The sequence below is a fragment of the Eumetopias jubatus genome, unplaced genomic scaffold (assembly GCF_037043125.1).
Source record: "Eumetopias jubatus isolate StellerSeaLion01/CBP00866 unplaced genomic scaffold, mEumJub1_p1.0 scaffold_8, whole genome shotgun sequence".
Lineage (NCBI taxonomy): Eukaryota > Metazoa > Chordata > Mammalia > Carnivora > Otariidae > Eumetopias > Eumetopias jubatus.
This window is the reverse complement of record NW_028274814.1, coordinates 132,789,169-132,927,801: the sequence shown is the minus strand read 5'-3', so window position 1 is coordinate 132,927,801 and position 138,633 is coordinate 132,789,169. Positions and strand designations below refer to the sequence as shown.

At 54.4% G+C, this 138,633-nt stretch overlaps 5 protein-coding genes across 8 annotated transcripts; 4 read left to right on the top strand and 1 right to left on the bottom strand.

Moving 5' to 3' along the window:
• The first annotated feature begins 2,151 nt into the window (after positions 1–2,151).
• On the top strand, positions 2,152–13,047 carry CBX6 (chromobox 6). Its single transcript, XM_028115475.2, has 5 exons — positions 2,152–2,299; positions 2,481–2,524; positions 2,692–2,757; positions 2,909–2,975; positions 7,369–13,047. The coding sequence occupies exons 1-5, from the start codon at positions 2,231–2,233 to the stop codon at positions 8,368–8,370; spliced, it is 1,248 nt and encodes a 415-aa protein (XP_027971276.1). The 5' UTR covers positions 2,152–2,230; the 3' UTR covers positions 8,371–13,047.
• A 14,551-nt stretch (positions 13,048–27,598) lies between these two features.
• NPTXR (neuronal pentraxin receptor) lies at positions 27,599–45,858 on the top strand. 2 transcript variants are annotated; one of them, XM_028115651.2, is made up of 5 exons: positions 27,599–28,228; positions 40,451–40,676; positions 42,755–43,002; positions 45,114–45,293; positions 45,634–45,858. In XM_028115651.2, exons 1-5 carry the CDS (start codon positions 27,626–27,628, stop codon positions 45,856–45,858), a joined length of 1,482 nt encoding a protein of 493 aa, XP_027971452.2. In that variant the 5' UTR covers positions 27,599–27,625. The 2 variants fall into 2 exon arrangements, with proteins under 2 accessions (XP_027971452.2, XP_087881805.1); XM_088025679.1 differs by having other exon boundaries at positions 27,626–28,228; positions 40,448–40,676.
• Positions 45,859–60,732: 14,874 nt separating this feature from the next.
• Positions 60,733–72,694, top strand: DNAL4 (dynein axonemal light chain 4). 2 transcript variants are annotated; one of them, XM_028115695.2, is made up of 4 exons: positions 60,733–60,826; positions 68,526–68,613; positions 70,225–70,308; positions 71,608–72,694. In XM_028115695.2, exons 2-4 carry the CDS (start codon positions 68,545–68,547, stop codon positions 71,770–71,772), a joined length of 318 nt encoding a protein of 105 aa, XP_027971496.1. In that variant the 5' UTR covers positions 60,733–60,826; positions 68,526–68,544; the 3' UTR covers positions 71,773–72,694. The 2 variants fall into 2 exon arrangements, with proteins under 2 accessions (XP_027971496.1, XP_027971494.1); XM_028115693.2 differs by having other exon boundaries at positions 68,403–68,613.
• A 20,964-nt stretch (positions 72,695–93,658) lies between these two features.
• On the top strand, positions 93,659–112,794 carry SUN2 (Sad1 and UNC84 domain containing 2). Its single transcript, XM_028115366.2, has 18 exons — positions 93,659–93,877; positions 96,581–96,739; positions 97,537–97,727; positions 98,097–98,234; positions 98,840–98,935; positions 99,348–99,441; positions 100,431–100,501; positions 103,116–103,240; positions 105,089–105,343; positions 105,734–105,811; positions 106,224–106,267; positions 106,800–106,944; positions 107,300–107,521; positions 107,828–107,912; positions 108,302–108,417; positions 108,565–108,732; positions 109,065–109,157; positions 111,102–112,794. Exons 2-18 carry the CDS (start codon positions 96,618–96,620, stop codon positions 111,213–111,215), a joined length of 2,157 nt encoding a protein of 718 aa, XP_027971167.2. The 5' UTR covers positions 93,659–93,877; positions 96,581–96,617; the 3' UTR covers positions 111,216–112,794.
• Positions 112,795–113,939: 1,145 nt separating this feature from the next.
• Positions 113,940–138,245, bottom strand: GTPBP1 (GTP binding protein 1). Of its 2 annotated transcripts, XR_003611184.2 has the most exons (13): positions 138,032–138,245; positions 134,889–135,000; positions 128,285–128,465; positions 127,353–127,701; positions 124,172–124,295; positions 123,228–123,342; positions 121,370–121,514; positions 121,058–121,240; positions 120,139–120,274; positions 119,133–119,311; positions 117,638–117,838; positions 114,782–116,748; positions 113,940–114,347 (listed from the first exon to the last, which is right to left on the bottom strand). XR_003611184.2 is itself a non-coding variant. In XM_028115348.2 (12 exons), the coding sequence occupies exons 1-12, from the start codon at positions 138,221–138,223 to the stop codon at positions 116,656–116,658; spliced, it is 2,010 nt and encodes a 669-aa protein (XP_027971149.1). In that variant the 5' UTR covers positions 138,224–138,245; the 3' UTR covers positions 113,940–116,655. The 2 variants fall into 2 exon arrangements, 1 of the variants encoding a protein (XP_027971149.1); XM_028115348.2 differs by having other exon boundaries at positions 113,940–116,748.
• Between the last annotated feature and the right edge of the window lie 388 nt (positions 138,246–138,633).

Genomic DNA, 138,633 nt, shown 5'->3' with positions numbered 1-138,633 from the left:
GGATTCTCTTCTAGAGCCTCCAGAAGGAACCAGCCCTGGGGATATCTTGACTATAGTTCAGTGACGCTGATTTGGGATTTCTGACCCCCAGAACTTTAAGATAATAAGTCTGTGCTACTTAAAGCTATTAAATGTGTGCTAATTTGTTACAGTGGCCATAGGAAATTACCACATGTTTATTCTAGCACTAGTCACACTATATGGCAGGTGCCTCTCTCACCTGAGAGTTCCTAAAACCTGGGGCACCTTTGTTTAGGTGACTTAACACAAAACCTTAAAAAGGGTCACAAAAGCTGCTGAGTGAACTAACACATGGATTTAATGTTTACCCATTTTATCTGACTGCCGCCTCTCAGCCTGAGCGCGTGCGCGCCTGCGCACACGCACACGCGCACACACACACGCGCACACACACCCACACCCACCCACACACACACACACACACAGCTCATCTGCCCCTTCACCCTGATCATCCCCAGAAAGGCAGCTCTATTCTTAGACCAAAGCCCACTCTGGGCTGGCCAGCAAATAGCTATTTTTCAAGAGCATGTTGATTTTAAGGAAGGTGAGGGGGATTTCTCCCAAGATAATAATTGGGCAAATCTGCATAGATGCAGAGATGAGAAGCAGCAGTTTTGATGCAGTCGATTTGAAACCACAAGAATTGGTATTACAGTACAGAAATGTAAAAATCCTCTTTTCTAATAAACAAGTGATGAAAGCAAGAGACGATCCTGATCCTCACCACATCCCCATTCCTCTCCACCTCCATCTCAGCCCCACCACAGCCACGAAAATGGTGGCAAAACTTCCAATTAATGACACCAAGAGAGGTTCGCTTCTTTTCATTAAGGGAGAAAAGCAGAACCCAGACAGTGTGATTCATAAGATCCCATTCTGTTAAAAAGAAGTAAATATATATATATACACTATGTATATACAATGTATACATACATGTGTTTGTATAGAGGGAGAACGGGCTGGAAGAGGATTCATGAAGATATTAACAATGATTTGATGGAGATTATGGGGGAACAGTCGGGTTTTGTTTTGTTTTGTTTTAATTTACAAAGAACAAGACCGTTGGTGTAATAAAGAATAAAGTTTAAATAATTCAAAGGAAAAGAAATGGAGCGTTTTGTGTGGCAGGGCTATTTTGTGTCCATTCCGGGACAGCCAGGTTTCCCAGTCTCTCCTCACACAGGAAGCTGGAGTCTGGTCTCCCTGTGAGCAATGGCGGAACCACTAAAGGAACAGCACGCAGCCGAAGCTTGCCGAGGCCAGGGGGCCTGGGAATCAGAAAACATATAGACAAGGTCATGTGGGTGGTTTCTGCCGAATGACCCAAGGATGACCCACTCGGGCCTAATCTGGGGTGCCAGGAACCCATCTCATCCCACAGCCTCTCTGTCCCTCCCCTCGCCGCCACATAGTCCTGGCTGCGATCTTCAACCCGCCTCCACGGTGAAGGCAGGTGCCGCCCAAGACCCCAGCCCGCCGAAGAACAGATGCACAGGATCCTCCCGGCCTTCCTCCAACCCAATACACCGCCCCCAGCCCTCTTCCTGCGGTGGAGTTTTTGTTTTAATTCATCTGAACTAGTTACAAAACCACACTCCCACGAATACATAAATAATGGATTGGGGAGGGGGAGGGCAATGTTTTTAAAGAAATTCCCGCAGGGCCTGGCAAGGCAACAGCAAATGCATTTCTGCTGTATCATATTTAACTGTTTGCAAACTTCTGCTGGGAGGATGCGCAGCAGCTGCAGAGACTCCATCGTCTTTCCCCTGCTGGGGCCTAGGGAGACTTGCAAGGGGGAGGTGTTAAAAGGAGGGAGAGGTTGTCAGCTATCGGGGGCCGGGAAGATGGAGAAGGCAGTAAGAAAGTGTTAGACTGCACTGCGCCCGACCAGGCTTCCCGCAAGCCAAGCAACCACCCGGTTCCGGGCCCGGACTCCCGCCGCCAGGCGAGGCCCCTTTAAGAGCCAGCGCGCGCCCCCGCCCCGCGAGCGCTCACTTTCCCTAGCAACCGCCCCGGGGGAGGGGGTGGTCCTGGCAACGGCGCGCCTGCCGGGAGGGGTCACGTGACGGCCCGCAGCTGGAACACGAGCGCGCGCCCCGCCGCGCGCCCGCCCGCCGGGGCCTGTGCGCTGCGGCGCGTGCGCGAGCGGTGCAGCACCGGCCGCGGGAGCAGGGAGTATTATGGGCTGTGGGTGCCGCTGAGCAAGATGGAGCTGTCTGCAGTGGGCGAGCGGGTCTTCGCGGCCGAATCCATCATCAAACGGCGGATCCGAAAGGTGAGCCGCCTCCCGAGGCGGGACGTCTTGCCCCGCAGCCGGTGTCCGGGTCCGCGGCCCATCAGGGCGAAGCGGTCCCGCTAACACGGGCTCTCTCGTCCCCCCCCGCGCCGCCGCCTCCTCGCGTCCCCGCATCCTCCCCACCCCCACTCCCCCCTTTTTTCTCTTCTCTGCCTTTCAGGGACGCATCGAGTACCTGGTGAAATGGAAGGGGTGGGCCATCAAGTAAGTGCCGGTGGGGTCCAGGGGCGATGGGGGAGGGGAAGGAGCGGACACCGGGGCCTTTTTTTCCCTTGGTGGTGGTGGGGGGGGGAGTGTGCACGTTTGGTGCCTCGCATGTGCCTCTGCCTATTAGGTTTTCATTTTTATTTTGTGCATGTGTGACTCGGCAGGTACAGCACTTGGGAGCCCGAGGAGAACATCCTGGACTCGCGGCTCATTGCAGCCTTCGAGCAGAAGTGAGTTTGGGGAGCTGGCAGGGGCGGCGGGGCCAAGGCTCGGCTGGGGCGCCGCGCAGGGAAGCGGGGGAAGCGGGAGAGCCGGGGAGGGCAGCGCGGAGTGGGGCCCTGGAAGGGGCTCTTTTTAACCTTTGGCGTTTCTCGGCCGCAGGGAGAGGGAGCGTGAGCTGTATGGGCCCAAGAAGAGGGGACCCAAACCCAAAACTTTCCTCCTGAAGGTAACCTGGCCCAGCCCCAGCAGCCCCCTCTCGGGCCCCTAGCCTTGGCGCAGCACGGGGCCTGCAAGGGAGGGACAGATCCTCGGCTGCCCAGGCAGGCGGACCTTTCCAGTGGGGCCCCAGCTGGGCAGGGGGTGGTTGTGAGCCCCCGACGGAGCCCCTGGCAGCCGGCCCTGGCCAGCTCCAGCTTCAGCAAGAGGGGCCTGGGAGTGGGGAGGGAGGGAGGGAGGAGGATAATCCTCGCTGACAAAACCAGGGTCTGGGCAGGCCACCTGGGCTCCAGCATGGGGGTGGATGAGGCAGGTGGGGGCTGTCCACCTGCGGGGGCGGCAGGGAGGTTACTTCTGCACGTCGGATGAAGCGAAACCCTCATCTCCCCCAGCCTTGAGCTGGTAGGGCTCTGCCTGGAATTAGAATCCATGGGGAAAGTAAATGTGGTTTCCCTCAGGGCTGGGAACAGGAGAAGCATTTGGGGGCCACCTGCCTCCCCACCCCCAGCTTCCTTCTCTCTCTTAGGGTTTGTTCTGCATGCCTCCCCTCCTCACTGGGGAATGCAACTTGAATTTGACCTTAGATCACTTCACTTTGAGTTTATCACCTGGGCCGGGCCACGGGCTTCCCCCCACCCCTGGCTGTTTCTGGAGGTTCTAATGAGAATGGGGTGTGGGGGAGTGGAAGCATAGCACATTAGCCTTGGCAAGAGAGACCTAGCCCCAGAGGAAGCCATCTTAGAGGTTTTGGTGGGTTAATTTTTCTTAGTGAGAAAGAACACAGTCGGAGAGGGAAGGTGAGATGACCCTAGGAGACAGGCAAGACTGCAGGCGGGCCTCCGTGGGACACCACCGTTGGCCCAATAGTGCTAAAGTTGCCTTGGGGCCCCTTCCCACCCTGGCAGCCTGTGACTTGGTGGCAATTGGCACGGGAAGGACAGGGAAGAGACTGTGCAGAATGCACAGCCTCAGCATCTCCAGTTTTTGCAAAAGGCTCAAAGCCCCGTGAGGGTGGGGTGGGCCTCTCCAGCCCCACCCCCACCCCAAAAGGTCTGTGCGTGGGTAAGGGTTTGAACTTAAAGCCGACGTGAAAGAACTGTTGGTTTCTAGAATTACATATTTCCGTGACTCCTGTTCCCAACCGCCATACGTTAGGGGATCCATGGAGGAGCACCCTTAACCCTTGATGCTTCTTAGGAGGAGGGATGGGGCGGGGCAGCTGGAGGGCGGGTGGGCTGTGTGACAGCCCCTCAGCGCAGCTGGAGCACCCTCTAGCGGTCAATTGAGTAATGACCGTGAGCTTGGATTCACGAAATGCCTTTTTTTTTTTTTTTTTTTTTTCCTTGATGGCTCTAGCTTCTGAGCTGGCTCTGGGCCTAACACAGTGCTGAACCCTCACATGGATTATCTCCTTTAATCCTCTCAACAACCCTATGAAGGAGTATTATTTCCTTTACCCAGATGAAAAAAATCAAGGCCCAGAGAGGGGAGATGACTTAGCGTGAGGTCCCACCACCCAGTTTCCTGGCTTCATTCCGGCTCCTTCTCTTCACCCTGTCCCTCAGAGAGTACATACATCCGGTTGAGGGGACAAGGTGGACACACCCAGGAAACGATGAAGGCCGCAGAGGTGGTGGGGCAGGGGGTGGAGAGGCAGCTGAGAGGACCTGAGCCTCACGAGAGTGATGTGGATGTTTGCCAGGGCTGGTGGAGACCAGCTTGGTCTGAGCCCATGGCTCTGAGTCACTGAGAGGCAGTGTATATAGCAAACCAATTATACTCAGCGCTTACTTTCTGCCTGGAACTGTTGGGAAATAGGAGCCCATGAGGTAGGTTGTGATTTAGCCCCATTTTACACCTAGAAAAATGGAGGCCAGGGAAGTTATGGAATGGGCCTGTGGTCACAAAGCTGTAGAATCCAGGTGTTTAATCTTCTGTGCTGTCATCTGTGGTACACGCCAACCCCTCAGAGCTGTGCCTCTCACCCCGTCAGAGTGCAGTAAACACATTGGCTGTGGTTGGCCTTTTTAATTCACAGGCAGACCCGGGTCCCACCTTCACAGAATTCCCAGCCTACAGAGGGGAGAGGAGGAAGGGCACACCAGTCCTTAAAAACGAAAATTAGAAAAAAAAAAATATATATATATATATATATATATATTTTAGAAGATATAAAGTAAGAAATGTTTCTCATAAAAAGTTTGGAAACTGTACATTAGTAAAAGATTATTGCTCACCAGCCCCTGTCCCTCACCCCCATGGAGAGAGAAATCTAGTCTGTCTCGAGTACTTGCTGTGTACCAGACACTGGGCTGAGCAGGTAGCATATGTTATCTGACGGTATATATGGCGCACCGAGCCAAAGTTTTGTCCCAGGTCTGAGATTTACCCACTTTTGTCACTCCTCAGGGTCCATCACCCCTGGACTTGGGCAGAGCCATGACAACAGAGCTCTGGGAGCGCAGGCGACATGCTGATGGCATGAACACTAACCCCCTGGGGGGGGATCAGAAAGAGTGGAGATTCCCCCAAGCTCCCTTGGGGATGAACCTGTCAAAGGCCCTGCTTGCCATGCCGAGGAAGCTTGGCTGTCTCCTGCCTTTGTCTGAGAAGGGATGTGAGGGAACCGGGCCCTGGCTCCACTGGCCCGTGCCCAGGAGGAGTGGGCAGCCCTGGCATGGGGCACGCGGGGTTGCTGCCACCTAGCGCTCAAAGGGATTGTTGGCCAAGCAGCCCCAGGAGACCCCCTCCCAGAGGGGCCGGGGGGCCACTTAGCGTTAAAAGTGTGTTTCCACCACCTTCTAAAGACCTCCCTGATTCAGCAAATAAGTCCACCGACACCGCTTCAGGGGATTGTGGTCAGATATAATCTAGTTTTGTCTGAGGGGCACACAGGCCACCTCACAGGGACTGGTTAAGCATCTAGTGCTGGGGGGGGTGGGTGTGGAGAGACCCCAGACCACAGATCCCATTCTCGGGGAGCTCACCAACTGACCGTAGGAGTGTGCCCTCCCCCTTGGCCACCACTGTCTCTCACCCGGATTGAGGCAGACATCACCTAGCGAGTCTCCTCCACCAGGAGCGAGGATGTGTGTAGATGACATATCAGCCATTGCTTTTAGTCCCTTGACCACCGCATGGCTCTCTGCCTCCCCTGTTGGTCTTAGCGGTGTCCGTGCGGCAGGCCACCAGAGCCTCTGTAGCTGCCTCAAACATCGTTGGCTCAGAAAGGACCAAGGCTTCCTCCTACTAAGGCTTCATCCTCCAAGATAGGCCTGTGCCCCTAAGCTGTGCTCCGCTAGGCCCCATCCGTCCTTTATTACATTGAATCACCCAACATCCTCACTGCCCGTCCCTTGTCTTTCCCAGGGCGGGCAGCCCCTGGGAGAGAGGCTGTGTGTGTTTGGAGTCGTAGCTCCAAGCAATTGGCTTGTGACTCTAGTACTTTGTTAGTGAAGGAAGGACTAGCCATGGAGGACGGTTTATGTGGCCTTGTGAGTCCCCTGCCCTGAACGTGGGGGGGGCTTTACCGATGTCCACCTGGGAGTGCAGCTGAGCCCAGGAGCCTGGGACAGGTTCCCTGGCTGCCCACAGGCCTGCTCAACTATGCTACCCTCCCCCCACCCAGGCCATCCCAGCATGGATATGAAGTTGGTCCATCCCCACCAGACCCTTGTCTCACTGGGGTGGATTCCAACCTAGGCTTTAGGTGTTGGCTTTGGAATCTGTTGGCACTGATTTGCTCAGCCCCAGGCCTTGAGCCAGATCCTGGGCAGACATGAATCAGACCCAGGAGGGGAAGTGGAGGGGGCCCGGAGCGTACAGGAGGGGCTGAGAGGGCCAAGGGGTTGTCCCAGAGGTGCTGATCAGCCAGGGAGGCGAATCCAAGCTGGAGGTGCAGCCTGTTCAAAAGCAGAGAGCGCAGAGCCTTTGGGACTCTGCAAGTAGGTCAGTGGCGCTGGGGTGTGGGGTGGAGCAGGGAGGGGCCTCCCTCTTCCTTCTGTCACCAAGAATTGGTCCGTGGAGGAGTGCCAAGCTAGGCTGGGATCCTTCACAGAGCAGAGTTGGTCAGGGGCTTCTGAGCAAAGGGTCATTCCTTCCATGCAGTGTCCTCATTGCTGAGGTCACTCATTCTCTGTGTCAGCCAGGGTAGCCGCCATCTGTCCCAGGGGCCCATGGCTATCAAAAATGGTGGGTCTTAGAGTCCCGCTTGGGCGCTTCGCTTCACCTGTCTGAACCCATTTCCTTTTATCTCTAAGACGGGGTTGGGAGCACAGCAGATCTTCCAAGATGCTCTCAGGATGGTTTAATGAGACGGGACTTGTGGGTGGGTGGCGCAGGGACATCCGGAGGAGGTCAGCAGGAAGCTGAGCCTCCGCTCACCGCCTCCCTCCGCCCCTCAGGCGCGGGCCCAGGCTGAGGCCCTCCGCATCAGCGATGTGCACTTCTCTGTCAAGCCAAGCGCCAGCGCCTCTTCGCCCAAGCTGCACTCCAGCGCGGCCGTGCACCGGCTCAAGAAGGACATCCGCCGCTGCCACCGCATGTCCCGCCGCCCCCTGCCCCGCCCCGACCCCCAGGGTGGCAGCCCTGGCCTGCGCCCCCCCATCTCACCTTTCTCCGAGACGGTGCGCATCATCAATCGCAAGGTAAAGCCTCGGGAGCCCAAGCGAAACCGCATCATCCTCAACCTGAAGGTGATCGACAAGGGCACGGGCGGAGGCGGCACTGGGCAGGGGGCCGGAGCCCTCGCTCGCCCCAAAGTCCCCTCGAGGAACCGCGTCATCGGCAAGAGCAAGAAGTTCAGCGAGAGCATCCTGCGCACCCAGATCCGCCACATGAAGTTCGGCACCTTCGCGCTGTACAATAAGCCCCCGCCCGGCCCTCTGCCTCCCCAGCCAGCGGGCAAGGCCGATGCTGCGGCCTCCCCGGGCCCTGGGCTGCTCCTGGCCGCCCCCGCTGCCCCCTACGACGCCCGCAGCTCCAGCTCCTCCGGCTGTCCTTCACCAGCACCACAGTCCTCCTCCGACCCTGACGACGCGCCCCCCAAGCTGCTCCCTGAGACCCTGAGCCCAGCTGCTCCCGACTGGCGTGAGCCCGAAGTGCTTGACCTGTCCATCCCTCCTGAGGCCGCGGCTGCCAGCAAGCGGGGGCCTCCCGATGTCCCTGCTGCCGCGGGCCCGGCGCTGCCCACGGCCCCCGAGCCTGCCAGTGCCGCCTCCGAGCCTGAAGCTGGGGACTGGCGCCCTGAGATGTCACCCTGCTCCAACGTGGTGGTCACCGACGTCACCAGCAACCTTCTGACAGTCACTATCAAGGAATTCTGCAACCCTGAGGATTTCGAGAAGGTGGCTACTGGGGTAGCAGGTGCCGCTGGGGGTGGTGGCAGCAGTGGGGTGAGCAAGTGAGGGGGCTCCACCAAGGAGGGGGGCTTGGGGGGGGCCCTCCTGCCCAAAGTCCTACGTTTGCTCCCGCGCCCACCCCTGCCCTCAGACACCTCTGCCTGTGCTTTGCTTGTTTCAGATGGCTCGGTGTTGCCCCCCCCCGGGATGGGGCTGGGCAGTTGGAGCCCCCCGAAGCCCAGTGGGAGCAGCAGTCCTGGAACGGGTTAGGGCTGGGGTGGGGCGAGGGCACTTGGAAGTCCTCCCTCTTGCCCCTCGGCACCCTCCCTGCCCGTGTATGGTGGGGCCTGCTGGGTGGCTCCCCCGGAGCCCCCGAACCTGGGGTTCAGCTGCCTCCTCCGCATCCCACTCTGTCTCTCCCCAGCTTGCTTCCAGCTCTCGCACACAGCATCTGATTTCTCGGTGCTAACCCGGCAGCTGTGGGGCCCCTTAGGAGACCCCCTCCCAGCGGGCACGCTGTCCCTTTCCTCCCCAAACCGGATGCCTGGGCAGGAGGGCCAGGGATGGCAAAGCCCAGTCAGAGGTGGAGGTGAGGCCGGCCTCGGCCCTTCCCTCCACGTCAGGGAGGGTGGCAGGAGCGGGGCCAGAGGGCCAGAGGCCTGGCTCTTCCCACGAACTTTAGCACCCGACCCAAGCAGGTCCCCTTAGGCTCCACCTCGCCCCGGCTCCCTCCTCAACCCCATCTCAGAGGTGGGAGGGACGGGTAGGGCCCTTCAGTTCTCGACCAAAGGTGCTACAAGAACCTGCTGTGGAAACTTCCAGCTGGCGTGCGCACCTGCCGCCCCACGGCGTGTTTGTGCGCGTACCCGGATGTGCACGGGGCCCGGGCTTTCCAGGCGGCTCTGTTGAGGGTTCCTCAGAATGGGGTTTGTCCGAGGCCCGACCTTTCCTTGCCCGGACCTGGCGCGGGTCCGAGGAGTTTGCTGTGGAGCCCCCAGGCCGATCCCCCCAGCCCAGCTGTGCTGGGGTGCACGCCCCCACGCCGCCCTGTCCCGGGCGGCCCGCTCAACCAGCCAGGCCTTTGCTGCGGACACGGCCTGGCGGGAACTGAGGTGGAGACGGGAGGCCCCGCTCCGGCCTTGCCCTTCCTTCCTCCCCCGCGTCTGGGGGAAGGAGGAAGCCTGGAAACCACTCCCGGTGGGGGGGGGGGGGCCTCCAGCCTCTCCCCGGCCCCCCACCTTCGCTTCTCACCGCTGAGGCTTCTCACCGCGCAGCCTGCTCGAAGCAGCCGGAGGCTCCGGAGCCCAGGGCAGCTTTCCCAGGGAGCTAGGGTGTCCATGCCGGTGGCAGAGACCAGGGCCCCTGCTTCAGGCCAGGCCCTGGGAGGGCGGGCAGGCCAAAGGGGGTGACCAAAGAGGGGGCTTGTGTTCTCCAGGAGAGGGAGGGTATGCGGGACTGGGGCGCTGTGGGGGCCGCCCGGCCGGCCAGCCCCGGGCTTCAGTCTGGCCTGGGTGGCGTGGCCCTGAGCGGGGCTCCAGGGAGCTTCCGGGCGTGTGCAGTGAGAAGTGTCTCAACTCGGAAGCGTGATGGCGGAAGGTAGGGGGAGGCAGAAAGAGAATCCCGTTAGGTAACAGATGCCTTCGTCGGAAGTACGGGAGGACTCGCTCTTCCAGATCTCCCTGCCAGGGTGGCCCCTGCCCCCTCCGCACCCCCGGATGTAGAACAAGGGCCCTCACAGGGTTTGGGGGGCTGGCACTCCTAGACCCCTCCCCACTCTGCCCTTTGTGTTGGCTCTGTGGCCGTCCAAGTGCCAATTGGCTTACCCCCCAAATAAGGGCTGGTATTTCTCCTCTGTCCTTAGAGGGGATTTCCCCCCTGACCCCTCACCCCAGGTGAGTGACCGCCTGGGGGCCAGTTACAGGTGTTTTTCAGAGACCATAGAAATGTGTTTTCCTGAGAGTCCGTGTCATTCGTGACTTTTTTTGTAAAGAAGTTGTGTTTTCAGAGGTGATTTTATGACAGGAAAGTGAAAGAATTAGTTTTGCAAAAAAACAAAAAACAAAAAAAGAGGAAAAAAAAAAGAAATAGAAAAAAATATTGTGGGATTCCTACGGGGTCGGGGTGGGAGTGGGGGGGAGAGAAAGAGATATTTAAAGAAAAACTAGTACCGCAGTGATTGCACAGGTGAGGTGGTGATGTTAGGAACGGGGATGGGCGGCCTCCCTCCTGTCCTGGGCCCAGCCCCCACACCTAGCCTCCTTCAAAGGGAAGGATGACCGCTGGTCCCAAGGGAACTCGCCAGAGCTGCAGGGGCCAGGTGAAGGGAGCTGAGATTTGGGGGGATGGTGGGGGGGGGGTGAGCGGGAGTCCCACTGTTGCATCCTTGGTGACTTTGTCCAGGAAAGCTGGTGAGTAGATACAGTTGGGTTTCTCGCTCTCTTCCACTCATTTGCCAGCTTGTTGGGTCATCTGGTCCCTCCCTCCCCACCACCCCAAAGACCGTGACACCCCTGAGCTTCCCTGTCCAGGTAGGGGATACAGGTTTCAGAAAGACAGGAGCTGTAGATTCTGGGAGAATCTTAGGTAGTGACCCTAAGAGATTGGGAGTGCCCATGCGGAGAAGAGAATGCCTACCCTTTCTCTTCCCACGGGTGGGTTGCTGCCCCGACCCTCAGCCGTGCGGCCCCATCCCATCTCAGCACACGCGGAGGCACACATGCACACTGCTTCGAGGTGGGCACCTCCCCTGGGAGGCCCAGGTGGGCACAGGGTCAAGAGCAGGTGGAGCTCTCCTTACCTCTCTCCCAGGGTGGCTCTGAGCGGGGACCCATAATCCCCCCACACACTCTTGCACGAATCAGCCTCCTCTGGGCCCTCCCTCTCCCCTTGCTGCTTTTCCGTTTGCCTAATTACCAAGCAGAAGTTGCATTCTGGTTTGCTTTATTTTTGTATGTGAAATACCCCCAAAGCCCAATCTCCCATATTCAATATCAGTTGGGGCATCGGTCCTCCCCCCTTAATGCCACCCCTTCCCCACCCACGTGTCATGGGAAGCAGGTGAGGTCTGGTGTCACCAGTTTGAGATGGGAAGTTGGGACACCTCCCTGTCTCATTCCCCTCTCTGACCCTCAGTGTGCCCTTCTGTGAAATGGGTGTATTGGGCTCAAGACCTCTTCATAAAGCACTGCTGGTGTCCAGACAGCTGCTGAGGATTCAGTGCTGGTAGAGGTCGCTGGCACTGGGGCAAAATGAATGCCATCCTTCCCCACTCTGGAAAGAAGTGATGATTGAGGTCCAACCTCAGTGGGAGGTGGGCAGAGTAGGAGGGATCACCCCATTGAAAAGACCAGGAAACTGGGGCTCTGGGAGGCAAAGCTGCTTCGCTGGGGTGAAGAGCCCAGCTGCTCTGGCATTTTGGGAGAAGCCCCTTCAAAGGGGGCGGAGGGGGCGGACGCTGAAGCCACTGCAGAGCCAGCAGGCGCCCCCCCCCCGCCTTTGCCAGGCAGTCCTGGGTGAGGGGTCAGCCCAGAGGAGGAAACATAGGTCGGGGGTGCTGGGCCATGACCAGCCCTTTTAGCCTTCATGGGGCCCAAGTGGACGCACCACCATTCCTACCTTCTGGGGTTTTATTGCTTGGTTGGGTTGGGTTGGGTTTTTTGGTCTTTTTGTTTTTTGTTTTTGTTTTTGTTTTGTTTTTGCACTTGGCCCACGCCGGACAGTGGAGCCCCACACGGTCAGTTCCGCTTTCGGGCTCCCATGCACTAGCCCAAGGCAGCCTCTCGGGGGCTTGTATGGTTTAAGGAATCACTTTTAAAAAGAAAAGGAAAGTGTTTAAAGGTTTTCGTTTTTCTCAGTCTGCATCTCCTCTCAGATTCAGAAAGGAGTTTAGGGGCTAACACTCCAGGAGAGGGTCTCCTTAGCCTGACTCCATCTTGCTGACAGTCACCAACATGCCGAAATAGGGGGACAGGCTGAGTGGGGACTGAGGACCCCACACCCCAGGCCTGTGGGGTCCCCCTGCCTCGCCTTGAAGGAGTCGATAACCCACTCCGACAGTGAGTGAGTGCCTACTGTATGCAGAGCTTCAGCTAGGCAAACAGGGCTGATGGTCTAACCGGACCCCTTGCAAGAGGCCAGGGTAGAAGGAACCAAGAGTTCTGGGGCCTGCCCCCGCTGTTGGGCGGAGTGCAGATGGACACTTTTTGTTTGTTTTAATTTAAAAACACAAAGGCCTAAAGAAATGTATCTTATAATTTTTTTAATTTTTGAAAAGCTCATTTAATGAATTGTGCACGAATGAATTCTATATATATAAAATATACGTATATAGCTCTATATTTGGGGAGGGGCGCTGTCTCTTATTTCTCTTTTCTCATTTTAAAAATGAAGTGTTGTTGCCTTTGTCTGTGGTTCAACCATCCAGCTCCCAGCTGGCTAAACTTTGCCTCCAGTGGGGTGACAGAGGGACTGAGTTGGGTTGGCAGGAGACCAGGAATGGAGCTGCCACCCGAGCGGGGGGGTGAGTCCCCCAGGCTACCTGCCCCCTCCCAGAGGTTGCGGGTGTGGGTTTTGGTTCTGTTGTTCTGGATTCGGTTGTTTCTGGGCCGGGGGAGGGGGGTTTGTGCCGATTACTCTCGTCTTGTATGTTTAGTTCTGCTGCTCTTCAGTGTTGTATCAATGCCAGGAAGGGGGAGTGAAAAGCCTCTTTTGCCCCCCAAATAAATTGTCACATTCCGAAGCTAAGGTCTGGCCCCTAGGGTGGGGATGTGTCAGTCTCATTTCTTCGGGCTGTGCATGTGGTCCCTCCAAGCATCGGGCCAGGCCTCGCCTGCTGCAGTGAGGAGGGGGGTGGCCTGTCCCTCCAGCTGTGGCCTGTTTCCAAGCTCGCCACCTCCCACCCTCTCCCCACCTCGCAGCCTGTAAGTGCGCTGAGTTGGAGGTAAGACTGAGGTGCTGCCAGGCAGGCGGGCGCCTTGGGGGGGGACGCCACTGCCCGCTCCCCACTTGGAATGGCAGCAGCTGCAGAGGAGGGGGCTTGGGGGGGGCTGGGTCCCTAACAAGTTTTTCACCACAGGGCCTGGAAGAATGGGCCGGTGCAGAGAAACGTTTGTTCTCTGGGCACTCAGGTGCCTTCTCTGATTAGATAGGTGAGCAGCCACGAGGAGCCCTCTCCCCACGTAGGGCAACCTCATGGGTTGAAAAGCCGCAGCCCTGGGCAAACCTATGCCTTCCTCAAGGGCCCTGTCGCTCTGCCCTTGAGCCACGCCTTTGTGCATCGGTGGCCACCCATTTGCCAGACCTTGAGCACATGCCCCCCCGAATCCTCCCCTTCCACAGCGCCCCCACCCCTGATCATGAAATCCCCGGTGTCTCCCCAGCCTGTGTGCACCCCCCCCCCGGCCCCGTCCTGACCGGTCTGCCAGGCTCCGTCCTAGCCTGTTCCACCCCTGCCTCTTCCACGGCAGTGCTACAGGGGGCTGGGGCCGCCGCCTCAAGCCCCCTGGGAGCCCACTGCCCTCGGGATCATGTTGCAAGTCCTCCACTGGCAGCCTGCCTGGGGTGCCGGCCCCTCCCACTCTCCTTGAGTTCTCTGCAGGGGCCTCCCATAGCCTGCAGCGCCTCCTGGCCACCTACCTGGGGCCTTGTCCTTCCAGGTCCCTAAGGGTGGGGCGGCAGCGTCCCACGCTACCCACAGCTCACAGCCCAGCGCCTGACACACGCTAGGCCCTCCGTTCATCTTTCCTCCAGTTGTCACCCCCTTACTGATGGGGTCGGTGAGGCGGGGGAGTAACTGAGCAGACCTGGGATACCAGGACAACTCATCCAACTGGTCCTGGGCCAGCAGGACAATTGGGAGCGTGGCCCTGTCTGCCCCTGGTCCCGGCAGGTGGGTGGGAAGGTGGGCGAGGGATGTGAGTCCTGCTGTGCAGCCGGCTGGCCCTCCTCCATGGCACCTACTGCAGCCCTCCCCCTCCCTGGTCATCTCGCCAGTTTCAGTGTTCTGTTCTCCAAAAATCCTTAATCCATACTGACGGACAAAACAGCCATGAGCTCAGTGCACCCACTACAGGCCAAATACCCCTCTCTCCCCCTGCCCAGCTCCACACCTCCACCCCCTCCCTGGGGCGCAGTGAAGCCTCAAGTGAAGAGCTGTGTCGTGGGGGGGACTTGGTTAATCCATTCATTTTCCTGAAGTGGCACAGTTCTCAGTGGTGGAGGGGGCTGCCCTCCAGCTCTTGCCCCCAAGCCCCACGCTCTCGGGGATTGGGAACACCCTTGTGAAGCAGGTGCGTTCAGAGATTAAGAGTCACTGCTGTCCCTTGTTCCAAGTCATGCCATTCCTAGGCAGTGAGCTCTGTATTAGTTGCCCCTGAGTGAGTGTGACCACAACCGCTTCTTAAGGAGGATTGGAGGGTTTGCTTTGAGTGCCGGGCAGGACCACGAAACTCAGCTCAGAGGGCACGATGCCCTGTCTGAAACGCTCCAGGGTCGCTGTTGGTGTCACAGGGTTCATCTGCCAGGTGGTACCTAACCCAGCCCCCGTCCTCACCTTCTCTTCCTGGGCCTCGCCAGGGGTCCGGGTCAGCCCCGGGGTGAAGCCCAGGGCTGGGACAAGGGAAGGGTGGGGGTTGGGATAGGTGAGAAGGATAAGCTTGCAAAATTACGCCATCATTTTTTAAAAGCTGTAAGAGCAGTGGCTTTTCTGTCCTTATCAAATTCTGCCTGAAGTGAAGAGGGGGGCTCAGCATGGTTGCATCCAAATCGGAAGCCCCCCTCAAGCCAGATCACAGGTCTGTGTGCCCATTCTGCACCATCTTTGTTCAGGCTGCTGGCTTCTGACAGTTCACACTTCAAAGAGGGCTCTGGCTCAGAGAGCTCAGGGACGCCTGATCCGTGCAGGGGGTCTGCAAGGGAAGCAGCAGGTGAGGGGCCCCACCCTCCAGACATCCATGCGCTCTGAGCGTCTCTTCATCACAGGAGGGTTGAAGGAGGAAATAACCCTGGTGAGCAATAATGAGACCTGGACACAGCAGAGGCAGTGGGAATGGTAGGAAGTGACCAGAGTTGAGAGATATTTGGAATATTGAAGATTTTGTGACTGGCTTTCAGTGCTTGCAAGAGGGAGCCTCTTAAAACCTCCTGGGTATCTGGTGAGCAAAGGAGGGGGTGTTGGTGCCACTCACAGGCGGCCTGGGGAGCCTGGTGGGGGAGTCAGCTTGGGAGGAGGGTGAATGCAGTTTGAGACACCTTGGGTGTGAATCAGGAGGGATTTTGACCCATAGACGTGAGGCTTGGAGCAGCAATTTCCTGCTCACCCAGGCACTGCTAGGGAAATCTGTCCCTTTGTTGAAGAGCCTTTATCCCCAAGTGCACCTCAGCTCTGAGATGTCACCAGACACCCTGGAAGGATCACTAGGGACTTAAGGGCTTTGCTCCAGAGGCCACTGGGATATCTAGCCCCTGCCTGCCACCACCCAATAATCTCATGCCTTTCATCTGGGTGAGGTTGTGGGGCAGGTGGCTGGGGACAGTGAGTCAGACAAGTGGTGGGGAGGTGGGAGGAGGCTTACCAGGGTCACTCAGAGGCTGAAGGAGTGGAATCCAGGTCTTGGGCATGGTGGATGGAACCTTCTGGAGGGGTGCTACACAATGCCTAGAGATACTAAAGTATAACAGACATTCTGTTAAATACCTAGCAACCCTCCAAGATAGTAAAGAAATCCCCACGGACCATAAACAAAGAGGAAGCCAAAATCAGAGTGATAAGCAGATGCCAATCCTTTGCCCTGCAGGGTGGGTCTGCGGGTGACCCAGGGACAGGTATGGGGAGATATTGGCCTTTGCTGATCTTGGTAACGAAGGAGCTTGGAGTCTACATCTATATACGGATGGGAGACAAGGCCTTGAGCCCTTGCCAAAAGAGATCTGAAACCAAGACACCTGAATATAGCATATCTTCAGTGAAAAGGCAAATGGTTACCAAAAAAAAAAAAAAAAAACCAAAAAACCTGTCATTAGAGACGTTTCATGTTTGGCTCTGGTTGGAAAAACAAAAATTAAGTCTCCCTTGAGAAATTATGACTCTAGACCTTCCCTAACACAAATCTGAGCTTTGAATTTGCATTACCCACATGGTCCCAGAACTGCCAGATCTGGTAATTAACATACAAAGCAAATGTGGGATGCATTACACCCACAGAGCATGTGGCAATAGTAAATGCAAGCCTCTCTGGAAGGACATTCCCAAATAAAAGCCACAGTGGGATATTCACAGATAAAACCCTTGTTAACGTGAGCTTGCAATCCAAAATTACAAGACATACAAAGAAGAAAGCCACAAAGACACACAGCAGAATGACAAACAGCCTGTATGGAATCCTGCACCTGACACGTCATTTTCAAGCTGTGACACACTGAAGATTTCCAGACACTACCATGGACATCATGCGGCAGGATATAAAGCAAATCCCAATACATCTCAAGAAACTTGTCATCACAGTTCATGTATAATTAAATGAAAAATGAATAGCTAGAAGAACTGAAAAACCAAGCCTCATATACTTGGATGGTAATACACATCTCTCGTTCCCTGGTGTCTTGCTCCCTCCTCCCCAAACTTCTGAAATCTCCGTAGAACAGTGAGACTCAAGATAAATGTGAAAATGTGAATATGTGGTAGATAACACAGGAGGTGCACAGCCAATTGGGAGTTGAAGCTGGATGGGAACAGGTCTCCCGTGGTCCCTCTAGATGGAATATGACCTTCATTAGAGCAGAAGACCAAAGTCATCTCTGTCTCTTCCAAAGGCTGAGCTCAGAGTGTGACAAAGACATGAGCCTCCATTTAAATGACAGCGGCTAACGATCAGCCTTTATGAGCCAGAGGGAAACATCAATGCAGAGCCATGACGAGCTGGCGGAAATGGGGCAAAGCAGCTGGCAGGTGTTCTTGGTGCTATGGCATAAAGACAGCACCCCCCACCCCGCCGGCCTTCTGCCCACCTCATCTCATGGTGTGAAATCCCAGCACGAGCAACACACTCTTTTCAGGTGGATTTGGAGGTCCCTAGGGGTTCTCTGTGAAGGCTCCGATAGTCCCGTCTGTGAGCAAGGCAACAGGACACACTTTGGAAAAGGCAATTGTAGACTGTCCCCCGCAGGGACTCATTAAAGTGACCGTCCTCTCTCAGGCTCCCTTGACACAGTGTCCATGTCGAAGTGTCCTGGTGGAGGCTTTCTGTTCTCATCAGCCCCAACGTGCTCCCCCACACTCATCCCTCCCCTGCCTGCCTGCCTATCACACCCCTGTCACCAGAAGGAGACCCCTGTCTGGGTTCAGGTGGTCAGGTCACTTCTCCTCTACAGCCCTCGTGCCCCTCAGCTGTCGTGGAAGCCGGGAGTCCCTACTTCTCAGGGTTCCTTGGGAGGCCTGAGGTGATGGGTGCGAAAGGGTTTTTGTGCAAGCACCGCTTGGGTAGGAGGAGACATCTTCCAGATCTATGTGTCCAGACTTGACCATTCTTCTGACTTCCGGCCCAGGTGCTCCAGGGCTCTGCTCACCAATTCTCAATGCCCTCCTCCCATGTAAGAGCTTCGGTATAGTTGAACAGTGGATTAGTCCCAGCTCTGCCACTTTGTGTGATCTCAGGCCCGTCAAGCACTCTCTGGGCCTCTGCGTCCTCTTCTGTAAAACAGAGGAGAGGGGTTTCCTCTAATTATCCTTCCAACCCAGAATTGCTCTAAGAAAGACAACTAACACAGACAGAGTGGACTTTACAAGGATTAACTAATTAAATCCTCACAAGCCAGAGAGCTCAGTACCTACGATATAGAAATGAGGGCACTGTGGTCCAGAAAGGTGAAATTATGGCTCACGAATTCCTATGCGGCAGAGGTGGGAGTTGAACCCACACGGTCATACTTCCCACTGTGCCCACGTCCTCCTGCATGGCATGGTAGGTGAGGACACAGTAGGTAGAGCTGGGCTGCCTGACTGTGTGAGACTGCCCCAGCATGTTGCTTAGGTCCCTGTGCCTCAGTTTCCCCATCTGTAAAATGGGAGATGAGAATAATACTCCCTTCCTCGTGGGCTTGCAGGGAACCCTGCTGAGGGCCCCACGAGCCAGGCTTTGAGCTGCACACTGGAGTTTCACTCTGGCTTAATGCTCCCATGGTGCAGCCAGGGAAACTGGTGGGAGAGACTGAGTCACTTGCTCCAGGTGGTACCCTTGGTAAGCTGTGTGCGGAGCTGAAATTGAAACCCAAACACCCTAACTTCAAAGTCCATGCTTTCAACCCCTCTGCTCCACCCCCATGTGACACCCTCAAACTCCGTCTTCAAAACCAGCCTCCAGACTGCAAATTGGCCCCCACGGGCTGCCTGACTCACCGCCTTCCACTGGTGGGGCCTGAACCCTGCGCCTCGTCTCTGACTCATCCCCTTCTGGCCTGTCACCAGCATCTGTGACTGAGGGACCCCCGAATGGAAACCCCACTCGAATCCCTCCCTTCCCCCTCAGCCCTGCTGCCCGCTCCAGTCCAGACCCCCAGAGCTGAGGGCGACGGGTACCAAGTACCCCGTTCCAAAGCATAGATTTGCAAAGGGCCAGGGCCAGAAGTGCTCCTGGTCCCTCAGCCCTCCAAGGCTGTATGGCTGAGTGGGGGGGGGGGAGAGGAGAGGAGAGGGGGCTCTCTTTAGAGACAGTTGGCAGTACTCCCCAACCTCAGGCCAAGTGAGGGGGAGGCTTCGGAAAACCCAAGGGTATAGCACGTGCCCCCTGGAATTCTGAGGATAAGTGACAAAGGGGAAAGCCTGGCTAGGCTTCCTTGCTTCTTCGAGGCAAGGACTGAGCTGCTTTGGGAACAGCCTGCACTTCCAGCCTTTGGGGGCCAGGATGCAAATGTGTTTCCCAGGGCTGGAGGCTTTGCCCGGGTAGAAACTGCAGGTGGGAAATCCCTAGTGATTGGAGGGGGGTCTCTGAAGAACCCACAGAAGTACCCCTAATGAGAGAATGACTCCTTCCTCATTATACAGGTCTTTGAGTTTAAGGCAGACTTGAGGGAAAGAAGAAGTCTTGAACAGAGCTTAAAACTTTGCTACTAAACCAGACGATTTTGATATCTAAAAAAATAAGGTAAAACCTCAGAGTGACTGAAAAAGTTATGAGATATGCCTGAAATTTCATCCAAGAGTGGGAAAGATGGGGTCAACAGAACAGGTTGACAAGGCGGCCACTGGGAAAGAGTAAAATGACTTCTGCCTGCAGCCTGCCGAGCACAGCTCACTCTGGGTCTGTTCACTGCTTCAGCCTCCAAACAGGCCGCCTTTCCTCCCCTCTGCTGTTCATGCCCTACCCTTTACCCTCGACCCAGTCCATCGGGCTCAGGCCTGCCAGAACGGCCTTCCCTGCATTGTGCTTCCTCCCAGAAAGTCCATATGGCCTAGTGGTCATGAATTTGAATGTCGGGCTTTGAATCCCAGCTCCTCACCTTGGCAGCTGAGTGACCTAAAACAAGTTATTTAACTTCTCTGTGCTTCACCAGCCATACCATGGGGATGGTGATAGTAGCATGCCGGTTCCATTGGGGGTTTGTGAGGCTTTAGATGATTTCGTATCATGCACTTAGAAACAGAGCAAGGACCACCTCGTCATTATCATCAAATGCTTCCTCCTTGCTGTGTAATCTCAGGAAAGTCCCTTTCCCTCCCTGAATCTCCATTTCTGTATCTGAAAAAACAAATTGTGTGTGGGTACAATTTGCTAGTGGCTGCAGCTCATGCTGGTAGCAGGCAAATTTTAGAGGAGAGAGACCCAAGCCCCGACCCAACCCGAGGTGGGCCAAGAAGAGGGCTGGCAAGCTCAATGGGCAGGAGCCGGGGTCCAGCCAGCAGGACCACCCACTGTACCCTGCTCTCCTGCATGGTCCCTTCTTCCAGCCTCTGGGAGAGTCTCTCCAACCTGCCCCCCACTTCCCCTAGGGATCACCTTGGGTCCCCAAGCTAGATCAGGAAACACATGGTATTTGAGGAGTAGCTGTCAGACACCCTTGGTTCTTCGCTGGATACACATAAGCGGTCATCCAGTCAGGTCCCAGGTACCCCCCTTGCCTCTAACCCCATCACAAGCCTCGGCTCTGACTCTTCAGTATCCGCCCGTCCCTGAGCCTCCTTCAAAAGGAGACCTCTTATCTGTCACAGGCCTTACATCATCTCTGTAGACAGCAAGGTCTGCCCATACCCATTCTATGGATTAAGAAAGGGATGATCCTGGAGCCCTAAAACTTGGCTTCCCTGGCTTCAGGTGCAGTGTCTGCAGAATCCTGGGGGTTATCAGAAAACTGCCTTTCCTAGAGGAGCTGGAGAAATGGCCATCAGTCCTTAGGTTCCATCGTGGGTGAAGTAGACACACCCAGAGCACACACTGGATGCCAGTGACCCAGATACGAAACAGATGCAGTGCCAGACCTCCAGAAGTTCTCGGGCTCTCGGGGGGAAACACAAATCACAGATCAGTGCGACAGAAACAGGTGCTGGGCCCCCTGGAAGAGGGCGGGTGTGGGCCACAGCGGCTCTTGGCTTTAGACGAACTCCTGGGATCAGGGGAGGGCCTGGGAGAAGGAGGTGGACGGAGCCCAGGGTGGCGGGAGGCTCCCAGGATATACTTGGCTGTTTCCTCATTGGTCAGGGTCTGATCTACTCGGAGAGAGAGCGAGAATGTGCAACGTTCTGCAAACTTCCAGGTTCAAATCCCACGCATACCTGCACTGACCATGGGGCCCTGGGCAAACGACAGAACCTCTCTGAGTTCCAATTCTTATCTGTGAAACAGGGAAGATTTTAATGTGGAGCTCTGAGGTTGCTGCGGTGAGTAACAGAATAACAAGTGTGGGGAGGAGGAATGGACTGAGCCCCAGGGGCTGGCGGGATGAGGGTGAGACAGTGAGAGCACCCCAGCCCCCAACAGCCACAAAAAGAGGACGCAGCCTCACTGGCCGGCCACTCATCCTGGTCTTTCTGGGCTGGGTCTGGCTGCAGGCACACACCTTCCCGCCAACTGCCAGGTCCCCTACAAGGAGGACACCCGTTTCCTCCTTGGTTCTCGGCCCCTCCTGAGCTGGGAACAGATGTCCTCACTTCCTGCCTGAGCCTGAGAGGTGGGTTGGCTCCTTTTGCTGCTTCCAGGGAAGCAGAAACCCTGGATGGAAATCTCTGGGCTTCCCCAGAGAGGAAAGCTCTCTCCTCCCTGGCTTCTGCCCCTCCTCTCTGGTTGGGCTCCTAGCCGGGGAATCTACTGCTAATAGGCAAACATTTCTGAGCCCCGCTTCCCCTTGGAAGGTCCCAGGCTGGGGTACGTTGATTGAACACATATATGAGCCTTAGTCTGAATGATTCACCACTCTGTTCGGGAAGGGGGTGGGAGAGGAGCCAAGAAAGGAGAGTGAGCCTACTGAGGAAGGCACTGTAGGCACTTGGGGAATAAAGGTAAAGAAGAAAAAAACGGAGGGCGCCTGGGTGGCTCAGTGGGTTAAGCGTCTGCCTGGGATGGAGCCCCGCATCGCATCACGCTCCTTGCTCAGCAGGGAGTCTGTTTCTCCCTCAGCCTGCCACTGCCCCTGCTTGTGCTTGCTCCCTCTCTCTGCCAAATAAATAAATAAAATCTTAAAAAAAAAAAGAAGTAAAAAAGGAAATTAACCTTCATTGGGCACCTAATAGGTGCTGGGAATAAATAAGGAGGGGATGGCATGTTTGGGGCATGTACTAAGTGCCAGGCACTGTGCTGTGCCCTAGGCATACGAAACAACATGGTGGGAAATTGTCCTTGCCCCTGAGTCCTCAGGAGATTTTACACACATCTCATCTGCTCTTTTCCCGTTCTCACTATGCGGTGAGTACCATGACCCCACTTTATAGACAAGGAGACTGAGGCGGCTCTGGTTCTGGGACAGTCCATCCCCGGCTGGAGACTGGACCCTCAGGATGGAGATGTCCAGGATGGACACTGGCAGCTCTCTTTGTCCCCCAGCCCCTGCTTCCCCACTCCCCAGGGAAAGGAAGCTCTTTAGCTCACAAGCACACCCCAAGAGGAATTGTCCGCCTTCGCTGGGAACTTGAGTAGCCAGGAGTGCAGGCCCCCGGAGACACAGAGATGAGGAGGACTCAGCTGGTCCCTGCCCCGGAGGGGCTCACGGTCTTGCAGGGACAGGTAAAGTGGGAGGTGCTGTAGTGGAGGAAAGCACAGGGGCTGAGGATGGCAGGAAGACGGGGAGTCACGTGCTGTTCGATACCCATTACTTACCCGCACCTGGGGGCGTGTGATTTGGAGATAGTTAGGGTGACCAACTAGCCTGACTGAGAGGTTTCCCAGGACATAGGACTTGCACTGCTAAACTGAAGTGAGTTGGTCACCTGAAGCCGCGAGTTCAAGGTGTGAGTCCACAACGTGCCCGTGGCAGACAGAAACTACGAGGTACCAAACCAGCAGCGTTCTCCCATTCTTTTAGACGTGACTTTGTTGTAGCCTGAAGGTCTTCCCTACCCATTGTCCTTCCTCCCGCCCCTACTTTACAAAAACATGTCTCGGTTCAAGAAACATGTATTGAGCAGATGTATCATACCATGGACTTCACTGGCTTAGGGGAAGGAAAGACTATTCATCCCACCTTTTCTCAGCAGAGGGCAAGGGGAATTTTTGATGGGTAGTGGAGGAGGGAGACCGTGGATACCTCTTGGGGCCCTGAGACCAACCGCAGTGATTGAGGCTGTGGTTCATCCCACCAACCCCCACTTCTAAATGTCTCCTCGGGAAGAGAGACCCGGCGAGGGGGGGAGGGGCTTGGAGGAGATGCTTCCTGACCTGTGTGGAGAAGTGGATCTTCACAGCGCAAGGGGTGGGCTGTGGCAGCCACGGAGGGGGCACTGCTCAGCTCCCCCTTTAAGAATGAATCTGCATGGGGCTGCACCTGGTGCATTTAGCAGACACCCTCCAGCTGCCTTGCTTTCTGGAGCCAACCCAGCTTTTGTTTGTTCATTCATTAGAGCCATTTTAGGTTCACAGAAATATTGAGCAGACGATACAAAGATTTCCCGTACACCCCCTGCCCCACACATGCATAGGCTCCCCCACTATCAATGTCCCCCACCAGAGTGGTGCATTTGTTGCAAGGAATGAACCTACACTGACACACATTATCGCCCCAAGTCCCTCATTTACATTGGGCTTCACTCTTGGTGGTGTACATTCTATGGGTTTGGATACATGTATAATGGTATGTACCCACCATTATGGTATCCTGGAGAATAGTCTCCCTGCCCTAAAAATCCTCTGTGCTCCGCCGATTCATCCCTCCCTTCCCCATAACCCTGGCAACCACGGATCTTTTTACAGTCCTTATAGTTTTTACTTCTCCAGAATGTCATAGAGGTGGAATCATATAGCATGTGGCCTTTCGAGACTGGCTAATTTCACTTAGTCATATGCATTTAAGTTTCCTCCATGTCTTTTCATGGCTTGAGAGCTCCTTTCTTCTTATTGCTGAATAAGATTCCGTTGTCTGGATATACCAGTTTATTTACCCATTCGCCTACCGAAGGACATCTTGGTTGCTTCCAAGTTTTGGCAATTATGTATAAAGTTCCTATAAACATCTATGTGCAGGCTTTTGTGTGCACATCACCCCAGCTTCTGAGCTGAAGCCACCTTCTTCTGGAGCCGCTCCCAACTAATGACCAAGCACGAAAAGGGTATTAGGGATTGGGCATTTCTGCCCAATGCAAGACTTCCCCAATGGTCAGTCTTGACGCTGGAGCTCCCTGTTGGGTTGGCCAAGACTTTGTCAGATCTGCATTGGGGTCTGAGGCTCGCACAGCCCTTAGCCCCCAATCAACCACTTGCATATCCAACCCCATCTAAGTGCCTGCTTCCTGGAGGATCCACATGGCAAACTCTACCTCTACAATGACCCATCCAATTCTCTTGGTCATCCAACCTCCAAGGCTCAGTCTTTCCCCAGATTTCTGCATAGCTGGTTTCTCGGGTCATTCAGGTCTCAGCTCATGTGCAGGACCTTTCTGACAACCTTATAAATAATGCCAATCTCCCAAATCCACCCCCCCAACACACAGAAACACCATCTACAATTTTCTATAATATTACTTTTTAACTTTTCTTTGTGGTTCTCATGACTATTATAAATTAACTTATTTATTTAATTATTCATTTGTTTACTGCTTGCCTCCCCACTAGGTTATAAACTGAGTTTGTCTTATTTCCAGCTCTCTCCAGTGCCTGGCATTATGCTTGGCACAAAGTCGGTCTCAAAACATATATTTTGAATGAATAAAGATACTTGTTCATTTAGGGCAGAATCCCCTTACCCTAAGAATGGAATATAAGTGAAGCAACAAAAAGCCTAGAGGTGCGAGACTTTAGAGGGAAAATGTGGGGACAATTCAAGTCTGAGGGGAGTTCCCCTGAGAATCTGCTTTTCTGGCCATCTCTGGAGGGATTCTGTGTTAGGATCGGTGGTGGGGGCAGTCTCTCCCACAGTCCCGGAGAAATGGGTTTCAGGACCTCCCTGTCCTAGCCACCCCCTCTGCCTCCAGCAGCAGGCAGTGTTGGGGGCACTAGGTCCGCAAACATTCACCAAGAAGCTACCCTGCTGGATGGTGGGGATGGAGATGAGCCAAAGAAGGAGAGGAGTGGCACTCCAGGCAGCTGCAGCATGAACAAAGGCAGAGAGGGGCGTCATTCTGGTGTGTTTGGGGAATTATGCACAGTTTGACATTGCTCCAGACAGTGAGGAATAGGAGATGAGGTTGGAAGGATGAGCAGGGTCCAGATTACCAACAGTCTTACAAGCCAAGAGAAGCTAGCATCATAAGGCCTGGCATTTACTGAGGCTTTCCATGTATTACTGTTATTCCCCCATTTTATAATTTGGAAAACTGAGGTACAGAGAGGGTGTCAGGAATTGGGAAAGGCCTGAGACTTTACCCTCCTTGCAAACTATGTCGTACAACCGGTAACAGGGGCAGGCAGGGTGAGAATGAGGCTTTCTGGCTCTAAGAGAATCCATGCCCTTGGCCACTGGGCAGTACGGCCTCTTAAGGGGTTTGGAATTTATTCCATAAGGGACAGGGAGCTTAGAAGCAGGAGAGTGGCATGCTCCTATCACAGGTCTAAAAAGCCATTCTAGGGGCTAAACAGACCAATTTAACAAGATTTGACTTAAGCCTCTGGACCCATTTATTCAATTGTCCCTAAATCTCATGGGGTAGCTCACATAAAAGTGGCACCATTTGGTGCCCAAGCCACAGTGGCTCCCTTGCCCTTGGCAGCAGCCCCCTCTCTTGGCCTCCCCTGTGCTTCCCTGGATTTTCTGTAACAGTTTCTCCTGGGGATTTTAGATATGTGTTTCTGTCTTCACAGAACACACGTAGACGCACCAGGAGTCCCGATGCCTCATGCACCTGCAGGACTTCATGGTCCCCATTCTGCCTGCGTCTGTCTTCAGAGAGCCTGGCTCACCTCTCCATCAGGGAGATGCCTCCCCCAAGCTGTTCCGCCTGGCAGGGTTTCCAGGTCACTGTTCCAATGTGTAAACTAACTCACATCCACGCGCGTAGGGCTCTGGAGGTTCATCATATAGAGCTTACACTCGCTTGGCTCCCACTTTATAGCTCATGATCCTTGACTCCCAGAGAGATCTGGTGAGCAGGGCAGGCATCATCCTGGGGCTGAGGGAGGGGTGGGGTGTGAGGAGCATGTGCTCAGGGACCACTGGGCAGGATCCCAGTGGTCAAAGAGGGTCCCCCAGGGCGGTGGCCTTCTGAGAAATGTTCTGGTCTCTTCTTGCCACCAGCACTCTGCAGAGACCATACTGTAGCCATGGTGGTTCAGAGCCCCAGTTTGTGACTTGAGCCCCAGTCTCAAGTCAAGAATGCAGGCTAGGAAGGGAGACAGGCCTGGGTGTGGCCTAGGCTCAGGACTGACCTGGGTATGGCCTTGGCCAGTGACTCCCAGGAGCCACAGCCCCTCTCCTCCACCCTTTGCTGCAAACAGCCGAACATCCACAGCCTTCTCGGTGTCCTTCCAGCACTGGGAACTCAGGCTGGTCAGAAAACACCTCGTGGAAAACGAGCTGGACCTGAACTGTGGAGGATGGTAGGAAGTTTTTTTTTTTTTAAGTTTTTAATTGCAAAGTTAATTCGCAACAAAAAATATATATAGGCATTTTTGAAAGGAGAAAGTAAAAGTCTCCTCAACCACCTCCGCACCATAGGTCACTCCCATTCCTTCTGGTTCCTTCCAGTGCCTGGTCCACGGGTCCAGCAGGGTTTTACCTTCCTAATGTAGACTGTGGTGGGGAGAGGGGTCTTCTCTGGGACCCCCGATGTTTCATGCCCTTAAGGATTCTGCTACCCTCTGAGATCACAGGAAGTTTTTGTTTCTTTGTTTTTCTGCTGTGTGTGTGTGTGTGTGTGTGTGTGTGTGTGTGTGTGTGTGTGTTCTTGGGTTTTTGTTTTTTGATGGGGGTGGAGGGGAGTGAACCCTGTTCCTTCAGGAGGTCGGAGGTAGGGAGTGACAGGTTGGTGGTTGCCTCAAATTCTCCAGTCCCCTGCCCCCAATACTAACCTCTTTTCTTCTACCCACGCCCACCCCAGCTCAATCCTACAACCTGAGTCCCCTCAGAAGCGCCTGAACTCAAACGCTGCTCCAACGCATCCTAGCTGCGTGACCTTGGACAGTGACCTGACCTCGGTGGGCCCCAGGCTTCTCATTTCCCCGGTGAGCGTGTCCACCGTGAGGCTTAATTGAGCCCGACGCGGATACAAGCTCCCTGCCAGGTAGCTGTCGGCATTACGGGTTCGGGGAGGGGCCTGGAGCCCAGGAGGGGTGCGGCGGGGGTCCCCCGGGAGTCCCGCCGCGCGGCCACCGGGTCGCCGCCCGCCCCCTCCCCCCGCCCCGGCGCGGTGCGGACGGCGGTATCGCGCTCTCGGCGGCGCCCGGCACAGAACGGGTGCGGGGCTGGGCCAGGGCCGGCCCCGGGGGGAGCCGGCGGGGCGGGGCCGCCGCGCCCGCTCCCCCTCCCCGCCGCCCGCCGCCTTCTCCTCCTCGCGCCGCCCGGGCTCAGAGCGGCGGCAGCAGCGGCCGCGGCAACAGCTCCGGCTTCGGCTCCCGCTCGGCCCCGCTCGGCCCCGCTCGGCCCCGCGCGCCCGGGCCCCGCGCCCCGACCCCGCCGCCGCGCCTGCCGGGGGGCCTCGGGCGCCCCCGCCGCCCGCCTCACGCTGAAGTTCCTGGCCGTGCTGCTGGCCGCGGGCATGCTGGCGTTTCTCGGTGCCGTCATCTGCATCATCGCCAGCGTGCCCCTGGCGGCCAGCCCGGCGCGGGCGCTGCCCGGCGGCGCCGACAACGCCTCGGCCGCCTCGGCCGCCTCGGCCGCCTCGGCCGCCGCCGCCGCGTCCCCGGGCCCGCAGCGCAGTCTGAGCGCGCTGCACGGCGCTGGCGGCTCGGCCGGGCCCCCCGCGCTGCCCGGGGCGCCAGCGGCCAGCGCGCACCCGCTGCCGCCCGTGCCCCTCTTCAGCCGCTTCCTCTGCACGCCGCTGGCGGCCGCCTGCCCGTCGGGGGCCGAGCAGGGCGACGCGGCGGCCGGCGAGCGCGAGGAGCTGCTGCTGCTGCAGAGCACGGCCGAGCAGCTGCGCCAGACGGCGCTGCAGCAGGAGGCGCGCATCCGCGCCGACCAGGACACCATCCGCGAGCTCACCGGCAAGCTGGGCCGCTGCGAGAGCGGCCTTCCGCGCGGCCTTCAGGACGCCGGGCCCCGCCGCGACGCCATGGCCGACGGGCCCTGGGACTCGCCGGCGCTCATCCTGGAGCTGGAGGACGCCGTGCGCGCCCTCCGGGACCGCCTGGACCGCATCGAGGTGAGCGCCGCGCGCCGTCGGGCGCGGGCGGGGGGTGTGGGAGGGGCGGCCGGCGGGAAAGGGGAGGCCGGTGCCTGCCGCCACTGAGACACGGGCCCGGGGGGCGGGGGGTGCGCGGGAAAGGCTCCTTCCCCTCGCCTTTCCCTCCAGGCACCTCTGTGGCAAGCCTCAGTTTCCGCATCTGTGAAACGGGCGTCACAGTGTCCACTCGTAGTGAGGATTTACTAAAATGTAGGTATGTGAAAATGGTTGGCACGTGCTAGGACCTCGTTAAATGTCCGTTTCATTCGTTTCTTCCAGACACCCCCAAAGCAGCACCAGTCCCACTCGCTTCCTAGGGTCGGGAGGGAGAAAGGAGGCGCTGTCCAAGGGACTCGGGAATCTGCTGTCCTGCCGAAGAGCAGGGAACAGAGCGTCCCATAAGCCAAATCCGCGTGCCCCTCAGCGCTGCCCATCTCCATATCCCCCATTCGGCCTCAGACCACGGACCCAAGGGCAGCACCTTAAAGTGCTGGCCCAGCCCCCAGTACCTGGAAACCAGCAGCTCTGGGTGGGGACTGACTGGAGAATAGGGCCTCCCGCGGGTGGACACCTTCTTCCGACGTCCCTGGCTCAGGTCAAACACAGGGGGTCTAAGAGGGGGAGTCTGCTCTTGGCTGTGGTGTGGTCCCTGGCCATTTCTCCTCTGAGGTTGCCAGACCCCTACCTCCCTGGGGGAGCTGGGCAGACTTGGAAGGATGGATGTCTGCAAGACACTGACCACCCCCCAGCCATCCATGATTTCCAGTTGGCAGGGAAGGGGGTTAGCAACAAAATTGAGTCTGTGGAAAGAGGTGGGGGAGAGAGAGAGGCCAAAGCCCCCTTTCATATTTTCATATTTTCCCCCAACCTAGCAGAGCTGGCAAAGGCAGAGGGAGAAGAGCCTGGAAGAAAGGAAATGTAGGGACTCCCCCTCCTCATGGCTCCCTCAGATCAACCTCTGGCCTGACAGCAGAGACAAGGCCTGTGGGGAAGGCATGGCCATGGCCCAGCAGCCTTCCAGAAAGTCTGCTGGTGTCATCACCCACCCCACTGGGGGTCAGAGTGCAGCTAGGCCATCACAGCCAACCCTCTCACCTTACCTGTGAGAAACCGGGGGCTCAGCACCCTCCTAGGTGAGTGGCAGCGGCAGGAGGAACGCCCAGGAGGCTTGTCTGCCAGGCCAGCAGCATCCCCTTTTCCTCCCTCGACTCTGGGGCATTTCTAGAATGAGAGAGCCAAGAGCAGGAAGATAATCAGGGGAATGCTGAAATTCAACAGTGCAGGGGAGCCTCAGTTTCCTCACCTGTGAAATGGGGACAATAATAACACCTACCTCGTTGGGCTGTTGGGAAGATTGAGTGAGTTAGTCTTTTCGAATGGCCCAGAACAGCCATTGTCTGGCAGCGATGTGCTCTGTCAATGTGAGTGGTTGGTATTTTTGTCATTAAGCTATAATATTGATAATTTTTTAAGTAGCCAGAAATAAAAATGGGAACAAACACCCCTCTTTTAGGAAAAAGAGTTTATTAATGTAAAAAAAAAAAAAAAAAGCTGTGGTTTTCAGTAAACTTCCTCTTGCCTGCCCTAGCCCCTGCCTCCACACCCAGATGGCACCTGTGGTTCCTCCCGCGTCTGGGGTTGGCAGAGCTGGGCTTGCCCTGGACCTGTTCCCCAGCACCTGTGCATTCGGCAGGGTGGGCTCCCCTCCAGTTAGCCTGCTGAGGTTGGGGGGCAGGGCGGGGATCCTGGAGGCTGGGATTTGGCACCAGATTGGCCTCCTGGGTTGGGAGAGCCCTGGCTTCCCTGCACATAGCCCTCCTGCTTTCTGAGCTTAGTGGACCAGGAGGGAGAAGGGCGGGGCTCTGCTTGCCCACCAGGTCTGCCTTCTGAGCCTCGCAGCAGCTGGGGTCTGGACCCCGACAGTCCAGTGGGGCAGTCAGATTACTGATCTCAGTGGGACCGCGTGCATCGTGTAGCCACTACATACTTCCTCCCCTCTCTTTTCATCCAATATCCTCAAAAGGAAGCCCCCGGATTCCCGAGGTCTGTTTCCTTGTCCCTCCCCTCTCTCCCTTAATGGCACACTGAACGTGCTCTGGGGATGTCACCGGAGTTGATCAATTGAACAGGAATGATTCAGTCCTTATCTTTCTGAATGCCTCTCCAACAGCTGACCCCATCCCTCCCTCCTTCCTACAGACCTCCAGGCCCTTGGCTTCTAGACACCTCTCACCTGCTCCTTCTCCCTCTCTGCTTCTGTGTCCCCTTTCGGGGTCCTCCTCCTTTAATGGTTGCGCCCGCCTGGCTCTCCTTTCACTTTCCCTGGGTGAACTCAGCCACACCCTGCAGCTTCCAACACATATTCTACTGTGGTGCCCCAACCAACTTCATCCAGCCCAGGTTTCTCTCCCGAGCTCCAGACCGGTAGATCCAACTGCTTCCTGAGCACATCCTTCTGGACATCGCACCAGCCCCCTGCCCTCATGGTGCCCCAATCTGAACTCAGGTCCTCTGCCAACCTGCTTTTCATGTGTGTTCTGAGAAGCTCCTCCCCTCCCCTCCTCCTTCCAGTCGACCTCGTCTCTCTGGATGCTTGCAGCAGCCTCCTCAACCCACCAGACACACCCCTTTACCCATCTTCCTCCAGGCAGCCCCAGGGATCTTCCTTAAGCCCATCATGGGGCTTCCTTGTGGTGCAAACTCCCCAGCCTGCTCCCAGGCTGTCTTTTCAGAGCTGGCGCAACTCCCAGTTCCTTCTTGCCTCTGCCCAGATTACCCCCAGAGTATCCATACTCATCACCTAGGAGTTTGCTCTGAGGACACCACCTCCCAGAGGCCCTCCCTAATCACACACTGTCTTTTCCCTAGCCCCAATCCTTCTCGCATAACCCTGGGCACATCCCTGCCTGTCTCCACCTGGCACATCTCTGCATCACCTCCTCCCTCGCCCATTCAGCCTTCCACCAAAGGGGAGGGAGGTTCACACTGGCCCAGGCCTCCCCCTGAGGCCTCAAGTGAGAGCCACACTTGTGGCCTTACGAGAAATTGTCTTCCTTCCTGTGTTTTTATTTTTGTTATTGTTGTTGCTATTAATTGAAAAAAGTCAAAAGGTGTTTTGGGGGGGAGAAATCGCATTTAATTCCACCATTGTATCCGGTTTTTTTTTTGGCCCCTCTCGGTCCTTTCTCCAGAGGTAGACATTGTTCCAGAGTTGCTGGTTGCTGGTAATTACCATTTTAATGATGGCCATAATACACTGGAATCCATCTCTGACTCCATCATCCATCAATCCTCCGATCGTCTCTCATTACTGGAGATGCAGGTTGTTCCTAATTATTTTTCTTCTAGATGCTCATTGCAGGATCAGTTTCATGCAGATAGTTGTCTGGGTTTTTTTTTTTTTTTTTTTCTTTTTAGAAATTCTCTTGAATTATTTCTTTAGGCTGGAGTCCCAGGAGTGGTATTACTGCATCAGAGGATATTGATCTTTTATGGCTGTGGCCAAGAACCACTTTCCAAAAGGGTTGAACCATTTGTATGGCAACCAGCCATATATGCATGTTCCAGGGTTCCATTTTTGCATTAATTTAATATATGTGTAAAATGAAACTTTAAGATTGATTTAATCAGCAGTTCTTTGACTGAAACCACATCTCTAACCTGGCCTGGCAAGCTGGTTGCCTATCCCCATCTTGGAGTGGGAAGACAGGGGTAGGGAACACTCTGATGATGGTCACAGGGGACCCTGGACTTGATAACAATTATAGCTCACACTCACCGAGCACTGCGAGTTCGCTCATTTAATCCTCATTAAATCTCCATGAGGGAGGTAACAATTTTATTCCCCTTTTACAGATGAAAGAAACCCAACATTCAAAGCGGTTAAGACATTGGCCCAAGGTCACGCAGCAATGGGGCCTGGATTTGACCCTGTCAGTGTGTCTGGCTCCAGAGCCCTTCTTTGTGCTCCATTATTTTCTCTAGATCCACCTGGAAAGGTCAGACCTCACCTACCTTCAGGAGAGTGAGAAAGACAGATGAGGGCAGTGCCTGGTGCTGGATGTGGTCCTGGGCCATTTCTGCCTCTGCGCACCCAGAGCAAGAATGATGAGGGCCAGTCCTCAAAGGCTTGTCCTGCTGGCTGGCAGGATCATCAGAAGGCTCACGTGGGAGCTTTGCTGCTAATAGATAACAATAAGTAGTATTTATTAGCTTATCAGTCTTCAGCCCCGGGAAGTGGGCTGTATGCGTCTGCATCTTCCGGATAAGGACATGGAGGGCCAGAGACTCTAGAGGAATCAGGGCCTGGCACCCCACCCCACCCCCACCCCTGGCTTCGGTTTCCACTCCATAAAATGATATGGTGAGCCAGATGTTCTCTAAACACCTTCCAGCTCTAAATATTCTCTGAAATAGGCTGGCTGGTGGCATAAAGTGGAGTTCTTGTGATTTTAAGCTCTTCCCCTCCCTCAGTTTTTTTGTTTTCTTATCTGTAAAATGGGTGCAAGAAGGGGCTGGATTTGGTCCTGGCCCTTTGGGCTCTAAATTGGGAATTCTTGGGCAGATGCGTCCTGCTTAGGAATTGTGGGGGGGCGGGCGGGGTTACATGTGTGCGTGGCCCCAGCCACCCACTCCCACACCTCCAGTTTCCGAGGGAAATCTGCGGATAAACACAGTGGTATGGAGAAGCTCCTGGTGCCTTTTCTAAAGTCTGTTGGTTGCTTTTGCTTTTCTCCTCCATTGCTGCGCATTCTGGCAGCTTCTGCCTGGTGGGAGCTGGTTCCCCTCACCCTGCTTCTTTGGCTGTGGAGGGGGCTGGCAGGGTGCAGTGAAAGAACTTCTGCCCGTTGAGGATGTGGAAACTCAGTGCCCACCAGCCACCTGCAGACGCTGTGGCTAGCCTCGCCCCATCTCCTGGTGGGGCGCACATACTGGGAAGTCTTAACCCGCACTCCTGCCAGTGTGACACCTTTGCTCTAGCAGGAAACCTGGTGTTTCAAACCCCGGCTCTGCCACCTGCTGGCTGTGACCTCAGAAAATTCCTTCTTCTCTCTAATCCTTAGCTTCCCCATCCGTCAGATGGGGAGGGAGGGGCGGGACCCCGGGAGGGTCCCTCTTGTCCTGTCATGCTGGGCCCTTGCGGCCTCTCATCTCTGGCAGTCCTTCCCCCAAGAGAGGCCCGTCCTGCCCTTCCAAGCCTGCTTGGGAGAAGTCAGGGCCTTACCTGGGGGATTTTCTTTATTTGAGGTATATCTTACATTCCAGATATGTAAGAGCTCATATATCTTGCGTATAAAACACATAAATCTTAAGTGTACAGCTCAGTGAAAATTCGCGTATGGATACATGCATGAGAGCACCACCCAGATCAAGAAGAGGACATTTCCAGTGCCCCCCAAAGGCTCCTTTGTGACCCCTAAAGTCCCTTCTTCCCCAGAGGTACCACTCTCCCAGCTTCGGCCACCATAGATGTGGTCTGTATTTGAACGTTATACGACTGTTCTCAGACAGCTGCGCCCTGTTGGGTCTGCTGTTTGTTGTGTTTGTCTGACATTCGATCGCGGGGCATGTATCGGAGATGCGTTATTTTTCCACACTGTGTAGTGTTTTGACATATGGATGTGCCTAAGTTTACTTACCCTTCCTCTATGGATGGACATTTATGTTGTTTCTGGCTTGGCGTTATTACAAATAAGGCTGCTGCGAACATTCTTGTGACATCTTTTGGTGGCGATAAGCCCTCATTTCTCCTGGCTACATCCCCAGGAGTGGGTGTCTGGGTCCCGGGAGAGACATTTATTTAGCGTTAGGAGGTGATGCCAAACACTTTTCCAAAGTGGCAGTAAGCGTCGACATGCCCACCTGTGTGTGAAGCTTGCCAGCCTTGGTATGGTTATTTTTAAAACCCTCCCCATTCTGGTGGGTGTGTAGTGAACTCACTGTGGTTTTAATTTGTGTATCTCTGATGACTCATGATATGGAGCACCTTTTCTTATGTTCATTGGCCATTTTGTGAAGTCCTTGCCTGTGGGAGGTGGAAAGAGGTCAGGGGTTGGTGCTCCTCACCAAGTGAAAATGTGGTGGGGTTTCCTGAGGACAGTCTTGGGCCCATGGTCCCCATAGAACTCTGGGGATGGGGACTGAGACAACCAACCCAAAGTGGAAGCACTTTTGTGCCCCCCACATACCCCTCATTTGACTCCAGGGGAAGCTGAGGCTCAGAGAGGCTGAGTAACTTGCCCGAGGTCACACAGCACAGCAGAAGCTGAGCTAAGCTCACAGCCAGGATTTTCTATAAAAATGGACTGTGGGGTAGAGGGGATTCTCAGTCTTTGCTGCAGATTTTTGGCTAGGGCCCAGAAGTATGTGGGCAAGCAGGACCTTAGAGGGAATTCTGTGGCCGCCTCAGTGCAGCAGCTGGATGGGGAATACTTGAAGGGAGAGGCAAGGGGGCCCGGGGCTGGGGGTATCCTGTCACTTACTCTGGGGCCTCTGAGCCCAGGAGGGTGGATGGACAGATGCTCAGAGAACCTTCTCCTTGCCTCGCCACACAAGGAGCCCCCTGACCTGGCACCCTGGCTCACAGACACCCATTTAGACAAACTTTTGGTTACAGTTCCAAATTGGCCTTGCGGACCCAGGACCAAGGATCAGGCTGGCCTCTGCTGCCCGCACGGTTACCACTCCCTGTGCCCTCCCGCCCCTCAGTAGATGCAAATGCTACTCCTGACTATACCCATTTATCAGCCACATAGTGTATGCCAGCCCTCACCACGTTCCTTCATTTGGTCATTAATTATATCCCAAAACGTAGAGACCATTATTAAACCCATTTTACAGTTGAGGAAACCAACGGTCCCAGGAGTTGAGCAGCTTGCTGGGGCTCCTGAAACTTCAGCTCACCGCCTCAGTTCCTGCATCTGTACAGTGGGCTTCCTCACTTCCCCAGATTGTCGAGAGGGGTTGTGAAATGTGTGCACAGACCTAGGAAGTCGGGAGCCTGGAAATGACGCTGACCTGTCTGATGTGAGAGTCGTGCCTGAACTCGTGACATCGAGTTGTTCCAGCCTATGTGGACGCGAGGATGAATGAGGGAGGGAGGGACCGAGGGAAGGAAGACTTTGCAGGCCCCCCACAAAGCCCTCTCTCCTCTCCCTTCGGAGCATCTTAGATCAGGGGTCGGGAAAGCTGCTGTCTGGAGGGGGAGCCAGCATTGCCCAGGGGAGGTGCGACTGGAGCAGGAAGTGTGTTCTTAGCAGAAGGAACAGCATGTACGGAGGCCCTGGGAGAAGGGAGCCGGGGGCAGTTGGGGACTTTAGGTGCAAAGGAGGTGTAGCCTGCAGGGGTGGGTAGTGACGGCTGAGATCAGAGGGGCTGCGACTTTACAGGTGGGAGAGGGGAGCTATTGAAGGATTTTAAGCAACACTGTTGGTTTAGCAGTTAGGCAGCTGCCCCTGGCTGCCCGGTGGAGAAGGGCCAGTGTAGGGGCCCAGGTGACCGGGGCCTGGACTAGGGAGGCCCAGAGGACCCAAGTGAGACTACCATTAAGATTCAGGGTTAGATTCTACCCTCAGAGACTCTGCTTTTGGATTTTTCCCTGTTTTTTTAAAGAAAGTCATTGCGGAGTATCTCAGACATACACAAAGGTATAAAGAATGCCATCCAGGTGGGGACCCAGACTCAAGACCCAGAACGTTTGCAATCAGCTCGTGCCCTTCAGAGCCTCCCAGCTCCACCAGCCCTCAAGAGAGAGTCACCACTGCCCCGATTTTGTATTCATCTCTCCCCACGTGTTTCTTCCTGCTTTTTACAAATACATGATCTAGTTTTGAATCTTTGCAACTTTATACAAATGGTATCCAACTGTTCTTCTGTAACCTGCTTTTTCTCTCAACATAATGATTGAACAAAAAGGTTTATGGTTAGAGTTGGAGAAGGATGGGCTCCTTCAAGAGCTATTTAAGTAGTGGCAGTAAGAACTGACACCAAGGAGCTCCTGGGTGGCTCAGTCATCAAGCGTCTGCCTTCGGCTCAGGTCATGATCCCAGGGTCCTGGGATCGAGCCCCGCATCGGGCTCCCTGCTCCGTGGGAAGCCTGCTTCTCCCTCTCCCACTCCCCCTGCTTGTGTTCCCTCTCTCGCTGTGCCTCTCTCTGTCAAATAAATAAATAAATAAAATCTTAAAAAAAAAAAAGAACTGACACCAAGCGCCTCCCGGGCCTGCTCTGCCCTCAGGGCAGTATATAACTCACTTCTCACTACAGTGTGATGAGATATTGCTGCACCCTTTTTGCTGGGGAAACTGAGGCACCGCAGCTGTACACGAGGTCACTAGGCGGGTGGAACCCAGCTGTGAGCCCAGCAGATTCCCCCTGGACTTGGGGGTGGTCAGATGGGGAGGTGAGGAGACCGCACCCACAGTGCCGCCGTGAAGCCTCTCCTCCTCCACCCTGCCCACCACCCCCAGAGCTGGGCCCTGCACTGTCCCGGGGGCGGGGGCTGAGCTAGGCGCTGAAGTCCGGCACCCTCCCTCTGCTCCCCGAGGGAAAGGAGCAGACCCCACCTGGGGACGAGGTGGTTGGGTCCTCCCCACATCCTCCCAGCCTCCGAGCCACCCTCCCTAGGCAGGTCCCTGCTCTCCGGGTCCCTCAGTGAGGTCGCCCCCCCCCCCCCGCCACCGCGGTCTGACAGCCCGCCGCACCCTCCCAGTCTCTTCATGGCCACCGGAACCTCTTCCGCTGCCCCCCCCCAGGCAGGCAGGGCAGCCAGCACTCTGCCCACTTGGCAGACTGAGACCCACACTGTGAGGGAAGGATGGAAGAAGGTGAACAGCTTCTGGAACCTGAAGGGCCTGGGCTGGGGTTCCTGAAACTTCAGCTCACCGCCTCAGTTCCCTCATCTGTAAAGTGGGCCTCCTCACCTCCCCCGATTGTCGAGAGGGGTTGTGAAATGTGCGCACAGACTTCCCCGGTGCAGGACCTGGCACGTGGTACGCGATGATGAGGACAAGGGCCACTGTCGCATTCTCGTTACTGAGTGCTAATGAGCCCAGCGCGTTCGCGCTGAGCCGGGCTAGGACTCCGGGCTCTGGCTCGGGGCCCGTACACTCACGCCGAACCCCACCCAGACTCCCAGCGCAACAGTCTGTGGGTTCGGAGCCCCCCCTCTCGCTGCCTCGTCAGGACCTGAGTGGGGGTGACCCCTCCCCCCATCTTGGGCTAGGGGCCCAGTTGGCATCAGCCAGGAGCCCACGCGGCACAGCCTGCGCCTGCAGCAGATGGGAAAGTGGGGGGAGTCATGTTCTTCTGATTCAGACACTGAGGTGGGGAGGGGGCCGCACACGATCTTCAGAGCCCACCTCCTCCCTGGCCTTCCTGCCGGCAACAGAGCTGGTGGCTCTGACAAAAGAACAGCTTGCACGCCCGCCTCGCTCAGCATGCACGGCTTCTCCTCACCACGGCGTCTGTGTAAATAGCACTAGACGTCCTGTTCCCCCTCTGAGGGAGGAGGACGCTCTGCTCGAGCGCTCTAGAGGTGTCAGCTTTGCCCAGCCCCATTGCTGTCGGAAATTCAAAAAGGCTTCTGCCTCAGTTCCCCCATCTGTGAAATGGGGGCACTAAGAGTACCAAGCAAAATGAGCGGCTGTGGGGATCGGTGAGTAAATACACGTGCAGGGGCAAGGACGGGCCTGGCACCCTGTCTCATTCAGACGTGTGGCCCTCCTGTCAAGCTTGGCCCCGTGGAAAGAGGGAAACTGAGGATAGAGGGTGCCGGAGCCCAGGAGATGCAGCCGTGGCCCTGCTGGCACTGAGATGGGATGCCTCCTATGAGCTAATTGCCTCAGCCCAAGATTTACTGGACGTTCAGCCACTTTAAGTGCGGTGGGTGGCTGGCCCTGACACTCCATGGGCTTTCGTGGCCAAGGGAAGATTCTGGAGGTAGCCAGCTCTTCGTTGGCTGATGTATTCAAGGCTCACAGTTTGCATTCTGTTTTTATTGTCCAGGAGGGCCTGTTACTTCAACCCTTCCATCCTTCCATCCGTCTGGGGATGGACAGAGCTGGACCTGTTGTCCCTGTTTCACAGAAGAGGAAACTGAGGCTTTGTGTTTAGCCAGAGTTAGGATTCGTAGGCACCCAGGGAGGTAGAAGGAGCCCTCCAGATAGGGTATCGGAGGTTAGTGTAACAGGGGTGGGGCCAGCTGTACAGAGCTGCTCATTAGTCCATGCCCCACCCACCACACTTGGCCTGCACCCCAGTCTGGGGCACCAAGCAGGCGGTTGCACGGATGGGTGGCTGCGCCCTCTCAGGTGGGATGTGGTGGGGGATAAAGGTGGCCCGCTGTGGGGGCCTCTGGGTGGCTCAGTTGGTTAAACGTCCAACTCTTGGCTTTAGCTCAGGTCGTGATCTCAGAGTCATGAGATCGAGCCCTGCATCAGGCTCTGCGCTCAGCGGGGAGTCTGCTTGAGATTCTCTCTCCCTCTCCCTCTGCCCCTCCTGCTCATGCCCTCTCTCTCTCTCTCTCTCTCTCTCTCAGAATAAATAAATAAATGTTAAAAAAAAAAGTGGCCCACTATGGTCCAGCTTTGGTCCTGGCTTTTGTCCTGCACACCACCATTTAATCCTGACCACAGGTCTGCAAGCTGGGCATTCCAAGCCCTCATTTTGTAGATGAGGAAAAATGACACCAAAGAAGTTAGCCCCCCTGCCCCCACTCCCGAGGTGGGGTGTCAGTCCCTCCAACTCCCCAGCATGAGGTCATGGCAGCTTCTCTCAGGCGCTGGCCTCCCCGCCCCACCCTCCAGCACTTTGAGGCAGGACACCCATTTATCTGCTCATCACACAGCTAGAAGACACGCACCTCAAGTCGAAGGAATCTGCCCAGTCTCACCCAGCAAATGACCACAGGGCCAGGGCTGGGCCAATGAGGCTCGGGAGGGGTATCCTGTACTTGCTCCAAGCCAAGGGGCCATCCTGCGAGGCACGGGGCACTCAGGAAATGTTAGGTTGTGCTCTTGGTTTTCTGTTTTGCCCTCGGCAGTTACCTTCAGCACTGGGTGCAGGGCCCAACCCATAGTAGGTGCTCCCTCATTATTCCTTGCTCAGTGAAAGTATGGTAAGAATTCAGTGACCTCAGGCCTGGGGCTAAGCCTGCAGGCAAGGCCCAGGGCTGATTGAGCAGGAGCTGCTTGGGCCCTTGGGGAGTGTGGAGGAAGCCAAGGGGACAGGGAAGGTCCTAGAAGCTCACTGAATTATTAATGTCTGCCAGAGACTACCCCCTCCCAGAGTCTGGACTTGAGGCTTCGCCTGCCTTCTTCCACTCCAGAAGGGCTTCTTCCAGCAGGAGACGGGGAAGAGAGCCCCCCTCCCCGGGCCCCTGCTCCCATTCTCCTGCCCGCTGGGGTCATAAGGCAGCAAAAGGGAGGCTCTAAAAAATCCTGGGCAGGATGAGGGTGTCAGAAACCAGCTTGGATCACTCTGCCCTGGGCTGTAATTGCAATAACCAGCCTCTGTTCATTGGCATTTACTACTTAGCCATCCCCCAACCCCCCTTCTAAATAGGTACCGTTGTACCCTGTTGCATGTGAGGAAACGGGGGTTCAGAGAAGTGGAGGCATTTGCCCAGGGTCACACAGCAGATTGACTCTGGAGCTGGATTTGAGCCCTGGGTTTTCTGACTAAGGCACACCATTGCAGCCCTATTCCAGAAGCCCCTGGTTTGTGCCTCTGCATCTGCCCAGTGCCCACACAGAGCCTTGCACCATTTTGAGAAACCTGGCGAGCGAATGAGTGAAGACTAAGACAATCCACCCCTTCAAGAACCTGTCAGCATACAGCTTTTGGTTATGAAGGACTCAGCCGTGGCTCTCAACCCTGACTGCAATGTGAGAACCACCCAGGGGAGCTTCTAGAGCTCTCCACCGCCAGCCCCCCCACCTCCACCCCACCACAGGCTGAGATGTTCTTGAGGGTAGACCCAGCCTGCTTTCAGCTTACCATCAGACACCGGCAGTGGAAAGAACCTGCTCTTTCGCTGAACTGTGTTGCCTGAATTTGATATCGCCATCCCCATTTTGCCTTTGGGGAAGCTGAGGCTCACCTGGGGTCACCCGACAGGGGTGGTGGGCATCTCTGAGCCCTGTGTCTCTTTCCTTCTGCCCTCCAAGTGACCTCACATGCCCTTTCTTCTGCCCTGTAAGCAGCAGGAGCTCCCAGCCCATGTGAACTTCTCAGCGGCCCCAGCCCCTGTGCCCGCGGTGCCCACAGCCCTGCACTCCAAGATGGACGAACTAGAGGGGCAGCTGCTGGCCAAGGTGCTGGCCCTGGAGAAGGAGCGTGTGGCTCTCAGTCACAACAGCCAGCGGCAGCGGCAGGAGGTGGAGAAGGAGCTGGATGCGCTGCAGGACCGCGTGGCTGGACTGGAACATGGTGGGTCCAGGGCCCAGCAGAGGGCATGGCAGGCGGGGCCTTGGTTCCCAGATGGGTCCTCAAGGAGGCAGATTCACTTGAAAACATTTTTGTGCTCTCCAGAGGCTAAAGCTAGATGGGACAGTGGGGAGGAGGCTGCGAAACCCAAGAAGGAGAGAATAATTAGGGAATATCATTATTTTTCTTAACAGTTAGCATTTTCTGGCCCTTACGTTCTGGGAGTGGGCTAAGGACTTGACATGTCAGCTGGTTTAATCTTCACAAACCACACGGGGGTGGTACTGTTCGTCCCATTTCACAGATGAGGACACTGAGGCTCAGAGAGGTCAAGCGACTGAGGCCCAGCGTCACACAGCCAGTGAGTAGTGGATCTGGACCTCAAACCAGGTCTGAGGTTTGGACTTTTCCAAAGTCCATGCATTTAACCACCCCACAAAAATCGCACCTTCTGTGAATCAGAATTTTGCTCCTTGCTTAGCAACTGGGCCTGGCAGTGCCAGGAGTCAGAGAAACGTGCTGTCATGGACAGTGCTCAGGTCTGAGCATCAGGAGCCCTGGCTCCTGGCTCCACAGCTGTCACTGGCTTGCTTTGCAATTTTGCTTCCTTTCCCTAGGCCTCGTTTTTCTCATCTGAAATGTGGGGATCTAGGACTCCTGAGCTCTCAGGGACCTTTCCTCTTTGAAACCTTGTGAGGACCACCCTTAAGAGGCTTACAGACAAGTTAGGGATACCAAGGGGAAATCATGAGCAATTATTGGGGACTGGCTTAGATGTGGGACGTGAGTTCAGGAGAAGGAAATCCAAGAGGCTTCCTGAAGGAGACGAGCCTCGGGTTGGTCTTTGAAGGCAGAGGGAGAGAGTCAGTTTTGGAGTGGAGGGGCCAGAGCAGGGGCAAGGCAGAAGGCGAGGCACGACCCAGTGGGTTTCAGGGCTCGCATCCTGGCTGGAGCACAAAGACAAGAAAGGCAAACTCATCCCTCCTCAGTCCTGCCACTGGCCCCCTGTACTGCATATTCTAAGGGATTGAGGGACACACCCCTCCAGAAGCTGCAGAGCAGAGAGGAGGCAGACAGCTAGGCTGGATGTCTGTGTGCCTGTGAGCAAGTTGTGTCCCTTCTTGGAACTCAACTTCCTCATCTATGAAAGGGGTTTCAAGGGGCACTGAGTCCCTTCCTCTCTTACCATGTTGCATCAGCACATCAGCCTTCACCCCAAGCCTCAAGCAGACCTGGGAACCCAGGTCCACCATTTCCAGCCCCAACCCCCTAACCCCAGCCCTCAACAAGCAGCTAGAGAAGGGGACCTCCTACCCTAGAGGTGGGTGTGGTAGGTGTTACCCCCTGGCCTTGGAAGAGGTGACTCTCTAGTCTACCCCTGCAGAAAGCCCTCTGATACTCAAGACATAGAATCCCTGAAACTCTGCACGGGAAGGCACCCTGGACACCAAGGAGTCCCAAGATGATCTTGTTCGGATGGCACCTCTGCCGCTGACCAGCTGCGTGACCTTGAGAATATGACTTAATCTCTGCACCAAGGCTTCCTCCTCTGTGAAATGGGGATTATAATAGTGGTTACCTCATGGGGTTGTCACAAGAATGATGTGAAAGCATTTAGAACAGTGCCTGCCAGGTAGAAGGTTCTGTGTAGTGCTATTAAATAAATAGGCAAAGAACTCAGAAAAATGATCATTGCCACAGCTCAGGTTTGTTGAGCATTTATTATAGGCCAGGCCCTTTATGTAGTTTGTCCCGCTCGGCCCTCACACAAGCCTGGGAGGGAGGAAATCTTATTTATGTCATTTAACTGAGCAAACCCGGGCTGGAGAGGTGACGTTGAACTTGTGGGATGTCACATGGCTGGAAAGTGTGGAGGCAGGATTTGAACTCAGGACATCTCAGGTCCAGAGCCCTTGTGTTTAACCACACCCGTCAACACAGAGGCAGAGTAGAGAGGTCCATGAAGGCACCTGGCACATGGCAGATGCCCAGGGACTAGGAGCCCTCATCCTAGAGTCTGCCCTGCCCCCCCATCAGTGTCCACTGACCCCCACCATGTCCACCTTGCCCACCCCGCTCAGGGTCCTCAGCCTACAGCCCTCCAGATGCCTTCAAGATCAGCATCCCCATCCGCAACAACTACATGTATGCCCGTGTGCGGAAGGCACTGCCTGAGCTCTACGCCTTCACCGTCTGCATGTGGCTGCGCTCCAGGTCGGGTGGCAGTGGCCAGGGCACGCCCTTCTCCTACTCGGTGCCCGGGCAGGCCAATGAGATTGTGCTCCTGGAGGCGGGCCACGACCCCATGGAACTGCTGATCAATGACAAGGTGAGTGGGGGCTGGGCGGAGTGGGAAGAAAGTGGGGGGCGGAGTTACCCTTCCAGGAGCACCTGCACTGGGCTAGGTCCCAAGCATGTGGGCCCTTTCCATTCCCCTGCTCGGCAGCTTCAGCACACAGGAAATGCCTACTGGGTGGCAGGCTGGGTTCTGGGGATACAAAGACAAGCCAGACCTGGGACTGGCTGAAGAAGGGCTTGTATCCAAGAGAGGCTGTCAGTGATGGCGTTTCCATTTACAGAGGAGGCCCGTGGGGCTTCCCCAGTGACCCAGCTGCGGGAGCAGGGCTGAAAGGGTCTGTCCCAGGGCCCTGCTCATTCTCCTGGACAGGATGAGAAGCAAATGAGGCCCAGGGACCTACCTAGGGAAGGGAGTGCTGGAGGACTCCTCACCCCCCCTCCTCCCCTGAGGCCAGCCCCTCCGCCCCTCCCCTCACCTGGAGAGTAGACTGGTGCCCTTGTTCTGCCCTTGGGCCACCCATCTTCCCCATGCCTGGGCCGCCCAGCCCCCACTCACCTTGTCATTGGTGACATCCGGACAAGGACACGGGGGAGTGGTGTGGGAGTGGCATGTGATTGAGCAGGAGAAGAGGAGTGTCTTATCATCCTCATTCACCCCAGTATCCTCCTCTACCTGCCATATTGCTTTGGGATTTGCAGGCATGGTGGTCTTTTGAGACACCCCGCCCCGGAGATGCAGACACCATGTGTCACACCCACCTATGACCCCCCCACAGCCACTTAGAGCTGCCGGGAAGTGGCTGTCACCCATCAGAAGCCAGCTCAGCAGGAGGTGTCTTTCATGGGTGTCCTGGAGGAGGAGGAGGAGGAGGAGGAGGAAGGAGATGGGGCCAGGGGGCAGTGAGTTTCTCTTGTAGCCCAGTAGGTCCTAAGAAGACTGGGGTAGCTGGAGTACATCTAGATCCTGCTGCCATGTCCCCTTCACACACCCCCTGGCTGCCATCCTTGGCCCTGCCCAAGCTCAGCACTCTGCTCTCAGGGGAAAGGATTCAGCACCCTGGACAGGGCACAGCACGGCCCTATTCCAGGAACTCTAGCGTCTTTTTAAACGTCAGCCTCACAGGTTACTCAGTTCCCCTTTTATTCCAGCCTCTTAGCCTTTGCTCCTGCTGTGCCCCCACCTTGCTTTGACTTGCAGTGGAACAGTCAGATCCATTGTCCTTCCAGAGGTGTTTGAATACCATGTCTGCTGTCCCACACCTGCCTCTTCCTCTGGACCTCCCAAATGGCCCCTGTTATTTTGCCTTATAATATTGTCCCTGAAGTTCTTCCCTCCCCTGCAGACTCAGCTCATTTATAGCTAGGACCAGATCCACATCCCCAGTGTCCAGAACAAGCCTGGCACTAAGTGGGCCTCAGAGAATGTGTATTAAAGCGTGATCTCACAGAACTCTGGACATGAAAGAGCCCTTCGGGAGTCCCAAATCCACAGGCAGCAAGTGCATTTCATCTCACAGGCCAATGCTAATCAATCACCAGCGGCTTCCCAGAGCACTGTTTTAGGAAAGATCCTGGGGCTGAGCCTGGGTTCACGATTGATTAGCCATGTCCGCCTTGGGTAGACGAGGCAGAGGTGGCTACATATTTGCCATCCTTTGCCTGACCATGAGCATCCTTTGCATGAGGAACTGAGGCCCAGGAAGGACAGAGCAGCTTCCCCAAGGTCCCACAGGAAGTTGGTTGGCAGAGCCAGGGCTGGATGCCAGTGCCCAGCCTCTGAGTCCAAGGCTGCTCGTACTCCTTGAGCCCAACCGTGTGCCAGGCGCTGTGTGAGGTGTTCAGAGGCTGTGAAATGTGGCTCCCGCACCACATGACCTTACAGGCCTGTGAGGGGGTGAATAAGGAACCTGGAAACACCCGAAAACCAATACTGAATAGTCCCTTGTGATCTGAGAGAAGCTGCCTGGTTAAGTTGTGCGGAAAGAGGAAAAAGTGGTCAGAAAGACACGGGGTTGAGAGGAAGGGGAGGGTAAGCCTCAGCTCAGTCCCTGGAAAGGACATGGGTCTCCTGGGCCCCACCCCACTGGTCCCGCCTTGGGACTTGTGGCACCTCTGACCTGGGGTTGCGGGACCTATGTCCAGGTGGCCCAGCTGCCTCTGAGCCTGAAGGACAATGGCTGGCACCACATCTGCATCGCCTGGACCACAAGGGATGGCCTGTGGTCTGCCTACCAGGACGGGGAGCTGCAGGGCTCTGGTGAGAACCTAGCCGCCTGGCACCCCATCAAGCCTCATGGGATCCTTATCCTGGGCCAAGAGCAGGTAAGGCTCAGGGTGGTATGGGGGCTTGAGGCCTGAGTAGGTATCATACTCACCCAGGGCCCCTGAGAAGGAGGGGTTAGGTAAAGGGACCCTGGAAGCACAGCAGTAATCAGTCTGACCCAGCCATTCTGCAGATGGGCAAACTGAGACTCAGAATGAGCAGTGACCAGCCCAAGGGGCTGGAACCTTGGGGACAGAGGGGGCAGCTTGGGGCAGGGCTAGAACTTTATGGGCGGGGCTTCAGCAGGACCTGGGGCCTGATTGAGTCTGTCTGCCTGTCTTTCCTGATGGCTCACTCCATGTTTCTCTCTCTCCTTTCTCTTCTGCTCTCTTGGCCCAGGACACCCTGGGTGGTCGGTTTGATGCCACCCAGGCCTTCGTGGGTGACATCGCCCAGTTTAACCTGTGGGACCACGCCCTGACACCTGCCCAAGTCCTGGGCATTGCCAACTGTACCGGGCCGCTGCTGGGCAACGTCCTCCCCTGGGAAGACAAGCTGGTGGAGGCCTTCGGGGGTGCAAAAAAGACCACCTTTGATGTCTGCAAGGGGAGGGCCAAAGCATGAGGGGCCACCTCATCCAGGGTCCCTCCCTTGCCTGCCATTTTGGGGACCTTACGGTGGGGGCACACATTCCCTCCTCAGCCTACCCACACACTGGCCTTCCCTCCTGCCCTGCTCCTGGCCATGCCTCCCGTTTCCCCCGCCTATACCCACACCTCCAGAATGCCCTGCCCTGCAGTGGCTGTCCCCTAACCCCACTTGGATGGGGACAAGCAGCTCAAGCCAACAGGTCAAGCCTGGGGTGAGTCCAGGGCCTGGTGGGGGGTGATAACAGTGCCCACAGCACTGTCCACCCTCTCGGCATCACACTGGAGCTGTCTTACCCCACCCACCCTGGCCCATCCACCACGTCTGATGCCACTGATCTCAACAGCATGTCCCATGGGGTCATGTATGGAGGAAGGGCCCACTATCTCAGTGGCAGGTGTGGCTGTCTGCCCCCCGTCCCCCAAGCAACAGGCCTGGCCCCTTCCCCTTCAGGGCCACAACAAGTTCTAGAGCTGTCCCCCCAGCTGAGAAAGGGATGACAGAGACAGAGGAGACTCAGACTCACCCCTCCTCCATCTTTCCACCCGTTGCCAGTGAAGGGCAAGGGGATCTTGATGGAGCCTCCTGCACCCTCTCTCTTCCTCCTCCTTCCTCGTTTCTTTGTGTGCAGTGGTTTGAATGTTGGTTCCATGCCTGGCCCACCCCCACCTCAATTCCCAGGACATCTCCCTCCCGGCTCCAGCCTGAGGGACCAAGACCCTGGGAGGCCAAAAGGCCATAGTCACCCCTTGTGCCCACCCACATGTGTGCTAACTGGCAGGTCACCCCTCCTCCTCTGTGCCCAGGACAGGGCCTGGGTCACGTCAGCCTGGGCTGGGAGCAGCTTGTGACAGAGGCATGTGCCCAGGGGACCCAGGTTACAGCACAGCCACATTACCTAATCCCTCTGCATGGCCCCCGCAGCCTCTGGGGAAAGAAGGGAGAAACCGAGTGGGCAAAGAGGGAGAAGCACGGAGTGGTGTACAGAGCACTGGATGAGAAGGAGCCCATGGTTCCTAGCCAGCCCAGCTGCTCACCTGCTGTGTAGCCTTCTGTAAGTCCCTGCCTTCTCTGGCTTGGCCTTCCTCATTTGTGAGCTGAGGCCCTTGCTTTGGTCATTTCTCCAGATCAAACGTGAGGTGGTCTGTGATTCCAAGTGGATCAGGTGAGGCAAGCCTGACGCTACCTAGGAACCAGGGCAGATCCTGAGAGTAGGCAGCAGATGGGATCTGGCCGGGCATGGGTCAGGGTCAGGAGCTGCCTCCAGAGAGTCAGGGGCAAGGGCAACGGGTAAGGCAGACCAACCTCATGCACAGATTGTAAAAACCAGCTTTTCTGGATCGCCCCCCCTCCAGCCTGGAACCCTTGCCCATCTGAGAGGGCTAAAGGCTTCCAGCTCCCCACCCTGAGTCCTCACCAGCTCCCCCAAGAGAGTGGAAGAATGTAAAAGCTGTAATGTAAAAGAATGAAAATACCCAGTCTGACTTCTTGCTTGTATAGATGGGGAAGAGCTCCGAGAGGTCAAGTGACTTACACAGGACCACACAGCACAATGTGGCAGAACCAAGGCTAGAACCCAGGGCTTCTGACACCCTCTTCAGTCTTCTTCCCCCCTACACCATACTGCCTGCCCGTGAGTGTCTTTGAGTCCAGCCTTCACCTTAGAGGACAGACATTTTAAAGAGGTCAGAATGCTTTCCAACATGAACATCTTCCTTTATGAAACACACAAACATCTTGGCATCGAGACCCCCCCCCCCACCACAGGAAGTAGGGGGAGGAGAGGGGTGATCCCCAGGCACTCTGGCAGGAATGGAAGGCAGGTGTTCCCTCTGCCAGTCACCTACCAGGTGTCTGGGCAGCTGCAGGCTACCTGACTCGAGCAGGTACCGGTGCCTTTTGCCCCGCTTTCTGTTCCCTGTCTCTGCTCCCTACCACCGCTTAACCTGAGGCAAGATGCAAGAGCTGCAGGCTGTGGGGCCCATTGCCATGGAGGCTTCTCCAAGACTTGTTGCCTCCAGCCCCCAGTTCCCTCCCTTGTTGCCAGTTCAAGAGCACAAATAGACCGTTCAGCACCACGGGCCCAACTCCCCCTAGAAGAAGAAGCGATGGTGTGCTTCAGCCAGAACCTGCTGAGACCAAGGTTGCCCTGGTAACAGCCAATGACATCAGCCTAAGTGCTGGGTCAAGCGTCTCTTAGACATATGCTGTTGCTGGGACAACAGCAGATTCAGAACCCAGATTCCCAGGACAATGGGCTTTATTGGGTTTCTGTTACCGGTTTTAAGGAAGCAGCTTTTGTGGAGGCCTTGGGGAAAGAAAGGGTCTAGGAGAGAACTGACAGAACTTGAGCCTACCCAGAGGCATCATCCCAAGTCCTTTATGCTTTGTCATGGTGACAAAGATGAGACATCTGACCTTGGTCCCATGCTGAGTCACCCTGGTCGGCCCTCCAAAGGGCACAGGAACAAATTAGAGGCGTTGAGGTGCAGACTGAGTCTGGGCCATTGGTGAGTGGCCTGGGTGCCCGTTTCCATTCCAGGAAGGTGAAAGCCCGAAAGTCCCCACCCCTCCTTCATCCACTGATCGTTCTTCACCTTTGCTGAATGGCTGCTGTTTGGACGCCAGCTCTGGTCTTGTCTAGCTGCTCCTGGGCACAGCCAAGAAGACAGGGAAAGAGGAGCTAGAAATGGCGCTTGCTTGTGTCCCTGAGCTGCTCTGGCTAATGGTGATGCTGGAGCCTGTTTGTTCCAACTTTTTTAAATGTCAGGCACTGTGCTGAGCCCCTCACATCTCATTTATCCTCACAACACAGTCGTAAGCTGGGACTGTTCTTAGCCCCATGATACAAGGGAAGGAACTGGGGCACAGAGAGGTTAAGTAATCTGCTCAGTGTCAATCAGTTGGCAGGTGCTGGAGTCCAGACTTCAAACCAAGGCAGATTACAGCCAGGACCAAAGGGACCAGCACCCCTACTCTCTGTGGAGTGGGACTTGAGCATCATTGCTCCCAATGGGTTTTTCCCTAAAGAGATGTGCTTGAGCCCATTCACTACCCTCATAGGGTTGGTGATGGAGGAAGAGGCCCGGGATGGGCTGGCCCCAGGGCCGGGGTCCCCTTGGGGGAGGCCGTGGGAGGGGTCTCTGCAGTGTGCCCACCACCTCAGCCCTTCAACTGGCTCTTGTTTCCAGAACTCAAAGGTAAGAGGAAGCTGGACGGTCTCCCAAGAGGCCCAGGCCGGGAATGGGGGAGATGATCTTTCTCAAACTTCTGTTTTGGGTCAAGCCCTGCGCCAGGTGCTTCACAGCTCTTATCTGCCAGATTTTGCCCCCCTTTGTGGCATGCTGTACCCCCAGTCAACATCCCGAGGGGACGGATCACCTTGCCACAATCGTGCATGACCTAGGACCACAGCTTTGGGCAGGAAGGTTTCTTCAGGAGGCCCTCCTGAAGCCTCATTTTATAGATGAGGATGCCGGGGCCCCGGGAGGGTGAGTGGCCCTTGGGGCCACCCAGCGAGGACACCCGGAGACCTGATCTCAGCTTTCTGACTCTCCACAACGCAGTGGTCCCTACCCGCCACCAAGAACTGGGTCCCTGGTTCCTCTCCATTTCCCAGCACCTTGCCCGGAGCAGACTGGAGAAAGGGTCCCCTCCCAAAGATGGGATCATTCTCTTCCCCTCTGTCCCAGCTGCCTGCCACCCCAAACCCCACCTCACCCCTGCTGGGTGGGGAAGGGGCTCTCGTGGACCCAGGCTGAGCAGTGAGTGAGCACGTCCAGCTGTCTGACACTGTGAAATTAGTGCACCCGCCCCCCCCGCCCAATTTTGTACATAAAGTGACATGAGATGCAACGCGTGTGTGTGTGTATGTGTATGAGATGTGTCCTGGGTTTTGTTACTTTTTTGTTTTTGTAAATTTGAATGTTCAAAATAAACAATGTTTACTCTGAGGCTCTTCTTGCAAGGGTGGAGTTAGCCTGGGGGTGTGGGGCAGGAAGGGGACAGCTACCTAGGGCAGGGCAGCAGAAAAAGACAGGAGGCGCCGTCTTGGTGCCCCGTAGCCTCACCACTTTGGCCTCTCAGACTGATCGTTCTGCCAGCTCCCAGGCACAGACATACCCCACTTCCCAGGATTTATGCAGGAAGGATGTAAAGAACACAAGTCCCACATGGAAAGTGTCCTAGTTCTGATAACTGGGTTTTGGCCTCATTCCCAACACCCCATCCCCACCTCGTGCCCCAGTTCTGGGAATCAGGTCCCTGACTTGTTCCCTGAGACCCAGTCCGCCTGAGTCACTTGCCTGGACCCCCAGAGTGTCGCCTCCCTTGGGCCCTAGAGGCAATGGGGTAGGAGAGAGGGAGGGACTCTGTTGTATTTCAACCTGTCCCTGCTCCACAGTCTACCTGGACTCCTCTGACTTGTTTGGCCTCTAGGCTGGACTCTTTGACAGTGTAAGGGTCTGCTACCCCCACCCACCCCTGCAGCACTTGCCCTACCCCCGGGGAGGTCTTGATCTGGTCCCCAGCCCTCCCTGTCCACACCATCTTAGGGGCACAGCCTCTGCCATCCCATTAATACTGTTACTGCTCGTAGTTGGACCGTGTCCAACCTTCACAGACAGCCCCTGTGAAAATGCCAGGGGGCCCGCGGGTCAGGGGGTCACACCGGTAGGACAGGCCTTCCAGAATTTTCCAAAGCTTCCAAAACTTCCCACCTAAGTGAACCTCACCCCATGAAGACCAGGGGGTATAGCTAGCTGGAAACAGGGAAACCATATCTGAAGTGTACTGAGTTATTCGAAAACCTCGTGTGCTTTCTTCCTTCTCCAAAATGAACCCAGATTTGTTTTAAAATATTGCCTTTGATTACTTACCACAGAGCAAAATTAAGCTGCAGGCAATACACTTTGTTTATCCTCTCTCGCACTGATTTACTTACAAACACCCTCTCTCCCTCTGTCCCATCAGCTGACAATGTCCAACCCTGGTTTAATCCCTACCATCCACCTGCTTCATGTCAACACCTGCCCAGCTGAACCCGGATGCAGAAGAGCACAGGGCTCTGATGTATGTTGACTCTCATTTCAAATTCATGGCCAGAGATCTCCAAGGGGCATTTCTGCCTGCCCTACAATCTTAGCACTTGCCTTGTATGAGGGCTTGCTCTCCAAGTAGCTAAAAATCAGACCCTCTCCCTCCTCAGACCTCCTGGAGCCTCTTCACCCCCCGTCCCGCACCCTCAAGGGTGACTTTACCCCACAGTCCATTGAGGAAACAAAACGATCATCGCCTCACCAAGTCTGTCTACAAACCTGCACATTCTCCAGCTGCCCTCCGGCCACTCAGTGCGAACCATCCCTGCTCCTACCAGAGGACCTTGTGTACTGGACCCCATCCCCGCACCTCCCCAAGAACATCTCTCCTGAGTCACCAACTTCTCCTTGTCAACTTTATCATTCCAACAGGCTTGTGATGATGCCCTCGTATCTACTCACACCAAATCCCCCCACCCCAAGCCAATACACGCCTCAAGGCCTCACTCTTTCTCTGCTCCTATCACTGCAAGACTTCTTGAAAAAGCAGGTGTGGCAGGGTCCCCAAGACCACCCTCAGGTTTGATGAGTCACTTGGACTCACAGGACTCCAAAAAGTTCTTCTCATGGTCACGGTTTGTTACAGCAAACAGATACAGAGGAAAAAGGCACATAGGGCAGAGTCCAGGAAAGACCAGGAGCGAGCTTCCAGGTGTCCCTTCTGGGGTTGGGGGGAGTCATGGACAATGCTTCATTCTTCCAGCAGGGATGTGTGACACCTGTGCAGAAAATCATCATCCAGGGAAGTGTACCTGAGCCTTGGTGTCCTGGGCTTGTCACAGGGTCAGTCATGTAGGCATGAAGCACCTGTGTGGGCCTTAACTACTCAGGCTCCACCCCGACACCCAGAGGTCAAACTGACACAGGGTGACCCAGGGCCTCAGGCAAAAAAAAAAAAAGCGGGTGTTTTCCATAAGTCACTTTGTTAACATAAATTCTCTGATCTGGCCCAAGGTATACAAAGACACCATTATCAGGCAGGATATTTGAAGGGCTCAGAAGTTATCTACCAACCACCGGTCAAGGCCCAGTCCTTTCTTTGGAATGGGCAGGGTTTGAGCACCCTAAGCCGGCTGAGTTAACCATTTACTGCACCCGGGGTCCATAGTCTTTGCCACACCCTCCCTCTCTCATTCACTCCTTCTCCAGTTCCCACTCTGCCACGGCGCCCACGGCTTGCCGAGATCACTCTCGTCAAGGCCAAGAATGACCTCCACATTCATTATGAAACTTCATGGCCAGGCCCCAGTACTCATCTGAGTTGAGCTTCCAGCTGCACTGACACCTAGTTAACCACTCCTTCCTTCTCTTAAGAGTTCCTTCTCTTGCCTTTCAAAACACACCTTCCCCGGTTTTCCTTCCATTTCAATGGTTTGGCCTGTAGCACAATCAAAGCACTGGTGTCTGGGCCTCACCCTTGGTGTGTCTGAGACAGCAGGACTGGGGTGTGGTCTGACATTCAGCATTTCTAACAAGTGCTAGGTGATGGCTGTGGCCACTGGTCCCTGGAACCATACTTGGAGAACCACTGCTTGACTTCACTGGCTGCTCCTTCTCAGGCTCCTTCCCATTCCTCCTTATCTCCACAACCTCTAAATCTGCAGGACCCCAGGCCACAGCCCTGCGTCTCTTTATTCTTTGTATTTAGACACTCTCCCTAGGAAATCTCATCCAGGCTCATGGCTTTAGCAATCATCTGATGACTTTCAAACCATCACTCCTTGCCTGATAGGAGTCTCAATATTAATATATCCAAAACTCCTGATCCCCCTCGACTTCTGCCCCACACTTCCATTTAGTAAACAGGCTCATGATCCGCCAGTTGTTCAAATCAGAAATGCAAGAATTATCATTGATCTCCCTCTTTCTCTTGCGTTATCTGTCTTCTGACTCCACTACTAACATGGATCTCAAGCCTGCTCACTCCTCTCCACTTCTGCTACCACTCTGTCCAAACCACCATCGTCTCTGAATTGTACTCCTGCAACGGCCTCTCTCAAAATCCATTCTCTATACAATACCCAGAGTGATCGTGTTGCAATCAAAATATGTCTTCCCCTTCACAGAACTCTCCGAAGCGTGCCAATACACTTAGAATGAAATCCATACCCTCACCCTGATTTACAAAGCCCTGTGTGATCTGACCCCCTCCCACCTCTCGGGTGTCATGCATTACCTCTCTCCCCTTCTCCCATTATGCTCCGGGACATGCAGGCCTCCCTCTCTTCCCCCAGCCTGCCAGATCTGGGGAGACTGCATATGTTCCCTCAGCCTGGAAGGCACCGTCCCCTAGTTCTCAGGGGACATGCTCCTTCCTGTCATTCAGGTCTCAGCTTGTCATGAACAATCGCAGATGTTTTGCTGACCCCTCAGCCTTAAGTCGCTGCCTGGTCACTCTCCACCACTTGCTCAGTCCTCTTCTCCATGACCCCAGAATTGGCAACTGAGCCCTACCAACTCATCCTGGACCCAAGCCTGTCGGGGTCACCTGCTCTATCATCCTCTTTAACCCTTCCCACAGCACGTACCTCTTTTTGATAATCATCTTGTTTACTTAATTTTAATTGTGGATCACCCAGAGTGTCAGCCCCGTGAGAGAAGGGACTGTATTTGTCTTTCCCACCACAGCGTGTATCCAGCATCTGGCGGAGCAGGGCTTACTATGTATTCGCTGAATACTAATAACTGATCTATATTAAGTGCTTACTATGCACCAGACATTTGCTGCTCTGATCACTTGACACATACTAGTTTATTTAACCCTGGGAAGGAAGTACTGCTCGAAAATAGGCACAGAAAGATGAAGTGCTTGTCCAAGGTCATCCACCTGGAAAGTGGCAACACTGACATATTAATCCCTCCTGCCTCCAGAATGATCACTCAATGGCTGCACTATATGATCTGTGATTTTGGATTCTCCTTAGCGCCTCAGGGATATCAAACACTGGTTTGAGAAACAAAGGCTGATGTAGATTTCTGTTGCAGATCAATTCTTCCCCTGAGAAAAGCTAGAAAAACCAAACACCACATCTAAAACTTCCAGGCATCAGAGAAGCATCAAGAGAGGTGAGAGATAAGTTAACCAGATCCCATGGAGAACAGAAGCTCAGAGAAGTGAGCCTGACTTTGGGGGCTACAGTTTTCCTCTTGAGGCACCTGCCCACTTACAACAAATGCCTAAGTTGAGCAGAGAGCAATAGTTGGGCAGCTGGTTAGTAGGTTCAAGAAATTGTATGACAAATAAAGGTAAAGATTCCAGCTAAAAATTGGAGTTCAAGATAAGGGGCTCTAGGTAAATGACCCAGACTCTCAGCGAGACTCTAAAAGGTTACACTCTGAGAGTAGGGTAAATTGGAAATATTCCAGCCCTCCAAAGATGGAATCCCAGCTTCCAATCCTCTCATTCACGGATTGAATTAAGGTGTCTGCTCTTTCACCAACATCTTGCCAAAAGCAAAAGTAAATTCTCTCTGGAGGAAGGATAACAACATCATCCAAACTCACATTACATTTTTGATACACAAGGTTTGGCATCATCAGACATATCTGAAAACAAAACTGAATGACTAAAAATCAAGAGGGAAAAAAATTTTAAAGGCCAGTAGACCTACGCATATGATAAAATTGCATGAAACTAAATACACACTCGAGTACAAGTAAAATGGGAACTCTGAATATGATTGCATCAGTGTCAATGTCCTGGTTGTGATATTCTCCTATAGTTTTGCAGGATGCTACCATTGGTGGTAAGTGGATAAAGGATGCATAAGATCTCTCTGTATTACTTCTTACAACAGAATGTGAATCTATAATTATCCCAAAATTAAAAGTCTAATTTTGAAAAGATCTCTTTAGGAGATCCATATGGTGGAGTTGTGAAACATAGACCTGAAAATAATTATGGTTAATATATTTAAGGACTTAGATGACAAATAGAATTTCAACAGAGAACTGTAAGTTATGAAAAATAATGAAATGAAGATCCCAGAGCTGAAAAATACATGAACTGAATTCATGAACTCAATAAATAAGTCTAACAGCAGGTTAGACACACCTGAAGAAGGAACTGTGAACTCTATTAATAGAGATCTCAAACGAAATAAGCCAAAGTAAAAACTGAGGGAAAAGAATAGAACGTACCGCGGGGGAAAGCATAAGATTAATAAGGGACATGGTGAGAAAGTCTTACAAGTAAGGAGCCCCAGAAGGGGAGAGAGTAAGTAAGGCAGAAAGAGTATTTGAATTAACATCTGAAGATTTGCCCAAAACCATTGAAAGACATGAAGCCACAGATTTAAGAATCTCAGGGAACACCAAGCATGAAAAATGCAAAGAAAGCCACAACTAGGACTTTGATGGTGAAACAGTTGTAAAATAAAAGACAAAAAGAAAATCTTCCAAGGTCCCACAGAAAAAAGATGCATTACGTTCCAAGGCCAGAATAACAGCTACCTTCTCAATAGAAGGAACGGAAAAAGGAGGACAATAAAATGATGGTAGCTTCAAAGTGTTGAAATAACCACCATTCTAGAACTCCCTATTCATGGAAAACTCTTCGAAAATAAAGATGGCATAAAGATGTTTTCAGACCAAGAAAAAGCTCATTCATCACCAATGGGTTTTGTTACCAACAGAGCTTGTCTGGAGGACAGACTAAAGGAAATTGTTTAGGAAAAGGGGAAATGGTTCTGAGAGGAAGCATGGAAATTCACAACAGAAAGGGCATGTGGATAAATCCAAGTTAACAACAAGCAAAAAATAATAATAATAACAGTTATCTCCTGTGAGGTTTAAAATTCACGATAACAGAATAAAAGGTGGGAAGAGGTAAATGCAGTTAAAATGTTCTAATTTCCTTGCATTGTCCTGGACGTACTAAAAGTATTCATTTTAGGGGCGGCTGGGTGGCTCAGTTGTTAAGCGTCTGCTTTCAGCTCAGGTCATGATCCCAGGGTCCTGGGATCGAGGCCCCGCATCAGGCTCTCTGCTCAGCGGGAAGCCTGCTTCTCCCTTTCCCACTCCCCCTGCTTGTGTTCCCTCTCTTGCTATGTCTCTCTCTGTCAAATAAATAAATAAAATCTTTAAAAAATAAAATTAAAAAAAAAGTATTCATTTTATATTAGACTTTAATACATCTAGGGTCAACATTTTATTTTCCTGGGGTAACTGCTGAAAGGATTGTAAAAGATTATGTAACTAACAAGTTCAATAGAAGAAAAAATAGAATAATAAAAACAATTCAAAAGAAGGCTTAACAAGGAAAGAAAAAAGGAACATGAAAAGGATAGAATAAATAGAAAATGAATAGTGTGTTCATTGCTTTAAACCTAAATGTAATGTAAGTGGGTTATTACATTAAATATTAAAAGGGAAATATGCCGATGAAAATATTAATCTTGTCAAACTGGTTATATGACAGGTTGAAATTTAAAAGATAGAAAAATATGTATTAACACAGCTTCATAATATATAAAGTAAAGATTGACAGAGCCGAAAGATGAATTTGACAAATCCACAATTGTAGTGGGATATTTTAACACACTTCTCTCAATAATTTATAAAGCTAGCAGACAAAAAGTTCAGTATGAGTATAGAAAATTTGTACAAAATGATTAACAAACTTGACCTAACAGAGCAACTACAGAATAGATATTCTTTTCAATTACATGGGGGAAAATTTACCCAAACTGACCACAGGAGGTAGAATAATGGTCCCCCAAATATGTCTATATCCTGATCCCCAGAACCTGTAAATATGTTATATCACATGGCAAGGAGAAATAAGATTGCAGATGGAATTAGGCTGCTAATCATATGACCAGGAGATAAGGAGATTAACCTGGATTATCTGGATGGACCCAGTGTAATCACAAGATTCCTTAGATGTGAAAGGGAGATTGAAGAGCCAGGGTCAGAGGAATACAGAAAGTCTCTAGAAGTTGGAAAAGGGAAAGAAACAGTCTCACCTATAGCCTCAGGAAGAATGCAGCCCTGGGAACACTTTGCTTTTAGCCTGGTGAGACCCATCATGTCAGATTTCTGACTCCAGAACTATAAGGTAAATTTATGGGGCGTCTGGGTGGCTCAGTCAGTTAAGCGTCCAACTCTTGATCTCTGCTCAGGTCTTGATCTCAGGGTTGCGAGCTCACACCCCGCATTGGGCTCCACACTGGGCGTGGAGCCTACTTTTTAAAAAAAGATAATAAATTTATGTTGTTTAAAGTCATTATTTTTCCAATCTTTGTTACTTGCAGCTGATCCAATTGCTAACTGCTTCCAGGGTGTCCCCATCAGCCATGTTAAATGGCAGGAGCAGGAGCAGAACATGAAAGGGTGCAGCTGGAATATTGGCTGAATCTTGAGGATTGACAGGAGCTAAGTCTGAAGAAGTAAGGTGAGATCCTATCCACTTCATTCATTCATGAAACATTTACTAAGCACCTACTCTCTGCTAGATCCTGTGTGTGACATAGAGCTGTAGAGATGACTAGGACAAGGTTCTTGCTCTCCAGGAGCTCACAGGGGAAGACAGAGAATTAAACCATGGAGAAGAGCAATGACAGGAGTAGGCACCAGAGGAGATGGCAGCACAGAGGTCTCTTTTGGTTGCCAGTGATGGAATCCCAGTGTGTACAACCTTAGACCAAACGTGTATGGGCTCATATAGCCAAAAGGAGGAAGGCCAGAGAGAGAATGCGGCCAAGAGGGTGTGTGAGCAAAGGCAAGGTGAGAAGCAGCTTGGAGGGTGTGGAGAGCCATGAGAGCTGGTGTAGCTGGGGTGCAGAGCACAGGGGAAGGAGCAGCAAGAAGAGATGGAGGTGCCCATGGGCCACACCATGGGAAAGCCTCAAATGGCAGATCATGGCATCTGGATGTCACCTGGCAGGTTATGGGGAACTGTGGAGAAAGGCAAGCAGTTGTTAAAGAGAGGAATGCAGTGGTGAAATTTGGGTTTTAGACACATCACATTGACTGTGACATGGAGAATGGATTGGAGAAGGGCAAGACTGCAGTCAGGGAGTCCTTTTAGAAAGCTGTTGCAATAATACAGATTGGATCATAGTGTTGTACACATGGGGAGTGCCATGAAGATAGCCAGAAGGGATAATGGAGAAGAGCAATGACAGGAGTAGGCACCAGAGGAGATGGGAGCACAGAGGTCTGTAATCAGGACATAAGAATCAGAATCAGGAGGCTTTTGGTTGACTTGAGGTGGGCGATGACGGGGGAATAAGTATGAAGGACACAGTTCTCTGGTTTCTGATGGAAGCAACTTGGTGGTGCCATTTATTGAGATGGGGGATACAGGGAGAGCAAGTTGGAGGGAGATGATCAATTCAGTTTGGGACACATTGACATTGAAGGGCTTGTGGGACATTCTGGTGGAGATGGTCAGGAGCAATTGGATATTTAGGTCTGGAGGTCCAGTGAGAAGCCTAATCTGGAGAGAAAAACACAAGAGCCATCAGAATCTAGGACATTGACAATGGAACCATGGGAGTAGATGAGATCCCCAAAGGACAAGACGTAAGGCAGCAATTCTCAACAAGATATGCATGGGGTGGCATAACTCCTTAGGAGGGTTTGGAATCACCAGAGGGGCTTTCCCAAAGCACCAACCTTCGATTTCAATAAATACCCTAGGAAGTGTGACCAAGGGAAACTCTTGCTGATGAGGATGTGATCTAGGGTAGGAAGAAATTTGAGACCCTTGGTAAGAAGGAAATATAGTCAAGGTGGGCACAGAGAGCAAAGGAAAAAAGGAGACAGAAAGGAAGAGAGGTTTGAGGAGATCCAGGAGAATGAGGTGTCCTGGATGATAGAGCAGTGACTCTCAACTGTGACTGTGCACCAGGGGCACTTGTGACAAATACAGATTCCTGCCCTTCTCTATTCTGATGCCATGGGGCCCTAGAAGCCGCATTGTAAAGAGTTCTGCAGGCACTATTTCTGGAGTAGAGAATTTCACGAAGACAGGTGTGGTTGACAGGCTTACACCAGCAGAAGTGATGGATCCAGCAAGATAAAGATCTGTTGGATTCTGCTCTTCAGGAGGTCACCGGTAACCATGAAAGAGGTAATTTCGGTGGTGGCAGCGTGGGTGTGGAAGCCAGATTGCAGTGGGCTGAAGACTGAATAGGAGGTGAGAAATAGAAGACAGCAAACGTAGACCCCTTTTAGAAGTTTGGATGAGAGGCGGAGGCGAGAGCTTCATCCCCCTCAAAGGCCAACTTCCATCTCCTGGAGAAACTTGGCAAAGAGGATTGGGGAAATCTGGAGGCTGAGTCAGACATTCCATGGACCTTCAGAACGCACCAGGAAGGCAATTTGGGAATCGGCAAGGGCCGAGCACACCTCAAGCTGCCAAATCGCAAAACCAAACCCACTGTGCCCTCCTTCTGTCTACCCACTCCAAGTGCATTCCACCATATTCACCGCCCAAGTGATCTTTCCATGACTCAGATCTGACTATCTTTCTGCCCTACTTGAAACTGTCCAACAGCTGCTTTCCCCACTCTCACCCAAGAGAATACCAGGGAACACTCCCAGGAAATACCCAAGTCCCTGACCTTGGCATTCAAAACCCTTCTGACTCTGGTGATCCCACCTTCCCTCTGCATCTTCACCCCCACCCTCTTCACTGTCGCCTCCCACTGTATCACATTCACCTTCAACCCAGGCTTCATGGAGTCACTGGCAGTTCCCCAGTTAACTGTGCTCTCCCACCCTCATTAGCCTACTAGTCGTCTTAGACACAGCAAACGCAAATACCACCACCTCTGAGAGTTAGTTGCTCCCTCCTTGGAAAGAACCAGCACCTTGCCCACACCTGCACCAGAGTACAGGTAGAAGAAAGTCTTCTTATCTATTTGTTGACACAGCTGTACCCTCACTGGACTGTGTCTTCTCTGGAACCAAGGTCATCTTACTCTTCTCTGAATGACCAGCATCTGGCCAGGGCTGAGTTCCCAGTAAGTGCCAGTGAATGTGAAGTGGGGTTTCACCCGAAGTACCCATCATGATAAAGTAAATGTCGAAATTATGAAGTCAACCCACTGACCCTCTGATCCACCAATCAAGTAATTGAATCTGCAGGTTCTTCTCTCTCCCCCCCTTTCCCTTTTCCCTAGCTGTACTAATACTTTCGGATTAATTTTCCCTCCTAAATGTAAGAAAAGGCGGGCTCTGGTACAACATCTCCTATGGACTCGGAAGTCATATGAGGGTGTGCTACAGTGGAAAGAGCACCTGGTTCCACCTCAGGGAGTTTTACTTTGATTCTTTCCTTTAACACGTTTCTTAACCTCTCTGAACCTTAGTGCAGATGGTTACGAATGGTTACGAATGGTTACGAATACCACTACCTAAAAAAATTGTGAGAATCTAGTGAAATACTCCTTGCAAAGCCTAGTTTTTGTAATGCTAGTTGTTATTAGGCTTCTGAGATCTTAATGAAGTAGTATCTCAGTAGCAGGACACCAACAAATTGCATTTGTAATTTCAAATGGCTAAAAGAAGCGCCCGAGGTAATACTGCCCTTCAAAGTTTATTTCTCTAACACGCGAACTTCCTACCTCCCGGGCTCCTCAGGCCCACTGAAGACGACTATGACTGAAGCTCCGCCTCCCTAACCTCTAGCCACGCCCCTTTCCGTACAAGCCTTACGTTGTAGGGGCCTTTAACATTGATTGACACTTTCATTCACCAATAAAAAGTGAAATCCCCGTTAACGTCCGGTGAGGGGGCAGGACTTCCTTGTTGTTGCTAAGACACTCTTGTTTCGCTCCTTGACAACCCTGGCGGGGGTGCGCTAGCTGCGGCCCCGGCTCCGGCCCCCGCGGGAGCAGGTGAGGCCCCGGGGTGCGGCGGGCAGCCGGGCGGGGAGGGCCGGCCCGAAGCGGGGCCGAGAGGCGTCACAGGGCGGGTGGGGCCTCGCCCAACGCGGAGGCCCCACCTCGTCTCCTGCCTGCTGGTCCCCAGCCCCAGGTCCTCCCAACCCCCACACTTCGGGGACCTGCGAACTCGGCCGTGACAGATTAGCGGTGGCGACTCTGCGGGGTGCTCCTTCCCCCACACACCCGTCCCGCTGCGCGGTCCACCATCCTCCTCGACCCGACTACCCCCAGGACCTTGATTACCACCCCCGCAACGTTTCGCGGAGTAATTCCCCACTCCCGCGGCTGGACGGGTGGTCGCCATCGCCTTGGCCCAGACCGCTTGACTTGGACAGTTGGTGACGTGCTAGGATTCCAGGCTGGTCACTTCCTTCTTCGGGCCTCAGTTTCCCCATCTGTAAATTGAAGTTGGGTTGAATAATCTCTAAGGCCTCTTCGACTCTGCCGTTCTAGGATGTGATTCTTTGACCCAGCTATAGGCTTCCCTGAGGATGTACCTATGGGAGTTACCGGATGTAGTGAAAAGAACTTGGCAAACCTAATTTGGATTCTCAATTACGGGACCTTAGCAAGTTATCTAACCTCCCTGGGCTCCAGTCTGAGTGTATATGAAATCAGGATACAATAGGGCATCTCCTTGGGGGAATTCTGAGGATAATAGGAATTGAAGTATGAAGAGTCTAGTTCAGTGTGGATTTAGTATTTGTTACTTCACTTCCTCTGTCTCTTACTTCCCCACATTCTCCCCCTCTGAGAAGTGTCACCAGTACCTTTAGTGTCAGCCGTCATTTCTTCATGTGACCCTCAAATCCAGATCTCCTGCTCTGATCTTTCTCCTGGGCTTCCATGGTTAGGGATGCTTTGGGGCGGGGGTGAGGGTAGTGTGAGTTATTATTGCTATTGGTGGTTGGACTCAATAGCTTCCCATCTGTGCCCAATGATCCTGATTTGGTGATAACCTACTTCTGACAAGACACCTCCATTTTTTTTTTTTTAAGATTTTTATTTATTTGACAGAGAGAGACACAGTAAGAGAGGGAACACAGCAGGGGGAGTGGGAGAGGGAGAAGCAGGCTTCCCACGGAGCAGGGTGTGGATGCGGGGCTTGATCCCAGGACCCTGGTCTCACCAGCCATTTAAACTCAGTATTTCTAAAATCAAACTGGCCCACGTCTTTACCTGTCCATCCGTTCTACCTGACTTGCCCTGTCTTTCTCAGTGGCGTGGCCATCCTCCCTCGCTCTGCCATGCCCCTCGCACTCAGGCAGTTGTCAAGTTCCTTTGATTCTGCCTCCTCGAGGACCTCACATCCTCTCCATTCCTGAAGCTACTATCTTGGCTCAAGTCTTTAAGTCTTTAATGCCTGTCACCTGAGCCAGTGCTCTAGCTTCCTAACTGGTGTCCCTACCTCCAGTCTTTTCTGTTTACCCAGCCCACCAGCATAATTGTCTGAAAACAATGCAATGTCACCAACCCCCGAGAGACCTCTCAAGGGCTTCTCATTTCCCACTAAAAATATCCACACTTATTAAGCCTAGGTTTTAGAGCCCTCCTGTACTTCCACAGCCCAACCCCAGCATTTTTTCCCAGCCTTCATTTTCCCTTCTGTGCCAGGTTCTGTCCTTTAGCCAAATTGGACCATTGGACTTTCCCAGAAAATTCTTTGAGCTTTCTGCTTGGATATCACTGTGTTTGTTCGTCTCTCTGTCCAGAAAGTCTTCCTCACCTAGTCCACTTGCCAGGATTCCCACTCAAATTTTGCCCCTACCACCCAGCTTTCCTTGCTGTCCTCTCCCCTGCCCTTTCCACAGTTCTCCTCCTCTGTCTCTGCATCTGCCTTGTGGCATGTACTGCTTTCTGCCATGAACCATAGTTAGTTCCTTGTGTATGTGTCTTGGTCTCTCAGATTGTAAGCTCCTTGAAAGCAGAGACTGTCTCTTGCTTATAGTGGAGTCATTGAAAAGGCATAATCTTGGGGCACCTGGGTGGCTCAGTCGGTTAAGCATCTGCCTTCGGCTCAGGTCATGATCCCAGGTCCTGGGATTGAGCCCCACATCGGGCTCCCTGCTTGGCAGGAAGCCTGCTTCTCCCTCTCCCACTCCCCCTGCCTGTGTTCCCTCTCTCGCTGTGTCTCCCTCTGTCAAATAAATAAATAAAATCTTAAAAAAAAAAAGAAAAAGCATAATCTTGAAGTCCTATATGCCTGAGGGAATCCTAGCTCCTCCATTTGTTAGCTGGGTAGAATGTCACTTTCCTTTTCTCAGCCATCATGGTCATCAGAAAAGTAAGGATAATAGCACCTGTCTAACAGAGTTATTGGGGGGGTGGACAGTAAATAAGATCCTGTATGTAGGACACCCATCCTGTTGCCTTGCTCAAGGTCAGTGTTCAATAAATATTGAATGGATTTGATAGGTCTTCTCCCTTCCCAGGGGGGCAAATGAAATATAATTTAACCACAATATAGATATCTGATGGGCTTCTGCCATGTGCCAGACACTGGTCTTTGCGCTCTGGGGCATCTACAGGGAGAATAGTTAAGTTCTTCAGCCTCAGGTGATTGCTAAGTCGTGACTGGTTATGAGATGTCACCAGTAATTAGCAGTTGTGAATGACAAAAAACAGAATCAGTGCTAACTCCAATTTATTTCTGTAATAATGTCATTCTTAGTCCCTTACGTTCAAATCTGTTCTCTTGAGTGGGAAAGGGGGGGTGGGAAACTGCGTAATCCTGTCTGTGGGAAGCATCTGTTCTTGTGTAGAGCTAATAGCTGGGATGGTTATGACTTTTTGCTGTACTTTGTAGCTTGACAAAATGTTTGGTATTTCATCCGAATTTGGGTATGTTGGTGAGGGGGTACCACGTGAGTCAATATTGTTTATTCTATCAGGTTACACATAAAGAAAATGCCTTGATCTCTTCACCTCTCCATCTCTTTCTCTTCCTCCCTTGTCTTCCCTCCCTCTGCTAAGTCTAAGGCACAGCAAAGGTGTTCACTGGACCTCAATAAAATGAGAAAAAAAGAAGGGCAATGTTAAAAACAATACCAACAGCAGCAACTTTGTGTGTGTGTGTGTGCGCGCGCGCCCGCATACACACATGTGCGCACATGCATACGTGCGTGTGTGAAAGGTAACAGTCTTTTCCGAGGACTGTCTTTTATTCTGCAACCATCTCCTTCTAACTATTAAAACCTTCCTTTATAGTAGATAATGTGCTTAATGCTCTTGCTTAGCATAATTTAAAAACGCAGACCTGCGTTTGCTTCCCCCTTTCTAAGCTGATCTGTAAAATCCAGATCTTCCATGATGTTTCCTGACCTCACCACCATCTTGGATGAATGGCCCCAGGCCCTTAGGTTCCTCTCTCCTCCCCTTGCCAGCTTTGCTCTGTGTTTGCCAGAAGGCAGAGGGTAGACGTGGCCGGGAAAGGTGGGGGGATGACCAGGGTACACAAGTGTGTATCCTGGTTATGGCTGGAAGCAGGAGGTGTGCCTGGACAGGTGGCTGGACTGGGAGATGCTGAGAATTGAAGCTATTTGCACTTCTGTCTGTCTCCTACTTGCTTGTGACTGGGGAAAAGGCATACAAGGTAGAACTAGAAGAGTAGGTATGGGTTTGGATCCTGGCTCTGTCATTACTGGCTGTGTACCTTTGGGCGAGCTCCAAAACCTCTCTGAGAACTGGGAGTGGTTGCTGCCTCCACGGGTTGTTATGGGGTGACATGAAACAAGGTGAAAACCCAGTGTACCCACACCATTAGCACTGGCCTCAACTTGTTCTACAGAATTTCCTTGTGACTTTCGCCCAGCCATGCTAATACTGTGGTTTGCAGAGTGACAACTCGGTAAGTATTGGTTTGTTTGGCTGAATGTTTAGATGTTTAGCGAGCTGGCATATGAAGAAAGACATTGCAGGTCCTGCTCCGAGTGCACCAGTAACAAGAGCTGACATTTCCTGTGAAGTAGTCTATGCTTTATCCCAATTTCCAGATGAGAAAACTAAGGCTTAGAGAGAGAAACACTTGTCTGAGACTTGAGATGTGAATTTGGACCTGCCTGTGGAGCCTGCACCCAACCACCACCCCGTCCTGCTCTGAGTGTGTCCTCCCATCTCTCGGATCCTGGGGTGGTTACCAGGGGCGCCCCGAGGTCCACAGGCCAGGAGGGTTCTGGGCATTGAGTGGCTGGGGGCACCCCCAGAGGACTGGCAGACACTTTGGGCCTTATTTCCCAGAATTCCTGCATTTCTCCCCCATCCTCTAGCCCTCTTCAGGATTCTTCCGAAATGCTTCAGAAGCAAAACAATACATTGTGACTGAGGTCAGTGTCACAGAAGAACAAGGCCCAGAGAGCAGGACAGGGGCACTGGCTGTTCCAAGGCGATGACAGGAAGAGCCCTGTCTGTGCCCCCTGTTGCCTGGGAGAAGCCTCGCAACAGACACGGGCGAGGCTGGGTAAAGCTCGCGGAGGCGCCCTTGGACGGAGAGAGGGTGCGGCTGCCACCAGCTTGGTGCGCCAGGACATCCTGGGACTGGTACCCAAGAGATTCAAGGACCCTGGCCGTGGCCACACTTGCATTATTAAAGGGCTCTCTTTTAGGCCTGATGGGACTTCTTTCTGGCCTGGAGCTCTCAGGCACACGCTCATTTGCATGGAAGATTGATAAGGTTATTAAAACCTCTGGGTCCGCTATTTTTGGTAGCGTTCTTCCAGCCGGGTTTTAAGTCACGGCCGATGACTACAGCTGTACTCTGTAAGGACACAGCGTCATAAAAGAGTCTCCTGCCTTTCCATATTTGGAAGCACATCATCTATAACTGTTCCTTTTTATTCTCTAAGTCTCATCCCTTTTGAATCCCCAGAAGTACAGGTAGTGGTTAGGAAGAGCCATTTACAATTGTGGTCCTTAATCAGCGTGCTTGGATAATGTTGAAGCCCTGGCTGGTGGCAGGCGGCAGTTAGAGCAGCGCAGTGAGCACAGTGTGCAGGGTTTGCCATTTCCAAATGCTCACAGGCCTCGAGTTGATGCTCGCGGTGGACCTCTAAGAACGAGAAGATGGGTTTCTCCCATTTCACAGAGGAGGAAACCAAGACTCAGGTGCAATTACTTGCCCAAGGCTGCAAAGCAAGGGAGAAAGTAGAATTCACTTTGGTTATAGAACAGGCATTCAAGCCTAAATACTCTGCCTCATGGGTCTCCACTAGCCCCCTCCAAAAAATACCTGTCCCCATGGCTCTTGCCCCCTTGTTCCTGAAGGATGGACTTTGGCAATACCTCTGGCCTCTTGAGTCCTGTTTCATCAGGATTCCATATTCTCAGGTCCACAGACTCTGAGCAGCCACAGCCCCTGCCCTCCCCCAGGGCAGGCATGTTACACGCTCGCCTCTGGATTCTCTTTCAGGCCACTCCAGGCCAGCACTTGTGAGCCCCGAGGAGGAATTGGATCGAATTGAAATACTTAGGTGGAAGAGGCCCCAGCAGCTGCTGAGGACCCAGTGTTCAGCATTTTCAGCTGAAAATCTCGGGAGGTCAGCAAACCTTAAAGCCCTTAGCCTTTGATCATCACACCTGGATAATGTGGAGGGGGCGGCAAGCAAGTGGCCTTGCTGGGAGGACAGGATGGAATTGGAGATGGGCCTTCACATTAATGAGCAAAGACCAAAGGATTCACTGAATTTTGTGAAATAAGAAACACGAGCAGAAAGTACAATGAGGTGGCGCCTGGTCGTTTGCCAGCTTCCACGTAGAGACAAAAATCGCTAATATCCGAGTGCTCCAGATGCCCAGACTTGATGAGCTAAGAGGAGCCGTGCGGAAATCAGGTGGTGGAGTCGGGGGCAGGCTCCAGCCTTGTGCGAGGGAGCCCACCACATGGGGGGGTGCGGAAGGCTTCTGAGGCATCAGAGAGAGAGAGGGAGAAAATGGAGGGCACGGCCCAGAAAAAATGCAGAAAGCTCAGCACTCGGCCACACAGGGGTCGAGTTCACGTTAGGACGGTGGTCACCGACAGGCCAGACATCAGACGTGTACTTCACTGGCAGCGGCTGGCTGGAGGCCGGTTGCGTGGGCGCCTCCGTGGGTTGGCGCTGTGAGGAGGGCCCACGCCGGACACCAGCCCTGCTGCTCACCAGCTGAGGCCTCGGGCCGACGAAGTAACAGCTTCTGGCCTCCCCGTGGGGTCGCTGCTGCAGCAGGGCCCTAGGGACCGGAAACCTAGCAGATAGCAGCTGTCGTCACTGCCCGTTAGTTACTCTGCTAGGCGTCTTCCGGCTTTGGTGGCTGTGCCATGAAAACAAACCTATTTGCAACTGTGGGACATGCTGGAGGAACATTATCGGGTTGTATTTGTCCAGCATGGATGGTTAAACAGGGTTCATAGCACAGTGGTTTGTATGCATTTAGATCAGCACTTCTTTTTTTTTAATTTATTTTTGAGAGAGACAGAGAGAGCACTTGAGCAGGAGCTGGGGGGAAGGGGCAGAGGGAGAAGCAGACTCCCCGCTGAGGAGGGAGCCTGATGTGGGACTCGATCCCAGGACCCTGGGATCATGACCTGGGCCGAAAGCAGATCCTTAACGGACTGAGCCACCCAGGTGCCCTAGATCGGTACTTCTTATGAGATGAAAAAGTCCTTTGAATTACAGGATAAATTGAATTGTAGAATAACGAGAAACACCAGGATTTCTAGCAATGCTCCCAGACATTTAGGATCCAGGCTCATCTCTTTAGGAAAAGTCCCATCTGTTATTATATAACTAGATTTGAAAAGAAAAAAATCCAAACATACGTATTAGGCTTTATACCTCTGTGTTCATATGCACGCACATTCTCTCATGTATGTGGCCACGTGCCAGGCCCTGTGTTAGCCGCTTTACATACATTGTCCCATCTGATCTCTTACAGCCCCAAGAGATAGATGTGACTTACCCCCGTGTTACTGATGAGGCATCTGAGGCCCAAGGCCACGCTGCTGGTGAACAGTAGAACCAGCACTAATGCCCAGGCCTTACACCTTCTGGACCAGCCAGACGGGACAGGGAGGCCTGAGCTGGGAGCCGGTCATGCCCAGGAGGACACGGAGCATCGCTGCTCCCGTTCCTTCCATAGATCAGGGACCTGTGGAAGGAGGTACTTGCTTGTCCCTAAGCCCAGGATTATCAATCTTGACCTTGACATTTAACTTTCTAGCCACATGTGCGGGGAAGTAAGGACCACGTACATTAGTGTTCCTGCAGGGTTGCTGTGTTTGTTAATTGCCGGCTCAAGCTCCATCCTCGGCCTGGCCCGCAGTCAGTATTTGTCTTGATAATGACAGTGTGGGCTTACAGCAGCATACCAGTGTGTTCTTACCGGTCCTGGCAGCTCACGTTGACTCATCCTCCCGTCTGTAGACTTGCTGGCCATTTGGAAAAGGATGTGGAGGAGTTAAGACGGGGAGGTGTCACACTGTCAGTGAGACATTTCTAATTTGTGATATATGGGTTTAAAGCCAACTCTTTCTCCTGGTTTTTCCTGTTTTCTACAGCACCCCTTGAGGAAAGACATTTTCTGCTACCACCCAGTTGGCAGGGCCTGCTTCCGAAATCTCCCGGGGGTGTCTTCACTGCCAGTGCCCGCGCCTCCTGAAAGCCCCACTCTCTCCCTCCAGTGGTCACAGTGGAAGGATCATGGGAGAAACAGAAGGGAAGAAAGAGGAGGCTGATTATAAGCGACTGCAGACCTTCCCTCTGGTCAGGGTAAGCCACAGGGGAGGGAGGCAGGGCTGTCAGCAGGAGCTCGTTCCCTGCAGGACAGCAGAAGGAGGAAGTGAACGGCTCTGTGGGCTCAGATCTAGAGGTCTGGGAGTCGACAGCACTTCATTCCATCATCCATTCATTCATTCGACACGTCTTCTTAGGCCACCTACTACGTGTTGGGCACTGTTCTAGGCACTGTGGACGTAGCAGGGAACAACAGAGGCCCGGGCCACGTGAAAGAGAGGCTTAAGGAACATAACTCAGGTAATTAGTGCTATAAAGAAAAATAAAGCAGGTGCATGGGGCTAGAGAGGAGAGGTTAGCTTCTGGAAAGAGTTCTCTGATCTCTGACTAGAATGAAGTTGGGGAGGTAGCCTTGTGGATGTCTGGGGAAGAACATTCGAAGCAGGGGAGACGGCGAGCTCAGAAAATCCGAGGTGGGAGTGAGCTCCAAGTTTTGGAGGAACAGAAGATCAGAGTGTGGAGATGGATGGCGGGACATGAGGGCCAGAGTGACAGCCGGCCAGACCTCACAGGCGGGCCAGCCACCCCGACAGACCTGATGACAAACAGGGATGCTGTCCTGAGTTCAAAGGCGAACAATGGATGTTTTAAACAGAGGAGTAATGTGATCCATTTGGTGTTTCTAAAAGCTCACTCCAGCTGTTGTATGGAGAATGGATTTTAGGGGACCAGAGTGGAAGTGGGGAGACCAATGAGGACGCTACCTCAGGGGCCCAGAGAGATGAAGGGGCGGCTGGGTCCAGGTCATGGCATGGAGGTAGACATGGTCACACTCAGGACAGATCTTGAAGGTCAAGACAGTAGAACTCACTGGTGCCTTGGGTGCCAAGTACAAGGGCACACAATGATCAAGATAACTCCCAGGGTTGGTTTTTTCCAGAACTTAGGAGAGGAAATGGAAGGAAGATGGAGGAAGAGCAGGCTTGTGGGGAAAGTCGAGTTATCTCTTGGACGTCTCAGTGAGCTTGTCAAGTAAACGGTTGCATGTAGGAGTCTGGAGCCCCCAAAAGAGGTTATAACTGGGAATGAAAATGTGGGAGCCCTCCCCGTGTAGAAGATAGATCCGCAGGACGGGCTGGGATCTGCTGGAGAGGAGATTGCTGGAGAAGCCAGAGGGCAGAGATGAAGCCCAGGACCGCCCCACAGTCGGGGGCACTGGGGCGGGTGGGGGGGTGCCAGCAAAGTGGACGAGAAAGAGCAGCCAGAGACGGGAAAAGCCAGGAGCCATCGAGAGTGGCCGAGCTGTCTCTCCAGGCTTTTGCGGTGACATCCAGCTGTGTTCTACGGCCGCTTCTAAACTGTTTCTGTAACCGGCATCCTCTCCTGCCCGGGCCAGCCTGCTTCCCCGAGGCTGCTGGCTGCAACGCGATCCCAATGAAGCTTCGTGCCCTTGCAGGGGGGCCCGGGTGTGAGAGCCTGCTTGGTTCCACTGGATTCCACGCCCCGAGTCCGGAGATGAGTCACCTCTCTGGGCTGTGCCAGAGCAGCTCCCCAGTGTCTGTGCCTTAAGCTTGGGACAGAGAGGCCAGCGCAGAAGGCCAGATCATGGGCTAAGCCTCTCTGTTTGTCCCCCTGCCCTGTCTCTAGCACTCGGACATGCCAGAGGAGATGCGAGTGGAGACCATGGAGCTATGTGTCACGGCCTGTGAGAAATTCTCCAACAACAACGAGGTATTGCCATTGGTACAGGCGGCCTCTTGTGCCTTTGGTGACCCCCGTGGGTGAATCAGGTGGCCCCCGTCCCCACATCCAGCTCCAGAGAGTCCTACTGGGATGGCTAACGCCTTCCTTGGAAGCATTCGAAGCCCGAGGAAGGCCAGGAAGGGAAGGGGCTGGTGCTGTCTCCGGGCACTGGTCTGCTGGTCGCGTCCAGCCCTGGAGGGCCCTCCGTGCTGCCGCAGCCTGCCCAATAGGCTACCTTTCCCCTTGGCTCCATCCCAGGGGAGAACAGGGCCCGGCCAGGCATTCATTCATGTATCCATTCATCCGTTCAGAAAAGATGTGAAATGCCACCTCTCGTGCCAGTCGCTGTTCTAGGTGCTGGGGCCGCGGCCAGTAGGCACTGACGCAGGAACATCGTTCATCAGCCTGGTGACGAGGGAGAAAGTCAGTTAACGTGGCAGCCAGTGGGGAGGCAGACCCTGGCCGACGAGAGCCTGGGCTTTGGGCCAATGAGGCCCAAGTTCAAATGCTGTCTCCAGCCCTTCCTAGCTCTTTAACCTTGGACAAGCCATTTCCCATCTCTGATCCCCGGTGTCCCAGTCTGTAGTGGGGAGTCAGATGCTGCGTCCTCGATGGGCGTTCGTGAGGAGGTGTGTGCTGAGGTGGTGCAGGCCAAGCACCTGGCACGCTGGTGGTGCTCAGCACACACCTGAGTGTGGGACTCACCCTCCAAGGCTGGGTCCCTTGGCCCTCCCTAGGCTTCTTCTCAAAAGAAGCTTCTCGAAAGAGCCAGCACAGGAAGGAATGGGGGCTGTTGCCATAACTGAGGGAAGCAGTCCAGCTTCTCTTCCGGGAGCCCCCCAAACCCATTAGGAAAAGCCTTTCTGTCCCCTGAAGATGAAGCTGAGCGCTCGCAGTGAGGATAACCGCATAGAGTCTGTGGACTGCTGTGGGGCACGTCCCTGCGCATCACTGAGGCCCGAGCACCGCCTGGCGCTGCCAACGCCAGAGACACGCGCTAAGTGGCAGAGCCAGAGCTCGGACCCGCGGCCGCCTGCGGACCAGGGTCTGCTTCCCCTCCCTCGTCGGTGTCTTCTTGACGGCTGGGGTCACGTCTGTCCTTCCGTCCCTGTGTACTAGCCCCCTGGCAGCATGGGGGTGGGGGGCAGTGTGGAAACCCTTCCTGAAGGTTCCGGGAGCAGGAGAACAACAGGAGGGCGACAGGCTTTTATCTTGCCGAGATTCCCAGAGCGGGGGTTGACCCGTGCGCCCTCTCCCCGCACCTGACGAGCGTCCTCTTCCTCCCAGAGCGCGGCCAAGATGATCAAGGAGACAATGGATAAGAAGTTCGGCTCCTCCTGGCACGTGGTCATCGGCGAGGGTTTTGGGTTTGAGATCACACATGAGGTGAAGAACCTCCTTTACCTGTACTTCGGGGGGACCCTGGCTGTGTGTGTCTGGAAGTGCTCCTGACGCCGTCCGCACTCCGGCCCCCGGCCCTGCAGGGCCACCTCCTGCCACCCCTCGGGGATGGGGAGCAGCCCCAGGCAGGTCCTGGTGTGTCGGAGGAGAGTCTGGGGTCTTTCCTATGAGTCTCTGAGCCACGCCCAGTGTGTGAGCGAGTGGACCTGTCTTCCCCCAGGCCCCCAGCGTGTGAAAGGGAGAGCAGCCTGTGGTCTCGATGCAGGGGAGGGGTGGGAAATGTGGCAGGGTAGGAGGGCGGGGAGGTGGGAGTCTTCTCCCCAGGACATGCCAGCCCCAAGCCTGCTGTCCCCTTGCCTCCCGGGAGCCCCCTGCCCGACCACCCCCAGCACTGCTGGCAGGGGTCCACTCTCCTGGTCTTCAATGGCCGTAGGCAGATGGCCCCATGAGGAGCCTGTCCTCTCAGGGGACACTGGCAGCGTCTCCCCTTGTCCTCTGGAGAAATGGTGGCCCCCTCCGGAAGCCCCTTCCCCAGTCGGACCCCAGGCTGAACAAACCACTGCATCTCATTGGGCCAATCGCTCCCTAGTCCCCGGCTTTGGCGTGAGGACCCTGCAGCCTTCCCTCCCCCCTGCCCCCCGGTCCTCTGGCCACATGAACCTTTTGTACCGCCTCCACCCCGCGCACTCGGTACCCCGGGCAGAGGGGGCTGGGCGTCACTGAGCCTCCGGCGAGGCTCCCGGGCCAGGAGTGCACATACCATGAGGCCTGTTTCGGCAGGGAATCCTGGCCTGCCGGCCACTGCTCATCAGGGACCGCATGCTAATTTGTACTTCTTATCTCTGCTGGGTTTTCTATATTCTTTTTTGAGCGTGGGGAGAAAGGTTTTAGTAGAAGGGTGAATCCTATTTTACACAGCGGTCTTATTTATATAAATGTCTTGGTTTTTACAATTAAAGTGACCAAAAACGGACCTCGATCTACAACCTCTTGAGGCTTTGGGCGGGGAGGGGGGGAGGGGGGGATGGGCTCAGGATCCTCAGGTTGTGGTGGGTCCTGGGAGCCCAGGGAGTCTTCTGGCTGAATGGCGAGGCTACCGGAACCTGTGCCCAGGCACAGCCCCACTCGCCCGGGCCCTGCCCCCTCACCAGTGCATCCCGGGTAGGGGCTGCAGGCCATTGCTGGGGCCACGCGGACACCGATGGAGACACCCTCGGTGGCCAGACTGAGCTGCCATAGCCATAAAGGTGCTTTCAGCCTCACAAAATGGAGTTTTAGTTCGAAGGTGTTCATTCAACAGCTGTTGAGGGCCAGGCCCCAGGGGCAGGGACACAAAGATGGAAAAGCCACAGACCCTGCCCTTCATGCGCTCACGGTCTGGTGTGGTCTGGTGCAGAGGAACATTTGAACCCAGTTGTTTCAACTGGACAGGAAAAGTGATGTGACCAAAGATAGGCCAGGGCCCTCCAGGAGGAGGAAGGGGTGCCTCCATGCCCAGCCCGGGGAATGAGGGGGGCCTCTGATGGCTGAGGCCTGAAAGCAGCTCTTGAACGGGGAGGGGGCTTCCCTGGGGGAGGGGCTGCCCCAGGCCAAGAGGCGGTGGGAGTAAAGACTCAGGAGGCAGAAGTGAGTTGAGGATGAGGGGGGCACACTGTGGGACTGTGAAGCCCCTTCCACTCAGGGGCTGGCCCCTCGATTCAAGTCTCAGACCCTAAAATGCGGGGCAGAGCTGGGGCAGTCTGCCCTTCCCTGCAGCCTACGTGCCCCCTGCCCACGGGGCCTTCCTGAGATGGCCCACCTAGGACACTCAGGCTGGGAAGTCTCGGCGCCTGGTCCAGCCGCACCCTTCCAAGGCTGAGTCCACTTGTAACCAGATGTGTCAACAGGTGTGCTGGATGGTGTGGCTTCAGGCCACTCGGATGTGCTCAAAGACCAGTGCGCCTGGGCAGGGAGACTGGTGCCGTCGGGTCCCTCGTGGACGTAAGTGCTTGCTGAGTTGGTGCCCTGCAGCGTCCTGACCTGAGTGCAGTGGGGTGCACAAGAACTGGAAGTCGAGGTCTCCCCAAAGGCTGACTCAAGGCTGGAGAGACTGGGGGCGCACAGAGAGGAGAGACAGGAGAGGGGTGGCCAAGGCCTGGAATAGCTATGGTTTATTAACCGCCTGCTTTGCGTCTCTTCTCTCCTTTAATCTGCCGCCCGTGGCTGCCAGTCAGGGAGGCTGGCTCAGCCTGCAACCGAGGTGGTGGGGGTGGCATCTGGGAGCGTGGACTTCTGAGGTCCTCTGATCTGGCTCAGGCCTGGCCCTGCTCTTCCTAACCTCTCTGTGCCTCGGTTGCTTTGTCTGCAGAATGGGGATAAGAAGCACCAGCCTCCTGAGGTTGTCGGGAGTCTCTGGGCCTGCCTCTGGAGCAGGTGACGCCCCCGGGCTGTGCTGTTAAGTGTCTTCCCAGCTGACACCCGGCCCCTCAGGATGGGGTGGAGCCTCAGCGAGATGGGGCTAGTAAGGGCCTGGCCCTCACAGGCCTGTGATACAGTGGTGCTCCTTGGGTCCAGGCAAAGGACCCCCTCCCTGCTTGCCACCCCACTCCTGCTCCCACAGAAGGTCTAGTCACTGTCGGGCCAGGTCAGGTGACCGGGCACCATGGCAGCTGTGTCTCCGCCAGCATGGTCATCCCGAACTTCCTCACAGGGCCCTCCCCACTCCTGGCCAGTGGTTCAACGAGCATCAGCGGACAGGAGCTGAAAAGGAGAGGGAGATAATGAAGGACGCACCATCCTTGGCATTGAATGGCTTGAGGTCTGTTGAGGAGGACAGACCCAGAAGAGAAAAGCAGATGCTTTGAAGTCATCCACGAAGAGGAGAGAGGGGGCAGGGTTCACAGAAATATGGGGTTCAGAAAAGGGAGCAACTCACTGCCCAGGCACGGGGTGGGGAAGCTTCCAGAGGAGGTGGCATTGAGCTAGGCCCTGGCATTTTCCAGGGGTGGGGAGGCCGGGGGAAGGTGCCATCGGCTGAGGGAGCAGCATGTAGCTACACGGGGGCCCGAGGACACCGCTGAGATGCTCTGGGAAGTGGGGCGGTCGGACTGGAGTTGACCAAAGGGCAAGAGGGGAAGGGAGCGGGCTGAAGGTGAGGGCTTTGCTGGGGTTGAGGAGGAAGAAATGCCGTCTGTTGAGTATGTCCCACTTGGCAGTCACCGGGCTCCCTCCCTCATGACCACGATGTCCTGTGTCCTCAGCAGACCTCCCAGGTGGTAGTCACTGTCCCTGTTTACAGATGAGGAATCTGAGGTTGGGAGGATGAGCTGTCTTGCCCAGGGTCCAGTGGGGAAGCCACTAGCCAGAACCTGAGCCTCGGCCTGCGGGCCTCCCCTGGCCCTGCTCGTCTCTGTGCCGGCTCTATTCGCCGGCCTTCTGTGCGCCCCCCACCCGCAGACAGCTGGGGTCGCCCCAGTCTGTCAGTGCCTGGGTCCGTCCAGCCCCTGGCGGCGTACTGCCACTGGCCCCGGGCCACTGCCGGGCCCTCCGCTCACACCGAGCAGCCCCCGGGCATTGACTTAGCGGATTGGGGCCGCAGGCCTGCAGCTCGGCCGGCCTGTCCCTGCGCACTGTGTGCAGGAGCAATGGCTCACCCACTCACACCTCCATCCTTGCGGCCAGACCCCGCCAGAGCCGGGGTGCAAGACACTGGCAGCCCTGCTTAGAGGCCGGTGCACAGGGCTCCGTCCCTCTGCCTGGGAGAGCGGTGAGTGCTGGCCAAAGGAAACTGCCCCCCCCCCCCCGCCGCCGCAGACACTGGGGCGGTTAGTGGGAGAAGGTGAAGAGGGAGGACTTGTCACCGCATGCCACCAAGGGGGCAGGCTGCCTTTGAAGCACTCCGTGTGGCCTCAGGAGAAATCCGATGAATATTTAATGTCGTCTTAGAAGGGAGGCGGAGAAGCTCCAGGATCCCACTTAACCTACTTCCTGCCTCTCTGGAGAACAGGCAGGCAGGGGGGTGTCCCCTTGGGTTGTGGGGTCCCAGCGCAAACCAGTGCCCCCCTCCAAGCAGGAACGACTGAGCTGGGAAGCAGCTTTCAGCTCCTTCAGGAGAGAAGCAGGCAACATCCGAGTGTGCCCCGCGGACCCTCCCCCTGTTTGGGAGGGGGATTGGGAAAGTTTAGCCACAATCGCCACCCTGTTCTATTTTCCTTTTGTTCTTCTCATCTCCTATTTAAAGCAACCACCTCCCACTACCAGCTGCTGTCTTCAATCCTTGGAAAGGCCCGGGGTGGGGGAGTGGCGGGCGGGGGGTGGGGGCGGGAAGAGCACGCTCAGGAGGCAGGAGAGCTGAATTCGTATTAATAATATTCCCAAACTACCAAGCGTGCCACACACTTCCCTGAGCATTTTCAGACTCGAGCTCATTTAATTCGGCCACCACTCTGAGGTGGTACTGTCCACGTCCCTCTCTTCACATGGGGCATCGAAGGGCAGAGAGGTGAAGCTCCAGGTCACAGGGGGAGGCGGAGGCAGAGCCGGGGTTCACCGTAGGCTGGGGACACCAGAGCCCCCACATCTAAAGCTCTCCAGTGGTCTGCCCGCTGTCTTCTCACCTGCAAGGTAGGGTTCGCAGCCCCTGCCCTGCCTCCTTCCCGAGATGACTGTGGGGCCCTCGGCAGATGCTGGCCATGGACACGGAAGTGCTTTCAGGTGGGAAGGGCTAATCCAGGATTTGGGCCAGGGCCCGTCTGGGGTGCCATCCTGCACCCTTGGGCCTCCTGGTCCCGGGATGCATCGGCCTACAGTGCTGGAGCGTGAATGGCAGGGGGACGGCATGTGCACGCGAGTGCATCCACACACACTTCAGTGACCAAGGACCCCGAAGAGCTGGACTAGACACCCCTCCACCCTGAGCCAGGGAAGACAATGTCCATGACAAGTGCCTGTGAGGGCTTCCCGGAACCGCGTCTGTCCCTCCAGCCTTAAAATGGCCCAGTGAAGTGGGGTTCCCACCACCATCGGTGGGAAAATGGCTTCACAGAGAACTTGTGACACGCCTGCCATGGGGACTGGCCCCAGGCTCAGGTTTCCCTACTGCACACCCACAGCCATGGGGACGTGATGAGAGTGACAACTCCCCCAGGACACCTTCCCCACTGCACCCTCCAGACCCCCTTTCTAGACTTTCGCTCTGTGTCCCCAGTGTGCCGCATCTTCTGTCATGGTATCGACACCTGCTGCATTTTATCGACTTGATGGCAGGGACTGTGTCTTCTCTTTCTAGCACAGGGCCTGATATGTATTGAAGATGCATCGTGATGAGTGAGGGAGTGAAAGGATGGATGGACGGATGGACAGATGGACAGGTGATGGGTGGATGGATGATGAATGGATGGGTGGATAGATGAATGGGTGATAAGTGGGTGCTGATGGATGGGTGATGGAGGGTGGGTGGATGGGTGATGGGTGTATGGATGAATGGACGGATGGATGGACAGATGGATGGACAGGTGATGGGTGGATGGATGATGAATGGATGGCTGGATAGGTGAATGGGTGATAAGTGGGTGCTGATGGATGGGTGATGGAGGGTGGGTGGATGGGTGATGAGTGTATGGATGGATGGACGGATGGACAGGTGATGGGTGGATGGATGATGAATGGATGGGTGGATAGGTGAATGGGTGATAAGTGGGTGCTGATGGATGGGTGATGGAGGATGGGTGGATGGGTGATGGGTGTATGGATGGATGGACGGATGGATGGTGGATGATGGATGAGTGGAAAAGTCCTGGGAAACTTAAAGCAGCAGGCACACAAGGCGAGCATATCAGCCATGACCGAGTCAGGGGCTCAACCTTGTCCCTTGAGTTCTGATACCCTCTGCCAAATTTCCAGGCCCCTCACAGAAGACCTCAGGTTTGTTTGGGACTCACAAAGTCACTCCCCTTTGGCCTGGTTCCCAAGAAACATGTAAAATCCAGAAGCAGCACGAGTGGATTCCCACGGGTGAAAGTGCATTGCTAAAGGATGGAAGAGCATTGCAAAGCAGGAAGAGGGTGCTGGGTTTGCAGTGAGACCTGAAAACCAGTGCCGGCTCCACCACTTACAAGCTGCGTGGCCTCGAGTGAGTCCCTTCATCTCCTGAGCCCCATTCTCGGGTAAAAGGAGAAGTGCTTGCCCTCCTACAGAGGTCACTGGGAGGATGGAGGGTATGGAGCCACAATTGAAAGGGGGTCACGAGGGGCGCCTGGGTGGCTCAGTCGTTAAGCGTCTGCCTTCGGCTCAGGTCCTGATCCCAGGGTCCTGGGATCAAGCCCCGCATCGGGCTTCCTGCTCGGCAGGAAGCCTGCTTCCCCCTCTCCCACTCCCCCTGCTTGTGTTCCCTCTCTCGCTGTGTCTCTCTCTGTCAAATAAATAAAATCTTAAGAAAAAAGAAGGGAGTCACAAGGTAGCTAGTATTGTCAAAGCCTCTGCCGGAGGGTTGTCCTTGGCAAGTGCAACACAGGCTTCGCTCCTACACCCAGGCTTGGCCTTCGAGGACCACTTGCAGCCTCACCTGCCGTCCTGGTGGTCTTTCCAATCATCGCCCAGCAAATATCTGATGAGCTCTGGGGAGGTGCTGGGCCCCTGGCAGAGGAAATGGCCTTCCACGGGTGTTCCTGCCTCCAGGGGAACACAGACTCTAAAGGGGCTTCCTGGAGAAGTGTGTGCAGGCAGAGCCGTGGATAAGCCAGTGGATGTTCAGGGGACGTGTGTTCCAGGACCCCTGGGAAGCTTCGCCCAAGCCTTCCTGATTGCCCTGGTCGGGGCAGGGCCTCCCCCTTGAGCACTCGTAGGCCGGGGCACTTGTGGGAGCCAGTGGGCTCAGCATTATGTATCCCCCTACCGGGCTTAGCATGGGGTTGTGTACACAGCTGGTGCTCAGTAAATGCTTATTACGTGAACGCCCTTGCCCATTTATTCATTTGTCAAATCTTTCAGGACATTTGTTGTGCCAGGTTCTGCTGGGGCTGGGGACGCAGGACAGTGTGACATTCTTGCCACCTTTCAGAGCTTGCAGTGAGGCAGACCTGAGAGCCATCGGAGACAGCTCCCTGTGCAAAGTGTCCTGGGGCACGGGAGTGCCCAGGAGGGGCGCAAAGACCAGAGAAGGGACATTTGAGCAGGACCTTGAACTGAACTGGGCTTGGGGTTCAACCCACGGGGAAGGGGCTGAGAGGGAGGGCTGGGAGGGAGCGTGTACACGAGCCTGCAGGCAGAGCGGGGGTGGGGGGGCGGGGGGCAGGAGGTGAGAGATGGTTCTGGAGAGGTGGGCAGGAGCCAGGCCTCTGTGGGCTCACTCGCTGAGATGAGGGAGGGAAGCAGGTGGTCACGGAGGCGGTCGCGGCATCCACGTGGCGGAGTCCATCTGCCCCGGAGAGGTCAGGCTGGGGGGTGGGGGGAAGGCCTGCACCAGGCTGGAGAGAGGGGGCCAAACTGGGAGAGGCCACTCATCAAGTGCTGGGAATGCCGGTGTGGGGAGGCATACCTCAGTCTTTGAGGGGTGGTCTTCGCTCTCCCCGCCACCCCAGCTCAGAGGCCCCGTGGAGCTGGAAGGGGCAGCACTACCCTGGGGACAGACTAGCATCTTAGGAGGTTTGTCCAGGGCTGGGGCAGGGGGGTAAACATTCTGTCACTGAATCATCTGGAGGCCAGCCCTGCCTTCCCCTGGGCCCCTTAACTTGCGGGCCCTTCTCTTATCAGCACTGATAACTGACCCCCCCACCACCTGGCCAGGCCTCCCCCCCCAACCCCGGCCTCCACTGCATCCCCGGGGCCTTGGGCACTCCCTGGACTCCACCTCTGGAGACCCATCTGGGAGATGACCCCCTCCCCCCCGCTCCGGCCCCCAACCGGCTGACTCCCGCAGATGCCACCTCTCTCTAACTATCCTCAGTGCCCTCAGCGCCCCCTTCCAGGCTGTCGGACCCAGCTCCATGGCCCTCCCACTGTTTCCATAGTGGTGATGATCCCACCTCCAGCTGCTGGGTCTCAGTGGCCCTGTGGCTGCACTTGGCTCCTTCCTCTTGGGCCCCTTCAGGTGGCCTTGTCACATTCAGGACAACCCATGCCTGCCCAGCCCCCCCACCCCCTCCCCAGCTCAGGAGCCCCTGGAGGCCCTTGGCAAGGAGCTGTGGAGGCTTCTGGAGCTGCGAGACTTCAACAGGACCCCAAGAGGAGGCTGCCCAACAGATACCAGGGGCCACAGCCTTCCAGGTGGCCAAGGGCAGACACCCCTATATAACACCCACGCCTGTGCTGGGGGGAGGACGAGCTCCTCCGGGTCACCCCAGGAAGAACTTCTCGCTGACAAACAGCAAGAGTGCCGAATGGAAGTGGTCCAGCTCCTGGCGATGCTGTGCGCCGCAGCCAGAGACCAAGCCTCTCCCACCTCCGCGGCTCGGTGAGAAGTAAGGAGGTCTCTGTGAGGCCTGCACAGCTCAGACTCCAGGATGGAGGCTGCTCTCTCTGTCTCGGGCTCCCTTCTTTGCTCTCTTCCTCATCCCTCTTGCTGAGTGTTCCATCTGCTGCTGGGCCCTGGGGCCCCGGTAACGGCCAGTGCCTCCCATTAAGCCCTGTTCCCTACCCATCAGGGTCTTGGCCACAAACCTCGCTAACTGGTGAGTGCTGAGCTCCCACGAGCTGGGGGTGCCAGGGAGAAGGCTCCATACCTAGACTGGCCCAGAGGGCTTCTTGGAGGAAGGGGCATTTGAGCTGAACCTAGAAGGGATTTCCATAGGCCCCAGGGAGGTGAGGAGGAGGCAGGCATTGTAGCCGAAGAAGCTGGGGGTTGGGAGTGGGCGGAGCTGAAGCTAGGGCTGGGTCAGTGGGGTGGGGGTGGGGCGATCCTTGCCGGATCATGACACTGTAGAGCCGGGAGGCAACTAGGGCTTGGGAGAGGCAGCCAGGAGCCAGTAACCTGCTCTGCTAGTCAAGGATGGAGCTGGGCCGTGGCTATGCTGCCAGGCCTCCTAATCCAGCCCCCCACCCCCATCTCGCTCCCCTCAAAGGAACCAGAAGAACCGCGCTGTGCCCTAGCTTACCCCCACCTGACAGTTTCCCCACTGCCCCAGGATAAAGCCCAGCTCCTCGCCCTGGCCTGCCAGGCCCAGCGTGGCCCGACCTCACTGCCTGTCGGCAGGGTCCAGCTGCCTTGACAACCAGGGCCAGCCTTGACCCTCAGGTTGGCAGAGCTGCCAAGCCAGACCCCGGAGGCACCCACCCCGTGGCGATGCCTCCACATGTACCAGGATGAGCTATACCCCAGCATGACCTGCCGGGCTCTCCCTGTTGGAGGAGGTGGCCTTGAGTGTGGTCAAATCCACCTGCATGCCCCCCGCCCCACACTCCCCATCCCCCAGCCCTGCCCTCCCCAACGCTATCTCCTCCTTGCCGTCCAGAAGTCTCGGGGATCCCAGCTGAAGCTAACCGCAATGTGCACCAACAATGGTATACCATCTTCAAACCCATGAGGTGGGACCAGCGAGGGGACCTCTCAGGTCTGCCACGAGCCGGCTGTGTGTCCCTGCGGTCGGCCACCCCCTCTCTGGGCCCATCTCCTCCTCTGTGGCCAAGAGCTGATCTCCCAGATAGTAATTCAGCCCTGCTCCTGTCCACCCCCCCCCCCACTCCACCCCCCACCCCCCCGCGCGGTCCTTTTTCTCCAAGATGCGTTCCCTGCTCTACCGCTAGGAGCCGTCTGGGAGGCTGTTCTCACTGCAGCTGGCGGTGCGCGGCGACCTCCTGTGGCCACACGCGGGCATAACATGGCTCTGCAGCGACTGTCCCCGCCTGGGCCCGCACGAGGGCGCTGGGAGGGCAAGCTGGGCTCTGCCTACACCGTGCTCTTCTCCAAGGCCCAGCCAGGCCCCCTCTTCAGGTTCATCAGGCCCAAGTGGGAAAAGGTGGGGTGGCGGTGAGTCAGATCCAACTGCCTTCTGATCTTCACAGACATTTATTAAGCATCTACTGTATGCCCTGCCTGTGTGGGTGCTGGGGCAGCAAACTAACAGAGCAGGCTGGTCCCCATCCTCACTGAAGTTAGGGTCCAGCCAGGCCCCAGCACCTCCACTTCGATCTCTGAGCCCCATACCTCCTCCTGGAACCTTGCCTGCTCAACAGACCCCACCTGGCAGGGCTGCCGTGAGGATGGAGGTGCAGGAGGGGGACCTGGCCCAGGGCAGACAGCAGAGATGCAGCAGATCCCAACCCATCTCCTCCTCTACCCATCCCCACCCGCACACTCCACCGCCCCTTTGTCCAGAGGGCTATTCCAAGAGCTTCCACCGAGACCCCCAAGCACCTGCCCCCACGCTGGGGTGCCTCTTCTGGGAGATCACGTTGGTGCTCTCACTTTACCCTCCAGGGAAGGGGCCAAATTAATAGCATTTGACTGGGAAGCTTTTTTAAAAATAAGGATCCTTTCATAGAGCGAGGGGGCACTCTAAAATTTGTCTTTGTGGCCCCTTTGGATTTTCTGCTTAGAGGGTTTACTCAAAGCAGGGGGTTGCTGAGCCCCTCCGCCAACCCCTAGCCAACACAGGTCAGAGGACCTGGGTGCAGAGGAAAATGCAGGCAGGGCCTGTCCCTCCCAGCCGCCAGGGAGCCTGCCTAGAGAGCAAGAAGGGAGGCCCTCATACGTCTCCATTCCGTGGCTGGGAGTGTCACCTCCAGAGCAGAGACACCCCCCTGCCCCCCACCCAGAGCCTCAGTCACCCTGGGAAGGGACATTTGCCATGATCCATGTTCTGCCACTCACACATCTGTGATTGCACCTGGAGAGGCAGAGTGAAGACACTGAGGCAGAGAGAGGTTAAGTACCCTGCCCAGGGTCACACAGCTGCTGGGAGCTGAGCGGAGGGGTGGGTCCAGAGCAGACTGTAAGTGCAGTGCTCTTCAGAGACCCCAGGCCCTTTTCACTGGACCATCTCTCTTGACTTTTGAAAGGCCTTCCTGCAGACCATTTTTGGATGGAAGCCAGAGGAGGGAAGGGAGCTGACCTCTAAGGGCAAGGCTCTGGGCCACCTTATCTTTCCATCCGCACGGTGTCGTTAAGATGAGGAAACAGAGGCCCAGGGAAGCAAAGCTACGCCCCACCCCCCAGCCACCCAGCTCTCTCACAGGTGCAGGATTCTGTCTCTGGTGCAGAGGGCCTTTCTGTCTTGTCTCGGGCTGACCCAGGGTCAGGAGGCCCCTGCCCGCCTCTCCTACTTCTCTGACTTTGAGCAACACAGTTCGAAAGGGTGGCTTTTCTCCTGGCTAGGTGAGGTTCCGCGGCCAGATTTCTGGCAGCCCGGGGGTCCCCAGAGCGTAGCCCGGCCGGCAGGTCTCCTCAAGCTCACCTTGCCCCTGGGTTTCTCCGCCTCCACCCGGCTTCCCAGGGGCAGATTCCACCCTGGCGCTTGGCTCCGAGGGGGCCACCCAGCAGGTAGAAAGGGCATCTGCTTTCAGACCCTCTAGCCTCGCCATTCACCAGCCGCTTACCTTGGACAAGCCACTCAATTTCTCCAAGCCCAGCTTCCTATAAAGACGATAATCAGCCTACGTCTCACGTTTCAGAGATTTAACTGAGCTAATAGGGTTAGGAAAAGTGCCTAGGGCCTGACCCATGTGCGTCCTTCTTTCCCTTTCTTCTGGGACAGAATCCTGGAATTCTGGAGGGTTCTCCCAGCCGTGGGCCGAAGGCTGAGTATCCTCAAGGTGATGTGAGGCAGCCCTACTGACAGAAAGCTCTGCAGAATCTTTTTTTTTGAAGATGTTATTTTATTTATTTGAGAGAGTGAGAGAGCGAGCGCAAGAGGGGGTAGGGTCAGAGGCAGAGGCAGACTCCCCGCTGAGCAGGGAGCCCGATGCCGGACTTGATCGCGGGACCCTGGGATCATGACCTGAGCCAAAGGCAGTCGCTTAACCAACTGAGCCACCCAGGCGCCTGTGCAGAATCTTCTTCACACCCCCAGGTGAGTGGGCCCACCTCACCGGGGCCCCTGGCCTTCGGAGGCGGGGAGTTGAGAGTCCTCCTCATCTGAGCCGCCCCCGAGGCCTTCCCCCACCGCACTGTCCTCCACATGGACTGCATCCTCCTCGCCCTCCCGAGGAATCCTGTGTCCAAAGTGGACACAGACCGCGCCTGCTCCGTGAGCCGGGATTCCCCGTGCCAGCCCCAGCCCGAGCCTCGTACACTGGCCCGTCTCTGGTGGGGGGCAGGGGACAGTGCCAGTAATGAAGGCTGCAGAGGGCACAGGGTCCCATGAAGGGACACAAAGCCCACCCTCGCATCCGGTGGGGGGGGGTGCTTCCTGGAGGAGATGCCATTGTCACTAGGATTTGAAGGATGTTTTTTTTTTTTAAGATTTTATTTATTTGACAGAGACACAGCGAGAGAAGGAACACAAGCAGGGGGAGCGGGAGAGGGAGAAGCAGGCTTCCCGCTGAGCAGGGAGCCCGATGTGGGGCTCGATCCCAGGACCCTGGGACCATGACCTGAGCCAAAGGCAGACGCTTAACGACTGAGCCACCCAGGCGCCCCTAGGATTTGAAGGATTTAAGAGTGTGCGTCTGAGTTAGTGGAGTGTTAGCAGGAAAAGTGAGATGGGCCTCTAGGTAGAGGTCACAAGGGTGTGGAGGCTGGAAGCAGCACCAGGGGTGCAGGAACCGTAAGCAAGTTGCTGGGCTGTTATTGGAAACGGAGGAGAGAAAGGAGCAGACTGGGGACAGGGGCTCGGGGAGGAGGCTCTGGGTGGGGCTTGTCGGCCTGAGTTGGTCCAAGGTGCGGGTCCACTAATCTTGCCTCCCAGCTAAATGACAGCGGCCCCGTTTCATGTGTCCTGCCCTGTGTTCACTTGTGTCCTGGACAGTGAGCCCGGAGGGCCGTGGGAGCTGGCTGGCAGGCCATCGTTCCGGGGCTGAAAGGGATCACGTGCTTTGTGGGCCATTCGGGTGTTGCCCTGTCCCTCAGCTTCTTCCAGGACATGCAGGAGGCCCGAGCCGACTCCAGCCCTCCGATGCCTGGGCTCCAGTCCCCCGCAGCACAAAAGGGTTCACGCTGTGCAGCTGGCTGGCCGGGTCCAAACCCTGGCACCCCACTTACCAGCAGGAGCCCAGAACAGCTGCTCATGTTGTGTACTTGCTGGGTCTCCGTGTCCTTATGGCTGAAGTGGAGACAGGAAGACCTGTGTGCTGAGGCCCATAGGAGGTGGTCATCGCTGTGAGTCCCCTTCCCCGTGTTGCAGGACCTCCCTCCGTGCTGAGGCCAAGGGGAGGGACCTAGGCTGGCGGTGCCCTGGCGGGCACAGCTGGGGGACAAAGACGTAGGCACAGAACCAGATGCAGGAGGAGGTGGGGGGTCATGTGAGGCCATGGCATCCACCCACAGGTGACAGTCTGGGCACGCGCCCCCAGGGCTGGGGGTGGGCATCTCACTGGGGGCTATGGGGCTGCCCCAGAAGGCAGGGAGCTCAGTGAGGGCAAGTCAGGACCCCATAGCCCTCAGAATCCAGGCTGGGCTGCTGTCAGGGACCGATAAGTTTGCAGATCCCTGGGGTGGGCGATGAGAAAGAATGATTGATTAGTCACTTTACCATGATGGTCCTTTCCTCCCTTCAGCCACCCCAAGTAAGGTCACTGTGTCCACCTTACAGGCCAGGAAACGGAGGTTCACCGGCCCCTGGCCAGCTACAGAGAGGGGTCAGGTCTACAGAATCTGGGCACAGGTGTAGCTGGGATCTGGGGAAAGTGGCAGAAATCAGGGGTGGTACATGTAGAGTCAGAGCCCAAGGGAGTCACTGCTTTATGGCAGAATGCGGGGGCAGAGGTCCTTCTGCCACACCCCATCCCCAGCACTTGAGTGGGCTGAGGCTGGTAAGGGACAGGAGCCGGGCAGCCTTTCCCAGGACTGGCCCGCATGCCCCTCCGACTCTGGTATGGAGCCCGGGCTGAGCGGTAGCCCCACACATCTGAGGGCGCCATGGGCACCTTTGTGCCCAAACCTGTCTGGCCAAATGTGCGTGGTGCTGCCCCGGAGATGCTTCTGCTGCAAGAGCCAGAAGGCCAAGTGAGCGGGGACAAACCTCTCATCTAGAAGAGCTCCGGTCAAGGCCATGGGCACAGGGTGTCTGCCAGGCCTCCCCCTCATTGTGCATGTGGTTCCTGTGAGCTCCAGGTCAGGCACTGGCCAAAGGAAAAGAGAAATGTACTCTGGATTCAGAAAGCTCTGGTTTTATCAGTAACTGGCTATGTGACCTTGGATAGACCAATCACATCTCTGAGCACAAACACATCAGTTTTTTCATCTGTAAAATGGAGACAGCAATGCCCACCAGGGATGGTTGTTTTTCATTCATTCAACTGGTATTTGCTGAGCACCTACGATGCTAGGCACTGGGGAAGTAGCACAGTGAGTCGCTCTTATTAGGCAATGGTGGGCACCTTCCAGAAGTCCAAGTTTCCAGATGCCAGCCAAGGGCCAATCTTGAAAGCAGGCCTTTGTCGCAAGCCTGCTGTGTTCATTCTTTTCTGAGTAAGGTGGGGAGGGGAGACTATGAGGCTGGGGGGAGGACAGAGACCACATCATAGGGGCCTTCTAGGCCAGGCTGGACTTGACCCAGGGCTTGATGGAGCCATGGACGGGTGGTAAGCTAGAGGCAGCTGACAACGTACAGCCTGTGCTTAAGAAAGATTGTTCTGGAAGCTTTGTGGAGGCCAGAGGGAAAGTGTGGGGTGGGGGGAAGCTGCGAAGCTGCAGAAATCATTCAGAATCCAGTTCTGGATCCGGGGTTCTTAGGGGACGATGACAGCATGACAGGCCTTAAGGGGCAGAGGGACTGTCGGGTGGGGGAGGGGTGGCACCACACTGAGGGGTCCCAAGGGGAGAGGTTGGAGCCTAGGGAGGGGAGCAGAAGGGGGTGCAGGATCCAAGGGGCAGGTCCTGGCAGGGAGGCTGGCAGTTAGGAGTGAGGTGTGGGGTGGGGCAGGGACCCAGTTCTGAAGGGTCTGGGATGAGGGTGACAGCTGGGGAGGGGCTGGAAGAGGAAGACCGAGAAACTGCCTGAATTTCAAATAACCGCAGCCATCTTGTCCCCAAGAGGAAAGCTGTCAAGAGCCCAACACAGGAGAAGGATAGAGTAACAGAGAAGAGAAGTGGGCGCTGGAACAGGAAGGCAGGGGAGAAAACAGGAGAGTTTGGAGCATTCCAGACACAAAGGAGAAAGAGATGTGACCTGCAAGACCCTCAGAGCCTGTGTGGCAAGAGCCGGGGAGCCAGCCTGGGGGAGAGAGAGGAGGGAAGCTAGAGCAGGCTCAGGTCAGCCCCCGCCCCCACCCCGACACCCCGTGTGTGCCGTCCCCGTGTGGCGGGCACCGGACTGGGTGCGCAGACAGGTAACTCACTGCCCGTCCTGGGGGCTGGACAGGTTCAGGCTGGGGTGGCCGGGGTACAGACGGGAGTGGGGGGAGCCACTGCCAGCCAGGACGGCTGAGCTGGGGATGGACTCTGGAACGGACACCTGCCGCGGCCACAGGAGCATGCTGAGGCTTGCCTGAGACCATGTCATCCCCGAGTGACAGCCCGAGATGGCTGCCCATGCTGTACGCACCCAGGCACGTGCACATGCACTCCACGCACACTCGCCCCCAGATGCTAGAGGCGAGTCTCCTGGACCCCATCCCTCTCTGCTTCCCCCCCCACCTTTCTTTAGCATCAAGAAGTCAAACATCCTGACCCCCAGGGAGCCGTGGCTGCAGGCTGGGCTGGACACGGGGTCCAGGCGCATGGACCGGGGCCCTCGGGGGTGTTGGCAGAGAAGCTACCGGCTGGTAGGACCGAGCCGGGCAGAGGACCACGCGTGGCCCCTGCAATCCCCGCCCCACCTGTGTGCCGCCAGAGCCAGCCAGCCGGATCCCCCAACACCTAGGGAAGTACAGACCACCAGGAAGCAGGGGCCGTGGGGGCAGGGGGAAGGGCACAGGGGAGCGGAACGAACTGGGGTCCCCAGATTGAAATGCCCTCAGCCATGGGCAGTGGCTCCCAAGTCCCGCACCCTCTCTGGGAACCACACCGGGTGACTCACGACCACGGAATGTTCCTCCCCAAGCAAGCTGCGTGCTGACAGCCGGGGCTGCATGAGGAGGGCCCTTCTGAGGTCTGTGCGTGGGAAAGCCATGCTGGTCACACCAAGGATAGCACTGCCGTGAGGACGGCTGCCCCGGCGTCCCGTGCAGCTCAGCCCAGCCTCGCCACGGCCACCTGGTGGGCAGGGCCAGACGGCAGTCCCTACCCCTGCCCCGTGGAGCAGGCCTGCGGGGGGCTGCAGCCCTGCAGGAGGGGGCCCGGTGAGGGGCAAGTGGCGGAGGATTTGTTGGCGTTGGGGAGGGGCTGGGGTGCTGCTGAGGCTTCTCACGTTAGCCCAGGGGACACGGGCAAAGAGTCCAGGGACAGGGCTGGGAGGGGGCAGAGGCTGTCCCTACACAATGTGTCTGGTGGGTCCGGCCATGTCCCCTGAACTGAGTGCTCGCCCCGCTGTCCCCTCTGTCCTCTGGCTACTCCTCTCGCCTTGATTCAGGTCACTGTCTCTGGCAGTTTCCCTGACTCCCCAAATCTGGGCGAGGGGAGGCACAGCCAGTCCCTCCCTTACACACAGCAGGCACAGTGCCGGGGCCCGCAACACACTTCGGGCCCGCAGAAGTGCCTTAGTTATTTTTCCAATGAGAAGGAAAAAAAAAATGAATACAATCCAGTCTGGATTATGTTCTCCTTTATACCAACACAGCCACAAAATAGAGTTTTTAATATTTTTATGGAGGTCAAATAAATAATCTTAAAAAACAAAGCAAAACAAAACAAAACAAAAGAGGCTGTCTCTCCAAAAAAAAACGATATTTTTATGGAGGAAGGGGCCCATGAAAGTGATACTGAGGCCTTGATCATGGGGGCCCCTAGAGGCCTGTGTCCCTCCTGGGGCCCCACTGTGTGACCTGCTTACTCACCCCCTTCTCCAGCAGGGCAGGGTCCTACTCCCTGGCAAAGCAGGGATGCTGCAGGCATAGAATACATAGATGCTTGTAAATTAAAAAGTAGTTAACACTGATGGATCATTTACTCTGTGCCAGGCACTGGGCTAGGCTTCTAGGAAGTAGACACATCAATGTCATCCCCATTTTACAGATGAGAACATCGAGGCCGAGAAAGCCTAAATGATTGGCCCGCGCTGTTCACCTGGAGCGTCTGAGTGTCAAGCCTGCTCTGGGAACCACTGGCCCAGCAATGTCCCCACAGCAGGTAGAGCAGCAGGTGGGGGTGTCAAGGGGCTGAGAGTCCCTTCCAGGAGAGACAACCTCATGGGGATATCTGGCCAGTCCCTCTAGATGAGCCCAGGAATCATGACCCATGGAGGCCCCAGCGCCACCCCTGACTTTCCTTTTTTTTTTTTTTTAAGATTTTATTTATTTGAGAGAGAGAGAATGAGCGAGAGAGAAAGCACATGAGGTGGGGGGAGGGTCAGAGGGAGAAGCAGACTCCCTGCCGAGCAGGGAGCCCGATGCGGGACTCGATCCAGGGACTCCAGGATCATGACCTGAGCCGAAGGCAGTCGCTTAACCAACTGAGCCACCCAGGCGCCCCTGACTTTCCTTCTGACCCCAGAGGCCCAGCAAGCCATTCCTCCATGCACTCAGGTGCTGTGCGGGGGCCAATGAGTGACTCATCGAAGCTTACACTGAGGGCTCGTGCTATCCGTAGGGGCTGTGGGTGACTGTTAGTCCCATTCCAGAACACAGCGTGGGACGTGCCTGCATAGAAGGGATGGGGAGTGTGGGAACATGGTGCAGGAGCCATTCTTTCTGCCTTGGGAACTTGGAGACGGGGAAGGAAGCCTCTATGGGAGAAGTGCCACCTGAGCCCATCCTTGAAAGCTTCATGGTATCTCATCAGGCAGAAAAATGGGGAGAGGGCATTCTAGGCTAACACACAGCCTGAGCAAAGGTGTGGGAGTGGGAGGGGCCTTGGATGAGGCCGAGGAGGGCTCAGCTCTGGGGAGCGCAAGTGGGGCTCTCAGGGCTCTGCGGCCACCACACTAGGGAGTGGGGTGTTTGAAGACTGGGGAGCTGCAGTGAGGCAGTTAGTTGATGCGTGTTTATTGAGCAGTTCTTAGGAGCCTGGCTCTGTAATAGGCGTGAGGGGACCGAGATGACTTCAGGCATGCTCACCCATAAGAGCCTGGCTGGCCCACTTACTAACCTGGATCCAGCACCTTTCCTTCCTCAGACTGGCCTTCTCCTTCCATAAAACAGGCTTTACTGTGCTTGTCACCAGATGACAGAGCTCTTTGAGGTCTTGGGATGAAAGATCCTGTAAATATGGAGCCCTGTCGCCAGCCGGGGCAGGGTGGAGTTGGGAGCCCACATCAGATCCCCGAGAGGTTAGAGAAACAGCCCCTGGGGGGTGGGAGGGCACCAGGATCCTCTGAGGTTACCCCCCTCCACAGCTGCCAAACATGTTCCTGCTGCCAGGAAGCCTGACATTAAAGTCCTCCCCATCCCGCCCCCCAGCAAGGACACTGCTTGGGGTGATTAAATGACAGACGCCGACACCCTGTCTGCTGACCCATGCTGACAGCCGGGAGGGAGGAGTAGAGGTGGCCTTGGCAGCAGCGAGGTGGCTAGAGGCTCTGCTGTCACTTTCGTGTTCCTCCGACAAGGGCACACTGAGTCCCTGACTCGAGTAGTCTGGAGCTGGGGCAGGCAGGCAGGTACACAGGTCATCCCACCTCCATGTGGGACGGTCACGTCTCCCCGACGTGACCATGCGTCCGGGACAGACCAACAGCCCAACCTCCTCGTCTTCCCAAAGATCTCCAGCAGGAAAAGCCCTTTGTGTCGGAGCAGTTTCTCTCCTCACTTGACCTCACACATGAGGAAACAGAGGCCAGAGGGCCTTGCTGACTTGTCCAAGGTCACGCACAGGACAGTTGTAATTATTCACGTGGGGAAAATGGTTCCGAGAGCTCAAGTGGCCACCCCAGGATCACAGAGCAAGCAAGTGGGACACCTGGCCTGGAGCCAGGGCTGCGGGTCCCGCTTTGCTTTTTATCATCCCTACACGGATGTGAGACTTCCTATGGCTGCTCTGGGTGAGAGCAGGGAAGTGCTAAGTGGCCCGGGGGTGGGGGGTGGGGGGCCCCCCCGCAGGCCAGGGCTGGGGCAGGAGCCCATTTTGGCTCCCCTGGCTGAGCTGTCCGTTCCTCAGCATCTCCAGCAGAGCAGGCAGGGCGCCCAGGGCCCACGATATGGAAATGGTTTCATTTTCATCCTTTTAACATCAGAAGAAAAACTCCGTATAATCATAATAGTAAATATTTACGAATGAATCAAGCCTAGATTGCAGTCATCTTTCTGCCAGCGTGGTCCTAACATATATGTTTAAATATATATATGTATTTTTTTTTTATAAAGGAAGGGGGCTGCCAAGGCAAAAGTGCCTGGTGACAAAGAAAGCCATCACGTGGCCCCCACTGCAGGGGCTGCATGGTCAGCCACTGAGATCTTGTTCCAGGGGACGAAGCGGTCCGCCTCCTGCCCCGCCGCTGGGTATGAAATGATGAGGAGAAAAGGAGGAGCAAGAATGGGGTGGAGGCCCAGAGAAGACTGGCCACATGAACGGCAGCCACGCAGGGAAGAGCCCCGAGGGGGTGAGAGGTCCTGAGGGAGCCGGGGGAGATAGGTGAGGGGCCGAGAGAGGGGGAGACGGGTCTGCGTGTGATGGGCGGCACGGCACAAACACGGGACACCCGAACAGCGAAGCCAAGAATTTCTCCCGGCTCTCACTACTTTCCTGTGGCTGTGGTAACAAGTTGGCACAAATTTAGGGACATAAGCAACAGAAACGTATTCTCTCACAGTTCAGAAGACCAGAAGTCTGAAATCAAAATCACTGGACCCGAAATCCAGGTGTCAGCAAAGCCGTGCTCCCTCCCGAGGCTTTAGAGGAGAACGGGGTCCTTGCCTCTTCCAGCTTCTGGGAGCAGCCAGCATCGCGCGTCCCATGACACCATCGCACCAATCTCTGCCTGCGGGGCCCTGCTGCCCTCTCCTCTTCTCCTCTCCCTCTCTCTTAAAGAACACTTGTAATTACATGTAGGGCCACCTTAATAATGCAAGATAATCTCCCTTTCTCAAAGTCCTTCATTTAATGGCGTCTGCAAAGTTTTTGCCGCTTTCACTCACATGCACAGTTTCCAGGGATTAGGACCTAATATCCTTGGGGACATTATCCACCTTCTCGGGGCCCCCAGAGGCAACACGGTTTAGGAGGGACCTGCCTCCAGCCCGCAGAAGGCATGCCCCAGGAAAGGGTCCTTCTGCTGAGATCCTCGGAGAGTGAAACAGGCCTGCAGGGGAGATGGTGAGATACGGACACTCGGCTGGAACTGACAAGGACAGGACCGGGGAATTAAGTGCCCAGGGGAGAAGGTGTCAAGAGAGGCCCCTGGGAAGCTGGCCCTACATCTGACTTGCGTTCTCATTTCACTCATTCCACCGTCAGCAGATAGTGAGCCAGGCCCTACGCGAGGTCCTGGAGAGCCAGCCCTGTCCTCAGGGTCTAACCCTTGTCTTCAGGATGCTGCAAGCGCAGGTGAGGCCCCCCTCTTTTCCAGGGGGAGCAGTAGAGGTCCAGGAAGGCCGGGTGGTTTTTGTCTGGAGTGCTAAGTTGTTAGCCCAAGGGCTTCACTAACCCCCCCACCGCCCCGCACCTTCCTGTCCTGTCTCAGTAATTTTGTAATTTCTTGTCTCTTCCTCTTGGTGCTTTCTTTAATAGTGAAATAACCACAGTTACCCTTAGAAGAACTTGCACAGGAAATGACTCCTCCCGAGCTGTGCACTTGCTGCATCTGTAAATTTGGCGGGAGGCGGGCTGCTGGAGTCTGGCAGCATTTGACCCGCTCAGTATCTATCTATCACACGAATCTGAGTGAGGGAGAGGAAGAGGTAACCAGCCTTGCCTTCTCGGTATCAAATGTAGCAAACTCCCTCCTTAAACTGGAGAAAAACTAAAAAAAAAAAAAAAAAAAATGGAGAAAAACTTCTGCAGTGAAACTTGGGGGCCCTGGGAGCAGACTGGGAAGTGCCCGAGCCTCCTGCCATGTCTGGAATCCCAAAATCAACCCTAAAGCGGAAAAATCAGACTTGGACGTGAAGAGAATCTCCTAATCTCAATTCTGCCTCTTTCTAGCTGTGACTTTAAGCAAATCCCTTAAAACCTCTATGAACCTATTTCCTAATCTCTAAAATGGTTGTAGAAATGCCTGGCTAAAAGGACAATTACGCATGCGCCAGGCGTTTAGCAAGCCTTCAACAATCCACTAACAATCCACTAAGGGCTAACTATCGCTACCCCTCCAGGTGGGCCTGAGGTCAGGGGTCTTCTACTCTCCTTGCTCCCCACTTCCTTGGGCCATCCTCAGAGAGGCTGTGTCTCCCCAGTCACCCGATGCCTTTAAGGCCCCAGCACCCCGGCCTGCGGAGTCGGCTTGCGGGACGCTGGGACGCCCTGGCCGGAAGGCCACGGGTGGGGTGAGGCGCACGAGGCCGCGCTCGGAGCCGGATCAGGTTGTTTTGAGCCGCCAGACCGGGAGTCAAGTGCGCAGTCAGGCCCGACCGGGCCCCCACCTGCCGGCTCCAGCAGCGTCCTCCAGCGGCCCGCCGCCGCCCCCGCGCCTCCCACGCGCGGACTCGGGGCAAGGCGCGCCGGGCCACCCCCCCCCCCACGGCCCACGCGGTGGGCGGAGCAACCGGGGCCTTTGTGTTCAAACCGCCCAATGGGCGGTGGCAGTGGGCGGTGACGCGGGCGGGGCCTGGCCAATGGGCCGCGGCCTGTCAGCGCTGATTGGCAGGCGCACACATACACACTCGGCCACGCGCGCGCCGGCCGGCCCCACTCGCGCAGCGCGATTGTGCGCGGGTCGCATTGTCTGCCGCGCCGTCCCGCCCGCTGGCCTCGTCCCGCGCCGCCGCTGCCCGCGCGCCCCGGGCCCCTCACCGAGCACCGCTCGCGGGATTCCGACGCGGGAAGGGGGCGCGCCCGGGCGGCGCAGCGGGCCTCGGACGCCCCCGGCCCCGCACGGAGCAGCCGCGGCAGCAGCAGGTAACCGCCGGCCGTGGGCCTCGGGCGGGTGGACGTGCCGGGCAAGGGTATGTGGGCCGGCCTCGCCCGCCTCCCCGCGGGCCGCCGACTCCGGGGTCATCGCCGGCCCGCTCCGGCCAGGGCCGAGCTGCCCAGGCCTGGTTCTTCCACTCCGGGCCAAGCTGGGCCGGGCTCCCGCCCCGCCCGGCGCACGCCCCTGGGCCGGTCGGAAAGGGCCAGCGCCGTGCAGGGGGGCCAGCCGCCCTGACTCATCTCCGCAGCCCGCCCACTGGCCAGCTCGGAGGGCGGATGTCTCCAGGCGGGACTTCCCCGGGCACGACCTCCCCGAGAGGAGGGGAGCGAGAGCCGGGCCACCTCAGACCGGCCCAGGGCAGTGCCTGTTTTCGTGCCAGGCAGGCAGTTTCCAGGGACAGGCAGTTCCCTGCCTCTGCCTGTCAGACTCTGGGAATAGGAGGAAGGCCCATTTTGTTCCGTTCTTTAAAAAAAGAAACCAAACACATAGGAGGCCGGAGTGTGACTTAGAACAGAGTGGCAGGGAAGGCGCGTGGTTGGTTAAAAAAAAAAAAAAAAAATCAAATGTCTGCAGGTTCAGCCCGGAGAGAAAATGAGAGGAGAAGGGAGTTAGCACCTGGAGCGTTTTACAGGTCCCACGAGGGAAAGTAGTGTGAAAACGCCCCGTGGAAGACGGCCGAGATCTAGGTTAAGTCTGAAGACTGGCTGGTTACGGCCATATAAGTTTGTGGAGGGGGGTGTGGGGGAAGGTGGAGTTGAGAAAAGGATGTGGTTCGGCCCAGAAGTGGGGAGGGATGTTGTGTTTGAGGGTTTCTTAACTAGTGTGTGTGTGTTGGTGAGGGTGGGGTCTATTCTGATATGCAAAAGATTTGAGCTCCTAGAGGCTCTTGTTTTGTTTTGGAGGATTCAGGCCTTGACCTTTCTCATCTTCTGAACCCAGACTCAGTTGCAAACCGTTTCGTGATACCAGGACTACAGGAAAGACTGGGAGGGCGGAGGAGGGGGCTGCTGACAGTTTTCACCACCCCCTCCCACCCCCCACCCCCCACCCCCCACCCCCCACCCCCCACACCTCCGTCTGAATATTTATATTCTTGCCAAGAGCGGCTTGAGTTGGCAGAAACATTGTTTTGTTTCTGCCCCAGGGTGAAGGCTTCCTTCCCTTCAGCAGGCAGGGGTTAAGAGGAGGAGCCTGTATGGGCATCTGGAGCTTTCAGGTGGGGAGGGCAGTTGAGGGGGTGGAATTACCTTATAAGGAGTGGAATATAGAAAAGGACCCAGGCCAACTTCCTGCTTTGGCTACTACCCATTGGTCCCTTTACCAACACCGGCCTAAAACCACGGAGGGATGCTAGGTGGGCATCCTACCTGGGAAGACGCCAATAAGACCAAGACATGAGGCTGCTTGTTTTTCAGAAGAGGACTTTCTAGATTTTTCCAGCTGGACTAACCAGAACTTCTGGTTTCCACAGCCTTGAGTTGGGAAATATTGGAGTCTCTGCTCTTTGTACAGCATAGGGACCTAACAGTGTAAGGATCACCCAGGAATATTAGAAGTGATAATAGGTCAAAAGTACTGGGGACTCTTGAGTGGGTCTAAGTGTAACAAAGACTTTGTAACATGGGCAGGCAAAGGCACCACGTTGAGACTCCTCACATTGGTCATCTGAGATTTTGAATTTGGGTTTTTATATTTGGAAGGCTTATTAATCCTCCTCTGGTTATCAAACGCTGTCTTTTGCCCGGTCTCCTCACCTTGGCCTCCTTTGAGTCCTCGATATCAATTTCCCAGAGCCTTGATTCCCCACCGCATGTGCTGACTTGTTCCCTCCAGCAGAGATTCACCGAAATCCTACACCTGTCAGATCTACGCTCAAATCCTGAGTCTGTCATTCATAGGCTAGGTGACTGTGGGCAAGGTCACCCATCACCTCCGTGTGCCAGGGTCCTCCCTTGTACAGTGGCAGGAATGGTACTTCCCATGTTCACAAGGATCAGAGATGGCTGTGTAAGGAGCCAGTTACCTAGGAGGCATTTAACACAGCATTCTGTCCTCACCATCACCATCCTACCAGGACGCACTGCTGCTGCTGCACGCTAATCACTGAGGGGACACAGCATGCAGACCCCTTCAGGATGGAGGTGGGGCTTACCAGGAAAAAGGTTTTCTCCAGTCCAAGTTGGATTGGCGCCTTGAGTCAATGAGTATAACCACAAGGAAGAGAAAGCGTGTCCCCTCGAAGAGAAACAGTTGGAACGAGCGCACACACAGCTCTAGGGGGAGGGCAGCATGGTGGGACGGCTGGACTGGAGCGTCTGGGCGAGGCAGCAGCGATCAGAGGCATCCAGTTAGCATCTGTCGGGTGCCTGTCACGTTCGACGTGCTCTGCTACGTGCCGAAGGTTGCAGAAGGTCCAGGTCTGCCTCTCAGGCAGCTCAGTGTCAGGTTAACTGAAAACTAGAAAAGCCTGTGGAAAGCACCCAGAGAGGCCACCTGCGTACTAAGTGAGCCCGAGGCTGGGCAGGGACCGCAGCAGGGTGGATGCCGGCAGATGCCTAATAAATGCCCCACGTCCCCACCTCTCAGGCTGGGTTGAATGCACAGGGGGTGGACTGTTCCCTGGGAGCCAGGTCCCCAGGGAGGAGCTGAGAACAACCGCAGGCCTCACATGTCCTCCTTTCTCTCCCAAGAGTCTCTCCAGGGGGAGGGTCCCCATCCTACCTCGTCATGTCCCGCCGAAGCCAGCGCCTCACGCGCTACTCGCAGGGTGATGATGATGGCGGCAGCAGCAGTGGAGGGAGTTCGGTGATGGGGAGCCAGAGCACCCTGTTCAAAGACAGTCCTCTCAGGTAGGGGATTCCCGTGGATTGCGGAGAGCTCGGGCAGGTCTTCCTGTTGCCACCTCAGCGGGCAGAGATCAGATGCCCATCCGGTCGAGGGGGAACCTTCACACCTTTGAGGATGCCAGGACCCAGCACTGCCGCTTCTTCGCCCCCTGTTGCAGGCCAGGCTGTTGTCCTCATGTTCAGAGGACAGGCCGTGGGGAGAGGCAGCTTCAAGAACAAGCCAGGCCAGAACCCCCAAAAGTGCAAGTGGGGTTCACAGGAGCCCCTTCTGCTATGGATAGGTGTGCCCTCCTGACCCTCCGCCCCCCACCCATGTGTGCTGTCTGTAGGGCTTCAGCCCGGCCAGCGAAGCCGCCCAGGGGAGGACCAAGTCTGAGGGGCAGAGCAAATGAGCTGAAGCAGGTGCCCGCCTCATCCTGCCCGGCTGGCAGATACGAGGCCCAGAGAGTAGCTCGCGAGGCTTTGGCTAGTCCTAGGAGGCCAGGTCGGGTTGGTCCGGGCTTTCAGTGGGTCGTAGAAATGGCTACTGCTTTAGGAAGCACGAGAAGAAACTTTGGCTTTAAAGTTAGGGACCTGGATTTGAATCCTGACTCCATCACTTAACTGCTGGTGAGATTTAGAGCTAATGGGAGTCAAGAAAGCACCTGTGGTTAGCACCGGGCGGAGCCAGGAAGCTGTTGGTTGCCTAGCAACAGGGCTGACCCACTCACTAGAGGCGGGCAGAGCGGCTTGCTTCCCTATTCCTGGCTGGGCTCACCTGCCTGTTCCCGGCCTCTCCCTGCCTGGCTGACCTCCCACAGGACCTTGAAGAGGAAATCCAGCAACATGAAGCGCCTCTCCCCAGCGCCCCAGCTGGGCCCCTCCTCCGATGCACACACCTCCTACTACAGCGAGTCAGTGGTCAGGGAGTCCTACTTTGGCAGCCCCCGGGCCTCCTCCCTGGCTAGGAGCTCCATCCTCGACGACCACCTGCATAGTGACTCCTACTGGAGTGAGTATCTGAGACCTTTGGCCTGGGGCTTTGCTTTCTTTGCTTCCAGTGGAAACTTAAGGTCCACAATCTCCCCCTGAGTGGTTTCCTGAGCACTGCTGGGCCAGAGGAGGGGCTCCCCATCTTCAGAAACCCTTAGAAGGGGAGCCGAGTGTCTGAACTCGCAGGCCACATCAGACAACGAAGTGGTCTTGGAGCTGCTCCAGGCCCAGAGACCCTCCTGTGGACCCAGGGAGCTCGGGAGGAGCGAAGGGCAGTCCCATCTGTCCATCAGAGATGCTCCTCAAGGTGTCCCCATGAGGCCGTGTGGCATAGCCTCCTGGGAGTAGCTCTCGGCTCCCAGAGGACCCCGCGTTCTTTCTTCTGCAGGTGAGGACTTGCGGGGGAGGAGGAGGAGGGGCACGGGTGGCACGGAGAGCAGCAAACTCAACGGGCTTGCTGAGAAGAAGAGCTCCGAGGACTTCCTGGGCTCTTCCTCGGGCTACTCTTCTGAGGATGACTTCGCAGGTAGGTGACGCCTCGGGGATACACTCCGGCAGCTCCTGGGACTGCTGGGGCGGGTGACGGGGGAGGCCCAGGGAATGTGCCCCCTGACCGCCTGAGAGATCACAGTATCCGACAGGCCTCTCCACAGACCAGCCGTGCATCCCCACCCCCCCCCACCCCCCGTGCCACCACGGCACCCTGAACCCGGGCCGGGGGGGCCATTAACACACCGTGACTGCCCTGTCCCCATCAGTCTGAGCAGCCTGTGGTCAACTCCATTGTGTTTGACTTGTTTCCAGCCAATACTTGACATGGGGCTTCACACAGAGGAGGGGCTTGACCCCTTTAGTCTCGTTCTGAACGATGGTTTGAAGGACTGCTGGCGAGGAGAGGGATGCAGATGAGAAGCTCAAAGGAAATAAAATGTCAGAAACCTACCGCTTCATTCCTTTCACCGATGTTTACTGACCTGCTGGGGGCCAGCCTGTGCGATGCTCTGGGGGTGCAAAGGAGAATGATAGGTGGTCTCAGCTCACAGTCTAAAGGAGACAACTAATAGGCAGTCTCCGTATCCCTGGGCCCGTAAAAGTGAGGACAGACTGAATGTGGCCTCTCTGTCCCTGCAGGATACTCGGAGACTGACCACCGTGATTCAGGTTCACAGTTAAGGAACGCCGTCTCCTGGGCAGCCTCTTGTTTCTGGACGCTTGTCACTTCTCCAGGTGGGTCCTGGCTATTCTGTGCATGATTATTTCCATTCTCTACAGCAGTCCCTTCTCCCCGCTTCTCCCTGTGGTTGGGCAGCCCACTGAGAGACCATAGCACCATCAGGGAAAGCTCGTTCTAGAATAATCACTGGAGACCAGGAGCCATAGTAACACTCTAGCATCCTCGGGTGGAGGGGCAGGAGGGGCAGGAGCAGCTGCGGAGCCGGGTGGAGGGCGTTGGCAGACTAGGCAGGTGGGATCGGAGGAACGGGGTGGCCTCAGACGGGACAGAGGTGCTCTGGCAGCTCAGGGGTGGGGGTGGGGTGGGGGCAGAGAGGGCGGCAGGTGGACAGAGCGGTGCTCTGAACCATGACCTGCAGGCCTCTGGCTCAGGGTGACACTTAGGCCTTGCTGGTCCCTCTCGTAGGCCGGCTCTTTGGCCTCCTCTACTGGTGGGTTGGCACCACCTGGTATCGCCTGACGACAGCTGCCTCTCTTCTCGATGTCTTCGTCTTAACCAGGTGAGTGAGACCCCCACTTTGACAATGAATCCGGAAGCCCTGGGACGGAAGGGACCCATAAAGCTCCTAAACCCCTGGATGTCATCTCTCTGAAGGTGGTTGTCCCAGTTTACGGGTGGCTTTTATCAGTGAGCAGGGAGCGGACTCCCCAGAGCCCTTCTTTGCCTGACAGATGATGGGACTGAGTCAGGTGTTTTCCAAACCAATAGCTCGCTTCAGGGAGTATTCTGGAATTACGGGTTCCTGTTTCTTAGATTCTTCCTGCTAAATGCCAGCCCCGTCTGGCCACTTCTGTATCTGCCGAGCCTGGCCTTCCTCCTGCTGGTCAGGTTTTAGGCTCCGGCCAACAAGTGGTGTTGCCAAGAAAGTTCAGTTTCCCTCTTGGCCCCGTGGCAGTCTAGAACCCAGTGTTCTCCGAGGTGTGTTCAGAAGCCAGGAATAGGTGCTGTGTGAGGATGCTGTGGGTTTATTTCCCAAGTCCCTGAGCCAGCAGAGCCAGGAAAGAAGACTGAGCCAGGAAGTCCGGGTCCTCCTACAGCTGTAGTCCTGGCTGGCTGGTCGGCCGGCTGTGCTGAGAGGGGCAAGGATGGATCTGTGTCACCAGAAGAAGGTTCCTCATTTTTCTAAAAGAAAACATTGTTTAAGGAGTTCTGTATTTTTTTTTTCCTAGAATTGCTTGCTTAGAGGATCTCTGTATATGAAAATTTCAGGTTTTTCAAGACCCCATGTTTTTTTAAATAACATCAATAAAATTCAGAGAGTCCGAATTCTCCCCATTATTCCAAGACCTGCAGGTAAAGCTCTAAAGTGTCCAATCCGGCCCTGGGGAGATGAGACACTTCCGGGCAACCCCCTCCAACTCTAGTGTAGCACTCAGGAAAAGCCTCTGCAGACTCCCCGTGGGGATAAAGAGGCCCAAACGCCCTCTTGACGCCGACGTCGCCCCCCCCCCCCCCCCCCCCCCCCCCCCGTCCCCTCCTGTGGTCCAGGCGCTTCTCGTCTGTGAAGACATTCCTGTGGTTCCTCTCGCTGCTGCTGCTCGTGACCGGCCTGACCTACGGTGAGCTTGCCTGGGGCTGCAGGGGAGGGGTGGGATGAGCATGCCTGGCTGAAATGGCGCTGGCGTGCCAGAGGGGCGGGGCAGGGTGTGGGTGGGGGCTGGCGCTGAGCAGAAATGTGAAAACCAGAGGGACTGTGATGATCTACAGGAAAGGGAAGGAGGCAGGATGAGTGGGATCAGACTGAGCCTGGGCAGCTCCCAAGTCCCAGGCCAGTCCTGTCTGGCTCTCCTGGGTCCTCACTGACCCATGCGGCATTCTCAGGGCGCCCAGTGGGTGAAAGGGGATATGCCCCAGTCCACTGACCTGGTCCTGTTTGGGGAGCTGCTCTGGACTGCCTGGCATGTCTAGGGCATTCTTGGAGCCACCTGGCTCAGGACATGCCCTAGTACAGGAGCACTGGGGTAAAAGCCAGGATCTTGACACTGTTATTAGTAGTCCTTTTCCCTCCATTTGAAAGCAGGACATCGTCTGGGTGAGTGAATTCTTCTTACGACGTCAAGTTCAATCTTTAACTATCTTTGAGATCGAAACAATAAAGTAGTAAAGAGAAGCATGCTCTTTTATACTAATATAGCTCATTTATAAGGTGCTTGATTGACATTGTTCCAGTCTCTATCCTAGGACTATTCTGTGTGTTTTACATAGTTGTAATAATGTGTGTATATATTTTGTGTTCAGCTTGTAATCTGACAGTATCATAGGAGTCTCACAATTCCATAGGAGTTGCCTCTATGGCCCCCAGCCTGTTTTAATGATTGTACCAATCTACAATTAATTGATAGAGACCATGCTTTATTTTTTTTTTTAGAGTTGATTTTTTAAAGTTTTTATTTATTTATTTGAGAGAGAGACACACACACAGATCGAGTGGGGAGGAGAGGGCCACGCAGACTCCCTGATGAGCAGGGAGCCCAGTGTGGGGCTCGATCCCAGGACCCTGAGATCATAACCTAAGCCGAAGGCAGATGCTTAACGGGCTGAGCCACCCAGGCGCCCCTAGAGTTGGTTTTATAGGTTTAGCATCTACTCAACTTGTATTTATCGAATAGCAAGATAGAAAATTTTTCCAAGTGTTGATTTCCTTTTTGTTTCCTGTACAGGAACAGCTTGTTCATGTCCAGTGGAAACTGGGCATCACCCTTAAAATAATAATGATCCTTTACAATTGTATAGTGCTTTGTTCATGAGTTACCTCCGATAATTTGAGTTTCACCACAGCCTTGTGGGGTTGATGGAGCTGATGTCCCAGCGGCATCTCTCACGAAGAGATGCGTGTGGAGAGTCTGAAAGGCGGGGGGAGTGGCCCGCTCCGGGACGGGAGTGCAGGAAGTGAGGCGCGTCCAGAGGGACTGACTGAAAGCCGGGTGGGCGTGTGATTCCCGCTGCGCTTGCTCCCAGCCAATGACTGAGTGGCATGTGTGGTCCTACCCGGATGGGGACGCATGCAGCTTTTCAGGTGTCCTCACCACCCCCACACACACATGCATGTGCACAGCTCAGGAGTAAACACATGGCAAGCAGATGACCCCTAAAGCAAGATGCAAGTGTCACCGTAGCTGTAGTGCCCTCTCTTAGCAGGTGTCTTGTTTTAGTGATTCTCAATCACAGTAGTCCATGAGAGTTACCTGGGGAGCTTGTTTTTTTCTTTTACATAAGTAGGCTCCTTGCCCAGCATGGAGCCCAATGCTGGGCTTGAACTCATGACCCTGAGATCAAGAGTCAGACACTCAACCAACTGAGCCACCCAGGTGCCCCTCCTGAGGAGCTTTTAAGACTCGCCCACAAGGGGGCGCCTGGGTGGCTCAGTCGTTAAGCGTCTGCCTTCGGCTCAGGTCATGATCCCAGGGTGCTGGGATCGAGCCCCTCATTGGGCTCCCTCCTTGGCGGGGGCGGGGGGGGAGCCTGCTTCTCCCTCTCCCACTCCCCCTGCTTGTGTTCCCTCTCTCGCTGTCTCTGTCAAATACATAAATAAAATCTTAAAAAAAAAAAAAAAAAGGCTCACCTCCAGGGACAGTGCGGTGGCTCAGTTGGGCATCCAACTCTTGGTTTCAGCTCAGGTCATGATCTTGGGCTCGTGGGATCAAGCCCTGCATCAGGCTCCGCGCCTCTGCATGGAGTCTGCTTCTCCCTCTCCCTCTGCTCGTCCCCCAACTCTCTCTTTCTCTAAAGTAAGGAAAATCTTTCACCTTACCTACAGAAGGATCCCCCAGACCAGTGAATTCATGCTCTAGAGAGTGGGGCCAGATACTGGGTATTTTTTAAAAGCTTCCTGGGTGATTCTGATGGACATTCGGGAGTGGCCTCTGGTTCTACCCCTGGATCATCCCTCGCTTATCATAGCCATGTTCTGAGTTTTGCCATCCAGAGAAAGATGAGGGTTCCTGAGGAATGTGAGAACGCATATACTCTGGGACTGTCGGGTGGAAGTTACCGCCTCAGAGAATGATGGGAACCTCCATTCCACCATCCCTCCATCTCTTCCAGAAGAAACGCAGCTCACAGGAATGAGACAGGCTGCTAATAACCCGTGTTGATTAGGCCGCCCGCTTCAGCCGCTTGTGCCTTCCTGCTTGTGGCCACTGGCCTGGATAACCCCCTCTCCTCTGTGTACAGGCGCTTGGTATTTCTACCCGTATGGGCTGCAGACATTCCACCCTGCGGTGGTTTCCTGGTGGGCAGCGAGGAGCAGCGGCAGACAGCAGGACGTGTGTGAGTCCAGAGACTCCTCCCACTTCCAGGTGAGGGTCTGAGGGTCGCAGGTCCTCCCTCTGCCTGTGTTTGTAGTTGATTTCCCTGCCCTTACACCTTACATACAGGGCTGAGAAGAGGTGCCGTCCTTGCTGATAAACTGCCTTGTCTCCCAGGACACCCCTTCCTCTACTGTTTGGGCTGCAGGTACTGGGGGAGCAGTTTGCTTGTGCTTAAATAGGATTTCAAACTGTGCCAAAGTTAGTTGCTGTCTTAAGCATAGAAAACTGAAGGAAAAAGAATGAGACCAATCGTTTTGTCTACTTTTGTTCCTTTGTAATATAATTTCATAAATATTTACTAAGCATCTTCTACGAATAAGGTGATATGTTGGTCAGTTACCAATTGCCACAAGTAAATCACCCCTAAAATCAGTGCCTTAAAACTACAGGCATTTGATTAGCTCACGAGTCTGGGGCTCCTCTGGGTGGCTTCTCTGGTCTAAGCAAGGACCGGCTGGTCTAGGCTGGGCTCCCTTGTGTGTCTGCAGCTGGCTGTGCACCACACCTGCTTCTCTCGCCCAGCAGGCTAGCCTGAGCTTGTTCTCATAGGAGCTGACCATGGTTCCATGAGAGCAAAATCAGGCCTAGATTCTGAACTGTCGCTTCCACCACATTCTAGGCCAAAGGCAGTCTCAAAGCCAGTCTACATTCCAAGAGGGGGACACAGACTCCACCTCCTGATGGGAGCACCTGCAAGGCCACACTGCGCAGGGTGCGGATACAGGGAGGAGGGTAGAATGGGGGCCAGTTTTGCAGCCCAGGCTGTGTCCTCAAGGAGCCTGCAGTCCAGTGGGGGTGACAAGTGCCCAGATAACCAGAATATGTGCGTGTGACAATGAAAATTTAAAATTCTTTACTCCCTAAATATATTTGAATTTTGCTTGCATCTTGCTGAACCTAATTGGATAACACATTTTTAACCATTTATTTTGGTGGATATTACTTTCCTGATCATCATGTTATCATTTCATAAAATAATAACCTATTTTGGCATTATAACTTTCCTTTTTGTAATCGTTTGTAAAGATGTTAAATACAATTTCAGGACCACCTTTTCTGTGCAAAGGGGGAGTATATCTTTGTACTTGCTTACATTTGAATAAAGACATGAATGAAAATTGTTGCTTGGTTTGGGAGCAGGTGGTGGTTGAGAGCACCAGGTGGATAGGGACACAGGTTAGAATAACTTCTGTTTGCTTTTTGAGTCCTGTAAATGTACGGCCTATTTAAAATAATTTTAAAAAATCAGAAGCAACTTCCGCGCTTAGGAGGTTCCTGTCTTTAACCGACAGCTGACAGATTATATCTTCCTTTGGCAAAGATTTTTGTTTTTAAGCCAGCAGGTTTCTAAAAATTCATAGCATGCTATCAGGTGCAACCCTCAAGTCCAAATGACTTCTATTTCCTCTGTGGGCCCTCCAGTTAAAGAGAAGAAAGAAAGCCTTTTCAAATTATTTTGTCTTTTAGCCCTAGTTCTCTTGGACAGACTTAGTGGGAGCTGCTGAAGTCAGCAGGTGAACCCCTCGGCCCCTCGCTCTCTGGCATGCGCACCCATGTAGCAGAGGGAAGGGGGCTGGGGTCAGCCCGGCAGGCCACCCAGCCCCCTGCGGCTCCCTCCTCGCTATGTCCCTGCTCACCTGGCCCACACACACTCCTCCTTGGGGATCAGACCCTTCCAGGCCTCGTGTGTCCGGCGTCCTGTGCTGCACGGTCACTACACGTCAGCAGCCTTATGGCACCCCGGCTCCCTGCTGGCGTCCTCCCCTACCTGCAGGGCACAGAGCGGCCTCTGTCACTCACCTCCGTGGCTTTTCCCTCCCCACCCCACCCCACCAGGCTGAGCAGCGCATCTTGTCCCGGGTCCACTCTCTGGAGCGGCGTCTGGAAGCTCTCGCTGCTGAATTTTCCTCCAGCTGGCAGAAGGAGGCTATGCGGCTGGAGCGGCTGGAGTTGCGGCAGGGAGCCGCTGGCGGGGGAGGCCACGTGGGCCTGAGCCAGGAGGACACCCTGGCACTTCTGGAGGGACTGGTGAGCCGCCGTGAGGCTGCCCTGAAGGAGGACTTCCGCAGGGACACCGCCACTCGGATCCAGGTCTCTGAGCGGGAGCGGAGTGGCATTTGGGTGGCGTGGTTGGGCGTACGGGGTGGAGGGGCAAGGCCCTGCACACCCTGACATGACAGAGACAGCAGTGTGTCACTTGGTAGTTACCTTCTCTAAGCCTTAGTTCCCTGTAAAATGGAGGCTCTTATGTTTACCCTTGCACCCCCACCCAGTCGTGCGAGACCGTAGAGTGCCTGGCACAAGAGGTGTGCAGTAAGATCCAGGGAGTCTTGCATGTTCCCAAGGAGCACTGGAGAAGAAAGGCCAGGAGCTGAAGTTCACAGTCAGGCCTGGTTCAAGTTCCCATCTGACCCCGTACTGGCTAAGTTCCCTCTGCCTGTAAATCCGGAAAGTCCTCAGCCTCTCTCCTCTGTCTGATAGGAAGAACTGGTCACCCTGAGAGCAGAGCATCAACAAGACTCTGAAGACCTCTTTAAGAAAATTGTCCAGGCTTCCCAGGTCGGTGGGGCCCTTATCCAGTTCAGCATCTGCTCTTGGGCTGAGACAGCATGGCTCTCCCGAAGGGCCTACTTAGACACCAGATGGGGTGGGGGTATAGTCCCCTGACTTCTGCGGAGCCCAAACCCACAGGCTCTGGAATGCTTTGCAGGGATGCGCTGGGGCATGCTTGAGGCAGGGGGTTTTCAGGAGGTCTGTTGTGCTGAGTATAACATGCCGAGTGAATGAATGAATGAATGCCGAAGTGTGCCAGCAGGGAGACTCTCGTAAGGACCCTGACCAGGAGGTGTTTAAGGTTTGCTGGGGTGGGGCTGTGGTGAAACAAAGACTCCAAAGGGAACAGATCCTGCTCCCGGAGACCGGTTGCTGCGAGCTTGGCATTTGTTCTATCCGTGCTTTCTTCCCACGACAGGAGTCTGAGGCTCGACTCCAGCAGCTGCAGTCTGAGTGGCAAAGGTAATGGGCACTGCCATCTGGCCTAGGCCTGCTCCTCCCCCGCCCCTTCCCCCCACACCCGGGCAGGCCTGGGGAGCAGAGCCCCAGAGCAGAGAGGGGACGGCTGAAACCTAGCTCAGGAACACCTGCTTAGAGCCTGTCAAGAGAGGCTGGGTATGGGAGGCACTGCAGGAGAATTGGGATTTGTGGGTTTGGGTGTAGACGTGCCATTTTTTCTGTACACACTCATGTAGGCTGCCTTCCCCTGCCCCAGACATCCGTATGTGTGGAGGGGGGGAGAGGCTGAGGCAGAGTGAATTATGGACCTGGGGTTAGAAAGGGAACAGGGTAAGAATGGATTCCTTGGGATAAGCAAACCAGTTCGTAGGCGCCGGGGCCATGGTCCCCAGGTGTAGGCCTTGCGTGCACCTGCGGGTGATGAGCACACATTTCTATTGGGAGCCAGCGAGGGGATCCTCTTGTGTTCCTCAGCACGGCCTCACCCCTCACCAGAGAGCCAAGGCTTACTCTTTTCTGCTCTCTCCCGGAGTAGGATGACCCAAGAGGCCTTCCGAGAGCACTCCATGAAGGAGCTGGGGCGGCTGGAGGGCCAGCTGGCAGCCCTGAGCCTGAAGCAGAGCTCGGTGGCAGACCAAGTGGGCCTCCTGCCCCAGCAGCTGCAGGCCGTGAGGGATGACGTAAGTTGGAACCACCCAAGTCCCCTGCTGAACACCCTGTCCTCTGAGGGCATCTGTCCTAGGAGCCCATATGGCAAAGAGCCTGTTTGTCCCACCGGCCCCTGCTTGGGACCTGGCACAGATGTTGGCTTTCTTTGACCGGAGTTCTTCTGGTTTTGTTTTCAGTAACGTGGAGGGTTGAGCATAACTCTTTCCTCCATGTGGGTTAGCAGGATTTGCTGGCCCGGCCCTCCCCTCCCAGGCTTGTGCTCCTTCCCTACCCCTTCTACTCAAGCCAGGCCCCACCCTGCCCTGGCCTGGGCCACCAGAGCAACACTCCCTGTGAGCCTCTCAGAGACCTTTTTTCGGTCCCCAGGTGGAGTCTCAGTTCCCCGCCTGGGTCAGTCAGTTCCTTCTCCGAGGTGGAGGAACCCGCACGGGGCTCCTTCAGCGAGAAGAGATGCAAGCTCAGCTGCAGGAGCTGGAGAGCAAGATCCTTGCCCACGTGGCTGAGATGCAGGGCAAGTCAGCGAGGGAGGCCGCGGCCAGCCTGGGGCTGACGCTGCAGAAGGAAGGTGTGATTGGGGTGACAGAGGAGGTAAGGACTGTGTGGCCCCTGGAACAGCCCCACCCCCAACACAGTGTTCTCTTCCCGGGGAGCCACAGACCTGCACAGTCCCAACACTGCCGGCTTCCGGCTATGTTCCAAGGCCTAAGGGACATGTGAGAGGCTCTGATGTTGGCTTTGGGGCTGGTGGGAGTGGGGGCGGGGGGACACCTAGGGAAGTGGCATGTGTGGCTGGATGCCAGTGTGTGGTGCAGGATAGGAGGGGCCCCTAGTAGTAGGGGCTCAAGGGTGGACAAGTCTGCTTCTCCTGGCAGCCGCCCTGGGTGCTTCTTTTAGCAGGTGCAGCGCATTGTAAACCAGGCCCTGAAGCGCTACAGTGAGGACCGCATAGGGATGGTGGACTACGCTCTGGAATCAGGAGGTGTGTGTGCACTCTCCCCCCTTTGCAGAGCCTTTTGTCCGGCTGCTGGCCGGCCCTCTGGCATCGGCCGGGGCAGCCATGTTGCTAGGCGAGTGGAGCTTGAGATCAGCACACATCACTCACCACGAAGGCAAGTGAAGAAGCTTAGGGGAAGTCTGGATGAACTGAACACCACTGTTGGCCAGGGAGAGGCTGACGTTTACAGTTATTCTGTAGTTGGATATAGTTGGAAGTACACAGACTAGGCCCGGGGCATCTGCCCTCCATCCTCAGAGAGGACATGGCAATAGCCGTCAACCTGGGTTCCCTGGGCTGGTGAGATGCACACCCTCCCTCCCCTGCTGGGGTCCAGCTCCAGGTGCCCACACTGCCTTGCTTTCCCGTCTTAGGAGCTAGTGTTATCAGCACCCGGTGTTCCGAGACCTACGAGACCAAGACGGCCCTCCTCAGCCTCTTCGGCATCCCCCTGTGGTACCACTCGCAGTCACCCCGAGTCATTCTCCAGGTAGGCACCCAAAGAGGGCAGCGGCAGGGGTCCTGAGCAGTCACCTGTGCAGCTGGGGGCTCCCATCCTGGGGTCAGCAAAAGCTGTGCTCAGGGTGGGCTATCTTTGTCACCAGCCCTACGCTGACCCAGCTTCCTTCCCCTCCAGCCAGATGTGCACCCAGGCAACTGCTGGGCCTTCCAGGGGCCCCAGGGCTTTGCCGTGGTTCGCCTCTCTGCCCGCATCCGCCCCACTGCTGTCACCTTAGAGCATGTCCCCAAGTCCTTGTCGCCCAACAGCACCATCTCCAGTGCCCCCAAGGACTTCTCCATCTTTGTGAGTACCTGTGGAGGGCCAGGGAGGGCTACAGGACCCTGTGAGGCTCTACCGAGGACAAAGCTGGCATCTGTTCTTTGGGAAGAAAGGAGCAGATTTGGAAGAGAGCAGCAGGGTGGGAAATGGTACCTCGGTCCCAGGTATCTTAGGCTGCACTGGAAGAAACCGGGTCCAGGGCTCAGGCCCCCTACAGTCTCAGTAAGGCTGCTGCCTGATCTGCTAGTGTGGGAAGGGACCAGTATGGGAACAGGAAGGGAGAACATTCCTCCCTGGGGGGGCGGGGGCACTTGTCTAGTGCAAGATCTTCTCTCCATCCCTTGTTCTCTTTTCAGGGGTTTGATGAAGACCTACAGCAAGAGGGGACACTTCTCGGCCAGTTCACCTACGACCAGGATGGGGAGCCCATTCAGACCTTCTATTTTCAGGTACAGGACTCTGCTATGCTAGCAGACGTGGCACGCTCACTTTCCCATCCACTCAGCAGACAGTTTGAGCACTTACCCTGGGCCGGGCACTGGGGGCTCAGGGCAAGAAAAAGTGCAACCCCTGCCTTCCAAGAGCTCAAGGTAGGGAACAGGGACAGCTGTCCAAGTGGGACAGGAGAGGCACCACCTAGATGTCAGCACAGGGGAGGGTCCCATCCCAGACAGGGAGCATGGAAAAGGCTGCCCAGAAAGGGCAGTTGTCTGAGGGTGATCCAGTTGGACCTCAGGGGGTGCAGCATGACTAGGGCACGCAGGGAGGGCGCTTGCCTCAACCCGAGTGGGCATCAGTCTCCCAGGCCCTTGTTAGATATGCAGATTCCCAGTCTCCACCCCAGGAGATAGGCTCCCAGGTTCCAACAGCCCTAAGGAATCAATGTTCTTTTTTTTTTTCCCAAAGATTTTGTTTGAGGGTGCCTGGGTGGCTCAGTTGTTAAGTGTCTGCCTTCGGCTCAGGTCATGATCCCAGGGTCCTGGGATCGAGCCCCTGCATCGGGTTCCCTGCTTCATGGGGAGCCTGCTTCTCCCTCTCCCACTCTCCCTGCTTGTATTCTCTCTCTAGCTGTGTCTCTCTTTGTCAAATAAATAAATAAAACCTTAAATAAATTTTTTTATTTGAGAGAGAGTGCACATGAGTGGGGCGGGTAGGGCAAGAAGAGGGAGAAACAGACTCCCCTACTGAGCAGGGAACCCAATGCAGGGCTCGATCCCAGGACCCCGGGATCATGACCTGTATCCGAAGGCAGCTACTTAACCGACTGAGCCACCCAGGCGCCCCAGGAATCAATGTTCTAACAAGCAGCCCAGATGACTGCTGTGCAGGGGGCTTGAGAGCTATACCAGGGGTGAAGAATTGGATGAGGTGGCAAAGGGACAGTGGCGGGAAGGGAGGCCGGAGAGAGGCAGGCCTGGCTACCAGGCCAAAGACTTTTGGCCCTGATGGGCACTGCCATGTTTTCGGCAGAGAAGTGACAATACCTTGTAGTAAGATCACTGTGACCATGTGGAAATGATGAATCTAGGGGACAAGACCAGTCAGGAAGTGGCTGCAGAGAGAGGGTGTGAGGAGGGAGAGGTGGATACACAGTTGGGAGGCCAAGGGTCAGGCTGGACAGAAGTGGGGAAGGGGTAAGAAAGGAATGGCTTCCAGAGGTGCCAAGAGGCAGGCTAATGGGGGGGGAGGGTTGGCCACCAAGTCTGAGGCACCTGTGGGATGGCCCAGTGGAGGGATCAGGGGAACTAGACACAAAGACTGAGCGGTCAGCTCCAGGGTGGTAACCGAGCCAGTGGGGTGCTCAGGGATGGGTGCAGACTGAGCCTTTAGGAGAAGGTAGAGGACAAGAGACTGTGTGGAAGGCCAGAAGGAGACAGGAAGAATAGGAAAGCACTGTGCCTACTGGCATCAAACCAGGGGAAATTTGCTCTGAAAGCTCACTCAAAAATTGTGGCTTTTTGAGCAAAGAGAACCAGAGGCCTGATGAGAACTTGAGAGAGAATAATTCTGCCTAATTCAGAGGAAAAGGATTCTTTTCCAGCGTCAACATCTATCAAACCCTCCACAAAGGTAATTCTGTCCACTGACAGTAATAGCTCCTATGAATCTGTCAGTTTGGGATGAATTTCGCTGGTCCTCAGCTACACGGCCGTTTGGATGTGGCTGTGGGTCACTGGCCCCTGGAGGACCTCTGAAGCCCCTGGAGTTCCTTGGCTCATAGGCTGGAAACTGCTTCATGGTCTGAGGACGGGACCTTGGAAGCCCACTTCTCTGTAGAGGTCGATGGGGGGGGGGTGTGCATCTGACCCTGGGGGTGGCTGTCTCCCTTCCTGCCCTCCTGTCAGTGAAGTTTGAGAACTTGGCCACTCCTAACCTCTTCTTTCTCTACCCAGGACACTAAAATGGCCACATACCAGGTGGTAGAGCTACGGATCTTGACTAACTGGGGCCATCCCGAGTACACCTGCATCTACCGCTTCCGGGTGCATGGGGAACCCACCCACTAGGCCTTTTCTGCACTGCAGCCAGCCAGCTGGGAGTCCAGCCCCTCAGCACGTGCACCCTTCTCTGGGAATGGGAGAGCAGCACCCTGCCACTTCCCCACATGTTGACCAGCGCACGGACTTCCAGGAGCAAGAACCCCTGGCCCGATGGAGCTGAGAATATATAGGGCTTTCCTAGCAGCAGGACAGCTCAAGGTGGACGGCAAGCTCCAGTGTCCCTTTTCTTTGTCCTCCTTGTGCCAGGCATGGGGTGTCTACTTCCCCCTCTTGGGATGGTGTATATATGTAGCATATCATGGGGGATTGAAAGACAGGGAGAGAGGCAATGAGTGGACATGTTCCAGCAAAGGTGGGTGTAACCTGTCTGCCCCTTAAACAGGATGGGGGCTGGCACCCAGGGAGCTGCTGTTGGTAGGTGTGTGAATGAAGCAGGTGCCAAAGCCGTGGGTGGGCTATAAGTGAGGACCTGGGGCAAGTGAGCTGCCCTCATCCACAGGCAGGGAAGTGAGGTCCTCTGGGAGGAAAGTGCTTGTGGTGCAGGTTGGGATTGAGCCCCAGTCAGGAAGCTCCTTGTACAGGGCAGCTGGGCTCTTCCAGAAGTCTAGTGCCATCAACCTAAGGGAGCTTGACCCATGAGGCCCCCCAAAGGCCTCACTACACTGTATTTGGTCTGGGTCACAGTGGGCCCTTGAGCTTCCCATGCCCTCGAGGGTCTGGCTCCTATGAGCCTCTGAGGGCCCGGGGGGCCAACCTGTAGGATTCCCACTCTGCTGGGGCTAGTTGCTTTCTCTCTCTCTCCTGATGCTGGGACTGGGGCCTACTCTGCTCCCCGTTCCTGCTAGGGCCTACCTGTGCCCCAGAGCAAGCTTGTCACATTCCCCCAGGGTGAAGGGAGCCTAGACCAGTTTTTTGAGGCCATAAGCAACTGGGGTAAGCTTAAAAGGGTGAGGAGCAGGGTATTCCCTAGGCTCTCGGGATGGTCCAATGAGTATGATGGTAACATTCAAGGTGTCGTGGTGGGAAGAGGTCTGTCTACTGTGGGCCCCCATCCTAGTCAGGCCCCTGACTATAAGGGCCCTGATCCTCAGCTACCCCCTTGGGACTCTTTCAAGTTCTTGCTCAGATTGTTTCCTTTCTGGCTCATTTTCTATGGGGGGTGGCATTCAGGGGTGGTGGGCAGCGGGGAGATAGGGCTTTTAGACCCAAGCAGGCCTGCTGTATTATGTATATATTTTTCAAGGTCTGATTTTTAACTGAAAAGCTTTGGGCTTGATTCCTAGCCCCGTTCTGTGGGGCACTGGCTGATTTCAGTTCCTTGTAACCCAGCTGCCGCGAGGGGCTGCTGTGGAGGCAGGTGCCCCAGGAGCAGGGCTGAGCCCCAGATGGGCTCGTAGGGGAGGAAGCTGGAAGGAAGAGGAGGCCCAAGGCCACCTCTGGTCCTCTGGCAGTGGCCCCATCCCAGATAACCAGGTTTCGTTTTCCGCTCTCCTGTCACAAATGCTGCACTATTGGCTCTGAATTTTTTATCTCCACATTCTAATTTATGCCTATGCAAAAAAAAATAAATTATGCCCAGGATTCATGGCGTGTGTAGTTTTTTATCTGGCCCTGGCACCGGGACTCTGCTCTTGGGAAGACAAAGAGAATGAACTCTGAACCAAAACAATGCCCCAAAGACTTACCCCTGAACTTCAGAAACCCAGGCTTCTCCACTAAAACCCAGCTGGGATGGGGCAACGGGGCTTGAGGCTGACCCTACTCTGGGATTCTGGGCTCAGGGGAGAGAAAGGGCGATGAAGAAAGAAGGGAGGTGGCTTTATTAGCCCTCCTAGACATCTCAGTAGGAAGTGGGCAGCTTTGCCTGCCCCTCGGTGTCACTTGAGCAGAAGGTAGACAAATTTACCTTTCACTACTGACCACGTCTGCCTTCAGTGTGGGACTGGACTCCACTGTGGGAACTGGACATTTGTCCCTTGTACCTGTGCTGGGATGGCACAAGAAGGGTCCCCTGAAGAGCCAGAACCTGCCAGCTCAGAGGAACAGGTCCTGGCCCTTCCCTGCCAGTATGTCCCCAGATTCAGTTCCTCCAATAAGCTGCCTGAAGGGCCAGGGGTGGTTCCACAACCACACTTTCCAACATACTCTGCTCCTGACCATGGCACCTGACCCAGGGCTGGTCCCCACCACATCTGAGAAAACAGAGGCTGGGATGGGTCAGAAGGGTAAGGGTTAGGGATAAACTGCCAGAGGAGAGGGTACCAGGTGCAGTGTAAATCCAGCCCTGAGGCCTTGGGCCAATTAACCCCTCACCCCCCTCTATGCCAGGAAAGAGCTGGTCCTATGGCTCACCCCCAGTGACCACTCCATTTTCCCTACTTAACACCTGCTCTGCATCTAGAACGTCTTTCAACAAAGGAGCTATCCCCCAGGTGCACCACTAAACGAGTGCCTGGAACTTACCACAGTCAGGGCTCAGTGCCCCTGGTTGTGCTCTCCAGGCCAGACTGCCCGTCTGTACATGTCCAAATCCTCCTGACCCCTCAAGGCACAGCTCTCACCCCATTTTCTCCATGCCCCATGCCCCCAAACCTGTGTTTCCCCCTGCACCATCGCATGGTCCCGTTCCCTTATTCTGTGCCAGGGAGGCCAATAAGCCAGAACAGGGGTCCTAACCGAACTAGACGCCACAAATGCTAGCTGTACATACAAAAGGGTCAGGATCGGTCATTCGAGATGATTAACAACTTTATTCTTTATCAGCTATAAAAGGGCTGGTGTTTTGTTCCAAAGTGAGAGTCGGTAGGGCTGAGACCCGTAGAGGACCTGTGGAGTCCCTGTTAATGACAGTAAAACACTATTCAGTCAGCCCCTGCTAGCAGGCACGGGTCTGGTGACCACCAAGATCCAAACCAACCTCCTGCACGTCTGAGGGCAGAGGCCAGGGTGGAGACCACAGCTTCCAAATGTAAAGAAAGTGGTTATGCTCTTAGGGGCAAAAGAGTTCAAACAAGGTCCCCACCCTGGTGAAGTCCTGTGGAAACATGGGCTCCACAGCACCTGCCACGGGGACAGAGAGCAGAGGGGTGCTCAATGCTGCAGGCTTCCTCTTGCGAAGGTACCAGTGGGCGGCAGCCCCTATAATAAGGACCAGAGTCAAAAAGCAAGAAGGAACTAGCACACAAAGGAACAGGCAGGGGCCCAAGGCCACGGGGCAGAGTGGCTGCCTACTGACGGCTGGGGCTGAGGGCTGGTGCGGGCATGAATGTGCCCGCTGGTGGCGCTGCTCCTCCGAGCTTCAGTCGCCCTAACCAGAAAAAGGGACCGCCACCTCTCCTAGATGGCAGCTTCAAAATCAAAGCGCCTAAGTGAGGGAGACATCCAGCAGACACATGTCAATGCCCCCTTTCTCCCTGCACGCCTGCCCACCGCCCCGAGGACCTGGGAGCCGGCGCGGGGGCAGCAGCACGGGGACCGGTCAGCGGCGCCTCCCACAGGCTGGCACATCAGAGCCTCACCACACGCTCTCTCACTGAACCCTCACAACCACCACGACACAGGCATTTGTTTACCTCTTGCTCTAGATGAGGAAATAGGTTCAGGGAAGACTGGCAACTTGTCCCGTGTCACATCTGCCAGAGGAGCCTGCATTTTGAAGCCACACGTGCCTGAGAGAAGCTGGGCTCCTCCCGCCCCTGCCCTGCCCCACAGCTGGGGGCTTGGGGGCAGGCACAGCCAGCGCTCCCCGTGGTGGCACCTCCACCTGGGGGGCCGGGGCAGGAACAGGACACCGTCAACTTGGAACAAACTTTTATTTCTTGTGCTGGTCTGGTCAGTCCATGGCCATGGGTCAGTGGTAACTGGAAATAGCTGGAAGGAGGGGAGGTGAGGGGACCAGGAGTCCAGAAGCAGGAAGAATGGAGGACGGTTGGGGATGGGAGGGAGGCTAGGCTGAGGAAGGACCCAGCCAGCTGGGTGTCTGTCCTGGCTAGAAAGAACACATCTCCACCCACCAGTCCACCCTAAACCCAGGGGTTCTGGCCACAGCTCGGGCCAGGCTGGTCTGGGCCCCACACTGCCGCCGCTGGCCTGAGTGACCCCAACCCCGACCCCACCCCCACCCCAGGCAGTGAATCTTCCAGAGGGATTAATGTTCTGTGCTGGGCCTAGAAGAATCTTTTTCACTACCCTTACCTGCCCTTCCCACAACCCAAATGGGGCTTCCGAAACTGGGGCTCAGGCCCTTCCCTGTTGTGCTCCTGTAGCAGCCATGCTGGGGCAACATGGTGGGGCTGTAGTGGGGAAGAAGGGGTTCCAGTCCTGGCCTGGCTCAGAGGAACACCTCACACCCCCACCAATAGGAGGTGCTGGTGAGCCGGACCCAGAGCAAGCCAATCCCAGTCCAGGTCATCAGTGCCCCAAGGCCCAATAAGATTCATAGAAAGTTCAAGGGCCAGAGCCCCCAGCTCAAAATCAGCACAATGGGAGTTGCCCTGGCCTGGCCAGGCAAACACAGGATTGTCTCCAAGGGGAAAGGAAAACCACCAGCTGTCTTTGGGTCAGTGGCAAGGGTCAGAGTTAGGGGCAGGGAGGTTCCTACAATCGAAGTGCCACTCCCCTCCACACATCTACAGGCTACAGCTTAAGAAATTTTGGCATTACCTGTTTTGGGGCTTAAGGCAGGGGGGAAGGAGGAGAGAGAAAAGGAGGCCACCACTCTCCATTCTGCTAAAAGCCCCCCAAGTCCCAGAAGGAAGGCTTCCTGCTCTGGCAGCAGCACTTACGAAGCCCCTAAGCCCCGAGTCCGGCTCTGTGGAGGGCTCTGGGTGCAGAGGAGTGAGCACAGGGGAGGAGGGTGAGCACAGGGGAGGAGGGGAAGGAGGGTGAGCACAAGGGAGGAGGGTGAGCACAGGGGAGGAGGGTGCTCTTCAGCTCCTGAAAGCCCCTAAAGGTTGTCAGACACACAGACGGATGGACACACGGGCAGGCAGCCAGCTCCTGGAGGCTGGTGGCCAGCCACAGAGGAAAAAAGGAGAAAGACTGCCAGGGCCCTGACCGGCTACACTTCACCACACACACACGCGCGTGCGCGCGCGTGCACATACACACACACGCGCACACACACACACACACACACACACACACTAAAGAGAGAGAAAGAGATAATAAAAAGAATAAAAACTAAGGGCCCAGATGTACAAAAAATGTGAGTAAGGAAGAAGGCAGGGAAGAAGGTGGATGATGGTCAGTCCTCCAGAAGTCTGGCCACCTTCCTCAGCTTATAAATTACAACCCCCCTGGAAAATGGGGGTGGGGGTGGGGAATGATGAGGCTCCGCAGTGGCCTGGGGGAGGGTGGGTGGTGGTCAGAGCTGCTCTGGCCCACGTGGTAGAACAGTGGCCAGAGTACAAGGATCCCGTGGGTGGTGGGGGTGGGCCGGGGAGATTCAGCAGCCGCTGGCAGGAGTCACGCAGGCCCCCTGGGACTTCACTTTGTGACGCTGGCCCCCCCGTCGCCGGCCCCCGCTGCTGGGCTTGGGCTGAAAGGAAGAAAGAAGGAGCTTGAGAAGTAGTGGCCCACTGGGAGCAGGGTAGGACAGCAGAGGGGCAAGGTGGTGGGAAAAGGGGTAAGAGAAAAGCAAGCAGGCAGGATGGTCCCAGCCTAGCCTGAGCAGTCATCTACTACTTGGAGCATGGCACTCCCCCTCTGTCAGATGGAGCCAGCACCCAACCTAGCAAGTGGGGCACACGTGAGATGGGGTGAGATGGAGCCGTTCCGAGAAGCACAAGGAGAGCAGGAACCAACACCTGCCCCCGCGGATAGGTAGAAAGAGAAAGGCTCAATGTGGGAGAGCGGCAGAAAGGACAGGTCCAAACAGAAGTTTCCTTCTCCCAAGAAGGGTCAGGTGGAGAAGACCCTGGAAGGAGCAACATGAGGGGGTGCCAGGACAGAACCAGGGGACAGAGCTAAAGGGAGATACTGAGTGAGAACCACACTGATACGGGGTCCGAGGCCACCAATGCCCACCCAGGAGGACCCACTAAGGCAGCGCCTTTCCAACAACCTTCTGGACTGCCACACACATCCCACTCCCGCAGGCCGCACGCGCTCTTACTTGGGAGACGGAAACCCTGACATTTTTCTATTGCTTCATTAATACCAAATGCTAATCAGGACCAACTAAATCAGCTTTAAGCAGGCCATATCTCAAAGATTGGAAAATACCGCCCTAAGAGACAAACAGCACAACACTTAGCACTTATGTGCCAAGAGTTGGGAGAGACACCTCCTATGAACTACAGACACGGGAGCTAGACACAGGCTGCCTAAAGCTCTCCTGTCACCTCCACCAACTACAGTAACAGTCACCCTCCCACTCCCACCCTGAGGGGGTCAGGGGACCAGACCAGCCTGAGCAGCACACTCACCTGTGGCTGGAGACTGCTGGACAAAGCTGGCTGCACAGCCCCTAGAGAGCAAGCTTCATCTCCAGTGGGGGGCGCCCCTACTGCTGGCCCTCCAGAGGGGCCTCCTTCTTCTCGTTTGGTCAGGGGACCCTTTTTTGTTGACTGCATTTTAATTTGCTGGGGCTTTGAATTCATCGGGGAGTTGTTGGTGGTCTGGAGGAGCTGCAGGAGCCAAGGAGTTGGGGATGAGGCTGGAGCTGCAGGCAGGGACGTCGGCTCAGCTGCCCAGGCCCCGTGCCCCCACCCCCAGGGACTCCCTGGCCTGGCTGGTCCTGAGTGAGGTGGACGGCAAGGGCGCCACGACAGGGGCAGCGGGCTGGAGAGACGCTGTCATCCCCATTCAGTGTCTCAAGGCTGCCCCTCCCCTAGCTGATGTCTGGCCTGCCTCAGCCCAGCCCGGCTCCATCCTAGTCTCTGCCCCCGCTGCTCTTCCCGCAGAAAGCCCGTGCATCTTGGCTATCCCCCACCTGGCCTAGCTCCTAGGCTGCCCAGAACCTTGTATCGAACTTGAGGCTCTTGCTCTTGCTAAGCTGGCTGAAACTCATCAGAGCATCACCTGCATCTCTCCTACTGCCCCGACAACAGTCTGGGGCAAGTTTTAACTTCAGGCCTCTCAAAGAGACCAAGTGAATGTTCAGCATCTGGAAACACTGAGTGTGTGGCTATCAGGGATCTGAAGAACTACCACCCAGGAGAGACTGATTTAGAGCCTTCCCTTGTGGCCCAAGTTCAATTTCAAAGCAGACGGGAGGACTGCCATACCCCCAAGGGCACTACCTCACGTGCTGGTGGCTTCTGCCACTCTCAGCCAGTCCCAGAGGCAAGTGGCCTTCAAGGACCTGATCAGGTCTGCATGGAAGGGCCTGAGGAAGGCCGTTCTGGAGGCAAGGCCAGCCTAAGGGTGGTCCCAAGATCTCACACAGGCTGTTTGGAGCAAGAGTCAAATCACTCTATCAAGTGCTCCTACCCAAGGCCATGGGTGAAGTCTGCAGAGGGCATGAAGTAGGCTCCAGGACACACAGACAGCTCAAGCCCCAAGGGAACTCAAGCCTAGGACCCCTAGCTGTCCAACATTCACTCTAACCTGACCCACTACTGTAAGGGTGCCACCCCAGCCAGGCCACCGGAGCCTGCGCCTGGCATCTCAGAGGCCGACCATGGCTAGATCCAGACACTCTCCTACCACTGTTTCCTATGTAGGACAGCTAGGCCTCAACCCCACCTGCTCTCCTCCACAGTCACCACCAAACCCAGGGAGACCTCTCAGGGGGAAGAGAGAAAATGGCACCGAGGCTGCACTTCAGCACTGTTCCAGCTCTCCCAGGGCGGGAACTAGAGCCTCTGTCCCTGGCAGTCAGGGGGACTCTGCAGGGCTTCTGCTGTTGTGCTCACAGGCTGAAACTGGAGTGGCCCCCATGCTTCCTGGGGCTGGGAAAGGGAGGCTGCCTGGCCATACCTTGGTGATGGTGCCCACAGCCTTGGTGCGGCCTTCTCGAAACACCAGCCGCTGGTCTATGTGCAGGTACTCAGGGGTCTTGATGAAGCGGAAGTGCACAGTGGCCTTGTCCCCCGTGCGCAGGCAGTCCTTGTCCATGCTCAGAATGGTAGCCGTCTGCCTGATGCTCCCACAGTGCACTGCCAAGAGAGTGAGTGGGTCACCACAAGACTGAGCTGCCCAGTGGCCTCCGGGCAGGAGAGGCAGGAGTGAGAACATGGAATATGCTGGAGCTATGGTCAGCTAAAGGCCTCAGGGGGCCATGTGTGGTAAAGTGAGCTGGAGGTCCACTCTCAGGTCTGATCCTGTCACACACACTCAGACCCCACCTGTCCCTGCACCCACGGTCCTGGTTCCTAAATACAGGGCACTCTGTTTGCATGTGTGCCTTCTCTAGACTGTTGGCTTTTTTTTTTTTTCTAAAGATTTTATTTATTTATTTGACAGAGCGAGAGAGACAGCGGGAGAGGGAACACAAGCAGGGGGAGTGGGAGAGGGAGAAGCAGGTCTCCCGCCGAGCAGGGAGCCCGATGTGGGGCTCGATCCCAGGACCCTGAGATCATGACCTGAGCTGAAGGCAGATGCTTAACGACTGAGCCACCCAGGCGCCCCTAGACTGTTGGCTTCTTGACGGCAGAGCCCCTGCCCAGCATTGTGTCCCCAGCACCCTGGCAGCACCACGTGGCACACAGCAGCATTCAGAAGACATTTGCTGAAGGAATGAGTATGAGGTTCTTGAGGGCAAGTCTGGGTCTCCAGAGCCCAGCACAGAGCCGGCACTCGGTTAATATTCGCAGAACTGAATAACACTGCAGCTTATGGGCAGAATAGAGGGGGCATCACCACATAGCATGGAGACCTGACTCTTGGCTGCAGCTGAAACCTTGGGGTTTGGGTAACTGGAGCACTTTGTTGGGGTAGCTACAGCAGATGGCCTCCTAGGCTGGCAGTGCCCTTGGACACCTACCCATGGCCTGGTAGCGTGGGCTAATCGTGGTGGGGTGGTGGAGGACAAGGATCTCGGCCTCAAACTCCCAGGATGCTTGGGGATTCAAGCGTGGGGAAACCATCACCATGCCCTTGCGGATGGACGAGCGCTTGATCTGAAAGAAAGAGGGAATCCCAGACCTCAGAGGCAATAATGTCCAGGGGTTCTTTCCCCCAATCCCAGAGAACCAGTAGTCCTTTCTGGGAATGGAGACTACCCCAACTCAGCCTTGCCCTCTTACTGTACTAGACCACAGGCCTTCTAGGGTGAACAATACAGGGCCAACTTCAGGGCTATGTGGGAAGCCTAAACACTGCTACTGGGGGTCAGGAAAGCCTTTAGGCAGGAATTGGCATTTCAGCTAGGCCTTGAAGGATGGTGGTGAGAGGGCAGAGGTAGGCAAGCTTTCAAGTGGAAGGGACAGGGCGAGCATGATGGGACTGTTGGAGGGAATAAGGAAAGTCCCACTCTGCTGGATAATTTGGTTGGCAGGGAGGTAGGTGACCCTAGAGCTAGCACTTATCCCAATCCCTGAGGGACAGAAGGCTGACTGGGAGGAGGATTTGGCATGGACCCTAAAGACCCTATATAGAGGGACCATCTGCACAGGAGGGAGGTATCTTTCTGACCTTACCACTGAGCTTGGGGCACCCACCTCAGGCACTAGAAGGAGGCAAAGAGCTTAGGAAGCAGGCAGGCAGGCCTGGGCTCAAGTCCTGGCTCTAGAACTTACTGTGTGTTTCTGGGCAAGTCACTTGGGCTCTCTGAGCCTGAGTTTTCTGACCTATAAAAGTGAGGTCAGTAACCCCTGCCTTACACAGCAGCCAGGACGACTGGAGATGGCCCAGAGCCTAGCGTAACGAACCCGAGGGGAGTTCTTCGTATTCTCAGCACTCACCTTCTTCAGTGCAAAGGAGGCTGTCTGGCCCCCCCGCACTTCCTTGACAGGCATGCGCTTGCGGTGGATTGACTTGACAGCAATGGACAGGAAGTTACCCAGGGGATCTGGGCCAAGCAGCAGTGTGTCATTCAGCTTGATCAGGCCTCTCAGTGTTGTCCCCGACACCACAGTCCCCACACCCTGCAAAGAAGGCCAGGGTCCAGTAAGTCGATCCCACTTAGGTCCTCCCTACCATACACTTGCCCGATGCCCCTGTAGGAAGTGCCCACCCAGCCTCCCATTCTGTTCAGTCCACCAGAAGCCACTCACTGGGACAGAGTAGGTGTCGTCAATCTGAAACTCAGCAGGCTCTTCCTCCCGGTAGCTGGTGCGGGGGGAGAGGAGGTTGAGGAACATCTTCAGCAGGTCTAGGTTCTCACCTGTAACGTTGGAGATCTGGAATATCGGGCACATCCTAAGTGGAGGGTGAAGAAAGACAAAGGAGCTCAGGTGGCCAGCTCTCAGGTGACAGAGTAGGAACAGGAGAGCTTCTGGAACATGTGCTGCTGCTAAGGGCCCCGCTGCCCCCTCACCAGCCTGCTCCAGCCTTCCAACTGCCTACCCCCTGCCCCAGCTTTCCAAGTGCTGGCCACACCTGCTCCAAGGCCTTCATCTTTCATTCAGTTTTATCTCTGAAATCTGTCCCCTTGTCTCTGTCCCTCTACCACTGCCGTATTTTCGGCTCGTATGACTGTCTCTTCCTAAAGCACACACATTCTTGCCTAAAATTCTTACCTGCCTTTCCACTGCAGAGAAGACAGACAGAATTCCCTCTTCCCAACATCTCTGCAGGTTTATTTCTCTCAAATTCCTGTCTGTCAGCCAGACCACAGAACCTTCTCTTCTCCCAAAAGCTATTACTTTTTTGCTCCCCATGTATTTCTTCATTCTGATCCTGCTGCCTGGACTCCTACCCTCCTCCTTCAGGGCCCATTTCCAATGCAGATTTTTCCAGGAAACCCTTCTCACATGGGTACTCCTGACTCCTCCCAGATCTAGGGAGCACTTTTTGCACCTCTGTTACACATGATTACACCTGATTTTCCGTTTGTCATCACAACAGCCTCTATGTCTCCTATCCAAGGTTAATCATACTCTTCAAGATCAGGAATTATATATTCCCCATTGCTCCCAGAGTAGCACCTGCACAGAACAGGCACAAGGAATGAATGGAAAAGCGGCCGGCTGAAATGTACCCCCTCTGCTGGCCGCTTGATGGTACTGAAGGCAGCATTGGGACGCAGCCACCGGCCAAAATGCCAGCCTGCTCTGGGTGCTGTATACTGACCAAGCCAGGAGGCAGATGGCTCCTAAGCAGCCCCAAGACTCTGGGAAAAGGGGCAAACTTAACAAAGTTCACTACTGGGGCGCCTGGGTGGCTCAGTCCTTAAGCGTTTGCCTTCGGCTCAGGTCATGATCCCAAGGTCCTGGGATCGAGCCCCACATCGGGCTCTCTGCTCCGCGGGAAGCCTGCTTCTCCCTCTTCCACTCTCCCTGCTTGTGTTCCCTCTCTCGCTGTGTCTCTCTCTGTCAAATAAATAAATAAAATCTTTAAAAAAACAAACAAAACAAAACAAAACAAAACAAAGTTCACTATTATCAAGAGAGTATCTCTGACCAAGGAGGTGACCACCTTGAGGACAAGGATTATACCTGAGTCAACTCTGAATCCTCAATGCCTAGGTGAGAAGCCTGGTACAGAACATCCAACAAAGATTTATGGAATCAAAGGATACATTAATGAATAAAAGCCAAATGCTAATCTGTGATTAAAAACTTTCTGAAACTTTCAAAAACTGAAAGAAAAACTTACTAATAACAGTTATAAAAAGGGCTGTGTCTGTATCACACAGCAGCCAGACACAGTGCCAAGTGCTTTACATACATCATTTCTAACACTTACGAGGCCACCGTGGGGAAGGGAATATTATTCCCATTTCACAAGTAAAGACACTGAAGCCTCAACTGGGATTCCAACCTCAGCAAGGCCAGCACCTCAGAATCTGGGTTGCATGATATCGCTCCCAGGCAACACTGCCAGCCTGGGAGAGCTTGTACTGAGACCAGAATCTTCTATTCCATCCAATCTCTGTGCCTGCCCAGCAGTGAGTGCTCCCTACTCCATTACCTCTCAGAGCTGAAGTTGGAGGCCGTAACGATCACATCATCCTTGCTCTGTACCAACACAGGGATCTTCCGGCAGCCTGGAGACTTCAGCAAGCGCTGTAACAGCTTCAGGGTTTCTTAAAGGTTGAAATGGAACACAATTAGGGGGACACAGCTTTCTCTCTGGCCAGGCTTCCAGGGCAAGACCGGTCCACTCCTTACTGAGAGAAGCAGGAGACAGACGGACCAGTGTTAAATGCCATGCCTGGAGAAGCAAAAGGAGGATCAAAACTTGGGGTGGGTATGTGTTTGCTAGAGTAGAAGGAACACAGACAAGACCTGTCTGGTAAAGTTACGAGTCTGAAACCTGTTAAATTTCTCCAGAGTCTCTAAAAGACCCACATCCTATAAGTAAGTGACTTGCGGGTCCATGGGAAAGGCAATGTTCTTCTCAGAATGCTCTGCTTCCTGGATAAAAATTCATCTGACAAAGGATCTCTATGACATTTACACCTCTGCAGAAGCCCTTATGAGGCATTCCAAAAGAACACCTCTCCACTTCTCTTCTACCATCTACAGCAATGAGGGAGAAATGCGAGGCTATTCTGAAACCTTTGGTGGTAGAAGGCAATCAGACCCTCTGCCCAAATGCCTCCATATGTATCCTGTTCAGATGGTAAAACCCAACCCCCTGGCCCTGGGGCCATCTGAAAAGAGGTACCAGATTAGGAATCTCAAGGATCCTATATTTGGAACGAGAAGGAACAAAGAGTAAGGGATAATTCTAGGGTGTGCTTAGACCAAGAGCTAAATAAAGGAAGCAGAAGATTCAGGCTTGATGGAAATTCAGACCAAGGTCTGAGCACAAGACAAAAAAGCAGAAGATTCTGGGCCGAAGCCGTGGCAGCACCACCAAGGAGCCACAGTGGGTGACAGCCCCTGCTACTAGACACAGGCTTCACTTACCTTGCAGGATGTTGGCAGGACACATGTCAATCTTGGTGACCACCACAAAGACAGGCACATTGAGTGCCAACGCCAAGCCCAGATGTTCCTTAGTCATTCCCACGATGCCAGCATTGCTGCCCACCTGCCCCAACACAGAAAGAAAGGTCAGGACAAGGGAGACAGAAGTTGCTGCTGGGTGGGCACAGGGGCTCAAAGAAGGCTGGGTTAAGAGAGAGCTCTCCTCTGAGGCCCCCATCAGAACAGGACACGTGGGGCAGAAGTCTTAGGCCAGAAACAAAAGAGCTGTAGATGAAAGCTGGGCTGGGCACAGATGGCTTTAACCTCTGATTTAATGATATGGGCTGTCAAAATCTGAAGAGACTTGGAAACAATAAAAAAAGACAAACCCAGACAGTCCAGGGAAACAACTGTCTAGTGTTGTCAAGGTAGATTCAGTCTAACATCACTGGCCTCCAGTTTCCCTGTCTGTAAAATGGAGAGATAGTAACATCCCCTTTAGAGGGTCTCTTGAGGTTTGTGTCATAAAGTATGTCAGAGACCCCATACACAACTAGCATGAATTAGGTGTTCAAGGAATGGCAGCTCTTATTACTGTTACTATTCCTTCCCGTAACAATAAAGGTTTTAAATTATCACCATAAAGGTTGGGTAAATGAAGGCACGTGTACAAGTGTGCCATACAAAATGTACCAAGTGTTCTATAGACAAGAAAAAGGAAACTCGTATCTACTGACATGGGATAATCCCTAAGATATGTTTTTGAGAGAGGAAAAAAAGCAAGGTGTGTACAGCACGCTCCATGGTGTGTACAGCATGTAGAATGGGTCACTGTTTGAGAAAAGCAGCTGTAAGAGCTGGAAGACATCGGGGGAACATCTGAGATCAGATAAACACTTACAGCCGAGATATTAGGGAACTCTTGTTCATATTCCTGGCTGCTGTAATAGCAGGAGTCAGTTCTCACTTTTAGGAGCTGTGTGCTGAAGGATTTGGGTGTCAAGAGTCACAATGCCTATAATCTACTTTCAAATGATTCAGCCAAGGGGCGCCTGGGTGGCTCAGTCGTTAAGCGTCTGCCTTCGGCTCGGGTCATGATCCCAGGGTCCTGGGATCGAGCCCCGCATCGGGCTCCCTGCTCAGCGGGAAGCCTGCTTCTCCCTCTCCCACTCCCCCTGCTTGTGTTCCCTCTCTCGCTGTGTCTCTCTCTGTCAAATAAACAAATAAAATCTTAAAAAAAAAAAAAAATGATTCAGCCAAGACAACAACAAAAAAAATACACATACTCATCCATGACACATAAAGATGAACAGAGCAAACGTTAATGATTGTTGAATCTGAGTGGTGGGTCTATGGGATCCATCGTATTATTCTTTCAACTTTTCTGACTGTTGTGAAACTGGAGGGAGAGAATATATCCCCATTTGCTGGTATGATTACAAAATCTCTCTGAGAATAACTAAGAAACTGGAAATACTGGTTGCCCCTGAGAGGAAACTGGACAGAGGAGGAAGAAAACTTTTCACTATAAGCCCTTTGGTTATCTTTTTGTTTTTGTACCACATGAATGCATTACTTACAAAAACAAAATTAAAGTTGCCACGACACATTTATATAGTGTTTAATACATTCCAGAAGGTTTTCAAATGATGTTCTCATTTGATCCCAGGTCACAGGTGAGCTGCCATCCCCCCAATACCGACGTCCCCTGCATATTCCCTTCTGCCCACACCAAGAAACCTCCTCTTTCTGCCTTCTGATTCTTCCCATTTCTTCCAACCACCTTTCCTATCCAACCCAGACTTGCTTTTGTTCTTCCCAACTGGGATAAGAGAATGCTCTATCACTCTGCTGTCTATATATTTTAAAGTTTTTTTCTCCTGGAAATTTATTGTCATGGGGCAATAATGATTTCAGTGTTTTCTATAGAAAAATTTGAGTATTTAATAAAATATTAAAATAATATTTATAACCTAAAAATCAGATAATATATAACATTTCATCTAGGGTGAAGGTATTTCCTTTAATTGGCCTTGTTCACTATAGCTTAGCTGAAAAAAATGCTCATTTTAGACTGGTTTCTATACCTTTCTTAATATAAACCCAACAACTCCCCCCAGATATGCCCTATGGCTCCTCCTCTGAAATCCCTTCTTGTAGAACAGCTTTTCTTAGCCCAGCTGAGTTGGTGATGGCCCCTTGAAATGCTCAAGGATATGGGAGATGAAATCATGCTGAGATCCCAAGAACCTTGGGCAGAGAGCCGACAACAGTGTTCACACATATGCTCTGCCTCTTTACTCTCCAGTTTGGGGAGAATTTGCCTGAGAACCTGTGTTTGTGGGGCAACTTAATCAATTATGCTCTCAACAGATGCCTGTGTTTACTACACTTATTAATACAGACAGCTGGAGGAACTGGGAAATGGGGAAGGGCTTAGAGAAGAACCTGCCAAAGGAAAACTTGCTCACTTGTGCTGTGAAAGCTGTGAAGCTGTGTGCGAGGCTGTGGATCCCACAGACTCCCATTCTCTGTCCAGAGAAGATCAGTGGGACCCAAATGGAAGCTTTGCAACATGACCAACACAGAAGCCCCTGCTCCCTTCCGTTCTCAGGTGATCTACAGGATTAGCTGCTGAAAAGTCTCCTCTCACTAGACTCAACTGCTGTATCTTCAGGTCCAGCATGGTGCTAGGCACACAGCAGCCGCTCCACAAGTACCTTGGACTGGCTGACACTCCTCCCAGGCTTTGAGAGAGGCCACCTCCCAGGCCCCTCTTGATTGCTGTCTGTGCTCTCCACCATTTCTTCCCAGGCCTCCCCATTTCTGGGGGTGCCACTGGGTGCCACCTCTGCAGAGTAGCCTAACCCCAGGAGAAACATTTCTGAAGGCAGTAAGTAAGCCCCAGGAGAAACCCTCCTCTGTGCCTCTCTGAAAAATAAAAGAGGTCCACAAATGGTACCAGGGAGAGAGATCAAGGTACAGCCCTCGAGAAGGTGATAGCACTCAGAGGACTAGGTATCCCTGTAAAATGTGTCATCCTTACCCTCTGAAACCCTCAAAGCCCCAAACCAACAAGCCTCTGTTGCAGAACAATTTCTAACACTTGCACATAAGCAACCCCCCCCCCCCAAAACAGCCCAGCTGAAGCCTCCCCTCCTCAGGAGTGCCTCACACTTACCATGAGCATGCAGAAGTCAGGCAAATGACCTGTCATGCCAAAGACAGTGGTCTTCAGGTATTTTTCATGGCCAGCCAAGTCAATGAAGGTAATCACCTTAGTGGATTTCTCACAAATCTTTGTCCATTCCAGGCTGCCACCATGGCTGTCCGGCTTGTTTACCACATTGCCTTCACTGTCAAACCCCAGAATGTCGTTGCCCACGCTGCTGGTGCGACCAGATTCAATCTCATGTTTGTGGCGGAAGAGCTTCTGACGGGCAAAGCCTCGGCCATTGTCCAGCTCCCCATGTGTCAGGACCCCCAGGAGCGTGCTTTTGCCAGCATCCACGTTGCCTACTACTGCTACCCTGCGTGTACATGAACCCAAACATCCTTGTGAGAGACAGCAGGGAAGCAAAGTGCGAGTAACGAACTGTAAGGACAGACTTGCCCCTGAGCCTCTCTAGCTTACCGCTCCTCCCATTCATGGCTGAGCACATTGGGAATGACCCTGGAGGTACACCCAAGAATAGAAAGAATTATTCAGGAGGAGCTAGGCTCCTGTCATGATGGCTTTCTCTCTTAACTTCCATAAGCCTCCTCAAAGCTGCCAGATAGGAGCCCGAAAACCGAGAGGCACAAAATGCTCTCCTCCAAGACCCTGGTTTTTAGCCTCACAGGCTGACAGGTAAGAAAACACGGCCCACACAATGGCCACAAATGTATGGCTAGCCTCCCCCTCTTACCAAATGGAAATATTTAGGGATAGGGAAGTACAGAAATAGAAAATGAAGCTATCATATCTCTGGACACTCTTCCCATGCCTCAGAAAGGGAAGGAGTGAAGTTGACATGCCAGGTGCCAAAGGCTCAATCACCCCATTCTCTGTGAAGCCCTAGACCACAAGGTCATGCTGCAGAGAACCCCTGAACTGTTCTGAGGCCTCCTCACCTGACCTCCAGGAAGTCATTGTCTCCTACTCGTTTCCGGACCAGGTAATCACGCACACGGCCCCCAGCTTCTTGACGTTCCCGCAGGAGGATGACATCAGCCTCTATCTGTTCCGCCATGCTCTTCACTGTAGCGTAGGAGGCCTCCATGTCAGCTTCACTCAGCCCATACTCAGTCCCATCTGGTGACAAGAGCCCAGACATCAGCTAGCCAACAAGTCAGCCGGTCAACCACCCCTACCGAAGGCCCCACCCTAGGCACTGGAGAAGAACACCACTCTCTCCACCTGACACTTTTCAAAAACTTGAGCACACACGGAGTTAATAAATAATAGTGCCACGGGCTTCCCCTTTAAGCAGGGTATTCATTAATTCATTCAACAGTAATCACTAAGACTCTCCGAGCTTTTATGCCAAGCCTCATGCTGGGTACTGGGAATACAGGTGTCCTTGGTGAGGTCACAGCCCAGCGGGAGAGACAGAAAATTAATTAATTGTAATACAGCTTGAGTGCTTTACTATATTACTGTACAAAAAGAATGTTAAGCGTGAGCAACTGGCATTGCCTGGGGAAGCTGAGGACAGCTTTGCAGGGTGCTGACTCCAAGCTGGGTCTCCAAGTATGGAAAATGGACCTACAGAGAAAGGAGTAAAAACATCCTAGGCGGAGGAACAAAGCATGGAGCATGGCAGATCATGGCAATTCAGGGACCAGTAAGCAGCTCGGTATGTTGGGGAGCAGGATGTCAAGTGGTGAGAGACCACACAAGAGGTGGGAGCTGTTAAGCAGAGACGTCAGAGAGCAGCAAAACACAATTATGTACCAGGCGGTGGGAAGCCTTGGGGGTTTAGGCAGGGGAGTAACATGATCAGATCGCTGCAGGTTAGAAAGATGTCTTGAGCAGCAATATAAAGTGTGCACTGGCAAGCGAGAGACCAGAAAGGGGGAGCCCAGTTAGGAAACAATTCTAATAATCCAGGCAAGAGATAATGAGGACGGGAGTCAAAGGAAAATGGGGAGAGAATTCCAGAATGATTTCAGGGATAGATTTTTCAACTGAGGTGGCTCAGGTGAAATATCCAGCAAGTAGCTGAAAAAAAATGAGTCTGAATTCAGGATGAGGAAGGGTGTCCAAAGGAAAGACAACAGACCAGTCAACCAATCACTTGAGTGCTTAATGTAAGGCAATCCCTGCAAGGTGCCTTCCACATGGTGTCATTCAATGCCCACAACAGCTCCCTCAGCTTTCCCTCCAGCCTCTGGGTCTCACAGAACAGCTCCGCTCCCTCCCTAGGCTGATCCCCCAGTATGCGCCCAACTTTTCTTCTCTTTTACTGCCTCCCAAAGACCTTGCAGTATCTTTTCTCACCTTCTCTTCCCTCCTTCCATGCTTCCCCTTACAAAGGAGCTCATTCTTAAACCACAAAAAGGAAACCCACCCCGTCTTCCTTTGCCCCTGCTTACTTACTAAGCTACCATCTCCCCTGTTCCTCCTTTCACCACCAAGCATCTCAAAAAAGTGACTGTACCTGCTGACTACATTTCTGATGACTGCAGAAGAAACTAGTTTTCAAGGCATTAATGGACTTCAACCACTCATCTAATGCCCTTTTCTTGCCCCCTACAGCATATGACACTGCTGGCTATCCTACCTTTGCTTCTTGAAGTACCTCCCCCTCCCACTCTGCTTGCCTATTGCCTGAACTCTCCTGATTCATCTCTCTACCCTCTGGTTCCTTCTTCTCTGTTCCCTCTGCTGGCTCTTCCTGCTCCTGTCCCCTATATGCCAGTCTTTTCCAGTAATCAGTCAGTGGCCCTTTTCTCTAGCCTCTAAACATTTCCCTTGGCCATCTCATTCTATGGTTCAAACTGTAGTTTTGTAAATTACAGAAACATTCATTTCTAGCACTGTCCTCTTTGCAGAGCTCCAGACTGAATTTCCAATTGCCCGTTTGATAACTCTTTAGAAGCATCTACACTCAACCACTCCACCCGCCTTTTAAACAACAACACAAAAACTAACACCACTAACAAAGCATTTTAGACCTCCCTGCAATCCTAAGGAGTAAGCATTACTGTTCCCATTTAGCAGTGGGATAAAGAGAACCCAGAGAGGTCTCAGAGTTGGTAAAGAGCCAAGGGGCTGTGTGAGCTTGAGTCTTCTGATTCCAAACCTAGAGCCTTTTCCTCGGGCAAGGGTTCCTCTTTGTGCCCAACTAGTTCCTCCCTTGCCTTCCTTACTTCTAATGACACCACCACCCTCCCAGTCACCCAAGCTCAACACTCATCCCTCCAGTCCTGCTGATTCTAGCTTTAGACCTTGCCCTTCTGTCCTTGTCCCTGCTCTCTTATTGCCAATCCAGCGCCACCAGCCTGATTCAGGCCCTGTTCTACCTCAATCACTGCAACACCCCTAGCTGGTCTTAGCATACCCGGGCTCTATTCCCTGCAGCCCATCCTACATACACACAAGCTTAAGCTCCTAATCCAGGCACAGCTCTGACGTTTTCACTTCTAACTCAAAGCCTTGGAATGGCTCCCCCAGCCCAGCAGCAGCCAGTTCCAATTCCTTAAAGCCCTCCCCCATTTATCCCACAGCCCCTCCTCAGTTTTGTCCCAATGCAAGTGGCCCAGTCGCCAGCCCCCATGTGCCCTGCACTTCTTCAGCTCTATACCTTTGCTTAGGTATTTCCTATCCTAGAAAGCCCATCAGTGCACCACAGACTACCCCTTGTGGAACAGTGTTTTGGATGCATGTACTCCCCCACTATACATAGGCATCTTGAGGATAGGGTACATCTCAAACATCCCCTGGATGCCCCATGAGGGTGCTTGTCCTCCATCAAGTCCTCTAATGTTTGCAAAATGCAAAACAAATGAACAAAGTGGGAGCAGTTGGGCTGAGGAATACATGGCCAACTGAGCTCTGGAAATCTTCTAGATTAGAGAAGGGCTTGTTGAAAGTGTTCCTAAGGGGCGCCTGGGTGGATCAGTTGTTAAGCATCTGCCTTCGGCCCAGGTCATGGTCCCAGGATCCTGGGATCGAGCCCCACACTGGGCTCCTTGCTCCGCGGGAAGCCTGCTTCTCCCTCTCCCACTCCCCCTGCTTGTGTTCCTGCTCTTGCTGTGTCTCCCTCTGTCAAATAAATAAATAAAATCTCAAAAAAAAAAAAAAAAAAAGTGTTCCTAAGAGGAAGTCTACTAATCTTGCCATTCTTGCCAGATCCCCAAATTCTATCCAACTTCCCTGTTTTTGGTACAACAAAATGCTTTCAGGTCCTGTTCCGTGCCAGGGGGCAATCATGAGTGTTACCTTGTCTATCTAGAGCTCCCAGAAAATGCTCCCAGTCACATTACCCTTCTCCAGCATGCACTGCATTCCTCACTCTGTATGAGTGGAGACAAAGGTCAAGGAGAAAAGCTGCAGAGGTCCAATTACCCAAGGTCACATATTCAGCCATGTCCAAACCTAATCAGATTTCTGTCCTGCCATCTGACTTACCTTTTCTGTACGTACTCTCCTGCTCAACATGCTTTTAGGATAAAAGTCTTAACTCTTTAATATGTATTCACAAACCATCAAGATCTGGGCCCTGCGACCTGTCCAGCCTACTCTCCTGACACTCCAAACCTCACATTCTATACTCCCACTTTACAGAATCACTTTTGGGGGCACTTGGGTGGCTCAGTCGGTTAAGTGTCCAACTCTTGATTTCGGCTCAGGTCATGATCTCAGGGTCGTGAGATTGAACCCTGCACTGGGCTCTGCACTCAGCACAGGGAGTCTGCTTGAGATTCTCTTTCTCCCTCTCCCTCTGCCTCTGCCCCAACCGACTCCCATGCAAGCACACACTCTAAGATAAATTTTTAACAGAATCACCTTTGGTCCACCAAATATTCCACAATCACCAATGTCTCTGTGCCTTTGTGCATGTGGCTTTCTCTGCTCACTCACTACTGCCTCTATTTACCTGGAAAACTCCTATTCACCCTTTAGTATCAATTCAAGAGGCACCTCCTCTTTTGAAGCCCTTCCTGACTCCCCCACAAAGACCTAACACTCCTCCTATGTTCCCTGAACTTTTAATACAGTAGCTGGCTCTTGTAAGCCATGTCTTAAAATGAAAAATGAACAAAGTGGTTCTTGAAAAAACTCTCATGGTAAATCAACTATAACCTAGAATCCTTAAAAAATTAGTACTGCAAGGTGCCTGGGTGGCTCAGTCGTTAAGCATCTGCCTTTGGCTCAGGTCATGATCCCAGGGTCCTGGGATCAAGTCCTGCATCGGGCTCCTACTTAGCGGGAAGACTGCTTCTCCCTCTCCTACTCCCCCTGCCTGTGTTCCCTCTCTTGCTGTCAAAAAAAAAAAAAATCTTAAAAAAAAATTATTACTGCAATTACTAAGTAACATTTATATAATGCTTACTGTATGTCAAGTATTAATCTTCACCATGACACCATGGGATAGATTCTATTATTAACCCCATTTTAAGACAAGGGAAAGAGCCAATAGGCAAATGCAGACCTACCAGGCTCCAGACCCTGAACTATCAAGCCAGACTGCCTCTTTTTAAAATTAGGAATGTATACTTAAAGAGCACATTACTCTGCTTAGAATTTTTTAACACCTAACTTATCCATACAAAATCTCTCTGAGGTAGGGTGGGTAAGTATGTCATTATCCCCATTTTACAGATGAAGGAAGAGACAAACAGAGGTGAAGCACCAAGCACAGGAAGTCAGTAATGAAGCTGACCCCTGGGGGCCTTGCACCTGGTTTAGTCCTCTGATGTTCAACTTGTTTAACTAGTTATGATCTCTTTCTCCCTCTAAAGAATTCCAGCAGGAAGGAGTCACTGTGAATGTAATAGCATCCAATTGGTAGATGCAAAGATAATGCTTAGGTATACAGGAGATGTGATAATGAATATCTGACATTTTCTTATGCTTTGCCGTTGGACGGTTAATTAGTTGTGAGTTGCCAAGGCATGATAAAATTCACTAAGAGTCCACATTAAAGAATGGGAAAAGGTGGGGCCTTAAGAATTTAAATCATCAAAGAACAGTCCCAACACTTGTCAAAATTGATCTAGATGTGGTTTCTTCAATTCTACAAACATGAAGTGGACTTGGAGTGGTTCATCCTATTACCAGCGGGCCAGATGTACACCTGAACAAAAGCTTTCAAAAGGCTACCAACAATGCCCTAGCCACCAAACAGAATGGCTTTTTCTGAACCTGACTCTCCTTGCTGTCTCTAGCACTTGACAATGCTGACCAATTTCCTCCCTTTCTTGACAGGCAACCTCTCAGTTTGCCTATCTCTCTGACCATGCTTTCTTTAAAGTGATAAGACCCAAACAGGAAGGTGGCAGCAAGGATGGAATGAAAGGGATAGATAGGAGAGACATTTCAAAGGAAGGCACAGCAGTATTTGGAGATCAAACCCTTCTTCCATGTGTCAATCTTGCAGCATTTCCAAATATTATTTTCTACTGAAGTTATCTATGTATATGCCATCTTTCTGGGACAGAGACCAGATTATAAGTATCCAAAAATACTTTGCAACAGTATCAAGCCCTTGGAAGATACTTAATAGATACCTGTCAAATAGTTGAAGAATGATTTTGAGATTTTTCTCCATCTTAGACTAAAAGGAATTATTACCTGCCTTCACAAAGCCTACATTCAGCAAAGAACTGTTCCTTTAGTGATGCATCAAGGCCCACCAAGGCTTCCTGCATCCTGCAAAGATGACAGAGACAAGTTCTGGTACAAGCTAAATTCATTTGTTAACAAGCCCAGCTGCCATTTCAGCAAAGATAATGTCGTAATGAAGTAAGGGTAAGTAGGGCTTGCATCAAGGTTATAAACTAGGACCAACCAAAAAAAAACCCCAAGCCCAAAAAAACAAAAGCCCAAGATACAATCTGCAATGAGGACTGCCTTCCTCTAAAACAGTGGACCTCATTACAATGGAATAAGTAGGCTGGAGGACATTAATCGGCCCCTTCCAGAACATGTAACAAGGCTGCATGTCTGACAGGATCTCATAGAGAGGAAAAGAGGACTTCTGTTATCACAACTATCCACACTGAATGGTCACTGGGGTCTGAGGCAAGGTAGCCTTGCTGAAGAGAGGAATTCTGGATGTGCCTTTCTTGCGGACATCAAGAAGAATAACAAAGGTTCTCTTGTGAAGCAGGCAATAAGTAGCAATGGGATCTGTAAACCGGGCCTGCAGAGGGAAGACCTAGAGCTTCCCAAGGAAGGCTTCTTTGTAGACCTAACTGTGATTTGCTCTATTACCTGAGATAAGAAGTTTCCTTGCTTTGTGCTTTCCCTTTATGCAAATTGAGAATACTGGAGGTAGAAAAGAAGCATCTGTAAAACCGCCTGGAAAGTGAATCTTTGAAGTCAAGCATATTATGACCACTAACGTGGGAATTAGCATTATAATTTTGTACTTTAATGTCCTCCCAAACAATTCTGCAGATACTAAAGAATCACTGCAACTGAGACACACGAACAGGAAGTCAATAAGAGGGAAAATGTGCTCTAAATAATTTTTTAAAAATAAAGCAAAAGGAAAACTATGCTCACCTGATCCCTGCCCAATGACATATATGGTCTCTCCGCATCCCTCGTCCATCCTCTCCCACATCTGCCGAAGTAGGCTGTCATACTGCTCTGATGTAGGGCTCACTAGAACCAGCTAGAAGAGAAACCAACAGCCTTAAGACCACACTTACTAGAAGAGCACCACAGCCAAAGCAGATCAATAGCCTGACCAAAGACCCTGACTGAACCCCCACAGCACCCTGATCTAAAATAGCTACGCAGCTCCCTCATGCCCTCTCTGTCTCTCTTGAAATAGACTTTGAGACTAAGCACTCTGAGTTAAGTTACATGATATACTAAAATGAGTATGTCTGAACCACAACCCGCAGAAAAGAGGGTGAGAGGAGCCGGCTTCCTGCTGCTTAACAGGAGGGGCAGGACCCACAATGACTGAGAATCTGGACTGTGGGCAGAAACTGATGAGCAGTGCTTTATTACCTACATGTCAAAGTCTTCCACCTGCAGCTTGCAGTTCACAGGACAGAGATCTCATACACTGCCATGCTCTCCCCTCAAGGCCAATGGTTCTTACAGTAACGAAAGAATTCTGTTCCATCTTGCCTTGGCTAACTTGATTATTTAGGAATCAACAGTTAAAACTGCTGCAAGACTCATCTTCATCAACAAAACACCATTACCACTAAGATGGGTATTAGTACCATCATTTTGCAAATTTCTGCCAATAACATTAAAATATGAACTACTTATTTGGGGAGGCCAATTCCATCTTCTGCCTACTTGTGTGTGACCTTGGACAAAGAACTTAACCTCTCTGAGTCTCAGTTTTTCAATCTACAAATAGAGATTATACTACCTACATCCTAAACACACTATACAGACCAAGTAAGATTAACATGCAAAGCATCTAGTCCACACCTCAATAAGTGGTAATTAGTTTCCTTCGCCCAATCTTTCCTAGAAAAACCTTCTTGGATGAAACTAGCCGCTTCAGTCCTCTAATTGTTTTTCCCTTTGAAAGCTCTCAGAACTTTCGGTCTCCACAGCTAATTGTAGCAAGTGTATAAACTTATAGCTTCTAGTCTTTTCCTCAGGAATCAATCTATTCAACACATCACTTCTCCCCCTCCACATTCTCAGTTTTTCTTTTCAATATCATCAAAATTTATATGCATATAGCTTCTCAACTTTAAAACAGTGAGGAGGACTCCCCCAGCCCTGTGATGAAGTAACACTTCCCTATCCCAGAACGCGAAATAAGTTGGTCCAGAGATGAAGGTACTACTCTCTTTGCAACTCTGCCTTGCAATTTCCCACTGTGTTTTCAGGATTCTTCAGCACCATGACCATGAATTGACATCCAACTCATCCGCTTTTGAATCAAGTGCATTTCTTACAGTTTCCTGAGCTGACTCATTAGGGCCTGTACTTGTAACCTGGGTGCTGTCTGGGTCTTTTGCATCATGTCACATCACCTCACACACTTCCTCTGATCATCCCCCTCTCTGAGCTTGGCCATTCTCATTGTGGCAGTAGAGACATCAGACAGGAAAATTGTAATAAGGCAGATAGCTGGTTTCTTAGTTGGCAACTGAGACTAGAGGGAGAGAGAAGAGTTGAAATTTGGCTGCCTAGGTTGCAAGGGAAGTTCTCTCCAGTTTGGGTCAAGTTTCATGCAGTTTTGCCACAACAGACTTTGAACACTCGCAAATGTTTTCAGTGCTCTATAAACGTCTTTTTATTGTAACTCTCCAACAACAGGTAGGAGGCGGCGTTGGTGTTCTCCCTTCCTCGGCTCCTATTTAAATTGCACAGGGAATTATCAGTTATTCGGTTCACTTTAAACATTTACTCAGTAGTATGTATCAGGCACTGCACTAGGTGTCCGTCAGAAAACAAAATTCAATCCAGTACATTTCGAGATCTAATTGGCTTTGTTCTCAATTCATGAATCAGGCAGCACCCTACTGAGCAAGGAGAAAAGAGTTCCAAGTAGCTGTACCAAAACCAAAGATTTTATAGGCAGAAAGGGGGTGAGACAAGGTTATTAGGGAAAGAAAAGAAGGGGTCATTTCAGGCACGGTTATATTCCCTCTAGGAAAGGCAGGGGGTTTTATCAGGCAGATTACCTCACTAGTGCTGACCAGGAAATTTCACTCCTGGGAGAGGGTGATGCTGCAACTAAGTACTGGTCTGTAGTCCAGAGGGCAAATGACCCCATCTTGGGCCTGTTGTTTTTCGTTTTGGTTTTTTTAAATGTCATATACATGTCTCATTTTTACAACACATCTGTACTTAAAAAAAATGGAGCTGGAAAACCGAGAGGTTAAGAAACTTTCCCAAGGTCACAGAGCCTTTTTAAGTGGCAGGGCAGGAAAGGGAACCCAGCCCAGTCTGACTCCCAAGTTGGCGTTCTTTCCTTTAGCGATGTTTAAGCACCTTCAAAACACCAGTCACATCTTATACTTACTTTTTCATCCTCACAATGCCAAGCAGAAGCTGAGCCCTTAATTCCTGCCTACCTTCTCACAAGCTCAGAAGCCCCGATTTAAAAGGTCCTTCATTATTCCATTCATACAAGATGAGGTTCCACTCCCAGTATGGCGAGATTATGGGTCCTGCCCATCTTTCAGTTTTGGTTTGGGAAGGAATTCCTCAGACAACCCTCTCCGCGACTGAGCAACTACTTTCCGTCTCCTATTCCGAGGCCAGGAAGAGCCCCGGCGGCCTTCGTGCTCCCCGCGGGGTTGCCTGATCCTCCCGCGCCTCCGCTCTCCCTGCCTCAGCCACCTCCGACTCTCGGCGTGGCCGGTGCAGGGAGAGGACCACCCCCTCGGTCTCGGGGGAGTCGGCACTGCTCGGGGACCGCGACCGCGCGGGGCGCTCCGAGCGTCGGGCGCCCCCGTTCCACGTGGCGGAGCCGAGGGGTTGTGATCTCGGCGGGAGCCGGACGGCGGGAGGCCGGATAGGCGCCGCCGGGAGAGGACGGCGGTGCGCGGCCCTCGGGGGCCGCCCCTCGCCCGGGAGCCCCAGACGCTTCCCGCACCGGGAGGTGGGCGGGCTCGGCGCGGCCCCTCCCGCCCCCACCGGCGCCATCGCCGTCGCCCCGGAGACGGCTCGGCGCGCCGCCCGGTCCCCTCAGCGCCGCCGCCGGCGCCCGGGCCTACCTTGCTGGTGAGGTCCAGCTCCGGCTCGCCGTTGAGCGCCTCGCCGTCTTCGCTGCAGTCCGAGTCGAAGCCGCCGTGGAGTCGGGCGGCAACCGCCGCGGCCCTGGCCGCCCCCGGGGAGCTGGGCTCGGGGGCGAACATAGAGGCCGGGACCGGCGAGTCCATGGGGGAGCGACTCCGCTCCGCCGCCATCTTTAATAACTTAGGCTAATTCGTAGCCGGCCTCCCCTCCCTCCTCGGCGTATTTGCCTAATGTATGCGTGGGCCCCGCCCCGCCCCTCATCGGATAATTTATGCGAAACTTCTCCGGCCGCGTAGAGGGTGACACGTATCTCTAGCTAAGAAACAATCGACCAGGCCTCTCAGCCACCAATCACTGCAGCCCTTTCAAGTACCTAATGAATAATTAATGAGGTCCAAACCCCAACAACAAATGTCTGAGACGTCACGCGCCTAGTTCGCAGCTCAGGAGGGGGCAGCACCGCGTCCAGGCTACCTGCCTGGAGCCTTCCAGCCAACGAGACTGGGCAGAGTATGACTGACACAGCAGCCACCCAATGAATGGGGAAATACGCACAAGTTTACCCTCACCTCCCTCTTTT

Coding starts and splice junctions, on each gene's coding strand:
- CBX6 (XM_028115475.2), top strand. CDS start 2,231: ATGGAGCTGTCTGCAGTGGGCGAGCGGGTCTTCGCGGCCGAATCCATC. Junction 2,758..2,908: donor ATTGCAGCCTTCGAGCAGAA/GTGAGTTTGGGG, acceptor TCTCGGCCGCAG/GGAGAGGGAGCGTGAGCTGT. Junction 2,976..7,368: donor CCAAAACTTTCCTCCTGAAG/GTAACCTGGCCC, acceptor TCCGCCCCTCAG/GCGCGGGCCCAGGCTGAGGC.
- NPTXR (XM_088025679.1), top strand. CDS start 27,626: ATGCTGGCGTTTCTCGGTGCCGTCATCTGCATCATCGCCAGCGTGCCC. Junction 40,677..42,754: donor CGTGGCTGGACTGGAACATG/GTGGGTCCAGGG, acceptor CACCCCGCTCAG/GGTCCTCAGCCTACAGCCCT. Junction 43,003..45,113: donor AACTGCTGATCAATGACAAG/GTGAGTGGGGGC, acceptor ACCTATGTCCAG/GTGGCCCAGCTGCCTCTGAG.
- DNAL4 (XM_028115695.2), top strand. CDS start 68,545: ATGGGAGAAACAGAAGGGAAGAAAGAGGAGGCTGATTATAAGCGACTG. Junction 68,614..70,224: donor AGACCTTCCCTCTGGTCAGG/GTAAGCCACAGG, acceptor CCCTGTCTCTAG/CACTCGGACATGCCAGAGGA. Junction 70,309..71,607: donor AATTCTCCAACAACAACGAG/GTATTGCCATTG, acceptor TCTTCCTCCCAG/AGCGCGGCCAAGATGATCAA.
- SUN2 (XM_028115366.2), top strand. CDS start 96,618: ATGTCCCGCCGAAGCCAGCGCCTCACGCGCTACTCGCAGGGTGATGAT. Junction 100,502..103,115: donor CGTGACCGGCCTGACCTACG/GTGAGCTTGCCT, acceptor CTCTGTGTACAG/GCGCTTGGTATTTCTACCCG. Junction 103,241..105,088: donor GAGACTCCTCCCACTTCCAG/GTGAGGGTCTGA, acceptor CCACCCCACCAG/GCTGAGCAGCGCATCTTGTC.
- GTPBP1 (XM_028115348.2), bottom strand. CDS start 138,223: ATGGCGGCGGAGCGGAGTCGCTCCCCCATGGACTCGCCGGTCCCGGCC. Junction 124,296..127,352: donor CTGACTTCTGCATGCTCATG/GTAAGTGTGAGG, acceptor GTGTTGGGGCAG/GTGGGCAGCAATGCTGGCAT. Junction 121,241..121,369: donor ACGACACCTACTCTGTCCCA/GTGAGTGGCTTC, acceptor CCTTCTTTGCAG/GGTGTGGGGACTGTGGTGTC.